General features: G+C 44.3%; 1 protein-coding gene and 1 pseudogene across 2 annotated transcripts; both read left to right on the top strand.

Annotated features, from left to right (window-relative positions):
• The first annotated feature begins 40,014 nt into the window (after window positions 1–40,014).
• LOC122935983 (centriole, cilia and spindle associated protein) lies at window positions 40,015–108,759 on the top strand. Of its 2 annotated transcripts, XM_044291957.1 has the most exons (6): window positions 40,015–40,083; window positions 40,366–40,447; window positions 43,956–44,009; window positions 71,062–71,410; window positions 93,770–94,017; window positions 107,977–108,759. In XM_044291957.1, exons 4-6 carry the CDS (start codon window positions 71,092–71,094, stop codon window positions 108,154–108,156), a joined length of 747 nt encoding a protein of 248 aa, XP_044147892.1. In that variant the 5' UTR covers window positions 40,015–40,083; window positions 40,366–40,447; window positions 43,956–44,009; window positions 71,062–71,091; the 3' UTR covers window positions 108,157–108,759. The 2 variants fall into 2 exon arrangements, with proteins under 2 accessions (XP_044147892.1, XP_044147893.1); XM_044291958.1 differs by lacking the exon at window positions 43,956–44,009.
• Window positions 108,760–113,693: 4,934 nt separating this feature from the next.
• Window positions 113,694–115,211, top strand: LOC122935790 (annotated as a pseudogene).
• Window positions 115,212–144,179: the final 28,968 nt, after the last annotated feature.

Below are 144,179 nucleotides of genomic sequence, written 5' to 3'. Positions count from 1 at the left end.
CATATGTCCATGCGCCTCTTAGGGTAAATATGATTATTGTAACAATCATTATGATATCATTTCATTAAAAGTGTATGGTGCTATTAACCCCTTCAAGACCCTGCCATTTTTCACCTTAAGGACCAGGCCATTTTTAGAAAATCTGACCAGTGTCATTTTATGTGTTAACGTTAAAACTTTGTTAACCATTTAGGTGTCACACCAGAATTAAAGGAGAATGGGAATGAAATGTCAAAATTTCAAAATCTATTACCCTGATTTTGGTATTACAGAAACACCCCATATGTGCTTGAAAACTGATGTATGGGCGCACAGCAGGCTTCAGAGTGGAAGGAGCACCATATGGCTTTAGGAGAGCGGATTTAGCTGGAATGGTAATTTGACTTCAAAGGTGTTTCCTAGAAGTAGGAAACACTTGGCAGTGAAAATGAAAAATTGCCTTTTTTTTCTAGAAAAAGTTGCTTTGCACCCACATTTTTCACTTTCCCAAAGGGTAACATGACAAAATGCACCCCACATTTTGTTACCCATTTCCCCCCCACCACTAAATATGGAAAAACCCAATATGTGCTCAAAAACTGATGTATGGGAGCACAGCAGGCTTCAGAGTGGAAGGAGCACCAAATGGCTTTAGAAGAGCGGATTTTGCTGGAATGGTAATTGGGAGCTATGTCGCAAAAGAATATATCATGAGGAGGCCCTACAGTGGAAACCCCCAAAAAGTGACCACATTTTGCATACTGCACCGCTCATGGAATCTTTCAAGGTGTGTAGAGAGCACTCTTACCTCAAGGGTGTTTCCTAGAATTTTAAAAAACTTGCCAGTGAAAATAAAAAATTGTTTTCTAGAAAGAAATTTTGTTCCCCATTTTCCTCCGAATACTGCAAAACTCATATGTGCATAAAAAAAATTCCTGAGGTCCCCATAAATTAAAAACCCCAAAAAGTGACCCCATTTTGGAAAGTGGACCCCCGTACAAACGTTTTAAGGGATGGAAAGGGCACTTTTGACCTAACAGATCTTTCACAGAAATGAATATATAGTGGTTGGTGAAAAGTGGATCTGTAAGCTATGCGGACTAAATCAGAAATATAAGGTGATAAAACTACAGGGTACATCATGAATGCAATTAAATTAATACTCCATGGATGAGTGGTAGATTTTAAAACACTCCTGCATGCACAGGTCAGGTTTTTCAGGGAAGGTTTCGCAGTGGTAAATTGTGTCTTTCCTTATCCCCCTTTTGGAACACACCCTGCATCTTTTTGGGGTCCTTCCCTTCCTTGCTGTCTGGGAGACTTGACCTGGAAAATATTGCCCTGGTACAACACGGGCACCATGACTTCCTGAAGTACTGGGACCCTCCCTCGCCTGGCTTTGAAAAATTAGGGCCTTTATAACCACGTCTTGGAACTGAAGGAAAGCTTCTGTGTGGCCTGCAGATTAAAACAGCTTGTATGCATTACACATTGCCATCTGTAGAATGTGTACGGACAACTTTTTGTTCCACACTTTTGTTTTTTGAGTGGCACTGTAGGGCTTCAGAAGTTGATCTGAAAGTTCCCCCCCTCCCATGTGCCTGTTGTAGTCCAGGATACAAACTGGTTTGGGGGTAGTGGTTGTGGTACCTCGTACAGGAGCAGGGGAGCTGGTGTTAGTGTGAATACTGGTCAGTACTAGGACGTCCATCTTGTCCTTGTACTTAACCACCAGCATGTTCTCATGGAGGAGAGCCCTACTTTCACCCATTCTCAGTAGTTGCCCTACCAGGGATCAAGGGAGGCCTCTCTGATTTTTGTACACTGTCCTGCAAGCCACAGTACCTCTGGCAGGTAGGGAGATGAATAGGGGTATTCTTGTATAATAGTTATCCACATAGAGGTGGTAACCCTTATCCAGCAGTGGGTTCAGTAAGTCCCACACGATCTTCCCACAAACCTCCTTGGATCGGGGGGTATTCTGGGGGTTCTATCCTTGTGCACGCCCGACCCGACAGTTAAAAGCAGCAGTACTTCACTATCAGTATGATTTTTTGGCATTCCATAGGAATAACTGGAGGAGGAAAGATACCTGTGGAAAACTAATATTTTACCCATACGTGCAGTAGTCTAACTTGGAGTGGCTACCTTGAAATCACATGGTCCACCAAAATGCCTCAGACAACACCTTATCTTCTCCAGAACACAAAGCTTCCATCCTACCCAAAAGACCACACCTCCTTGCTACATCATATATGCTTTTTTCTGCTGTTAGAGAATTCCATTACAAGATGGCGCATATAGCTAGATATTTACTTAGTTCAGAGTAAAACAATGCACAATGCGCAGATGCCAAGTGTTATCTCTTTTCTTATTTTGATATGTTAGCCGATGTAACAATGCCACATGCCTCATAGGGAATGCCCCTTTGTTGACTTTATAAACTGCTGTATTTCCTGTAATAAATGAGAATTTGCTTTGACTCCAGTGTGTGTGTCATAGTTATTTTCTTCCGTGCACGTAAAACCCTTGGGTTACTACTAATTTGGAGCAATAGAGCAAACGTGTTCGGCCCTGATTAGGGGCTTATTTATCAGTTGGCGCCAGTTGGTTAGTCCTGGACTGGCGGACCAGACGTGGTAGCCAGGGAATTCACAGTTAATAACCTGCACAAGGGGTGAGCCCTGCTTGGGAGTGTGAAAAAGAAGGTGCCTGCTTTTGTCTTGTTTGCAAGTGTTAAATCCATGGGGCAGTCGCAGTCACAGCCCGAGGGGCGAGTATACACCTCATCAGCTGGTAGCCCGAGAAAAGTTGATGAAGATAGCTGGTGCTCATGAAAACGGAGAGTTAAACTCCGTAATGTGGAGGAAAGTTTTGGCTCAGTGCCGTGGAAAATTGTGTGATGCTTGGCAGCGAACAACAGACCGCCTGGCTGCTAACGGAGGATTAGAGAGATCGGATGAAGGTCTGAAAAAGTATGTCTATATGCCACAAAGTGGGGTTCCGCCGCCCTATAGTGGTGCCAGTGGAGCAGTATCTGGTGATTTGTGCTCTGAGAGGCCCCGCCCACCGAGTGGGGTGACAGTGAGGGGACCAGCAGGATAGACGTGCATACATTGTGGTCAGCAGAATCCTGATGATACCCGAGATACGTATGTTGCTTGTTGTGCCTCCAGACCCCACCCTTCCAGAAGTAAGAGAGCCTCTGTGACGACCCAGCTCCGGTCCATAGACACAACCGTTCCTCTGCTCTGTCCAGCCCCCACCGCAGGGTGACAGACAGTCCACTCCGAGTTGCCCCGACCCTCCATTGATAACATTTTACGAGACAGTGCAGCCCTGTGAAGACACAACCAAGCAGAATACAGGGACAATGCTGCAGCCAATAACTCCCTTGTATCCTGTGCTGAATTCAGATGGCACATATTACATGCCAGGGGGTCATGTTGCCCATTCTACTGCACCCCTAAATCCCTTGAATGTGCCCATCATGATGGGAGTGGAGACACACGGACAGAAAGAGCAGAAAGAGCAGCAGGAGGAGGAAGAGACAAAACCTTCACAAGACTCAGCAGTCAGCACTCCTGTTACCCCCCTTTCTTCATGAACCTGCCAGGAGAAGCAGCTGGGGGAGAGGCAGGGGCGGTGTGGCGTGCAGAGAGGGAGGGCGGATGAAGAAAGAGAGAAAGAAACCTGGAGGTGTTTTAACTAGTTCTACACCAGTGAACCCTAATCCTTTGGGATTCTTTTGATGACATTTATTGAAATGTAGGGGTACACTATGGGTCTCCAGGCCTTTCTTTTATGTTGCGAATATGCTCCTGTACCCTTATCTTTAATTTTCTGGTGGTCCTACCTACGTACTGGAGGCTACATGGGCATTCCAGCACATAAATCACTGCTATGCTCTCGCATGTGATACTCCCCTTGATTTTAAAGTCCTGTAGATTTTTTCTGGAATTACTGGACTAAACATTCCTACCCTTATCCGACTTCCCTCTGTTTTTGCAGGGAAGACAAAAACCGCACCAGGAGAACTTATTTGTTTTTTGCTTATCTATTGATTTGCATTTGCCACTATGTACCAGGTGTTGCCGTAGGTTAGGGGCTTTTTTGAAAATAACCAGAGTGTGTTCAGGGAGAACTTCCCCTAGAACGAAGTCATTTTTGAGAATACCCCAATTTTTGTGGATCACATTTTTTTCTTCTTCCTGCATTAGTGTTGAACTGGGTAATAAAACTGAATCTATAGTCTATGGTCCTATCTTTTTTCGCACCACTCTTTTCCTTTCCACTTCCCTCGATCTCTTTTATACCCTAGTCAGATCTTCGTCCGTGTATCCTTTCTCCAAAAAACTTTCTTTAATATTGGTACTCTGTTCTTGAAACACTTTTTCATCGGTACAGTTCCGATAAATTCTCTTGAACTGCCCTTTAGGGATATTTCTACGCCAGGGGTTATGATGGCAACTTGACATATCGATGTAAGCATTTACATCAGTGACTTTAAAAAATGTCTTCGTTTTAAGCCTGCCCTCCTCCACAAAAATAGTCAGGTCTAGAAAATCTAAAGTACTGGCACTAATAGTACTGGTAAAGTGAAGGTTCTAGTCATTGATATTTAGTTTGGCAATAAAATCCTCCATACCTTGCCTCTCTCCTCTCCAGACTAATAGGCAGTCATCGATATATCTGCGCCAGGAAAAGATTTGTGAAACTAGGGGCAAATTTCGCCCAAGAAAGATCAAGTACCCCACAAAAAGGACACATTTAGAGGATGCAGAGGGAGGGTAAAACATCAGCCCAAATCGAAAAAAGAGCATGGAGAAGTAAAAGGGATTTTCAATCTCAGTACGCATGTGTTGTCTGAAAAGGAGAAAGGGGTTTTGGGGAGAGATCTTAAATTAGCACCCACAAAAAGGCAGAACAAGTTTGAAGCTTTCCTTGATATCCAAAAATATATAAGAAAACTGAACATCACTAAATATTTTATAAATAACCAGGCAGCGCCTATTAAAAATGCCGAAACGGCTACAGGGACTGTTCATACACAGTTACGTGATAAGTTAAAATTCTTCCCAGTTATTAAAGGGAATGACTGTGTAGAGAGTTTCAAAAGAGGTCTGATACGAGAACGAGACTAATGAAAAAATTGTGATTAAACCGGCAGATAAAGGTGGAGGGGTGGTTATTATGAATGTAGATAATTACAACAAAGAAATGCGCAAGCTCCTTGCAGATGGGGATACTTATTGGAAACTAAAAGGTAATACGGTCACTGAATTTAAGAAAAAAATGTTCAAACTCCAAGATGGCTACGATGAGGGTACACTAAATAAGAAAGAATTCTGCAGATTAAACATCCATTTACACCGGTCATCTACCAGCTCCCAAAAATTCACAAAAGTCTTAGCGATTTTCCCGGGAGACCTATAGTCTCAGGAATAAATTTGGTGACTAGTAGGCTGTCGGAGTATGTGGATCTTTTCCTCCAGAGTTGTGTTTCGCAGATTCCGTCATATTTGAGGGATTCTGGAAGTGTAATACAGCTGGTGAATGATATGGGGCCTTTGGAGAGAATATATTTTTGACCACTGTTGATGTCACCTCACTCTACACCTTCATTTCCAAGGATTTGGGACTGAGTGGTGTAGAGTAGGCCCTCAGCAGGAACCCCAATATAAATCCTGTCCAAAGAAACTTCATGCTAAAATGTACAGATTTTTGTTTGTGCCATAATTATTTTATTTTTGAGAACACTTTTTACCTGCAGTGCACCGGGACCGCGATGAGGCGAAATTCGCCCCTAGTTTCGCAAATCTTTTCATGGCCTCATGGGAGGAAGATAACATCAGCCCGGTGCTAAATAAAACACTAGAAAAGGGTGAACTGATTACTTGGCGTAGATATATCGATGACTGCCTATTAGTCTGGAGAGGAGAGAGGCAAGGTATGGAAGATTTTATTGCCAAACTAAATATCAATGACTGGAACCTTCACTTTACCAGTACTATTAGTGCCAGTATGGTAGATTTTCTAGACCTGACTATTTTTGTGGAGGAGGGCAGGCTTAAAACGGAGACGTTTTTAAAAGTCACTGATATAAATGTTTACATCAATATGTTAAGTTGCCATCACAACCCCTGGCTTAGAAATATCCCTAAAGGGCAGTTCAAGAGAATTTATCGGAACTGTACCGATGAAAAAGTGTTTCAAGAACAGAGTACCAATATTAAAGAAAGGTTTTTGGAGAAAGGATATATGGACGAAGATCTGACTAGATATATAAAAGAGATCAAGGGAAGTGGAAAGGAAAAGAGTGGTGCGAAAAAAGATAGGACCATAGACTATAGATTCAGTTTTATTACACAGTTCAACACTATTGCAGGAAAAAAAAAAATAATGCGATCCGCAAAAGTTGGGGTATTCTCAAAAATGACTCCGTTCTAGGGGAAGTTCTCACTGAACACACTCTGGTTATTTTCAAAAAAGCCCCTAACCTACGGCAACACCTGGTACCTAGTGCCAAATGCAAATCAATAGATAAGCAAAAAACTAAAAAAGTTATTCTGTTGTGGTTTTCGTCTTCCCTGCAAAAACAAAGGGAAGTCGGATAAGGGGAGGAATGTTCAGTCCATTAATTCCAGAAAAATATCTACAGGACTTTAAAATCAAGGTGATTATCACATGCAAGAGCATAGGAGAGATTTATGTGCTGGAATGCCCATGTGGCCTCCAGTATGTAGGGAGGACCACCAGAAAATTAAAGATAAGGGTACAGGAGCATATTCGCAACATAAAAAAAGGCCTGGAGACCCATACTGTACCCCTACATTTCAATAAATGTCATCAAAAGAATCCCAAAGGATTAAGGTTCACTGGTGTAGAACTAGTTAAAACACATTGGCGTGGGGGGGACTTCTGTGCCAAAATCAACAAAAAAGAGGTGGAATGGGTGTACAATTTGGGCACTTTACAACCTCGCGGACTGAACATTGAGTGCGATTTAAAACCTTGCATCGTATAGTCCAGTCTATTGTACATCCTCCACTTCTCTTATCTGTGACCAGGTAGGACCTGTGATGGTAGGAGTTCTTCCTAACTGGCATAGGATGAGAGGTGGATTGAAGGTCTGACTAGTCGAGTCATGTGATAGAATGAATAAGGTGATTTAGCAGAGCCGCTGTGACCAGCTAGAAGGGGCCGGCCTGAGATATAAGTGTGGAGGGGTATTGAAAGAGGTGGGTTTAGATCTATTATTAGCGAGCACTAGAAAGATGGTTTTAGTTGTCTTATGTATTTTGATATTGTGAATCTGTTGACTTTTATTGAAATTATTTATACACTTCTTTTATGATAAATGTTTATGTATTTTTGAATTGTATTTTTATATTGTAACAAAGGAGGTGTGACCCTGAGTGGTGACACAGGGAAAGGGTGTACCTTTTAATGGTAATTAAAATGGTTTCTGATGCTAAGATGTTCGCTTCTGCAGCCTGGGCTTCACTATTGTTGCGACCTTTAATTACCCACAGGAGTGTTGGAGAGAGGAGGGATCCTTGGGTATACCCCGTGCAGATCCTTCCCCGTGTCTATTGTAACCTGTACCAAGAAGGGAGGAGGTATATCAAGAGGCGCGGTTTTCCACTTTTTATGGCTAAGAAGCTGCCAGCCCCAAATCATGGGGATGAAAAATACCTAAAAACCTACCAATCTGGAGTGCATTTTTGTGAATTATTACAGACTTGGGCTAGGACCAGAATAGCCGATCAGGCTATCCAAATTCAGGATATGAAACAAGATAAGGCAGAGTCAGTGGAAAAATTTGCAAACCGAATGGAACAAATGTTTAAGGATCTGGGGTTCTCTAAGGTGGACCCCGTTCAAAACAGAATGCTGTCTAGTGTCTTTGCTGATGGATTAAAACCTCATATCCAAAAGTCTCTAACGACTGCTCGCCCAGAGTATCATTCTGTTTCTCTTGACACGTTAACCTTTATGGCTAAGGGCATAGAGGCAGCTCCCAGGGCTAGCGTAATGCTCTCAGCCGAGGGGAAACCCCTCCCTGCCCAGGGGGAGATACCAGACCTGCTCGTTGCTGCTTGGCCAGCCCGGACATTTCAGAAGAGAGTGCCCGCATAACCCCCCTCAGCGAGGAAGAAGGGGGCCCCCCTGTGTGTCTACATGGGCTCCCCCTGCTCCCCCTCCTCCACCACTACAGGGAGGGGAGGGGTACCACTCCCCCTAGGACAGGGGCAAGCCAGATCCACACGTCAGAGGAGCCAACCCTACCATGGCCCTCCTCCCTCCCCACTGTGGACTTGCACCTAAAGTGGAACTGCAGATAGGGGGAGATGTACACACTTTTTTGTGGATACTGGTGCAGCCAGAAGTGCAATCCGACCCCTCCTTCCTTGACAACATTACTGTGCAGTACATTGGCATTGATGGCCGCGCACGATCGTCTCACTTAACAAAACCGCTCAGTGTTTCTTTTGGACCGCAGCCATCCAATGAAGTGCTTTCACAGTTTGTTGTCTCCTCCACGTGTCCACTTAACCTTTTGGGTGCATATCTGTTACAGAAAATGAAAGCCACCATACAGTTTCAGACCGTTGGTATAGTCACCCTTTCCACTCCCCTTCAGCCTGAAGAGACATTCCTGTTTGCTGCTCTTATGTCCCTAGAAGAATGTCCGCCTGAAGGTTCACTTTCCAGCTGCTGTTTTCTCTGTCATACCTGAGACGCTATGGGTAAAAGGACTACAGGATGTAGGCAGGTGCTGTTCTCCCTCGCAAACCGCAGTATCCTCTGTCTCTAGCACTCACCCAGCAGTTACGGGCTTTCTTAAAAGCTGGTGCCATAATTCAAACCATTTCTCTGTGTAACACGCCCCTTTTCCCAGTGAGGAAGAAAGATACAAAAGGACAGCCTGACATTTATAGGATGGTTTATGATCTTCGGACTGTGAATCAACCGTCTTGGAAACTCTGATTGTACCAAACCCCCACATTCTGCTCTCTGCAGTACCACCGGATTTACAGTAATTGACCTAGCTAATGCCTTTTTCTCTATACCTTTACACCCTGAATGTCAATACCTTTTTGCCTTCACCCATGCAGGATCACAGTATACCTGGACAGTCATGTCGCAAGGAGCTCAAAATAGCCCATCCCAGTTTAGTAAAGCCATGTCTTCAATCTTGCAAGATTGGAAGCAAGCTTATGATGATGTTGTCCTGCTACAGTATGTTGATGATCTTTTAGTCTGTGCAACGGACGCCTGTGTTTGTTCAGATGCCTCGCTTTCCTTTTTTCTTTTTCCTGTCAGATCAGGGATGTAAGGTTTCCAAATAAGAAATCCAGTGGTGTCAATCAAAAGTAGTGTTTCTCGGGCACTACCTCAGTCCTGGTGCAAAACACCTCACAGAAGAGAGGAAAAAGGCTATCTTGCAGATCCAAGAACCAGCTACTTCAAAACAGTTGCAGGCCTTCCTAGGCCTCATCTCCTCAACTCTGCTTCCCTCCTTCCTTCTCCTCAAGGGGGGTTTCTTGAGGAGGGAGATGTTTATTCTGGTGATGCTTTTTACTCTGGAGATTGCCATGATTGCTTGGAGTTGATTAAGCAAAAGACTGAGCCTCTCCTGAACGTGACTGAAACACTACTGGACAATCCTGATCTCAATCTGTTTGTGGATGGATCTCGATATGCAGAAGAACAAGGCAGATATCATACTGGATATGCAGTTACATGATGTGCTACAAGCCTCTCCTCTTTCTCCGGACACGTCTGCCCAGGAGGCTGAACTGATAGCCCTCACTAAGGGCTGCAAGATGGTTGAGGGGAAGACTGCCAACATATACACGAATTCCAGATACGCTTTTGGAGTAGCTTATCATTTTAGCCCCATCTGGAGGAGGCGCAATTTCATCACTGCCAATGGAACTCCTGTAAAAAAACTGCTGAAGCTGTGCAAGCGCTCATGGAGGCCCTGAAACCCCCTAAGCAGATGGCCATAAGGTCAAGGCACACTCAAAACCAGATACTTCAGAGACCCAAGGAAATTCCAGAGCTGACAGAGCAGCAAAGGAAGCTGCAATGAGGAGAAGGGAGGAGGTGAAGACAATGGTAGCCCAGACACGGCCAAAGGTCATAAGAGACGAGACCCAGATGCCACATGGGTCCCACCCTACCAAAGAGAACATCCATGCCTCAAGAAAGGTGGAGAAGACTTCTGAAGGACTCCCTAAAGGAGTCTATGGAGACAAATGGTGCCTGATAGACAGACAGAATGAAGCATCAGAAGAAGAAGTGTCTAAATGGAGTAGAAAGGGAGTGGGATCAGACTCAGACGATGATTACATGTGGAAGCTTGGGCATCTAATATGCCTACCCTGAAGTATTTACCCTGTGACTGTGGCATGGGCACATGGCCCTACACATCTTGGGAAGGAAGCCATGAATAACCTCATATCCTTCATCTTCTTGGCTCCAGCCATCTCCATGTACATGGCCCGATATGCAAGCAGCTGCATGGTCTGTGCCAGATGCAACCCTGGAAAAATGAAAAAAGTCCCTGTCAAGTGTTCACCCCTTTCACAGGATCCAGATTGACCACATACATATGCCCCCTGCACAGGGATTCCAGTATGCTGTAGTGGTCATAGACATGTTCTCTGGATGGCCTGAAGCTTATCCTGTGAAGAATCAGACAGCGAACAGTGAAGAAGCTGTTAAATAAGATTGTCTACAGATTTGGGGAACCTGAAGTGATAGAGAGTGATCACGGAACTGCCTTCACAGCTGAAGTGGCCAATGAGATATGGGCCGCACTGGGGACTCACCTAAATGGCACATTGACACTAAAAATGATGAAAATGGCTCAAGAGACTAGTAGACCATGGCCATAGATGCTTCCAATTTCCCTATCCAGTGTCAGACATACCCCTAGGGGGAAGGAAAAGCTGTCCCCTTTTGAGATTTTGTTTGGGAGTGCCCCCAAGTAAAGACAGTATTTTCCCCAAGAACTTGCTTTGCAATATGATTGCTTGTCTGCCTATGTATCTGCTCTGTGTAAACACCTGACTCACCTACATTTTCAAGTATTCTCTTCACTTCCAGATCCCAGACAGATTCCTGGAAGTTATACCCTCCAGCCAGGAGATTGGGTTGTGGTGAAAAGGCATGTCAGAAAGACTCTGGAGCCCATATTTGATGGCCCATTGCAGGTTCTGCAAACTACTCCCACATCTGTGAAACTCGAGGGGAAGACGTTCTGGATACACGCTTCACACTGGGTGGGTTCCTGCCCCCCATCCGAAGGCCTGCTGAGAATGATGTCTTTTCTGGTCTTCCTGTTGGGAGGGGGTGTGGGTCTTGTGGGACCGTATATTTCCCAAAGTTCATACTGGGCCTCAGATGCCTCAAGTGGCACATGGGTCTTTTGTGATGTTGCTGGTTGCTGATGTCATGACAGTTCAATGTTTGATTTTAGTAACATAGTAACATAGTACATAAGGCCGAAAAAAGACATTTGTCTATCCAGTTTGGCCTGTTATCCTGCAAGTTGATCCAGAGGAAGGCAAAAAAAAACAAAAAACTGTGAGGTAGAAGCCAATTTTCCCCACTTTAGGGGAATAAAAAATTCCTTCCTGACTCCAATCAGGCAATCAGAATAACTCCCTGGATCAACGACCCCTCTCTAGTAGCTATAGCCTGTAATATTATTAAGCTCCAGAAATACATCCAGGCCCCTCTTGAATTCCTTTATTGTACTTACCATCACCACCTCCTCAGGCAGAGTTCCATAGTCTCACTGCTCTTACCGTAAAGAATCCTTTTCTATGTTTGTGTAAAACCTTCTTTCCTCCAGACGCAGAGGATGTCCCCTCGTCACAGTCCTGGGGATAAATAGCTGATGGGATAGATCTCTGTACTGACCCCTGATATATTATAGGAACTATATTATACATATTAATTAGATCTCCCCTCAGTTGTCTTTTTTCTAAAGTGAATAGCCCTAATTTTAATAATCTTTCAGGGTACTGTAGTTCCCCCATTCCAGTTATTACTTTAGATGCCCTCCTCTGGACCTTCTCCAGCTCTGCTATGTCTGCCTTGTTTACAGGAGCCCAGAACTGTACACAGTACTCCATGTGTGGTCTGACTAGCGATTTGTAAAGTGGTAGGACTATGTTCTTATCACGGGAATCTATGCCCCTTCTGATGCAACCCATTATCTTATTGGCCTTGGCAGCAGCTGCCTGACACTGGTTTTTGCAGCTTAGTTTGCTGTTTATTAAAATTCCTAGATCCTTTTCCATGTCAGTGTTACCGAGTGTTTTACCATTTAGTATGTACGGGTGACTTGCATTTTTCCTTCCCATGTACATAACTTTACATTTATCAGTGGTAAACCTCATCTGCCACTTATCTGCCCAAGCCTCCAATCTATCAAGATCCCTCAGTAGTAGTATACTGTCCTCATCAGTGTAAATTACTTTACACACTTTAGTGTCATCTGCGAAAATTGATACTTTACTATGCAAGCCTTCTACAAGATCATTAATAAATATATTGAAGAGAATAGGGCCCAATACTGACCCCTGAGGTACCCCACTAGTGACCCAATCTGAGTGTGTACCGTTAATAACCACCCTCTGTTTTCTATCACTGAGCCAGTTACTTACCCACATACAGACATTTTCTCCCAGTCTGAGCATTCTCATTTTATATACTAACCTTTTATGTGGTACAGTGTCAAATGCTTTTGAGAAGTCCAGATATACGACATCCATTGATTCGCCGCTGTCAAGTGTAGAACTTACCTCCTCATAGAAGCTGATTCAATTAGTTTGACATGGCCAATCCCTCACGAAGCCATGCTGATATGGTGTTATTTGCTTATTTCCGTTGAGATGCTCTAATATAGCATCTCTCAGAAAACCTTCAAACAGTTTACCCACAACAAATGTTAAACTTACCGGCCTATAGTTTCCAGGCTCTGTTTTTGGCCCCTTTTTGAATATTGGCACCACATTTGCCATGTGCCAATCCTGTGGGACATTCCCTGTCAGTATAGAGTCTGCAAATATCAGAAATAAGGGTCTGGCTATGACATTACTTAATTCCTTTAGGATACGGGGGTGTATGCCATCTGGTCCTGGCGATTTGTCTATTTTAATCTTTTTAAGTCGCTGATGTACTTCTTCCTGGGTCAGACAGGACACTTTTAATGGGGAATTTATTTTGCATGTCATCTGACAGTTTATTTTCCTTAGTGAATACATTGGAGAAAAAACGATTTAACAGCTTTGCTTTCTCCTCGTCGCTCTCTGCGACTTCCCCCTCTTTTGCTTCCATGCACCAGGACCAATAATGAGTACTGTGCAGCCGATGTACTCACCAATACAGGAGTCAGCTGGGGATACAAACCAGCTGAGGGGATGCAAAGAGAGGATAAAAGGGGAAAACCTCTTGCAACCAGAATTAATTTGAATACCAAGAATATGGGAAAAACTCAGCTCAGAACATGTCAAAAATAGCCCACAGATCAAGGGGGCCCCTGGGTTGTCATCCATTGATACTGACAATAGAATCCCCCAAACCAACAGACTTGGGAATGTACATTTTGAGGAAATATCCATCTGATAAATCTGGGACTTCGGGACAGTTCCACCTTAAGGCCATCGCATCACCTGTCCCAAATCCCACCCCTAGTTCACTGCCAATACAAGTGCCCAACCCCTTGTTACCAGAGAAAGTAGCAAGACCCCTCTTTACTGTAGAGGAGACATTGGCAGTGGAAACAGGATTTTCTGACCATAATTTTTGGTTGGAATGGATGAAGTACACGGTATAACAGATAAACAGATCGGGGTGTATCACCAGTGCCACAGCCAGACCACACTTAGGAACTGTGCCCCTTCACCTCAGTCCCAGCCAATATTCATGTTTTACCAGCATATATGTGAATCAGACTGCTGACGTGACTAAATGCAAGGTTTGGGAAGAGATGTTCCTAATCTTAAGAGAAACCCTTGAACCTGGGGGAGGGAATTGCACCTGTTTTAAGATAGAGGGCAAAAAAGGGAAAAACATGGGCAGGTTTCTTGAAGGATATTGTGGAACTGTGATGAATACCACCGGTAAACCGTATTAAAGTCATTTGATGAACCAGACTCAAGCATTAGGGGATGGGATCTGGTTGTGTGCAGATATGAAACTGAGGACAAAGTTGGCAATTGTCTGGCATGGGCAATGTGTCTTAATCATAGTGTTGATACCCTTCCATGTACTTAATCCCCTTGACTGGGATAAAACCATTGAGAAAATAAGAAGCCCTGGGTTAGGATTTGGTTATGCCCAAGGAAAGACAGTGGTGAGGATAAGGCAGGATACCAGCCCAGGAGGCATCCCAGATTCCCACGTGTATATAGATGCTATAGGAGTCCCCAGGTGGGTCCCAGATGAGTTCAAAGTCAGAAGTCAAGTGGCAGCAGGGTTTGAATCTTTAATCCCTATAGTTACTATAAACAAAAATGTGGATTGGATCAACTACATCTATTGCAATCAGCAGAGATTAGCGAATTACACCAGAGATGCATTAAAGGGTATAGTGGAGCAGCTGGAGCCCGCTAGTGTTATGGCATTCCGAAATAGAATGGCCCTGGACAGGCTACTAGCAGAAAAAGGTGGTGTGTGCAAAATGATTGGTGAAACCTGCTGTACTGTAATTCCTGATAACTTAGGACCAAATGGTCAGGTCATGAATGCCCTGAAAGGACTTATTTCTCTTTCAGAAAAGTTAAAGAGAAATTCTGGGGTGGATAGTTCATAGGAAAATTGGTTTGAAAACTGGATAAAGAATTGGAAACAGACCTTGTTACAAATTGGAACGGTTATAATCATGGTGTTATTGATCCTTGCAGTAATTGTTTGTTGTGTCATCCCCTGCATTAGGAAGCTTCTGTGCAAAGCTGAGGCTACCCCGGAGATGATCATGAGAGAATTCCATGAGGATGGGAGACAAAGTCCACTCAGCTCTGTTGGTTCCCCCCCCCCCTTACAATGCCATCTGGACATCATCGACCATAGGGACTGACATCTGACCTTCCCATGCTAAGTCCAGTGTCATGGGAGTCTATACACTAGGCTAGGTTGTCATGGAAGCTAGTGAAGAGGATCCGAACCATGGGGACAGATATGCTAGGCTTTCGTTAGGGAAAGAATGAGGTCCAAGGGGGGACTGATAGAGATGTGGACTACATTCTTTGATTCAGCTAAGAAAGCTCCCACATGCTTTAGCTCTCAGACAACACCTTATCTTCTCCAGAGCACAAAGGTTCCATCCTACCCAAAAGAACAGACCTCCTTGCTACATCATATATGTATATGCTTTTTCTGCTGTTAGAGAACTCCATTACAAGATGGCGCCTATAGCTAGATATTTACATAGTTCCCATACCACAGTAAAACAATGCACAATGCTCAGATGCCAAGTGTTATCTCTTTTCTTATTTTGATATGTTAGCCAATGTAACAATGCCACATGCCTCAGGGGGAAGTGTGGCATAGGTATTTCTTTCCATGCACGTAGAGCAAACATGATCGGCTCTGATTAGGGGCATATTTATCATATCAGTGCAGACACTGTAGTATAAAATTTACTGGGATACAAAAAAGAACACTGTCTAAAAGTCAACTATATATATATACATATATATATATATATATATATATATATATATATATATAAATATATATATATATTTGTGGTAGAGGCTAAAGGCAACTGATGAGGAGGAGAACCTAAACCCCTGTCCTAAGCTGGCTGAGTTGTGCCGGGAGCCAGGAGCGTGGGTAAGCCTAGAAGTGGGCATACCCTAGAGGGAACTGAGGGAAAAAAGGAGGGGTGGGAGGCTATGACCCGGAAGCGCCCTGAGGAGACAGGGCCGGCGCTTAAGAGAGGACAGAATCCCCTCCCACAAATCCAGGCTGACATGTCAGCCTTCTAACTTGTGGTAGAGGCTAAAGTCAACTGACGAGGAGGAGAACCTAAACCCCTGTCCTAAGCTGGCTGAGTTGTGCCGGGAGCTAGGAGCGTGGGTAAGCCTAGAAGTGGGCAAAAAAAGAGCGAGGAGACTGGAAAGTGGTAAACCATTTAATATGCCCTCAGAACACGAGGTTACAAAAAGCCTGGGATATCTCGACATTCGGGTTAGGAATGTACCTGGCAAAACAAGAGGTCCGCCACTGCCCCATCTTTTTGATTACGTGGTCCGGGACCCTGTTTTTGGAAGCCACCGAAGCTGCCCCGATACGGAACGAATGACCGGTGATGGTGAGGTGGTTATACCCGAGGCCTACCGCCAAGGTCCTGATATGGGAACGAGAATTGGACAGAAGACAGACTACCTTCATGGAAAGGCAACAGCGGGAATTTGGGGGGGTGCGTTTTGTAGCAAAGTCAACAACTTTTGAAGGACCCCAACAGGGCACCAATCATTAGAGGTCCTGAAAAACTGGACCTCCGAGGGAGGGCCATGCTGGCTAGTTTTGGTGGAAAGTATATGGAGGATGAAATGGTCCTGGGCCCAGGTCAATTGCTGACGCTGCACCCCATGCCTGGAGGTAGCGCAAGTGAATTCGCCTGGCCTGAGGAAACCATAGAAACCAAGGTACATTGCTGCCTTGATGACTAGTCTGCGAGAGGACCCAAAAGGATGACCATCCAAAGCAGCAGAAAGTCTTCTAAACATTTCATCGGAGACAGGCTGTCTATGGAAAGGGGAGGCATTCCCGCTTTTCTGGATTCCCTGAAGTGCAGCCTTGACGGCCTGAATTGAAAAAATGGAACCTACGCCTGGACTGTGGATCATGGAGCCGTGCTGGATCCCCACTAAATACAGTTTAATGGTATTGTAAGAAAGCTTGCGGAAGAGATGGCAATGGGCGATAAAAGCCAATAAGTAGGGTATATCATCCAGAGTACCTTGCGGGTGAGACCTGCAGAATAACTTGAGGCCGGCTTGGTAATTCCTGGCAGTGTTGGGGGAGAGATAATGTTGAAGTAGGTTCCTGGCGTGTGAGAGGAGGGATTCTAATCCATCACCAGGGAATTGAAGGCTGGGGGTGGGGACCCCGTGGGATCTGTTTCTGGCATCACCTGGAAAAAAAGGGGGAAATTAAAGCAGGACAAAGCATCTGCGGCTACGTTCTCAGCCCCTGGAATGTGGTTACAAAATATATGAAAATTATGGGACAGGGAGAGCCACGCTAATTTGCGGAGAAGGGACATGATCTTAAGGGATTTCGCCCTGCCTTTCAAAATAATGTCGAGCAGAGCAAGATTGTCGGTGACAAACATGACAGACGCATTGGCCCACTGGTGTCCCCAAACTTGGGCGGCCGCCACAACAGGATAAAGCTCCAGCAGGGAAGAGGAGCTCAGACCTTCGGGATCTGACCGGACCTCATCGGGCCACTGACCAGCCATCCAATGGGTCCCGAAGACGGCTGCGAACCCGCGGGATGCAGCCACATTGGAAAAAACGGTGGGGGATGACGGCCACCAAGAAGTCACAAAGAGGGAAACGCCGTTCCACCGGGACAGGAACAGTGACCACATGGCCAAGTCTGCCATGGCATGGGTGTCCAGATGGACGATGCTGTCCTGGTCAGGAGCCGAAGGCAGCAACTGGAGCAGCCTGGAGGTGAACGCCCTGCCCTGTGGCATGATCCTGGAGGCGAAATTGAGCCGCCCCAACAAAGATTGAAGCTCAACCATGGAAAGGAAGCCTGAGGACGTGGCGTGAGAAATCACTGCCCCGCAGCTGGCTAGCTTCTCTTCCAGGAGGCTGGCCTCCATCCGGATGGAATCCAGGATGATGCCCAAGAATGTGACCCTAGTGGCGGGACCCTCAGTCTTGGCGTGGGCCACCGGAACCTGCAGACTAGAGAAAATTTGGAGCAGAGTATCCAGATTGCCCGACCCGTTGTGCGGACCCTCGATGATCAGGAAATCATCAAGGTAATGGATGATGGTAGGCAAACCACCATGATGAAGGAGGATCCAATGCAAAGCTTTGGCAAATTGGTCGAACAACCATGGACTACTCTTGGAACCAAACGTGAGCCTATTCGCAAAGTAGTAGCAACCAGCCCACTTGAGTCCATAATACCCCCATAGTTGCGGTTAGACAGGAAGGAGCATGAAGGCATCGCTGATATCCACCTTTGCCAACCAAGAACCCATGCCAGAGAGCACGATGGACTTAATTGCCTTATCAATAGAGGATTGCATTGAGAAATCCTCTGATGGAATGACAGAATTGAGACTGGGTGTGGCAGAAGCATGAGGAGCGGAAAGATCGTAAAGACCAGACCAAACGGGTTGCTACACCAGGAAGGGAAGGGGATAACATCAAGCGAGCCAATGAGGAACTCCTTATCGACCTCCGACAGGAGCAACTCCTCAACGACCACCGGGTCTCCAGTGGTAGACCGTAAGTTGCCGCCCTCCCAAGAGGCATGAGGAAGGGCAATGAGGCCTGTGTGGAAGCCTTCCGTAAAACCGGACAACAGGAACTGGACGAACCCCCTGTTGGGATGGTCCTGCAGAAGGACACTGAGTAGCTCAACATTAATGTCGGCTAGTCCGGACTGCTTGGCCGACCTCTTGCGACAGGAAGAATGAGGATGAGCCCTGAAACACGAGGAGCAGATGTGAAGAGCCCTGCAGCTGTTGAAGGCGCATCCGCCCGCATTGAAGTTATTACAGACCTGGCTCCTACCCAGGTACACTATAGGGTGACCAAGCTTGTAAATCCCGAGGTGCCCGGTTGGAAGCCCGACAGTGTTGGGACACCAGTTGGAGGAGTGGCATATGGACTGGCATATGGTGCACAAAGGAGCCCTGAGGCCCGCAAACTGGCGGCAGAATAGCTCCATATCGATGTTGGTGACGAACTGGAACTGGACCAGCGCAGCCGCAGCCTTTGCCGAGAAGGAGTGGTGATAGTTGTAGAACGACGAGCCGCCATACTTATGACCCAGGTCGGTGACGAGGTACGGGTAGGCATCTAACGCTTCCCTTCTTGCGGGCTGAGTTGAACAAAGGATGTCCCTGCTCAAGGCTAAAAGCCTTGAGCACGAGTGAAACATCACCACAGTGGATCACCCTGTTCTCGGGCATGTCTTGAGAAGCGAAGAGAATGGACGCCAAGTTCACGTCCTTTCCTGCCAGAATGTCTTTTCTGATACATGTCGGGAATGAAATGCGAAGGCGCCACCTGGGGGCTGAGCCCGATAGTACCTGATGAAAAGACCTGCAAAGCAGTGGGAACCGCCAGAGGGTTTAATGCAGGGATCTCAAACTGCGGCCCTCCAGCTGTTGCAAAACTACAACTCCCAGCATGCCCGGACAGCCTACAGGTATCAGCCCACAGCAGGGCATTGTGGGAGTTGTAGTTTTGCAACAGTTGGAGGGCCGCAGTTTGAGATGTCTGGTTTAATGCCCGGGGGGCCCGAGATTCCAGCACCGTCACCCTGGACTGCACGTCCGCTAATGAGCTGACCAGGTAGTCGATGGTAGACTGTAGCTGGGATAGTGACTGCTGGATGGATGTAAACCCCGACTGGACACCCGACGAACTTGGGCTGGTCATCAGTAGTTTATACAATTCCGCCTTACGAGCGGAGGCCGGCTGTGGAATCCCTCTCCTGTTGAGTTCCGCCACCAGCTTCGGGATCGTCCAACTTCTCAAGGACATTGGGCTGGACTGCCCTGACACTGAAGATTCTGGAACTGACATGGTATCATCCATGTCCGAGGCCCGTGACATGCTTGGACCTGTAGAGGAAAAAAGACACCCCTGGATGACAAAGTATGTATGGGAGGTAGAACGATCGGAGCCGTGAGGAGTGAGGCCTGGGAAAAACCGGGAAATGTACTTAAATTGCTAGAAAAAGCCAGAAAAAGACGTATAACGAACCCGAACCTGGGCAACGTGTCGGATGAAGCTGCTGGCTATAACCTGGAAGGAAAAGGGGGGAACATGCAGACTGACCAGGGCCCGGACGGTACTGGTTGATGAAACTAAACCCGCGTGCATCGGGAATGAGTGAGCGTAGGCAGCTAGGGCGTGCGGAAGGTAGAGAATGGGCGGACTGGCCAGGAACTGGAAGAGCTACCCCGCAGGCAACAAGAGTGACTGAACCAGGACAGAACTACAGGAAGTTGTGGAGCGACCCCTGCACCCTGTGGGACCGAAGCCGCGTCTGGGGGGCCCTGAAGAGAGATTTGAGCGAAGACCCGTGGAGCCTAGGTGACCCGAGGTGGGGATGGATGGACGATCTGAAGGAGGGAGATGAATGAACGCAGCCAGCGTGAGCGAACGGGGTGTGCCTAGCTGAGGGGCGAGAAATACAGACCAAACCGAACCCGGAAGTGAAGAAACCGAGGTGAGAATGGCAGGAGTGACGACGAACGGAGCCTGAGCGAACCAGGGAAAATGACACGAGGTGGACTCAGAAATACTGCTCAGTCTCTCTCATGCGTCTCATTATTGAATCAAATGGGAAGAATATATCTGCATTGGATTGTGAGATTGCAAAATTTGAGGAGCAGCTGTCTCAGAAGCTAAACATGACGGAACTGGGAGATTTCAAGACAGAGATGGATGAGGCCTTCTTGGTCTGGGAGAAGCAGATCAAAACGGTAAAAATGAGGAAATTTCAACGCGACCTGCAAGATATGGAAACCAACAGAATCTATAAATGGAAATACAAGACACAGGAGGGAAGATCTCGATCCACATCAGTGTCGTCACGCACATCAAGGAGTGAGGATGGTAGTACATCTGGACAAGATATACGGAGGTACCCTAAAAGGGATAATAGACGCAGAGGTACAGATGTGAAGCAATCCGTAGGGAGAAAAGGCCAAGAGAGTGGACGTCAACTACAGGTAATTAATCTGTCAGAGCATGTGCTGACTGATGATCAAGTGTCACTCTTGGCAAAGGGACTATCCTTCTCACCAACCTGTGCATTTGATTATTTCTCTACAGTGAAGGATTTTCACCTTTTTGCCAGGCGCCTTATCTTTAAAAAGATTTACCATCAGAGGAGGGATCCCGACTTTTCTACCACAGTGGAACAGGAGGCACTGGCTAATCTAACATCACTTTTGGAAGAACAAGACACGGCAGAGAGATCTGGTGAGTTCTCAAAAACACTGATTCCAAAATCTAACAATTTCCCAGCACTATCATTATATTCAAATGTGCATTATTTTGTCAAGCTGGTTGAAAGCGAACTCTCACACATCTCTGAGGCCGATAAGAGCGGTAACATTGTAATCTGGGCCACGTGTATGTATGAGAAGGAGGCAGGGGCGTAGCTAGAAATGCATGGGCCCCATAGCAAACAAAATTTATGGGCCCCCCGCAGCCCCCACATATCTATCGGGCCTCCCACCACCCCTTCCAGAGCTCCCACCCAAACACCCATCCTAGATCTCCCACCGCCATGAGCAGTTTCACACTTGCGGCAGGACGGATCCGACAGGCTGTTCAGCCTGTTGGATCCGTCCTGCCGCTATTTCGCCTTGCTGCCACTCCATCCCCATTGACTATAATGGGAACGGGGACGGAGCTCCGGTACAGCGTGTCAGTGTGCGGTGAAAGGCTGGCGGCCGAAAAGTACTGCAAGTCCGACTTTTTCGTCCGGTGGCCTCTCACCGCGCAGTGCCGTGCTGCGCAGGAGCTCCGCCCCATCCCTATTAGAGTCAATCGGTCGGAGCAGCGTTCCAGCAAAATAGCAGCCGGACGGATCCGACAGGCTGAACAGCCTGCCGGATCCGTCCTGCCGCAAGTGTAAAAGTACCTTTATGTCTGTCATATAAGAGTGTGCCCCCCAAAAGAAGGAAGGGGTGCCCTCCTTATCACAGCTGGCATCTCTTTTTAACATCAGATCATCAGACTCTCACTTACTAATTACAGCACACACCCCTGTAGTGTCCACCATCAGACAGGGGAGGGAAGAAAAGAAACCCCAGAAATAGAGTGTCAGTGTGCCCCCCAATGTGTTGGGGGCCACACTCTAGTTCTGGGGTTTCTTCCGTCCCCTGTCTGATGGTGTACACTACAGGCCAGGGCGCAGGGTGTGTGCTGTAATTAGTGGGAGTCTGATGATCTGAATTCTGAAGTTAAAAAGAGCTGCCTGCAGACCTGCAAGGATAAGGAGGGCGCCCCTTGCTTCTCTTGGGCCCCAACTTGAATCCTGAGGACTTGGGGGCCCCACTCTGAGTCTGCAGGCAGCTCTTTTTCACTTAAGAATTTAGATTATCTCAGACATCATAAATGCCATCTCAATAATCTCATTTCAAGTGAATCACATCACTTACTTTTACAGTCACTGTAGTCACACAGACAGCAGGCACAGACTGGAATGGCACTGGCACGGCAGGACTGTCACTGGACTGGACGGAGACTGGAGTGACGTCTCTTCTGGACTCTGGAGACCACTGACTGAGGACTGGTCTGGACTAGTGACTGTCTGTGACTCGGTAAGGTTCCTCCTCTCTCTCTCACTCTGAGTCTGAGCTGCGCCTGCTCTGCCTCAGACTGGTTTTAGAGAGGTATGGCAGCAGGCAGCACTCCCTCTCCCTCCCTAGTCCCTCCACAACGGCCAACAGGTAACCTAACCCCCACCCCCCCTCCACGGTCTGGCCCGGCCCCGCCCCCTCCACGGTCCTGCCCCGCCCCTCCACGGTCCTGCCCCACCCCCTCCATGGTCCGGCCCCGCCCCCTCCACGGTCCAGCCCCGCCCAAGTCCACCTCCTCCTTCTAGTTACAATACCTACCTCTTCTTCTGCTCGTGCGGCAGTGCGCCCCGGCCGGGCCCGCCTGCTTCAGTCTCCAGGCCCTCCACCACTCCAGTCCTGACTAGTACTACTCCTCCTCCTTGCCTTCCCCCCCCAGCTAGGCCCGAGCCTCGGACTGCCCACTACACTGGGCGGGTGGTCGGGCCTGGCTGCCTGTGTCTTTTTGCTGTGACTGTAACTTTTAATTAAAAATAATAATGAATGCGGTCCGGGCGGGCCCCCAGTGGCGTAGGGCCCCATAGCCACTGCTATGGTTGCTATGGCGATCCCTACGCCACTGACTGTAAGTAATTCTACCGGAAAAAGTATGTCACTGTTAAAGCTGTTGTCCAAGTCCAAGTCACTCTTAAAGGGGAGGGCACTGTTCAAGTCACTGTTAAAGGGGAGGGCACTGTTATAGTCACTCTTAAGGGGGAAGCCACTGTTCAAGTCACTCTTAAAGGGGAAGCCACTGTTTAAGTCACTCTTAAAGGGGAAGCCACTGTTCAAGTCACTCTTAAAGGGGAGGGCACTGTTCAAGTCACTCTTAAAGGGGAGTCCACTGTTCAAGTCACTGTTAAAGGGGAGGCCACTGTTATAGTCACTCTTAAAGGGGAGGCCATTGTTCAAGTCACTGTTAAAGGGGAGGCCACTGTTCAAGTTAATCTTAAAGGGAAAGCCACTGTTCAAGTCACTCTTAAAAGGGGAGTCCACTGTTCAAGTCACTGTTAAAAGGGAAGCCACTGTTATAGTCACTCTTAAAGGGGAGGCCACTGTTCAAGTCACTCTTAAAGGGGAAGCCACTGTTCAAGTCACTCTTAAAGGGGAGTCCACTGTTCAAGTCACTGTTAAAGGGGAGGCCACTGTTATAGTCACTCTTAAAGGGGAGGCCACTGTTTAAGTCACTCTTAAAGGGGAGGCCATTGTTCAAGTCACTGTTAAAGGGGAGGCCACTGTTCAAGTTAATCTTAAAGGGAAAGCCACTGTTCAAGTCACTCTTAAAAGGGGAGTCCACTGTTCAAGTCACTGTTAAAAGGGAAGCCACTGTTATAGTCACTCTTAAAGGGGAGGCCACTGTTCAAGTCACTGTTAAAGGGAAGCCACTGTTCAAGTCACTCTTAAAGGGGAGGCCACTGTTCAAGTCACTGTTAAAGGGGAGGCCACTGTTCAAGTCACTGTTAAAGGGGAGGGCACTGTTCAAGTCATTCTTAAAGGGGCAGCCACTGTTATAGTCACTGTTAAAGGGGAGGTCTTTGTCAAAGTCACTATTAAAAGGGCGGACTCAAGGTCACTGTTACATGGGAGGCCATTGTTGAAAGTCACTGTTAAAGTGGCATCCACTGTGGAGTTTAATTCTTATATTTGCTTTGAATAAAAATGTTTTTATTATTACTTTACTTTCATATAGTTCCATAACTATATAAATATGTACTCTTTTACCATTTTTATATTAAATTTTATTTTTTATGGTTGAGATGACTATAATTACTAATAATTGTATTTAACTGCTTTGGGATTACATCCTTTAATTGTTATCTTGCAGACATTGTTGGAAAAGGGTTCTCGTGGAGTGAAACAGGCCATTATAAAGAGAATTGCCAACACTTTACGGCAGAAAAATAGAAAAAGGCATTCAAAAAATGCTTATCTTAAAAAATGGTCCGACCTAAAAAGACATCAGATGGACCTCATTAAAGAGGTCAGAGACAAAAAAATTCCAGGTACGATGCTTATATTATTTTTCTATCACCCACCTATTGTTATTTATGTGTTCAGTTATGCAAATAATTATTTATATCCCTTTACAACTGATAACTTAGTTCAGTGGTGTCGAACCGATGGGACGGGTGCTAGAGGCGGCACTCAGAGCCCTCTCTGTGGGCCGCATACCCTTGAAAAGGTCTAAGGCGTACTAATCGGCTTTAGACATTTCCTACCATACAGCTTTGCAGGCACACTATTGACAGCACAGTCAGCATATTGAATGTAGGCAGGCTGTTACAGCAAAATGATAATTGTGTGGAAGACAGACTATACTGGTATTCAGGTACAATGGTAACGTTGGAAATTTGCAATAAATAATTTAGTTGGGTTTCTCTTCTGCCTAAAAGTTCTCCAGCACGAATGTGATAAATGTTGGGACACGTAGCTGATTATCCCTTTACAATATATACATACACTCACAGTGAGATACAGATATATGATGTAAACCCTTATCCAATGTCAAAACAGTTGACTTGAGGTCCACCTTGAGGTCCACCTCATTTCAATAACCCTGCAACAGTACCTTCCGAACCAATACCCCCCGCTACCTCATCCTAGCTATTAACATACTCAACTGTAAACCATCTGAAAGACTTCATTCATAGTTTCATCTAACACCAAATCATGTGAAATCAAACATAGGGGTAATCATTATCCCATCCAGATACCACCATAGATTAATTTGTGTGCCGTTAGCTTTTTTTTTTTTTTGCTTTGCTTGTTTATCTTGGAATTTTTGTAAAATTTGTTCATTACAGGGGTGCCTCTTCCGAAAGTGCGCGCTAAGCGCTCTAATAAGAAGAAGGTGGTGGAAGAGGAGATGATGGAAGATGAGGAGCAGGCAGGACCATCAGGGCATCAGGCCCATAGCCCACCGGAGGCAGATGTTGTCCAGGAGGATGAGGAGGAGGAGGAAATATAGTTCAAGTTCAACCTCTAATTGTTATTCAGACTTCAAATATTACATAACCTAAAGTCCCACACTTTGCGTTCACTCCAAGCAGTGTAACAAAAATATTAGTATATCACCATTTTTTAGGGTCTGTCAAAGACCATGCTCATTTCTCTGCAGGTTCAGTTTTCACATCTCCTGTCCACACTTGAAAAGAACAGCATTTTTAATCCAAACTTTATTAAAAAGGCTTGATGGAGTACAGGAGTGACCTGTGCCACTATATCTGTCTAGGCACTCAGTCCAAAAACACGGACCCTAATTAAATACACGTAAAAAAAAAATTGTTTACAGCTAGCTGATGTTACTGGTGTACTGATTTCCATAAAGTATCTAAACGAGGTATACAATTTAATTAAGATATAACGAGCATCCGAAATATAAAATTTTTCTTAGACTAAAAAATAAAGTGCACAAAACCATATTAATATTTATCTAAAAAATGGTGTAAAAACTATGAAACTGTCAACAAAGAATGTACAACACACAACAGTAATTTAAAACATGAACACTATAAAGTAATTAATCTACATAAAAAACATTAACTTAACTACTAGGTCCATAACCCTAAAGTCTAAAGAACTATTATTAATCCTAACTAAACCAATATATAATGGATTAACACAGTAACATAGTACATAAGGCTGAAAAAAGACATTTGTCCATCCAGTTCGGCCTGTTATCCTGCAGGTTGATCCAGAGGAAGGCAAAAAAAAAACCTGTGAGGTAGAAGTAAATTTTCACCACTTTAGGGGAATAAAAAATTATTTCCCAACTCCAATCATGCAATAACAATAATCTCTAGAAGCTATAGCCTGTGATATTATTACACTCCAGAAATACATCCAGGCCCCTCTTGAACTCTTTTAATAAACTCACCATCACATCTCCTCAGGCAGAGAGTTCCATAGTCTCAGACACTCTTACCGTAAAGAATCCTCTTCTATGTTTGTGTACAAACCTTCTTTCCTCCAGACGCAGAGGATGTCCCCTTGTCACAGTCACAGTCCTGGGGATAAATAGATGATGGGATAGATCTCTGTACTGACCCCTGATATATTTATACATAGTAATTAGATCTCCCCTCGGTTGTCTTTTTTCTAAAGTGAATAACCCTAATGTTGATGATCTTTAAGGGTACTGTAGTTGCCCCATTCCAGTTATTACTTTAGTTGCCCTCCTCTGGACCCTCTCCAGCTCTGCTATGTCTGCCTTGTTCACAGGAGCCCAGAACGGTACACAGTACTCCATGTGTGGTCTGACTAGCGATTTGTAAAGTGGTAGGACTATGTTCTCATCACGGGCATCTATGCCCCTTTTGATGCAACCCATTATCTTATTGTCCTTGGCAGCAGCTGCCTGACACTGGTTTTTGCAGCTTAGTTTGGTGTTTATTAAAATTCCTAGATCCTTTTCCATGTCAGTGTTACCGAGTGTTTTACCATTTAGTATGTACGGGTGACTTGCATTATTCCTTCCCATGTGCATAACTTTACATTTGTGAGTGCTAAACCTCATTTGCCACTTATCTGCCCAAGCCTTGAATCTATCCAGATCACTCTGTAGCAGTATATTATCCTCTGTAGTGTGTGTATATATATATATATATATATATATATATATACACACACATACAGTCATGTGAAAAAATTAGGACACCCTTTGAAAGCATGTCGTTTTTTGTAACATTTTTAATAAAAGGTTATTTCATCTCCGTTTCAACAATACAGAGAGATTAAAGTAATCCAACTAAACAAAGAAAACTGAAGAAAAGTCTTTTCAAGATCTTCTGTAAATGTCATTCTACAAAAATGCCTATTCTAACTGAGGAAAAAGATAGGACACCCTCACATGTATTCCCTCTTAAATTGGCTCAGATCTCACACAGGTATATCACACCAGGTGCACATAATTAGTAGATCGTTACTCTGCATGTTGAATGAGGCTTGCCCTATTTAAACCTCAGACATTTAGTTTGGTGTGCTCCTGACTGTTGAAGTGAGAGTGAGCACCATGGTGAGAGCAAAAGAGCTGTCAGAGGACTTCAGAAAAAAGATTGTAGCAGCCTATGAGTCTGGGAAGGGATTTAAAAAGATCTCAAAAGATTTTGAAATCAGCCATTCCACTGTCCGGAAGATAGTCTACAAGTGGAGGGCTTTCAAAACAACTGCCAACATGCCCAGGACTGGTCGCCCCAGCAAGTTCACCCCAAGAGCAGACCGCAAGATGCTAAAAGAGGTCTCCAAAAACCCTAAAGTGTCATCTCGAGAACTACAGCAGGCTCTGGCTACTGTTGATGTAGAAGTACATGCCTCTACAATCAGAAAGAGACTGTACAAGTTTAACTTGCATGGGAGGTGTGCAAGGAGGAAACCTTTGCTTTCCAAGAGAAACATCGAGGCCAGACTGACATTTGCCAGGTATAAAGTTGACAAAGACCAGGACTTCTGGAATAATGTTCTTTGGACAGATGAGTCCAAAATTTAATTATTTGGACACAACAGCAGAGGACATGTTTGGCGTAAACCAAAGACAGCATTCCAAGAAAAGAACCTCATACCAACTGTGAAGCATGGAGGTGGAAGTGTCATGGTTTGGGGCTGCTTTGCTGCAGCAGGACCTGGTCAGCTCACCATCATAGAATCCACGATGAATTCTACTGTGTATCAGAAGGTGCTTGAAGAACATGTGAGACCATCAGTTAGAAAATTAAAGCTGAAGCGGAACTGGACCATGCAACATGACAATGACCCAAAACATACTAGTAAATCAACCAAAGATTGGCTGAAAAAGAAGAAATGGAGAGTCCTGGAATGGCCAAGTCAAAGTCCAGATTTGAATCCCATTGAGATGCTGTGGGGTGACTTGAAAAGGGCTGTACGTGCAAGAAACCCCTCAAACATCTCACAGCTGAAAAAGTTCTGCATTGAGGAGTGGGGTAAAATTTCCTCAGACCGATGTCGAAGACTGGTAGATGGCTACAAGAACCGTCTCACTGCAGTTATTTCAGCCAAAGGAGGTAACACTCGCTATTAGGGGCAAGGGTGTCCTATCTTTTTCCTCAGTTAGAATAGGCATTTTTGTAGAATGACATTTACAGAAGATCTTGAAAAGACTTTTCTTCAGTTTTCTTTGTTTAGTCGGATTACTTTAATCTCTCTGTATTGTTGAAACGGAGATGAAATAACCTTTTATTAAAAATGTTACAAAAAACCACATGCTTTCAAAGGGTGTCCTAATTTTTTCACATGACTGTATATATACAGTATACTGTCCTCTTCATTGTTTATTACTTTACACAGTTTATTTTCTTCTGCAAAAATTGATACTTTACTATGCAAGCCTTCTACAAGATCATTAATAAATATATTGAAGAGACTAGGGCCCAATACTGACCCCTGAGGTACCCCGCTAGTGACAGTGACCGACCCAATCTGAGTGTGTATTGTTAATAACCACCCTCTGTTTTCTATTACTGAGCCAGTTACTTACCCACATACAGACATTTTCTCCCAGTCCGAGCATTCTCATTTTATATACTAACCTTTTATGTGGTACAGTGTCAAATTCTTTGGAGAAGTCCAGATATACGATATCCATTGATTCGCTGCTGTCAAGTCTAGAACTTACCTCCTCATAGAAACTGATTAAATTAGTTTGGCATGACCGATCCATCATGAAGCCATGCTGATATGGCGCTATTTGCTTATTTCCGTTGAGATGCTCTAAGATGGCATCTCTCAGAAAACCTTCAAACAGTTTACCCACAACAGATGTTAAACTTACCGGCCTATAGTTTCCAGGCTCTGTTTTTTGGACCCTTTTTGAATATTGCCACCACATTTGCCATGCGCCAATCCTGTGGGACAGTCCCTGTGAGTATAGAGTCCGCAAATATCAGAAATAAGGGTCTGGCTATGACATTACTTAATTCCCTTAGGATACTGGGGTGTATGCCTTCCGGTCCTGGCAATTTGTCTATTTTAAGTCGCTGATGTACTTCTTCCTGGGTCAGACAGGACTTCATCTGCTTTATACACCAAACAATGATTGTATTTTAAAGTACATTTCAAATTTATATTTCCTTTACTTTTACAGCAATAAACAACTTAATTAAAGAAATGAAAATTGTGCAACAGGAGCAGTGCGACCGTATGAAAAAGTTGAGGGCGCAGCAACTGAAAAAGATGAGGGAGCAGAAGCTCCAATTCACCCATGAGCTGACCCTAGCAGAGGAGGCCAACCAAAAGGCCATGGATGGACTGCTCCAAAAGCTCCCCAAAAATTAAAAAATTGCCTTAATTTTTTTTTTCATTTGTTTTTTGGGCTTCAGTTATTTATGTTCTTAATATTTTTCTTTATTTAAAGATTGTTATATAAAACTTTATTGTTCTATAAAATTTGTTGTGTTTTGTTTTATTGTAACTAATGGGGTTACAGTACGGACAATTTAGTCTGGGCCAAAGTAATAATTCATTATCATTACATACAGCAGCCGCCGTTACATGGAACCAGGGTAATAGACATGGCGCCACTTATGGTCGCACCACTTATTCACTATGACTATTTTCTTGTGTGTGCCACAATTCAAACCAAATACTGCGGACTGTGGCGCTCTTAGCAGCACGCGTGGCGGGACCAGGTCTAATCATAGACCTTGTATAACATGCATACATGTAATCAAAAACTTTGAAAATACAAGTATATGTATTTAATGTGATCATGTCATAAAAAAAAATAATTATGGCTATAAATGGAAACAATTTGATTTTAGGTTACCGTTATAACATTACATTGCATTTAAATTGCACATGTGTGGGGTATGAGCAATGGGGTATTGGCCAATGGTCATCTAAGGAGAGGTGTACCTGTGTAGTGAAGTGACGGTACGGTATGGTGTGTACAGCTGGTTCGCCTCTACGTGGTGCACCCTGGCTTATGGTAAATGAACCAGCGAATACTGAAATACTGGAGGTCAAGCATTACTTCTCATAAACTGTGTGTGAGTGAGGAGATGGGGGGGGGACATGATGGAGGGGGGTTTAAGGTGGTGGAGGGTTTAAGGGGGAAGGTGGGGTTGGTGTGGGTTTTATAGCGTGGTATATACAGTGTGTAGCACGTAAATAGAGGTGCTATGTGCATATGAGAGATATTTGTCTGCTATCCATACATACATGTTAGACATTGTAGTGTGATGTAACTACTTTAATTTGTGCCATAATCATTTACCGCTTCACACCCAATGACGTAGCTATACTTCATCCAGCAGAATAATTAAACATAGATCAATCCTTATGCGGGCGCCGTGGCCACCTGCTTTGTGTGGCTGCATAAACCCACGGCTAATGTCCGTGACCGTCAGTAATACCGATGGTGGACATTTAACCCATAAGATGTAGTGGTCACTTGTTAACTATAACAATACAAGCAATACGAATATTTTAGCAATAGTGTTGAATTCGAAATGCAACTAATTTTTATTGCATTGCAATTCCAGCTTTGGAGATTTTGCTATAGGTGGTATTGGTAAAATAAAACAAATAGAGTACTGTATGTCAGAATAGTGCATTATAAAAGTTGGATTTGCAATGTGGTTAATAATAATTGCAAATATTATCACATTGTGATTAAAAATTAGCACTGCTAAATTCAATATCAGTTAAGTTCGTTAATTCTAGACCCATTCCATTAGAGACCCAGCAGCAGTCTCAAGTTGAAATCGCAATGCGATTAATATAACTCGAAGTAATCGCATGGCGATTTCAACTTAGTACTGCAATATTCCATATTCGTTAATTCTAGCCTAGTATGGAATATAGCAGTGCTAATAATAATCGAATTGCGATTTCAACTTGAAGCTGGTTTACTATGGTTGGCTTGGTAGAATATGGAGAATGTATTCGTCATATTCCTCAAAACGAAGATAGCGAAGTATTCTCCATCTTCGTTTTAGCTACCTATTTGTCAACTTCGCAAATTCTAGCAATCATTTCAAATAGGAAAGTTGACTATAGAGACAGGTAAGTTTAATTCGATATGCGATTATATTACTTTGCTTTTTTTAATAAATTGAATAATTATAATACTGCAAGGGCCCTAAATCGTAGATTAATTCCAGATTTCCTGCCATGGCTATTGAGGGCAAGGGATTCCTGTCGCCTCTGCATCTGGTACCAATTTCCTGAATAGTGCGAAGTTCTGCCGGGATAAAGAATCAGCTATTATATTGTTCTTACCTTCTATATATTTGGCTTTCAGCCAGATGTTATTATTTAGGCAGGTTAAAGTAATATGTCTCAAAATGTTTATGACTTTTCGGGATTTTGCAGCTAAACAGTTTATGGCAAAAACAACTCCTTTGTTGTCAGAAAATAGTAAATTACGTCTGCTTCAGAGTTCATTGTGCCAAATAAATAATGAAATTAAGACTGGAACAAGTTCTAAGAAAACTATGTTTTTATAATTATATGGTCTACCCAATTTTTTGGCCATAATTCAGCTGATCATTGGTTTTTGTAAAATGCGCCATAACCCACCAATGCAGCTGCATTTGTGCATAGTTGCATAGCCTCTGAGTCTATAAATTACTGTTGCCAAATTGTTCTACCATTAAAGTTGTCCAAAAAGCGTTGCCATATATTTATATTGTCCTTTATCTGTTTTGACAGACGAATGTGGTCGAAAGGTGAGTTTTTTCCTCTAGTAGCTGCGTACATACGTTTCGAAAAAACTCTTCGCATTGGGATAACTCTGGCTCTAAAATTTAACGAGCCCAGAGCCTATTGTAATCTTCTTAATGTCGTTTTCTTAGACGATAATAAATTCCTCAATAAAATTTTAGATGCAACTATCTTTTCTTCTGTTATTTGAAATTCCATATTTAACGTATCTATAGAGATACCTAAAAAAGTGATATTAATGGGAAGAAATGTCTTTTCTTCTGCTAATGGTATATTAAAATAATCTGTAATATTGAAAGTTTTTAGTAAGTTGTAACAATCGTCAGTTCCATGTCTGCCTATAAACAAAAATGTGTCCAGGTAGTGTATTACAAAACCACCCCTTAAATGACTTTCTAACATCCATTGCAAAAAACTGGAAAATGCCTAAAAGTAAAAACAGGATAGTGAGAAGCCCATTGGAAGTGCTTTGTTGTAGTAGTAATTATCTTCAAATTGGAAACCAAAGGAGTTATAAACTTCTAGGTTAACTGGTAATAATCTGAAGGCCGATTTGATATCTGTTTTTGCTAAGAAAGCATTTTTCCTGCTTTGTTTAGTAATTGCAATGCTAAGCAAAGTACAAACCGGATTCCAAAAAAGTTGGGACACTATACAAATCGTGAATAAAAACTGAATGCAATGATGTGGAGATTGCAAATGTCAATATTTTATTTGTAATAGAACGTAGATGACAGATCAAACGTTTAATCCGAGTAAATGTATCATTTTAAAGGAAAAATAAGTTGATTCAAAATTTCACGGTGTCAACAAATCCCCAAAAAGTTGGGACAAGTAGCAATAAGAGGCTGGAAAAAAGTAAATTTAAGCATAACAAAGAGCTGGAAGACCAATTAACACTAATTAGGTCAACTGGCAACATGATTGGGTATAAAAAGAGCTTCTCAGAGTGGCAGTGTCTCTCAGAATCCAAGATGGGTAGAGGATCACCAATTCCCACAATGTTGCGCAGAAAGATAGTGGAGCAATATCAGAAAGGTCTTACCCATCGAAAAATTGCAAAGACTTTGCATCTATCATCATCAACTGTGCATAACATCATGCGAAGTTTCAGAGAATCTGGAACAATCTCTGTGCGTAAGGGTCAAGGCCGTAAAACCATACTGGATGCTCGTGATCTCCGGGCCCTTAAACGACACTGCACCACAAACAGGAATGCTACTGTAAAGGAAATCACAGAATGGGCTCAGGAATACTTCCAGAAACCATTGTCTGTGAACAGAATCCACCGTGCCGCCCGCCGTTGCCAGCTGAAAATCTACAGTGCAAAGAAGTAGCCATTTCTAAGCAAGATCCACAAGCTCAGGCGTTTTAACTGTGCCAGGGATCATTTAAAAAGGAGTGTGGCAAAATAGAAGACTGTTCTGTGGTCAGACGAGTCACGATTCGAAGTTCTTTTTGAAAATCTGGGACGCCATGTCATCCGGACCAAAGAGGACAAAGACAACCCAAGTTGTTATCAACGCTCAGTTCAGAAGCCTGCATCTCTGATGGTATGGGGTTGCATGAGTGCGTGTGGCATGGGCAGCTTGCATGTCTGGAAAGGCACCATCAATGCAGAAAAATATATTCAGGTTTTAGAACAACATATGCTCCCATCCAGACGTCATCTCTTTCAGGGGAGACCCTGCATTTTTCAACAAGATAATGCCAGACCACATTCTGCATCAATCACAACATCATGGCTGCGTAGGAGAAGGATCCAGGTACTGAAATGGACAGTCTGCAGTCCAGATCTTTCACCTATAGAGAACATTTGGCGCATCATAAAGAGCAAGGTGCAACAAAGAAGGCCCAAGACGATTGAACAGTTAGAGGCCTGTATTAGACAAGAATGGGAAATCATTCCTATTTCTAAACTTGGGAAACTGGTCTCCTCGGTCCCCAGACATCTGTTGAGTGTTGTAAGAAGGGGGGGAGATGCCACACAGTGGTGAAAATGGCCTTGTCCCAACTTTTTGGGGATTTGTTGACACCATGAAAGTCTGATTCAACATATTTTTCCCTTAAAATGGTACATTTTCTCAGTTTAAACTTTTGTTCCGTGATTTATGTTCTATTCTGAATAAAATATTAGAAGTTGGCACCTCCACATCATTGCATTCAGTTTTTATTCACGATTTGTATAGTGTCCCAACTTTTTTGGAATTCGATTTGTAATTGCAATGCTTGAAAAAACTAATAGTGTACTGAAGTGATATTTTTATCGATTAAGTCGTTTAATAAATGGTCTTTCGGATATGATAAATGGTGAATATTCCGGTAACTATTCGTCTCCTTTTTTGGAACTAACCCTAAGGGGGATATTCTAAAATTTTTGAATGGAGGAGATTCTAATGGACCTGCTACCCTAGAATAACAGAATAAAGTGGTCTTAAAAGGCAGAAAATGCTCAAAACCCCAAATGCTGTTGCGCATTTCTAACTGGGGGAGCAAATCCTTCACAAGTGATCCGTTGCTAACAGCAATCCCCAGCAAAAATGCATACAATGGAGGATGCCCGCAGCCACATGTACCACAAAGACATCCTGCACAGTTATAGCCAAATGTGCCTATGTGATTGGCTAAATAAAACAGATTTTTTTTTTTTAAATGGTGCATGTAACCGGGTACCTCCGTCGATAGATGCTCCTAGTGCTTTTCGAGGACACCAAGCACTCCACTTGACACCGCACGCACTGCAGACCCCACGAACTGCCGCAGCTTGGTTGGGGTCTCACCGTCCTCCACCCACGCTGGACCCAAGACTGGGCCAAGTTAGTCCAAGTCTTTTGTGAACAAAGGAGGACTGGCTGATGAGAGGGCCCATAATCCTGGGGCAGGAGGCAGGCAAACAGCCCCCTCCAAAACATATCTTCCCATTCGGCGGGAGACTAACCAGGTAGCTGACCTTCTGTCGGTCAGTGCCTGAATTAGTCGAGTCACCCACCCACAGTAAATTACAATCAACAAGGCAGCCCCCCCACAATAATATACAATCCTCAGTGCAGTCCCCCCCCCAACACTTGGTTACTGCACCTGGTTACTGCAGTCCCATGGCTTCACCATGGCTGTGATAGGCACTGGTCTCTTGGCTTTGTGGGTCGCTGAGTGAGCAGAGACCGGTTGTACTCTGCCCTGGTGCCCGCGCTTCAGCTGGGGGGACCTGCAGATAGACAAGCCTGGGACAAGGGGACAAAGGAGGGCAGAGGTCAACTGTGCTCTGCCTCGTTGCCAGCTCTTCCGCTGGAGCAACTGGGGTATAGTCCTGCCTGGTGACAAAGGGAAAGTTAGGGCAGAGGCCAACTACGCTCTGCCCAGATGCCAGCTCTTCTGCTGGGGTAGCCTGTGGGAAGTCCGGCTCTGGAGAAGAGGATAGAGGAGGGCAGAGGCCAACTGCACTCTGCCCAGATGCCAGCTCTTCCGCTGGGATGGGGTCAGGGAATCCTACCCCCAGGACCTTGTTGCGGATCAGCTGTGGAGAGGAGGGATTGCTTACCTCCTCCTCCTGGCATTCCTGCGGGGTTGGTGGGGACTCTGTACCGGCCGTCAAGCCTCCCGGTAGGCCTGGTGCAGAGACTGCAGTCCCATCTGCATCATTGGAGTTAGGGGTGCTGTCCCTCTGTGGTTGGGGAGAGGGACTGGTTGTCTCCTCTCCCTTCAAAGTACACTGCCACTGGGGAGCAGGACCAACTGTCCCTACTCCCTAAAACTCCGGCTGCCGTTGGGGATCTGGGCCGACTGCCCAGCATCCCTGTAGGGCCGGTGGAGAGATCTCGGTCCCATCTCCACCTGCCATATGGGTTTCCCCCCAGGACCAGTCTATGAGGTCCCCTACCTCTGTAGCTGGTACTGAAGCAGGGGATACTTCGGTCGGGTCTTCCCAGCTGTAGGGTTGTAGGTCTGGGACTTCCACCCAGCTCTCTGGCAGTGTATATTGGGACCGAATTGAGCTGAAGAGGTATTGGTAATCCTGCTCCAGCTCCCACTCCTTTGACACTAGAGATGCCAGGTCTTGTCTCACCTCTCTCGCTGTAGCCCAATCATGCATAGCCTCCCTGTAGTCATAGATATCCCAGAACCAGGACTCTCCAGCATCTCCGAACTTCGGTTCTGAGAAGGCCTCAAACAACAGGCCAGGGTCATCATAATCCTCACCCTCGGGTCCGTTGTGCTCAGCCATCCAGGGGGAGTGCCGAATCAACTTCCACCAGAGTGCCTGGTAGGCATTGTCTAGCCAAAGCTCCTTTCATGCCAGGCTCTCCAGTTCTGTCACCCACTCATCCAGGGGCTTCTCTCCCAGAAGGGGCATTCGCAGGGCCACTCGCATCCGCAACTGCTGCTCCTCACTGTGGACACTCTCACCTCTCCGCCGCTGGTCATTTTCCAGGGCATCATACCAGACTCCCTTTCTGTCTGCATCCCTGTAGTCCGCAGCTGCCTCCTCCTCGTCATGGAACGCTGTCCGAAGCCTAGCCGATTCCATCCTGCTGTATCCAGGGGCGCTGTATGGATACTAGCGTTGCCCTCAATTTTGTAAATCCACGAGCGGTGTCTCTGAGCTGCTTCTCCTCTCACTAGGACGCCATCCCACTTTTTGCCACCAATGTAACGGATCTCCTAGGCACCCCGACCGGGTACCTCCGTCGATAGATGCTCCTAGTGCTTTCCGAGGACTCCAAGCAATCCACTTGACACCGTACGCACTGCAGACCCCACGAACTGCCGCAGCTTGGTTGGGGTCTCACTGTCCTCCGCCCACGCTGGACCCAAGACCGAGATTCAGCTTCCAGTGGGTGAACCTCTCCTATATCCAGAGAGCAGGAACCATGAACAAGCTCTTACAAGAGCTTATACTCAGGGGAGTATTGTGATATAGCAATACCCAAGAGTGTAGTTATCCCATTCCCCCAAACATGAGCCAAAACTTCATGAAGGTATAAAGCAGCCTCTTTATTTTAACACACAAGCATTTTATACACATCTTCCAACAAGGTTAACACCCACAGGGTTTTGTAAAAACAGCCAATCACATGCATTTATAGTACTGAAACCTTCCCAGCAATTGTACACAAAATCCTCCCCTCTGCCCGTGATACAATTACCTCACACTGGATTGAGTAATTCAATTATCTCTCAGGACAAAGGACATCGCCAATACACACAGAGAGACAATGGAACAGACCTCACTACTCAACGTATACAATGTCCCACCCTTTTCAATACACATAGACATTTAACATCCCAAAATGGCACGAATTAGACCAGGGGTTCCAGTTAGTCCAAGTCCTTTGTGAACAAAGAAGGCCTGGCTGATGAGAGGGCCTATAATCCTGGGGCAGGAGGCAGGCAAACAGCCCCCTCCAAAACACCGTGGCTAAGTGGCTTTCGCCACAGTGCACAACAATGGTAAATCCCCATAATTGCCCATATGGCCCCTATAATTGCCCATATGGCACTGGTAGGTTAGGGTTAGGTCCCATTCCACTTTGAGATACTTTGACAGGGTGCACAGGCTCAGGTATGTTCTTGATATAAGAATATATTTGTGAAAGTCTAATTTTAATATCAGTGTGAGGGTTTAGCCATATATTGTCAAATACATTTACCATTGTAGTAGTGCACCATTCTTTTGTAAATTTCTGTTTCATTTAGCCAATCACATCCGCACATTTGGCTATCCTGTGCAGGATGTCTTTGTGGGAGATGTGGTCCGCTTCGAGCCTCCACCATTGTATGCATTTTTGCTGGGGATTGCTGTTGGCAACGGATCACATGTGCAGAATTTGCTCCCCGGTTAGAAATGTGCAACAGCATTTGGGGTTTTCAGCATTTTCTGCCTTTTAAGACCACTTTATTCTGTTTGTACATGAATGCCTGGATGTGTGGCAACTCCAGGTTTGAATGTGCCTTGATTTTGATCTATAGGTAACATTCAGGTGCACCTGTGCAGCCTGCGTCACATGAATCAGTTGTAGGTGGGACTCACAGCCTTCTCCCTCCTTCTCCCTCCTGCCATTGTATGTGTGATTTCACGCTGGAGGTAACCTGGGAGCTGTTCACTGTGTGTCGGACTTTATGGCCCTGTAATTGCCCATATGGCACAGATAGGTTAGGGTTAGGTCCCGTGCCACTTTGAGATACCTTGACGGGGAGCACGGGCTCCGGTATGTTCTTGATATAAGAATATATTGGCAAAAGTCTCATTTTAATATCAGTGTGAGGGTTTACCCATATATTGTCAATTACATTTAACATTGCAGTGCACCTTTTTATTAAAGGACCTGCTACCCTATTTTTAAGAATTTTTTTTTTTTTTTTCTAAAACTGAATTTTTATTTACAGATTTCAAGTTGTCAACAAACGAACAACCAGAACCTGTAAACGAAGGTACGTAAAACCCAAATGAAAAACTATCAATTAGTATTTGGGCCATCATTTTGTTTGGATAGAAGCTTAAACATTGAATGATTCTTGGCATGATCTTGCTCTATTGGGTTCATTATTTTTAGAATTTTGCCAATTTTGTTTCTTATAACATTTTGTTGCTGAGTGGCTCCCAGAGCAAAAGGTGCACTGTTTGTACTTACAATCATTTTGCCATCTGCATACTGACTCATTGTAAGCGAAGCAAATTCCTTTTTTGGGAATTTGCTGATGAAAAAGATTCGACCTCTGTGTAACATAAGGTTAATCCAGAGGCCGACGTCCTTCGCCCCCCAATTTAATTGCGGATATACTGCAAGTTTTTCAACACTTGTCATATTTATACCATGCGGTACCTCTGAAATTTTTGTAGGCTTCCAATATGCTATCTAAATGATAAAACAATCCACAACATAGATCTGGATGTTTCTGACCTAGAACTGCTGATTATGCAGAAGGATTGTAACCAATTAAAGAAAGTTTTTGCTGAATTCTTTTTCTCTTATCCTCATCTTTATTGTCTGATTTTAACGTATCTTTTGCTGATGGGAGGAGGGAAAAAATATCTTTATTTCAAACTATTCGACATTTTTTCTTTTATCTGACTTGCCAGATGAAAGCCCAAAGAAGATATTTGGCAGGGCATAATTTCTTTAATTTCTTACCGTTGTTTCTTTTTGCCGCTGCTCCTTTATAATGGTACAAAACATTTGTCTTTATTTGTGATTTGGGTTGTTTTAGCTGAAGGATATGTCATAGAAGAGAAATATTCATTATCTTTATGGCTATCAATATCCGATTGTCTGCCTGAGGATGACCAGACAGGAATAGGATTCTTGATAGTATCTTTGTTGGACATGAATGAAATGAATTCTTTAAATAAATGTACCCTTTCCGCAGATAAGGTATTTGTATTAAAATAAGTGTCATTAATAAAAGTGTCAGTGCACTGCAAATTGCAGTCACTATGATCTGTGGGTGAAATGTATATATTCTCACCCTCCTGTGCATTGATTGCGGTCCTGCCACGGTTGGAAGCTCGTGCTTTTTTGAGAGTTGAAGCTGGGGTCTGTTGGTGAAGAGAAGATTAATTCCTGAAACTGTCCCTCGTTCTGGCTGATGCAGGATCATTTTTTTATCCTGTGTTTTGCTGACACCTGAGATGGTGAGTAGCTCCTTTTTATTTGTCTAGCTTTTTTTGCTGGCAGGGGAGAGAGCGGAGCATCGCTGCTCAGCACAGCGATGATGTCATCCTCTGTGTCCGGCTCTGCGCTCCTGCCTAAGGCTGGTGAGCAGACCAGATTAATTGATTTCAGAGCAGACTCAGCGTTGGATCATTCCTGCTGAAGACAGCTGCGGAGCCACTGTTCCCCACCGTAAGTTTCAGCCTTTTTTATTAATTGTATTAAAAAAAGTGCAGGTTATGTTTCTTCCTGCAAGCAGCGTTTTGCTGTTCGTCTCCAAGGCGGAATAGAGACTGAACTGATGCTAACTGATGCATTCTGAGCGGATCCTTTTCCATTCAGAATGCATTAGAATGCAAACTGATCCGTTTTGGACCACTTGTGAGAGCCCTGAACGGATCTCACAAACGGAAAGCCAGTGTGAAAGTAGACTGACTTGAGATCACAGTAACAGTCTTTTATTTTATTTTATAGGTTCCATCACGTGGTCATCAGTTGCTGTCTCCTCCAATGAAATTTCTCCAGTGGTGCCTGTAACACCCCTTTCTGAATCCAGGTGAGTAATAAAACAACTTTAATACTTGTGCATGTAAATAGTGGGTGCATGACACCATGTACCCTCTATTTGTATCTGCAAATATGAATTAGCCATGCCCTATTGCTAGTGGTGGCTGCACATGCTCCAGCAGCTTGCCCTCTTTCTGCTCTACTAGCGCTGCTGCACTGTTCACATTCAGCGGCCTGCTGGCGGCATATGGGGTGATAGATTGTGTAATATGTGTGTGCCCCCTCCTCAGAGCAAGAAGGGGCGGTGCCATCCATAGGATCTGGAGCGCTCAGATTTAACCACTTAATCGCCAAGTGTTTATTTCACACACAAGAGGAACTTGTGATGAGCCACCTGGCCGATAGCAAGCTGTGAGTATCACGGGTCAGGACAGGCAGCGACATGTCGAGAGAATGAAAGGCAGCTGCTAGTAGCGGCTTGTGGTAGAAAGGCTGGAGCTATCACATAGGTGTCATTTACCCGCTGGGTCCCCTCCACTGCTTGTGAATATCGCGATTGTCGTGGGTCACTACACACTACTGCCTACCATAGTAGCAGGTATAGGATTGCAGCGGCACATGAAGGGTGACTGGAGACCAGGGCTGGTGCTATAATAAGGCAGACCAAGCGGCTGCCTTAGAACGCAGAGACGGGGGCAAAAAATACCCTATATTTTTCACCGCTGGGTCTTATTGGGCGAATACTAATGAAGCACTTCCATTTTGGAAGACCTTCATTAGTACCGGAGGACCGGGAAGCAGTGAAGAATCTGTACTCACCGCTTCCTGGTCCTCCGCTCGTCTGTCTGCTGTGCAGGACTGCGCACCATGTGACCTCACTGTGCGCAGCCTTCACAGCTGACAGCCAAGAACCAGGAAGAAGAGAGCGCTGGTGGTGAGGAGCGGCAGCATCCAGGAGCAGGAGAGGTAAGTTTATTTTATTTTATTTTATTTGTGCAGATGGCTGACCATGGGGGGGCATGATGGCTGACATGGGGGGGGGCATGATGGCTGACATGGGGGGGGGCATGATGGCTGACATGGGGGGGGGCATGATGGCTGACATGGGGGGGGGCATGATGGCTGACATGGGGGGGGCATGATGGCTGACATGGGGGGGGCATGATGGCTGACATGGGGGGGGGCATGATGGCTGACATGGGGGGGGCATGATGGCTGACATGGGGGGGGCATGATGGCTGACATGGGGGGGGCATGATGGCTGACATGGGGGGGCATGATGGCTGACATGGGGGCTGATGGCTGACATGGGGGCATGGTGGCTGACATGGGGGGGCATGGTGGCTGACATGGGGGGGCATGCTGGCTGACATGGGCAGATCATGCTGGCCGACATGGGGGGGTATGATGGCCGACATGGGGGTATGATGGCCGACATGGGAGCATGATGACTGACATGGGGGGCTGATGAATGGGAGCACGATGACTGACATGGGGGGCACGATAGCTGACTTGGGGGGCACGATGGCTGACATGGGGGGCTGATCTGAGGCATTGGGGGTCTGATCTGAGGTCTGATTAACATTGGGGGTCTGATTGCTGGTCTGACCTGAGGTGCAATGGAAAATATTATTTTCTTATTATCCTCCTCTAAATCCTAGGTGTGTCTTATGGGCCAGTGCATCTTAGAGGGCGAAAAATACGGTCCTTAAACCAGCGATTGTCTGAAGCAGAGAGAAGATACCAGGACCACACAGAGGAGAAGCCAGCTGCTGCAGACGGGACCAGGGCCAGGTGAGCTGTGAGGGGGGGGGGGGGGGGGTGTCAAAATGTAGCTTCGCTTGTGTTGGCAAAAATCCTTGCACCGGCCCTGCTGGAGACAAGCGAGAGATCACTCTTCCCGGACCATCTGTCACCATGTTGTGTTCTGTAAGATGGAGGTTGTAAAATTTACAGGGTATGGGAGCATTATGGTTCCTGTATTCTGCACTGTATCATAGTGATATGCCAGCAGGTTGCTTTCAGCATGTGAATGGTTCTATAGTGTATTTAAAAAAAAATCCCGTTCATAGGTTCAAAACTGCACAGTTTTTGCTCTGTGCAAGACCTCTTGCGGATTTAAGGTACAGCTACGTGGTAACGTGTTGCGCAACACAATATGGCGACATATCATATACTGGTGTCACAATGCGATATACTGCAAAGTAATAGTCGCTAAAAATCTAACTTGGATGGATTTTTGGTGACTGTTCTGTAACAGTTGCAGCACGTTGCTTTGTGACATCATTGAAATACATTACCAAAAATGTGCAACTTTTCTGTGACAAGATGTCTCCCGACACATGTCGCTGTGCAGCCATACTCGTATTGCATTTTCCCCTACGTGAAACATATGGTAGTGGTGAAGCAGTTAGGCCGGGTTCACAAGTGACTGAAAATCGACGTCAAAGACGTAAGCGATCCTCTGACTTGAAGCATCGGTTTGCGCAGGCTGGTGCGGTGACGTCATATCACCACGCCAGCCCACGTGTACTTGCCTGTATAAATAGTCCGGTGGCAGATCACTCATCAGTTGAGCCCTGCAGCCCCACTGAAGCCAGAATCTACCCCAGGACAACGAGCATTGAAGCAGCAATTAACCCCTGGAGAACGAGCCCAAGCGAGGATCTTCCCCTGAAACGAGCAATAACCCCTAGAGACGAGCAGCTGGCTGAGTAACCAGTATTATTAACCCCTTCACTGCACTGCCCTGATTATTACCCCTGCCCTGCATTAACCCCTTCCTTGTCTCAAATTGCCCTGCAATATATTATTAACCCCTTCCTTGACTATACCCTGCCCTGCAATATATTATTAACACCTTCCTTGCCTATACTCTGCCCTGCATTATATCATTATTAACCCCTTCCTTACCTATACCCTGCCCTGCATTATATAATTATTAACCCCTTAACTGCTTTCTTGCCTACACCCTGCTATGTATTGCCCTGCTATATTCCCTGCTTTTACCCCTAGCTTGCCATAACCTTGTGTTAACCCCTTTTATCCTGTAGGGACAGTTTATAGCCAGGTGGGTGCTGCTATTAGTGTGTGTGTGAGTGTATATTTAGATAGATTTTGGGGTGGAATTGTAGATTGTATTATGTTAGTGTAGTTATTAGAGTGCTGTTAGGCTGGGTTCACATGGGCGTTGCGGGTGACATGCGGGAAAAGATGCGGGTGCGTTGCAGGAAAATGCACGATTTTTCCCAGTGAGTGCAAAGCGTTTTAATGTTTTGCACGCGTGTGAGAAAAATAGGCATGTTTGGTACCCAGACCCGAACCCCGACTTCTTAACAGATTTTATTTTCCCTTATAACATGGTTATAAGGTAAAATAATAGCATTCTTAATACAGAATGCTTAGTAAAATAGGGATGGAGGGGTTAAAAAAATATATTAAACTCACCTCATCCACTTGTTCCCGCAACCCGGCTTTTCTTCTTTCTTCTGGTTATGGATCATGTGATGGACCATGTGATGAGTGCAGTGATGTCATCAAAGGTCCTTATCTCTTAGGTCATCAAAGAAGAAGAAAGAAAAGAAGTTGGGCTGCGCGAACAAGTGGATGAGGTGAGTTTAATATAGATATTTTTTTTAACCATGCGTGAAAATCACACCGCAGCCGCACTTGATTGCGGATACTTGCGATTTTCATGCAGCCCCATTCACTTCTATTGGGCCTGCGTTGCGTGAAAAACGCACAATATAGAGCATGCTGCGATTTTCACGCAATGCACAAGTGATGCGTGAAAATCACAGCTCATGTGCACAGCCCCATAGAAATAAATGGGTCCGGATTCAGTGCGGGTGCAATGCGTTCACCTCACGCATTGCACCCGCACGGAAAACTCACCCATGTGAAAGAGGCCTTAGTGTTGTACCGTGTGCATCTATATGTATATATATTTATATAAATATATATATATAGATATAGCATAAATAATTGACTGTAAAAGTGTCATTGGTTTAATAAATACTTTATTATTCAAATGCAGCTTATAGTCTTTTGTTTTCTGCTGTAATTCAACACTCGCAGTTCAGAAAAAGGTAGCAACAGGCAGGGCTTTTTTTTATCAGAGAAAAGGTGGTGGAACTCACCCCCCTCCCCTGGCCATGCCCCTACCCACCCCTAGGACCGCCCCCTAAAACTGCCCCTTTAGAGAACAGGGATGCAAGTAAAATTTGGGGGGGGGGGGGGGCTATAAAAGTCCAGCCCAGTAAAGAAACCCCCCAGATAGGGATGGCACTGTTAATGGGGGATCTGGGGGTGGCACTGTTAATGGGGGATCTGAGGATGGCATCCACAGATCCCCCATCCTATAACAGTGCCATCCACAGACCCCCCCACCCCATAACAGTGTCATCCACAGACCCCCCCACCCCATAACAGTGCCATCCACAACCCCCCCCATTGCCGCTCCAGTACAGACTAGTTATAAAATGTGTACAATTAATAAGAATTCTATTCATGAGGCCCCCTCTGTAGTAGAACATTCAATATAACCACCCATCCTACTCACAGGGCTGTTATCTTAATGCAGGCCGGCCGGGCAGACGAGCGGCAGCGTCACTGACTGACGTCACGTGCCTGCGCCGCCTACTTCATTCATAAAGTAGGCGGCGCAGGCACGTGACGTCAGTCGTGACGCTGCCGCTCATCTGCCCGGCCGGCCAGCATTAAGATAACAGCCCTGTGAGTAGGATGTGGCTATATTGAATGTTCTACTACAGAGGGGGCCTCATGAATAGAATGCTTATTAATTGTACACATTTTATAACTACTGGAGCTGGGGGCCGGCGCACAGTGAACGCGCTGGCCCCCAGCTCCTCCTCCCAGTCCCTCCCCGCTGATACATCGCAGCCTGCGATGCCAAAAGGTGGCGGAACGCCGTTCCGTTGCTTTCCGCCAGAAAAAAAGCCCTGTGGAGGGGTATTCCGTCATAATGGTAGCATACTCCAATCAGACTGTTTTTATGGAGAATATCTCCACATATGGAGAGGGGGGAATTTACCAATGTGGTGGTGCTATTTGCATCTGTGCCAAATTTAGGACAATGGAGCACAGTAGGATTGCACTGGGTTTGCAGCCGGCACCTGCTTTGTACATTTGTATTTAGGGACTAATTCTATTAATTGGTGGTCCAGTGGCCACAGGGTCCCCTCCCCTCCTCCTCAGTATTTTCCTTGGTGGCAGTGTCACAAAGCACAGGGCAGCAGGGACAAATCCTGTTCACCCTAATATCTCTCTACTAGGGTGAATAAGAAAAGGGGCTAATAGTTATTTAATAAAAAAAAAGTAAAAAGTAAAAAAAAAAAAATTAAAGTTTAAATCACCCCTTTCCCAATTTTACATATAAAAAATAAAAAATAAACATATTAGACATTGCCACGTCCAAAAAAAAGTCCAAACTATTAAAATATTTTAAAAAATATCACCTATGCGGTGAACGCATGAAAAAATGAATGCGGTGAAAAAATTAAAAACACTCAATTCGTCATTTTTAATCACCTTGTCCCCCCCCCAAAAAAATAGGATAGGACTGTTCTATTATGGGCTGGACTTTCCATAAAATGTGGAATGCACGTGTTTTTTTTGGCCTTTTATTTTGTTTTCGCGTGGTATTGAATGGTAACGAGTATCGCACTACTTTTTTATGGTATCGAAATCAAAATTTTGGTATCGTGACAACCCTAGAGCACAGTAATAATAAATTTGGCATAAGTACAGTTTTTAAAACATCACACTTCATAAATATGACACAAAAGTAATCTACCTTCAAATAAGCCTGTCGGATCCGTGCTGCCGCTAGTGCACGCGTAGTTTTATTCCGGTCGCCTCTGGGCATGTTTGCCGTACTGCTGCTGGAACTCCGGGCCGCCTCCATTATAGTCAATGGGGCCGAGGCTGTAGTCCGGGGGCACATGTGCCCTAGTGGCAGCACGGATCCGACACGCTGTTCATCCGCCGGAACAGCCTGATGGAGTTCCTTGCCGCTAGTGTGAAACTAGCCTTAGGCTAACTGTACACTTTGCAGAATACGTGTGTATTTTCTGAGCGGATTCACGTGCAGAAAAACCGCAGTGTATTATAGTACCAGCAAAGAGTATGAGATTACACTTTTTCATGTACACTAGATTTTTTTCCATGCAGAAACTGACATGCCATGTGGAATTCAAAATCTGCAGCATGTCAATTTTGTTTATAGTTTTAGATGCAGATTTTACCCTTTTCAATGGAAGGATGAGAATGCTTGAACATGTTGTCACTGGCTTAGGGAAAGCTCTGAGGACCACTGCTTTCCCAAACAGCTGATTGGTGGGGTTTCCAGGTGTCGGACACCTCCAATCAGATACTGATGACCTATCCCGAGGATCAGTCATCAGTATTAGGGCTCATGCACGCAAACTTGTTTTTATCTGCATCTGATCCGCATTTTTTGTGTGTTGGGTGTGAACCAATTCATGTCAATGGGGCTGCAAAAGAAGCGGACAGCACACCGTGTGCTGTCTGCATCTGTATGTCCGTTCCACGGACCTGCAAAACATTTGAATGTGTCCTATTCTCGTCCGTTTTATGGACAAGGATAGCACAGAGGGCAGGATGTTCCATTAAATGCAGAACACACTTGGCTGGTGTCCATGTTTTGCAGATCCACAATTTGCAAACCGCAAAAACGGCAACGGCTGTGTGCATGAGCCCATAAATTCTTGAAAACTTATAATTGAATAACATTTTAGAGTTATTTTAACTCTTTGGCAGTGAATCTCTCAGTCTCTAGCTTGGCTGCTTTTATCTGTCTTTTAAATATTTTAGTTTTTTCCTAATCATTTTTCAGTGCTTCCCTACTACCTTCCTTTTTAGTGATTTAAAAGCTTTCTTTTAGTAATTTATTGTTCTCTTCTATTTGTCCACATTATTTCTCACCCTTTCATTCCCATAAGGTATGTACCTCTCACAATGAGAGTTTAGGATGCTTTTAAAAATATCCCATTTTGTGGCTGCACTTTTATTTTTGAGGAAATTTTTCCAGTTAGTGAGGCCAATGGTCCTTCTTAGCTGGTCAAATTGTGCTTTTTGGAAGTTTGGCGTTTTTTGTGCCTCCCTGAAGAAACACTCTTTTGACTGACATTTGGAAGGTTATTATGGTCGCCATTTCCCAGGTGTTCTCCAACGTGCACATCTCTTGCTTTGTCAGGTCCATTGCTTAGTACTTAGTCTATGGCTAACGCTCTAGTCGAGTCCTGAACAAGTTGGGAACAGTAATTGTCTTTGATTTATACTGGATTAATAGTGGCTCTCCCAAATTATTCCCTTGGGATGGTGCTCTTGTCGGAAGTGGTTCACCAGCCCACTGGTAGGTATATAAATGATAAAAGTAAGCAAAGTCGACAGGCACTCTATATCTGGTTTAAGAGGATGTTTATTGATTAATGTTGTACAAGATTTTTATTATTAAAAATATTGATATTTATTTTGAAAAAATATTGAAAAAAATGTTGAGAAGAATATAAAAATTGGAAATATTATAATAAAAATATAAAAAAATATAAAAAAATGTTGGGATTCCTTATTTGTAATGATAGGGGAAGGGTAGTGTGATCTGGGTACCACGGTGTGACCTGAAAAATATCCTGATGGGGGAGGGGTTAGTGTGGACACCTAGGTGGAGGAGGACTCAATGGTGGAACAAAAGTTCGATTAAGTGTAGAACAAAAAATATTAAAATATTATAAATTCATACAAAGTTTGTAGTAAAAAATAATTGATTTGCAAATTGGTCTAGTGCAACGTGGAAAAATATTCGGTATGAGAATATTAGATATGAAAGTAATGTAAAAGGATCCGATGATATTCAAAAATGTCTCCAAGATATATCCAAAAGTTAAGAATAAAATGCAGGTATATGTAATATATATATATATTGGGTTTTAATGGATAAAAAATAGATAAAAGATAGGAAAAATTGAGAGTACAATAAAAATAAGATGGCTGAGAAATAGTCTCTGCAGGTATATCCACATGCGATGATATGGGTGGAACTTGTCTTTAGTTCAAGCCAAGAGATGGAAATGTCATATGTGCTTACAGTTAGTTGCTGGTGGCGTCCCACACAGTAATTGTACTCACCCTTTGGTTTGAGTTAGGTACCTGTTCGGTAGAGCTCTAGCTGGTGCGCATTATGTGTTTCACGTCTTCTTGCGGTGAATCGGCATCTGAATAGGCAGTAGTTGATGCGCTGATAGTTTATCCGTGCACGTGGTGTGTTGCGCGCCTTTTTTCACTGAGTCGGCGTCTCATGTGCTTAGTCACGTGGTTGTTGGCTGTTCAGTGAATGACTTTTTCTTTCTATAAGTCGCAAAGATGTTCCAATAGAATTCCAATAAAGATTCTTATGAAGTTCCGATCTCTCTCAAGAAATTCTTAGTTGAGGCGTGGGTTTTGGTGGGTAGTCGCAAAATTATATATGCGAGGTTTGCCAATTGCCAAACCTCGCATATATAATTTTGCGACTACCCACCAAAACCCACGCCTCAACTAAGAATTTCTTGAGAGAGATCGGAACTTCATAAGAATCTTTATTGGAATTCTATTGGAACATCTTTGCGACTTATAGAAAGAAAAAGTCATTCACTGAACAGCCAACAACCACGTGACTAAGCACATGAGACGCCGACTCAGTGAAAAAAGGCGCGCAACACACCACGTGCACGGATAAACTATCAGCGCATCAACTACTGCCTATTCAGATGCCGATTCACCGCAAGAAGACGTGAAACACATAATGCGCACCAGCTAGAGCTCTACCGAACAGGTACCTAACTCAAACCAAAGGGTGAGTACAATTACTGTGTGGGACGCCACCAGCAACTAACTGTAAGCACATATGACATTTCCATCTCTTGGCTTGAACTAAAGACAAGTTCCACCCATATCATCGCATGTGGATATACCTGCAGAGACTATTTCTCAGCCATCTTATTTTTATTGTACTCTCAATTTTTCCTATCTTTTATCTATTTTTTATCCATTAAAACCCAATATATATATATTACATATACCTGCATTTTATTCTTAACTTTTGGATATATCTTGGAGACATTTTTGAATATCATCGGATCCTTTTACATTACTTTCATATCTAATATTCTCATACCGAATATTTTTCCACGTTGCACTAGACCAATTTGCAAATCAATTATTTTTTACTACAAACTTTGTATGAATTTATAATATTTTAATATTTTTTGTTCTACACTTAATCGAACTTTTGTTCCACCATTGAGTCCTCCTCCACCTAGGTGTCCACACTAACCCCTCCCCCATCGGGATATTTTTCAGGTCACACCGTGGTACCCAGATCACACTACCCTTCCCCTATCATTACAAATAAGGAATCCCAACATTTTTTTGTATTTTTTTATATTTTTATTATAATATTTCCAATTTTTATATTCTTCTCAACATTTTTTTCAATATTTTTTCAAAATAAATATCAATATTTTTAATAATAAAAATCTTGTACAACATTAATCAATAAACATCCTCTTAAACCAGATATAGAGTGCCTGTCGACTTTGCTTACAGTAATTGTCTTTGGTTATTCTACCCACAGGGAAATCACATGTTCATTTTCCTCACTTATACATTACTCACAAAAAGTTAGGGATTGTGGGTGATATTTCAGGATGCACTCTAATCTTTAGAGGTGAATTTAATGTGACCTCTAAACTTTTGAATGCGCATGTCCAACTGTTCAATGTTTCAGTACTTTTTCTACAACTTGCTGTTCTCTAAGGCTACTTTCACACTCGTGTTTTGGCTTTCTGTTTGTGAGATCAGTTCAGGGCTCTTACAAGCAGTCCAAAACAGATCAGTTTTGCCCTAATGCATTCTGAATGGAAAGCATCCGCTCAGAATGCATCAGTTTGCCTCCAATCAGTCTCCATTCCGCTCTGGAGGCGGACACCAAAACGCTGCCTGCAGCCAAACGGATCCGTCCTGGCACACAATGTAAGTCAATGGGGACGGGTCTATTTTCTCTGACACAATCTGGCACAATAGAAAACAGATCCGTCTCCCATCGACTTTCAATGGAGTTTATGATGGATCCGTCATGGCTATGTTACAGATAATACAAATGGATCCGTTCATGATGGATGCATGCGGTTGTATTATTGTACCGGATCCGTTTTTACAGATCCATAACGGATCCCCCCAAAACGTGAGTGTGAAAGTAGCCTTACAAGAAGCTTAACGGCAAAATTCACAACAGGTGTTTGATCCATAAATTGCCCAATAAATTTCCTGGTTCAATTAGAATTGGCATTTAAACAGTCCTCCTCATCATGCTGTTCACATTTTGAGATCATGAGACCAAGACAATACCTAACAATTGATCAACAGTACCTCGCCATTGCAAATCTTCAAGCAGGATGTTCTCAAACAGAAGTGGCCACTGAGCTTAGTGTATCACAGAGTGTCATTAGCAGGTGGCAACAGAGATACAAAGAGACTGGAACAGTCACAGAAAGGCATGGAAGTGGACGTCCTTTGGCCACATTCCTCACTGATGTGAACAATGCCCTGCGGAACTGAATAATGAATGCCACACAACTACAGGCACATTTAAAAGGGTTGTCTGGACTTTCTATTGATGACCTATCCTCACGATAGGTCATCAATATCAGATCAGCGGGGGTCCGACACCCCTGCCGATCAGCTGTATGGGGAGACAGTGCACACAATGTGCATGTGTCTCCTTCCTCTATTCCTGTTCGCTGCTGTATGTCTATGGAACAGCAGTAACAGACCGGAAGGGAGAAGAAAGAGGGCATGTGAGAATAGGTAATCAATAGAAAAAGCCTGGACAACGCCTTTAAGGGAGGTGAGAGGCACCCAAGTGTCACATCAGACCATTTGAAGCCGTTTACATCAGTGTGGTCTACATGCTAGGCGTCCTGCAAAGGTAACTGACCACAGGAATCATTGTCTTGCATAGGATAGGGAGTATCTATGCTGGATAAGGGACCAGTTGGACCATCCACTGTTGTTACCAGACGAGCCTTTATTGGTGATGGTGTTAGGGCTCATACACACGAACGTATTATATTTCCGTCTCCGTTACGTTTTTTTTTTTTTTGCGGACCATATGCGGAACCATTCATTTCAATGGGTCCATAAAAAAATGGAAGGTACTTTATGTGCATTCCGTTTCCATATGTCCGTATTTCCGTTCCGTAAATAAATAGAACATGTCCTATTGTTGTCCGCATTACAGACAAGGATAGTACTGTTCTATTAGGGGCCAGCTGTTCTGTTCTGCAAAATACGGAACGCACACAGATGTCATCCGGATTTTTTTGCGAACCGCAAAATACATACGGTTTTGTGCATGAGCCCTAATAGTGTGTGCAGGTGTTTCTAGTCAATACAGAACTGCCCTAGCTAGCTGCTAGCCTCTCCTGTTTTCAATATATGCAATTTATATAAGCGATTCCACTGATGACATAGTCTTTAAAATGGGTAAGCACCTGTATGGCATAAACACTTTGGTCACCTTGGTAACTGGCCTCTGATTGGTGGGGCCGTAGTCACGTGGCTTGTCCTCTCTCTCTGATGCAGGGAGCGTCCTCTTGCCGATGCGTCTTCTGTCATGTGGGCGCTGCTGGGGGTGGAGCTCCGGCGTCCGTGGGAGTGGATTGATCCTATTGACTCGGCGTCTGCGCAGTGGTTACAGGGAAACGCCCATTCCATGCGCGCACACTGATTCTCTAACGGTACACTGATTTGGTATTGCTTTATACTGTATAAAGGTCAGCTGCAGTTGTTCAGCTGAGCCTATCCTCTTTTTAACCCTTCACTTTCCTGATGCACTAGCACTTTATATGTTTATATTTATATCAATATGAAATATGCATTTTAAACACGTTTGTAATCATGGAAATACTATATGTATACATTGTAATCATGCACTTTCACATTGTCTGTTATGATGGATTTTATTATGATTAATTGTGAACACTAAGACTGAATGGTTAAATGACACATCTTCATCACATGACTGTATTCGGGTATTTATACCCATGTGTGACACTATTGTAATTGCTTGACAAAGGCCCCAGTGTGTGGGCTGAAACGTTGCCTGGGAATAAACAGGTCATCACCTTTTATCACATTTGGAGTGCTGCCTATTCTTTGGATACACTATACTGGAGGAAAGTTTGTCCACCTTTTCAGAGGATTTTGCACCCTAACTACTTCTTGCATACTGTGCTGCTGTTACTATCTGGTTTTTGTATGCTCTAAAGCAGGGGTGCACAACCTGCGGCCTGGGGGCCACATGCGGCCCTTTATACCATTCTGTGCGGCCCCCAACCATCTGGTAACAGACATGTATGCCTATGTCTTATGGCTGCTCACATGTATTTTTCATGTATGCTTCCATTAGATGGGAGTCCTGGAAGTGTAACTAGACATTAACCTCCTCCCGTCTCGCTAACGCCGAAAGGCGTCAATGCTGCGGCGCTGCCAGGTCACACTAACGCCGACTGGCGTCATCTCGCGTGAGCGGAGATTTCCTGTGAACGCGCGCACACAGGCGCGCGCGCTCACAGGAACGGAAGGTAAGCGAGTGGCTCTCCAGCATGCCAGCGGCGATCGCTCGCTGGCAGGCTGGAGATCCGAATTTTTTAACCCCTAACAGGTATATTAGACGCTGTTTTCATAACAGCGTCTAATATACCTCCTACCTGGTCCTCTGGTGGTCCCTTTTGTTAGGATCGACCACCAGAGGACTCAGGTAGGTCAGTACAGTCGCACCAAACACTACACTACACCCCCCCCCCCGTCACTTATTAACCCCTTATAAACCCCTGATCACCCCATATAAACTCCCTGATCACCCCCCTGTCATTGATCACCGCCCTGTCATTGATCACCCCCCCTGTCAGGCTCCGTTCAGACGTCCGTATGATTTTTACGGATCCACGGATACATGGATCGGATCCGCAAAAAGCATACGGACGTCTGAATGGAGCCTTACAGGGGGGTGATCAATGACAGGCGGGTGATCACCCATATACACTCCCTGATCACCCCCTGTCATTGATCACTTCCCTGTCAGGCTCCGTTCAGACGTCCGTATGATTTTTACGGATCCATGGATACATGGATCGGATCCGCAAAACACATGCGGACGTCTGAATGGAGCCTTACAGGGGGTGATCAATGACAGGCGGGTGATCACCCATATACACTCCCTGATCACCCCCCTGTCATTGATAACCCCCCTGTAAGGCTCCATTCAGACGTCCGCATGCGTTTTGTGGATCCGATCCATGGATCCGTAAAAAATCATGCGGATGTCTGAATGGAGCCTTACAGGGGGGGTGATCAGTGACAGGGGGGTGATTACCCTGATCACCCCCTGTCATTGATAACCCCCCTGTAAGGCTCCATTCAGACGTCAGCATGCGTTTTGTGGATCCGATCCATGTATCCATGGATCCGTAAAAAATCATGCGGATGTCTGAATGGAGCCTTACAGGGGGGGTGATCAGTGACAGGGGGGTGATCACCCTGATTACCCTGATCACCCCCTGTCATTGATAACCCCCCTGTAAGGCTCCATTCAGACGTCAGCATGCGTTCTGTGGATCCGATACATGTATCCATGGATCCGTAAAAAATCATGCGGATGTCTGAATGGAGCCTTACAGGGGGGGTGATCAGTGACAGGGGGGTGATCACCCTGATTACCCTGATCACCCCCTGTCATTGATAACCCCCCTGTAAGGCTCCATTCAGACGTCCGCATGCGTTCTGTGGATCCGATACATGTATCCATGGATCCGTAAAAAATCATGCGGATGTCTGAATGGAGCTTTACAGGGGGGGTGATCAGTGACAGGGGGGTGATCACCCTGATTACCCTGATCACCCCCTGTCATTGATAACCCCCCCTGTAAGGCTCCATTCAGACGTCCGCATGCGTTCTGTGGATCCGATACATGTATCCATGGATCCGTAAAAAATCATGCGGATGTCTGAATGGAGCCTTACAGGGGGGGTGATCAGTGACAGGGGGGTGATCAGGGAGTCTATATGGGTGATCACCCCCCTGTCATTGATCACCCCCCTGTCATTGATCACCCCCCCCCCCCCCCCCCCCTGGTAAGGCTCCATTCAGACATTTTTTTTGGCACAAGTTAGCGGAAATTTTTTGTTTGTTTTTGTTTTTTCTTACAAAGTCTCATATTCCACTAACTTGTGTCAAAAAATAAAATCTCACATGGACGCACCATACCCCTCACGGAATCCAAATGCGTAAACATTTTTAGACATTTATATTCCAGACTTCTTCTCACGCTTTAGGGCCCCTAAAAAGCCAGGGCAGTATAAATACCCCACATGTGACCCCATTTCGGAAAGAAGACACCCCAAGGTATTCCGTGAGGGGCATATTGAGTCCATGAAAGATTGAAATTTTTGTCCTAAGTTAGCGGAAAGTGAGACTTTGTGAGGAAAAAAACAAAAAAAAATCAATATCCGCTAACTTATGCAAAAAAAATAAAAAATTCTAGGAACTCGCCAGGCCCCTCATTGAATACCTTGGGGTGTCTTCTTTCCAAAGTGGGGTCACATGTGGGGTATTTATACTGCCCTGGCTTTTTAGGGGCCCGAAAGTGTGAGAAGAAGTCTGGGATCCAAATACCATGGCCCCGGGAGCCGCACGGATGGTAAGTATGCTTCTCCCCCGCTCCCCACTACACTTTACCATGGCTGCCAGGACTTTAGCGTCCCGGCAGCCATGGTAACCATTCAGAAAAAGCTAAACGTCGTATCCGGCAATGCGCCGAAACGACATTTAGCTTAAGGCCGGATCCGGATCAATGCCTTTCAATGGGCATTAATTCCAGATCCGGCCTTGCGGCAAGTCTTCAGGATTTTTGGCCGGAGCAAAAAGCGCAGAATGCTGCGGTATTTTCTCCGGCCAAAAAACGTTCCGGTCCGGAACTGAAGACATCCTGATGCATCCTGAACGGATTTCACTCCATTCAGACTGCATTAGGATAAAACTGATCAGGATTCTTCCGGCATAGAGCCCCGATGACGGAACTCTATGCCGGAAGAAAAGAACGCAGGTGTGAAAGAGCCCTAATTCGCTCGTTTAGATATAGGATCTGGGATTCCAAACGTGATATTTGCTTACATTTTGAACAGAAATATGCACCCTAAAACAGCTGTTCCAGGACTGCTTACATTTCACAAGATGTGCACTGGACTGCGCTGTCAATAATGAAGCACATACTAAGGGGATTACACAACAGAAAAAGAAAAAATACAGCAATGCAAACAATGGACTTACCAGGCCCCTTTTCACCTTAAATTCCAGGCCGATTTTTGCAAATCTTACGTGTCACTTTTTGTGGTAGTAAAGCCCCATTCAGCTGCTATCCTGCACAATGGAGTCACCTTAGCCCTGCTGTGGTCGGCGTATGTGAGTGGTCCAAATGGACCTTATCTTTTTCTCCATATATGGTGTACTTTCTGTTGCGCATTTTTGACTAACCTTGAGGCCCATGGTGGACTTGGACCAATTATTAGTAACTCCAATATCATTCTGATATCTAGGCTTTTCTTTATATCTCTTTGTTTGTTTTGCTTTACCCCTGATTTTCTTTTATTTATCCCGATGAACCTAAAAGCCATCACAAATTTATAAGGGAAATGCGTCGGGATCTTTATATCTCTATTTCTGATAGGGTATACAGGAGAACAATAGGATTAGATACGGGAACAGAGTGCACCTACCATACAGGTGCATCTCTGGACTGAGGCCCCTTTCACACGAGCCAGTAAGAGCCGTCTCGGATCAGCTATTACAGCTATACTAAATAGCAAGGTGCCAAACAGCTACTGCTGCTGACACAAAACAAAAAAAAGAGATATAAAGAAAAGCCTAGATATCAGAATGATATTGGAGTTACTAATAATTGGTCCAAGTCCACCATGGGCCTCAAGGTTAGTCAAAAATGTGCAACAGTAATCAGAGTGCTGGGTGGGTGACTACTCCCCACGTTCCAGGCCGGCTTTTGCCAGGCATAAAGCCAGCTAGCACTGCCAGGTGAAGAGGATTACCTCCGCCTGACAGTGGAGCTCAGGAGGTCTGTGTGCTGGGATCTGAGGCCTGTGCTGGGCGGGAGAGCGGAGACCCGTGTGTCAGGGGAACAGGCCGCCTAAAGCCTGTATTTAGACTTTCTGAGGCAGAACTGCCACCAAGGTGATTTTTGCTATGTGGACTTTCCATTGTGTGTGAACTAACACTGCAAAGTGACGTTTTGTTTTAGCTTTATGTGTGAATAAACACAGAAGTTTAATTTAAGAACTGGTAATTTTCCTCTGTACTCTGTCCGCACACCCTGTCTACCAGAGCGAACCTCCACAATATTCACACATCAGTGTTTTTAGCATGGATGCATGCTCTATTTTGTCCGTCTTCATGAACGGATCCATCACGCCCATTATAGTCTATGGGTCCGCGAAAACAACAGATGCCATCCGTGTTGCTTCTGTGTTTCACAGATCATTAGGAAGAGATGCTTTGAAAATGATTTTTCAGCTGTGTAGTGTCAGTGAAAAATGAATTGCACATGGACAACTAAAATGGACACACGGATCCTTCACAGACAGCTTCACGGATGCATCACTGACCACCTTCTCACGGATTTGAGCACGGACGTGTGACTGAGGCTTAACTCTGGAAATCCTTTTCCTTTCCAAGCCGTTCTGAGATAGTTTTCTAGTGACACTTTGTACTTCATGTTACTGATAAATTTGAGTCAATATGTTTTATCTTTATTTATTAAAAAATAAAAACATTTGAGAAATTTGGAAAAGTTCACTATTTTCTAAATATTAATAGTGATACCTCACAAAATAGTTATTACTTTACATTTTCTATATGTCTACTTTAGGTTGGCATCATTTTGTAAATGTCATTTAATTTTTTTAAGAACGTTAGAAGACTTAGAATTTTAGAAGCAAAACCATTTTTTTAAGCACCAATTCAGTCATAAAATGATCTGGAAACCACACAAATGACCACATTTTAGAAGCTACACCATTTAAATTATTTAAAACTGATGTTACAAACTTTGTTAACCCTTGAGGTGTTCCACAAGAAGAAAAGGAAAATGGAGGTGAAAATGAAAAGTTTCATTTCTTCCAATAAAATGTTGTTTTAGCCCCACATTTTTCATTTTCACAAGGGGTAACAGGAGAAAAAGCACCCCATAATTTGTTACCCATTTTCTCCTGAATATTTCAACGCCTCATATGTGGTGGTAAACTGCTGTAATGCGACATGGCAGGACTCAGAAAGGAAGAAGCGCCAAATGGCTTTTGCAGTGCAGATTTGATTAATTGGTTTACTACCGCCATAGGTTTTTATTTTTTGAGTGATTGTCTTATGTAGGGGTTCATTTTTTGCTGGATGAGGTGACGTTTGACTCTTTAATCACTCGATATTATGCAAGGTGACAAAAAATGACTGTTATGGCACCATTATTTATTAGATTTTTACAGCATTCACCTGACAGGGTATGTCATGTGATTTTTTTTTTTAGAGCATACCTAATGTGTCTATTTTTATTTTTGTTAAGTTGTAAACAGGAAAAGCATTTTTTAACAGCATAAAATCTTGTTTTTGTGTTGCCATGTTCTGAGATGAGATGACGATTTGATTGGTACCATGACTGTTTTGGCACTTTTTAATTATTATTTTTTTTACTTTTTGTCCCACCGTGGGACTTCCACTTTTGGGAAGACTTCCATTGAAGGCATCACGATGTCTATGGAAGGCATCGGGCTGCCTTTCAAGCCATCAGGTCCCCGTCACCGCAGCGTGGGGACCAGATCGGGACAGGGAGGGAGCTCCCTCCACACACCCCGCCCATGCTGCAGTCAGCACTGACCATGGTATAGTAAGGGTTAATGCGCCAGCATCAGTGTTTTCACTGATGCTAGCCATACAGCAGGGGTTCGGCTGTTAGTGACTGCCAGATCCATGCTACAGATCAGGTGGGCACAGCTCCTGCACCCGCTCGATCAGCGCTCTGTACATGTACGGCGCTGGACGGCAAGTTAAGTCATGTACGGCGGCGGTACCCTACGGGTTAAAGTGGAATCTAAAGCCACCTAATACAAACACAGACTTGAAATGAAACATGCAAACACTCACAAACTCACATACTTTAGTTTGCTTATATGGGTGTTCCTCCGAGACATCTTCATACAAGACTTTTTTTTTCCCCCTAAAGCTTCATTCACATGTCAGTATTCGGTCAATGATTTCCATTAGTGATTTTGAGCCAAAACCAGGTGCGACTCTAAACACAGAACAGGTGCAGATCTTTCCCTTATATCTTATTTCTGTGGAAGCTCCAATTCTAGTTTTGGCTCAAAATCACTGAGAGAAATCACTTACTAATACACTGACGTGTGAATGAGGCTTAAAGGGGTATTTCCACTTCATTAAATAGGGTTACATTAAATCATTGTCTCTCCCCCCCCCCCCTGAACATTTCTTATTATACATGCAATTAAAAAAACATACCATTTGGCATAAAAATGCTCCTTTCACTCCCCTGTGTTTATGCTGGTATCCCATGGATACGGCCAGATACTTGCGGGGCTTGTATGGGCCGCGCCTGCGCACAATGCTTTTGCAGGATTTCTCTCCATGCCTCCGAACCGAAAAAAAAAAGTTCTATTTTTTTGCGGTGGACAGATTACAGACCCATTTAAGTTGAATGGGTCTGTATCTGTCTGTGACAACTGCACGGATGGTGCCCGTGCATTGGGGACCGCAAATTGCGGTCCCCAATGCACGAAACGGCCAGCACACATTCGTGTACATGAGGTCTTAGAACCACAGCCCTAACTACGCCTGTGCAACAAACTGAAGGCTGAACTACTGAGCAAAACAATGTTATAAAATGCAAAAATGTACCCCACAGTATACTCTTATATTTTCTGGTTATTCTTTCAAATAAAAAATGGACTCTGTGCATCAGTTATGCAAATTTGCCATAGATTTGAGCCATTTCCGTTTTTACTTTATTTTTCTGTTCTTCTGATGGATCAGAAGAACGGAAAATTAACGGCGATGTGAACTCTCCCATAGCTGCTATGCAATAAATTTGACAGCAAAAAAGATTAGTGTATAAGCTATACTACACTGCCCTGACTTGGCATAAAGTCAGGCACAGACACTCAGCCATAAGCACAAATAATTTCTGCAAAATCTGCCGCTTGTAAAGGCACCCATAGGGTACATCTACACTGTGATTTTGGCCACCAACAGCGGGCCGCGGTGGTCTGGCAGAAAAACTAGACCAGTCCCTTAGATGCAAACGACTTCAGACAGCACTCCAGTTGCAATTAATCATTTCTTCAGTAGCAACATTTCAGGTGCAAACACACAGTGAGTTGCTTATCTTAACCCCTCAGTACCGGGCCACTTTTCACCTTAAATCCCAGGCCAAATTTCGCAAATATGACATGTCATGCTTTTAGAAGAGGTAGCGATACCTCTTATAATACTTATTACTTTACATTTCCTATATGTCTACTTTATGTTTGGATCATTTTGTGAATGCCATTTTATTTTTTGGGGACGTTAGAAGGCTTAGAAGTTTAGTGTAGTACTCGTATAGTGTATTAATGTAGTGCAGCAGCGGCATGAAGTGCATGGCCGTGTGCATGAGGGCTTACACTGATTCTGTAGTTTACATAAACACCCCATATGTGGTTGTAAACTGCTGTACGGGCACACAGCAGGGCACAGAAGGAAAGGAACGCCATATGATTTTTGGAGGGCAGATTTCACTGGGATAATTTGAAGTTGCCATGTCACATTTGAAGACCCCCGATGCACCCCCAGAGTAGAAACTCAAAAAAAAGACCCCATTTTGGAAACTAAGGTGGCAGTTTTGTTGGTACTATTTTAGGGTACATATGATTTTTAGTTGCTCTATGTTACACTTTTTGTGAGGCAAGGTAACAAAAAATAGCTGTTTTGGCACCGTTTTTATTTTTTGTTATTTAGAATGTTCACCTGACAGGTTAGATCATGTGGTATTTTATAGAGCAGGTTGTCACGGACGCAACAATACCAAATATACTACTTTTGTTTGCTGTTTGTTTCAGTTTTACATAATAAACCATTTTTGCAAAAAAATATTTTTTTGTGTCTCCATATTCTGAGAGCCATAGATAGTTTTATTTTTTGGGCAATTGTCTTAGGTAGGTTCTCATTTTATTGATTGGTACGATTTTGGGGTGCGTATGACTTTTTTATCGCTTGGTATTGCACTTTTTGTGATGTAATGTGACAAAAAAAGGCTTTTTTCTTACAACATTTTTTATTTTTTATTTTGCGGTGTTCATCTGATGGGTTAGATCATGTGATATTTTTATACAGCAGGTTCGTACGGACGATACCTAATACGTATGCTTTTTTATTTAAGTTTTACACAAAGGCCATTTTGAAACATTTGAATATTAGTGTCTCCATATTCTGAGAGGCATAGTTTTTTTATTTTTTGGATCAACTTGCAGGATGACAGGCCGAACTGGATGGACAAATGTCTTTTTTCGGCCTTATGTACTACTATGATTGTTACTATTATTGTTAGTATGATTGTCTTAGGTAGGATCTAATTTTTTGCAAGATGAGATTTGATTGGTATGATTTTGGGTTTTGTATGACTTTTTGATTGCTTGGTATTACACTTTTTGTGATGTAAGGGGCCAAACGATGGCTTTTTTGACACCGTTTGAATTTTTTTATGTTTATTTTATTGCTCATCTGAGGGGTTAGGTCATGTGATATTTTAATAGAGAATGTAAATGTATTAATTTATTTAATTTATTTAATTATTTTGTTTACATTTAACACAATAAAAGCATTTTTTAAACAAAAAAAAATGTTTTAGTGTCACCATAGTCTGAGAGCCATATTTTTTATTTATTTTTTGGGCCATTGTCTTAGGTAGGGGCTCTTTTTGTGCGGGATGAGGTGATGGTTAGAACGGTACAATTTTGGGGGGCATTTTTGATCGCTTGGTGTTGCACTTGAAGGCTACTTTCACATTTGCGTTTGGTGCGGATCTGTCATGGATCTGCACTGACGGATCTGTTCAGATAATACAACCATCTGCATCCGTTCAGAACGGATCCATTTGTATTATCTTTAACATAGCCAAGACGGATCTATCTTGAACATCATTGAGAGTCAATTGAGGACGGATCCGTTCTCTATTGTGCCAGGTTGTGCCATAGAAAACGGATCCGTCCCCATTGACTTACATTGTGTGTAAGAACGGATCTGTTTGGCTCAGTTTCGTCAGACGGACACCAAAACATTGCAAGCAGCGTTTTGGTGTCCACCTCCAAAGTGGAATGGAGACGGAATGGAGGCAAACTGATGCATTCTGAGTGAATCCTTTTCCATTCAGAATGCATTAGGGCAAAACTGATCCGTTTTGGACTGCTTGTGAGAGCCCTGAACGGATCTCACAAATGGAAAGCCAAAACGCCAGTGTGAAAGTAGCTTTAGAAACTGAGCCAAACGGAACCGTTCTGACACACAATGTAAGTCAATGGGGACGGATCTGACACGGATCCGTCCTCCATTGACTTTCAATGGTGTTCAAGACGGATCCGACTTGGCTATGTTAAAGATAATACAAACGTATCCTTTCTGAACGGATGCATGCGGTTGTATTATCTGAACGGATCTGTCTGTGCAGATCCATGACCGATCCGCACCAAAGGTGAATGTGAAAGTAGCCTTAGTGATGTAAGTTGACAAAAAAAGTTGTTGTTTTTTTAAGCACAGTTAAAAAAAAAAAATTGGTGGTGTTTACCTGGGGGGTTAGGTCATGTGATATTTTTATAGAGCCGGTTGATACGGACGTGGCGATACCTAATATGTCTACTTTTTTTTTTTCCATATTTTTTGAATGCTTTTAAATTTTTATTTACTTGAAACGTTTTTTTTTTTTACCAAGTGATCAAAAAGCTGTATGTACCCCAAAAAGAGTACTGCATGCAGGCTCTCAGATGGTAATGACAGATGCTTAAAATACAGGATCTGTTTTGTTATGCTCTTCTGACAGATCAGGAGAACGGAAAACAAAACGTTGATGAGAACCCATTGAATACGAGAAAAGAGACGACACTCGCCATTAAAAGTCCAAGTCTTACTTTATTCATCCACATAGGTATGGACACACAGGCAGGTAATCAGGGTGCAGGACGCCACACAGGCACCACACAACAGGTTGATGTGAATCCAGCCTAAGCCAGGTTCCTTTATACCAGTTTTGATCAATCTCCTCCATAAACTGTATGAATTTAGTATTGCTGTGATTGTACTGATCCACACAATAATATTAACGGGTACATTGTGTGGAATAGTAATGATTTTCCAGCTCCCTAGTACATTGTGTGGAATTGTAAGTAATGATTTTCCAGTACGTTGTGTGGGATAGTAAGTAGTGATTTTCCAGCTTCCCAGTACATTGTGTGGAATAGTGAGTAATGATTTTTCCGTACATTGTGTGGAATAGTAAGTAATGATTTTCCAGCTTCCCGGTACAATGTGTGGAATAGTGAGTAATAATTTCCCAGTACATTGTGTGGAATAGTAAGTAATTATTTTCCAGCTTCCTGGTATATTGAGTGGAATAGATTGAGTGGAATAGTAAGTAATGATTTCTCGCCCATATTCATTGGGGGACACAGAGACCGTGGGTATAGCTATGTCCTCTAGGAGGCGTTGACACTAGTAAAAGCTGTTAGCTCCTCCCCTGGCAGCTATACCCCCTCCAGCCTGGAGAGAGAGCTTCAGTTTTTTCTAGTGTCAATAGGAGGCAAGACCTCCCTGCTCTGCAGGGATCTCCTGAAGATTTTTTATTTTAGTTTATTAAGCTTTTTCAGATGGGCAAACGGGGTCGCCTCGTCTCCCTGTTCTCCCGGGGTCGAGTTGCGCCAGTGCCGGTCGTCCACACTGCTGCTTCCCCCACAGAAGACAAGGTGGACCAGGGCAGCCTTGCTCCCCTGCATCCCGCCAGCCAAGGGGTCACCTAGGTCCGACATTGAGAAGACCCTCCCGCCATGCCAGACTCCTGCCGCTCCGGTGCCAGCTGCTGAGGAGGTGACCCTGCTGGAGAAGGTATCATTATGGGCCCACTTAGGGAGGGTGAAGAGAAGAGGAGGAAGATAAGGTGAGTACACGGGACTAGGTGAGTATATTAACCCCCTCCCTCCCTTCCTATTAAAGGGTTCTATGGAATAGGCTCCCTCTTGGCAGACTCGGGCTTCATTTATCACTCCCCCAAGCCCAGCTCCAACAGTCTTCCTTCCCTTCCCCTCTGTGCCGTCGATACTTGGGCACATAAGGGGGTTAATGGCCAGGTCTCCGCAGGCACTTTTAAACAGCGGGCGACCGTGCACACCACTTTGGTAGGGTGTGGAGTACAGGTTGCGGAGTGCTGACCTCGCGCTCAGACGCCCCTTGCTTCTGCTCCCCGGCGTTATCATCTCCTGGAAGCGGGCGCCTGGGAGCGCGCTGCTCCAGGAAACTAGCGCCAGCGCTGGGTCCGGTCGGCTCCTACTCCTATGCTGCGCTCCCCATGTGCACGCACCGATCCTGCCGCCATCCAGCTGGAGCCTCAGCTATTTTCTGCAGCGCTGCCCCCCCCCCCCCCGAACGACTACCTGCCCTGCCGCTGTGATCACTCCGGCATGCGTGCGCATTTTTTCTTCCTGCGGTCGCCTGCCCTTCACCTGCGCAGTCCAATTCGGCCTGGCTGCAGCTGCCTGCGCGGATGACATGGGTCGTGCAGTGTTGACCCCGCTGCCCTCGGTGCTCCGGCCGTACAGTCGGCCGGGTCCCATAACTTTAGGCCCCGGCTTGCGGCCTACTAGCCCGCATTTCATTTCCGGGGAGGGGGCGGTCTGGCGCGAATTCTTCCCGCCTTGCCTTCCCCTCCCCCTCCCCCTGTAGCTCACAGAGCCCCGCCCTCGATCCTCAGGACGTTAACCCTTCCTGTTCCTGGTCAGCCTTCTCTTGAGGCTGGCACAGGAGTCTAGGGGTTTCTTGCTAGGGGCCTTAATGTTGAGGAATTTAACTCCTCTGCCTCTTACCCAATTCAGATGGGCATACCAGTTTATATATATATATATATATATATATATATATAAAAAAGGCCATTCGGGTCCTCGCCCCTCAGTCCCCATCACTACGGGGCCCGTGTCCTGTCACGGTCAAGGAGGACCCTTCAGTTTTCCAGTCACCCTCCGGGGTCCTTTTCATTCATAAAGTGCTGCCTGCGCAATACAATGGTAGATCTCTCTATCTTCCACTCACCCTTTGGGCCGTTTGGTGGCCAAGCGCTGCCTGCGCTATCTGACAGTGTACATCAGGACCTTCCCAATCACCCTCAGGGGTCGTTTTGGTTGATAAAACGCTGCCTGCGCAAATACAATGGTGTACTTCCGGACTTCCCACTCACCCTCAGGGGTCGTTTGGTTAATAAAGTGCTGCCTGCGCAATTCAATTGTGTACATCCGGCCTTCCCAATCACCCTCCAGGGTCGTTTGGTTGATAAGCACCACCTACGCGGTCCAATGGTGGACATCCGGACCCTCCCAACCACCCTCCGGGTCGTTTGGTTGATAAGCACCACCTGCGCATTCCTATGGGGGACATCCCGGACCTTCCCAATCACCCTCCGGGGTCGGTTTGGTTGATACAGCGCTCCCTGCGCAATTCGATGGTGGATCTTCGGATCTTCCCAATCACCCTCCTGGGTCGTTTGTTGGATAGGCACCGCCTGCGCAATCCAATGGTGGATCTCTGGACTTTCCCAATCCATCCTCCGAGGTCATTTGGTTAACAATGAACTGCCTGTGCATCCCAATGAAGGACCTCTGGAAAATTCCCAATCCACCCTCCGGGGTCGTTTGGTTGATGTAGTTCCACCTGCGAAATCCGGTGAGTGAACCTCTACAAGTCGCCATTCCACCCCCAGGTGGTTTGGCTGCTAGATTCCACCGGCGCAGTCTCAGCTGCCATGGGCGAGTTCTGGAGAGGCAGGATTGCACATAGTGGGCCAGAGCAGGATACTTTCTCCTCTGTCTCTTTCTCACCCCCACCCTTCCTCCCTAGGGTCACGCTCAGGCTTCCTGGTGAGATTTGGTCTGAAAGGAGAGATTAGTGGTTCGGTCTCTGCCATTATTCCGGTGCGATCTTCCAAGATGGTGTCCGAGATAGACAGCAGTACTTCTCGTATGCATTACCTTCTCCCTTAGGCAGAGTATTTGCACTACTATTGGATGCAGTACTCCCTTGGTTATTACCTTCCTCTATTGGGGTCTAACCGCGCTAGAACTGTTTCAGTGCCGGCAGTAGGCGTTCCCCCTTTAATTAGGTGGCGGAACTGCTTTACCACTGGGGACAGGACTTACTGTATGCATTAGCCTCTTCCTTATGTAGGTGGGGTATCGATACGGGACTCTCCTTATGCCTTGCCCTTTCCGTGAAAGGTGTACTCTCTCTATTTGGATTCAGTTCCTACTAGATGCATTACTGCATTACCACCCTTTGTGGTGGAGTATTTGCACTAGCACTAGGGTAGTGCTTGCCGTAAGCATTACCCCCTTTCATTGGTGGGTTGATTGCAACATTGCCCCTTCCACAACTGATCCACTATCAACTACGCCACGGCTATATATGCCTTAGCTTCTACATGTGGAGCGTAGCTAGTATCGTGCACGCTGGTGCCCTGTACTCTTATTCTCTTGGTTTTTCGGTGCCTCCAGGGTTGCTGTGGCTGTTTTCACATTGTGTCTTTTTCTTTCGATGACGTTTTGGGGAATGAATATGACAACCTCTCTCCTCAGAGGGTTGTTCATCGTCACTCATGTGTCCTAGCGTCCCCTATATCCATGGTCCTCCACTATCCCACTATTTGTCTTCAACAATATATAGTGCGTACACCATGGCACTTAATATTGTGAGTACGTTCCAGCAAGTCGAGTGTTTCACGGACTCTATATCCCCTATCCACTATTTCTCATGTGGGCAGTGGTTATGCTGGCACTCTGGTTTAGCATTGCAGCGTGTTCTCCTCCGCTGGTGCGGATTTTTACGCTGGTACTAGCGTTCGCAGTCGCTGCTGTAGGCAGTCCCTCAGGTACTGGTTCTACCCTGACACTGGCTTGGTGGTTGTTCCTGTCCAACGCCCTTCCCAGGTGGAGTGTTTACAGTTAGCTCTCCTTCCTGGGGCAGTATGGTACCATGGTCTCTACCGGATCCCTCTAGTCTGCCCCTCATTTGGTGCTGGTAGGCACACTACAGCTACTACGGTGTGGGGTCCTGGATTAGCCATTACATACTCTGGCTCCCCCTGCACGTTTATTTTTTTTTTTCCCATCAGGTGACGGATTCTTCTTACACCAAATTCAGTGGCGTATGCTGCATGACCTCCTCCTTGGCGGAGTATGGCACTGCCACGATCATCCGGTGGCTACTTCTGTGTCGTGCCAGTCTCAGATGGGGAATGGGCTTCACCCTGCTTCTTTTTTCCCTTCCTTATCTGGCTCAGGGTTCACAGCCACTCCGCAAACCTGGGTAGCTCCTATGTTACTGATGTAGTCATGCCTTTTCACTGCACACTCCGTGGCTAAACTACGAGACTCACCACGCCAGGCTGAGCGGGGGTGTTGTCACGACGGTTGATAGAGTTTCGCTTCTGGACCGGAACACCCCTTCTATCTTCCTCTTCGAGGCAAGTGTTTTTTCTCTCATCTTGGTCTGGTCGAAGTTTATGTCAAGCAGGGTTGCTACACCGTCAATACGCGGTCGCTGACGGAACGCCGGTGATTCTCAGGTTGGACATGCCTCATTCAGGCGTTTTTTATTTTATTTTTTCTCAGTAGTTTATCAGCCAGCTTCTCAGTCTCCCCACAAGCTTCTTCAGCTCGGGGGTTGGTGGTGGACCACTTACAGTTTCCATGGAGCACTTCCCTTTTGCAGGGGTGGATCCTGCAGTCCTGGGTTTTTTGGTTTGGCCATTAGTTCCTTACTGGGTCAGGTTCGGCGCTGTGTATCCTCCCAACGTCCTCTGACTCACCCGGGGCCCATTATACCTTCCTTCAGGGATTGGCACATAAAGTTCCTCCATACTGTCCTCCCTTACCGCCTGGGGATCTGACCTTAGTCCTTTCAGTGCTCCGGAATTTTTCCCATTGAACCCTTGCGGGAGATGTCACTCCGACTCATGTACTCGAAGGTGTTTTTTTTTCTTGTGGCTATCACATCCATCAGACGGGTGTCCGGATTGGGGCACTCTCTTGTAGAGAGCCTCCTGGTTCTGACAGGGATAAGCGGTTCCCCGGCCCGTTCATTCCTTTCTCCCGAAGGTGGTCTCTGATTTCCATTTCAATGTAGAGACTGTTCTTCCATTACTGTGTCCCTTCCCTTCACACCTTAGGGAAAGGGAGTTGGATCATTTGGACGCTGTCAGGGCTCCGAAGTTTTACTGCCAGCGTCCAGTTCCTTCCGGCGTACGGACTCTCCTTTTTTGGTCATCCCAGAGGGTCCTCGCAAGGCGTTGGCGGCCTCCAGGGTGGCACTTGCACGTCTGCATTTGCTTAAGCATACTGCACCCGGGGCAGGGTCCCGCCCTTCGGTGTTTCTTGCTTCTCCTACTGCTTCTCACAAACTGAAGCTCTCTCTCCAGGCTGGAGGGGGTATAGCTGCCTGGGGAGGAGCTAACAGCTTTTACTAGTGTCAACGCCTCCTAGAGGACATAGCTATACCCACGGTCTCTGTGTCCCCCAATGAAGAGCGGGAAAGAGATTTTACTGGTAAGTTTTACAAAATTTGTTTTTCCAGCTTCCCAGTACATTGTGTGGAATAGTGAGTAATGATTTTCCAGTACATTGTATGGAATATTTAGCAATGATTTTCCATCTTCCGAGTACATTGTGTGAAATAATGAGTAATGATTTTCCAGCTTCCCAATATGTTGTGTGGAATAGTGAATAATGATTTTCCAGTACTTTGTGTGGAATAATAAGCAATGATTTTCCAGCTTCCCTGTACATTGTGTGGAATAGTGAGTAATGATTTTCCAGCTTCCCAGTACATTCTGTGGAATAGTAAGTAATGATTTTCTAGAACATTGTGTGGAATGGTAAGTAATGATTTTCCAGCTTCCCGGTATATTGAGTGGAATAGTGAGTAATGATTCCCCAGCTTCCCAGTACATTGTGTGGAATAGTGAGTAATGATTTTCCAGCTTCCCAGTACAGTGTGTGGGATAGTAAGTAATGATTTTCCAGCTTTGTGACGATCCCTACTCTCTCGTCATGTCATGGGGGTGAATTATACTAGCTCATCAATTTACCACATAAATTCCCACCCACCTATTCTAGATGATGGAATTATGCTAACTTACTAGATTCTAACACCCCAATATTTTCTGTCACAATTGCTGCCACCACCTATACTATAAGGCAATAGGGGCCTATACGCACATATTCTCTCAACCCAAATTAACACCGGAACACGAGTTATCTATATGGGACCTAAAATCCTCTGAAACACTACCGATAACATTATTCACTCTGAAAGAGCAAGTTCTATAAGACAACAAGGAAGGGACTTATCTATCATATGCAATACAAAAAAAAAAAAAAAGTGTCAGATAAAAGATGAAAAAAACTAAAATATACATACAATAACAATGCAGTAAACAGATAAAATAAAAGGGATAAATACAGAATATTGGGGACAGCTGAGGATACATAGTAACATAGTACATAAGGCCGAAAAAAGACATTTGTCCATCCAGTTCGGACTGTTATCCTGCAAGTTGATCCAGAGGAAGGCAAAGAAACCCTGTGAGGTAGAAGCCAATTTTCCTCACTTTAGGGGAATGTGTTCCTTCTACGGTCAGTCACTCCAAACAGTGTGGATCCCCAAATGGCTGACAATTAACTGTTCCCAACCACCCATTTTTATCCCCCCTCAGCCAAGAGGTGGGCTGTGATGGAACCTCCCTCTTGTCGGTCCAGCCGTCTGGGACGTCTGATATTATTCAGGTTTTTGCCCCACCGTCCCAAACAGCTGACCGATGTGGCAATATGAATCACGGCAACTTCTCGCCGTATGGCAAGGACTGCGGGTACAGGTAAGATCCCATAATCTGAGTCGCCTCGTCCCGGTCATACAAACACCAAATATGATTGAAGTATGATTTCCAGAAGGCCAGATCCTGAATACCGAGCAATGCCTCATGTCCAGTATGGTGTGTCTAGACTCTCCCAGAAGCCCATGTCAGGCTGAACACAATTACTAGGGTTCTGAGGATGTGAGTGTTATGAGGTCAGAGTTATGGCTTCTGATATTATTTCATCAACCTACTAAATGGCTTAGACCACCTGCTGGGTTAGCAGCCACCATGTCTGGGGTTGCCCTGCATTTTTAGTGTCCCTTCCAGGTCTTCATTAGTATGCCCATATGGCTTGTAAGTAGCAGGCCAGTCCTAAATGGGGAGTGTCTCACCTTTTTGCAGACTGGTTGGCATCTAGAAGCACAATTTGCATAAGTCCTTAATAGATCAAAAGACACTGACATATAATCAGCTATTGATAATGCAAGTTTAGGAAAATCTAAAATTTATCTATTTATCTATCTACCTCAGATTTCGTTACAAGCTTCCCAGTACGTTGTGTGGAATAATAAGCAATGATTTTCCGGCTTCTCAGTACATTGTGTGAAATAGTGAGCAATGATTTTCCAACTTCCCGGTACGTTGTGTGGAATAGCGAGTAATGATTTTTCAAGCTTCCCAGTACATTGTGTGGAATAGTAAGTAATGATTTCCCAGCAAATTGAGGTCTGCAATGTACGGGCACCGACCGTAGGGTGCCACATGCGTATTGCGGACCCATTCACTCTAATAGGATCCACGACCCTCATCCTATAGTCAGCACCACAAAAAATAGTGCATGCACTATTTTTTAGCGGTGTAGAGGCACGGATAGAAACCCCACAGAAGCAGTCTGTAGGGCTTCCGTGGAGTTCCATGCTTATTTTCCGCACATCCGTAATACAGGGTGCACATGCTTGGTGCCGTGTATTGTGGACCTGCTGTTTGGGGGAAGCTAGGCAACGGCTGTGTGCATGAGGCCTTAGACTGAACAACTTGTCCAGGAAAAAAAAACATGCAGCTATAAGAATAGAAAAAGAAAAACGTTACTGCTTTTTGAAGGCAGGAAGTAAAAAAATCTGAAACCCTGAAAATATGTCCACATCTACAACAGCCAGTTATGCCAGTAAATGTGGGTGGCTTTAGCACTGGTGGGATGTGGATGCTACCCTGTACTGTGCAGTCCGTGTGGCGGCGGGGCAGGGACTGTTTATGTTTAAATGGCAGCGGGAGGGTGGCATGTCCTGAGCTGCAGACGTTAAGAAAGTTGCTCAGCCGACGGCTGGTAAACGCAAGGGTGGCTAACTGCAGTCTGTTGTGTTCCTTCTAGTGTCTGACCTGTGGAGACTGCAGCGGGAAGATGCACTGTAAGACGCTGCGAAGCGAGTACATGAAGCGTTTCAAAGACCCACACTGGGAGGCATACAGGAACTGCTATGAGGAGATGCTTAAGTACCGGCTGAGCAGGAGGCTGCTGGAGCACGCGCACAACCCCTGGTTGTGGGATGGCTGGGATGGGAGCTCGGGCTCCAGCAGTGGGTGCTCCACACCCCCGCCAAAGCCATGTGAGCCTGTGTCTGCAGCTCCCAAACTACAGGAACCACCTACCCAACAGGAAGAGGGCACCGATGCCAGGCCCAGCGGACTCAGCAACCAGGCCATGCCAAGTGAAAGGCAAGGTATAATTCACTGCAATATCTATGGTTACTGTATGTAGGGAAGGACTGTCCAGACTTTCTATTGCAGCACTGAGTAGAACAGTTTCTTATTCCCACTGTTTTGTATCCCAAATGATAGAAAAAGTTGCAGTGAGCTGTCCTTAAAGGGGTTGTCACTTCAGCAAACGGCATTTATCATGTAGAGAAAGTTAATACAAGGCACTTACTAATGTATTGTGATTGTCCATATTGCCTCCTTTGCTGATCTAATTCAATTTTCTATCACATTATACCTTGCTTGTTTCCATGGTTACAGCCACCCTGTAATCCATCAACAGTGGTCATGCTTGTACACTATAGAAAAAAAGCACTGGCCTATTGTCCTCCTGTGGTCCCGACCAGTGCCAATTCTTTTTCCTATAGTGTGCAAGCATGACTGCCGCTACTGGATTGCAGGGTGGTCATACCCATGGAAACGAGCAGTGTATAACGTGATAGAGAAATTAATCTACTTCCGGTTTCCGGCCCTGGAGTGTAAGGCGGTGTAGTGAGGAACTCCACTTCAATCTCTCCCCAGAACAGCACATAGCCGTATACAGAGCTGCAAGCTGGCACTGGCAATCGGTGGCTCTACACCCCCTACACCCCCTCCTTACACTAGAAGTCCCTCCATGGAGAGATATCTGCTCAGGCGCAGCGGTAAGCCGGTGCACATGCAGGGCTGCCCATATAGAGGGGAAGGCAATATGGAGCTGGAAGAGCTCGAAATTCACGAAGATCATGAACAGTATGAGGATAGTGATAGTAATGCATATGAGGCTGAAACTCACTCTCCGGACTTATTTGTGGGAGAGCAGGAACTGATATCTCCTGAACGCCTGGGGACCCTGCTTGATTATAAAAGATTAGCTATTGAAATTGTAAAAAAATCTTGCCCCAGACATCAAAGACTCTCTTATCACAGTGGGGTCAGCCTCACTTCAAGAAAAACGTGCTTATGTAGATTATCACTCCTCTAGATTGGAAGAAATGGAACAAAGAATACTCGCTCTAGAGGAGCAAGCCACAGGGGCATATAATAAATTAAGTGGATCTCAAGAGAAAACACTATACTGCGCAATTGCATGGAAGACCTAGAAAACAGGTCACGCAGAAACAATCTGCAAATATTAGAGGTTCTTGAATCCTTGAAACCTTCGCAATTACAGGAATTCTGCGAGGTAGAACTCCCAAAAGCCCTGGGTCTGACAGGCCTTAAGAGAGTTGAAAGAGCCCACGGTGTAGGGCCTGCCCAGTCTGGAATATCAAAGCAGACAAATACGCAATCAGTGCAGGGGAATAGGCCCCGGCAAGTCATAGTCAAGTGCCTTGATTTTAACCATAAAGAAGAAATCCTGAGAGCATTCTGCTCAAGAAAATCCCCCCTGGAGGTACATGGGGAAAAGATGTTGATTTTTGCAGATTACTCCGCAGAAGTGGCAAAGCGAAGAAGAGAATACAGCATGATATGCTCCACTCTTTACGCAAAGAAAATAAAATTCCAACTACACTATCCTGCGAAACTGAGGATTCAAATAGCAGATGAAGCTCCAAATCGTTTTAGAACGTCCATTCAGAGATGGCAGCTGCATTCTGTGACAGCAGGGCAACTCAGAGAGAAGGCAGGGACAGTTCCCAGGGTTCTGCTCAATGAGCGCTGTGCATACAGATCAGGAAGCACTATGCGTCATGTGACCGCCGGGGCCGGGAAAGTGCAGGAGCTGTCGGGTCTACCAGAGACCTCAATCATCCCTGCACTGAGGCTGTACAGTGCTGTATTCTGCTGTACAGCCTCTCTGCGGGGTGTATTTCTCCTGTAGCTACTATGTCAGCCCCAGTTACAGGAGAAATCAATAGTGAAAAACAAAAAAATAAAGTAAGACCAGAGGTCTTGTATGTCCTTATGGTGGAGGCAAAGTGTAAAATAAAAAATAGTGTTTCATAAAAAATAAATAAAAAAAGGTTTCACATGTAAAAAAAATACCCAATTAAGTAATTAATAAAATGTTTTAAAAATATAAAAAAATATATAAAATAGACATATTCGATATTGCGGCGTCTGTGACTGCCAGCTTTATAAATATATCACAGGATCCACCCCATCTGAGAAACACAATAAAAAATGCGTAAAAAAAGCAATTTTTGTCACCTTACATCACAAAAGGTGCAACAACAAGTGATCAAAAAGGCATATTTCCCACAAAATAGTACCAATAAAACAGTCACCTTATCCTGCAAAAAAATTGCCCCTACATAAGAAAATCGCAAAAAAATAAATAAAAACTATATAGTGCTGCCCATAATTATTCATACCCCTGGCAAATTTTGACTTAAAGTTACTTTTAATCAACTAGCAAGTAATTTTGGGACGGGAAATTACATAGATGTCTCCCAAAAGATAATAAGACGATGTACAAGAGGCATTAGTGTGGGGAAAAAAGACATTTCTCAGCTTTTATTTACATTTGAGCAAAAAGTGTCCAGTCCAAAATTATTCAATAGAATAATTTATATATCAATAGAAAAGGCTATTACAGCAATCAAACTCTTCCTATAATTGCAGACCAGCTTTTTGCATGTCTCCACAGGTATTTTTGCCCATTCATCTTTAGCAAGGAGCTCCAAATCTTTCAGGTTGGAGGGTCTTCTTGCCATCACCCTGATCTTTAGCTCCCTCCACAGATTCTCAATTCGATTCAAGTCTGGACTCTGGCTGGGTCACTCCAAAACGTTAATGTTGTTGTCTGCTAACCATTTCTTCACCACTTTTGCTGTGTGTTTTGGGTTATTGTCATGCTGAAATGTCCACTCGTGACCAAGTCCAAGTTTCCCTGCAGACAGCCTGATGTTGTCGTTGAGAATCCTCACGTATTGCTCTTTTTTCATGGTGCCGTTTACTGTGATTAGGTTCCCTGGTCCATTGGCTGAAAAACACCCCCAAAGCATTAGGTTCCCACCACCATGTTTGACAGTGGGGATGGTGTTCTTTGGGTTGACGGCTTCTCCTTTTTTACGCCAAATGAAGGAAACATAATTGTGACCAAACAATTCAATTTTTGTTTCACCTGACCATAACACAGAAGACCAGAAGTCTTCTTCTTTGTCCAGATGAGCTTTTGCAAAGGCCAAGCAAGCTTTTGTGTGCCTTATCTGGAGAAGTGGCGTCCTCCTTGGTCTGCATTGTGCTGTGTCCGTTGGATTGTCTGCCTTGAGACATTGCCACCAGCAGAGCCCAGATTAACCAGGATGGCCTTGGTGGTGATCCTTGGATTCTTTTTCACCTCTAACTATCCTCCTGGCCAGCACAGGTGTCACTTTTGGCTTCCGACCACGTCCTCTGAGATTTTCCACAGTGCGGAACATCTTATATTTTTTGCTCAAATGTAAATAAAAGCTGAGAAATGTTTTTTTTTCCACAATAATGCCTCTTGTACATCGTCTTATTATATTTTGGGAGACACCTCATTTTTACGTCTAAAAATCACTTGCTGGTTGAATAAAAGTAACTTTAAGTCAAAATTTGCCAGGGGTATGATTAATTATGGACAGCACTGTAGCTCTCAGAACATGGAGACATCATTTTGTTTAAAAAATTAAACAAATAAAAAAAAAGGATACATATTAGGTATTGCCGCATCTGTAACAACCTGCTCTATAAAAATATCACATGACCTAACCCCTCAGGTGAACACCGTAAAAAAAAAAGTGCAAAAAAGCCATCACATAAAGTGCAACATCAAGCGATCAAAAGGGTGAATGCCCCCCCCCCCAAAAAAAAATAATACCAATGAAACTGTCACCTCATTCTGAAAAAAATGAGACCCTAACTAAGACAATCTGTCAAAAAATAAAAAAAATATAGGGCAAGGCTATGGCAATGCTATGGCTCTCAGACTATGGAGACACTAAAACATAATTTTTTGGTTTAAAAAATGCTATTATTGTGTAAAACTTAAAGAGGACCCTTTCATCGGTGCAAACATTAAAACTATCAGGCTATGTAAAGCGGCGCCCAGGAATCTCACTGCACTTACTATTATTCCGGGGCGCCGCTCCGTTCTGGGCAAAAAAAACAGGCTGTGAGCTCTGCACTGCGATTTTATAGCACTACAGCCTGGGAGAAGGAGACGCCCAGGAGAAAAAGGGCAGGCTCCTCCCAGTGTTACCAATTCAGCAAAAATACTGGGGGACATAGCGGGAGAATGGAGCAGCGCCCTGGAAAAATAGTAAGTGCAGTGAGATCCCGGGGCACTGCTCTACACAGCCTGGCAGTTATCTTACAATGTTTGGACCGATTAAAAAAGTATACATATTAGGTGGTTTTTTAAAGATATTTATATGTGGTTAAGTGATTCGGTTGTATGCAAGCAATCTGTATCCCCGAAACGCGTTATACCACTTGCTGAATACATTTTTGGAACTCTACCTGAAATATCAGATGGTCTTTCTTGCACCACGGGATATCCTCTGCTGATCTACCTACCTTCTGAGGGACCTCCAAATCTTTCAGGTTAAGTGTCTTTTCCTTTTTCCTTGTTTGTTGTATTCCTCTTATCTTTTGGTATTAGGCCTGAGGGAGTCTCCTGTTCCTTCAGCTGGGAAGGAACAGGAATTTTGTCCTGACACTATTTTCAGGGCCCTTTAGGGTCAGATAGGGCTCTAGGTTCCTGCTTATAAACATTCCTACAATCGAGATCTGTCCATACTGATAGTAGTCAGGGCTCGGTTTAGGGATTCACTAGGTGGTGACCTTACCCTAGTTTCTAGGCCTAGTACCTTTTCCCTTCCCTCTTGTGTTTGGTGTGGAGTTTACTACCCACACCGCGCCGTGACAACTGGGTCTGATGATGGCACGGGGGGGGGGGGGGGGGGGGGGGGGGGTTCTGATATTTTATAAAGGAAAACATTCTTTTTTTATTATTTTTTTCTTATTAGAGTACTCGATTAATTGTTTGATTAATGGATAGATACTAAATACTAAAATAATCAATAGCTGCAGCTCTACTGCCAGTCTGATATTGATGACCCATCCTAAGGATAGGCTATCAATATGTAAATCCCCACAAAATCCTTTACCTTATGTTGTCTGTACAGGGAGTGCAGAATTATTAGGCAAGTTGTATTTTTGAGGATTCATTTTATTATTGAACAACAACCATGTTCTCAATGAACCCAAAAAACTCATTAATATCAAAGCTGAATATTTTTGGAAGTAGTTTTTAGTTTTAGTTATTTTAGGGGGATATCTGTGTGTGCAGGTGACTATTACTGTGCATAATTATTAGGCAACTTAACAAAAAACAAATATATACCCATTTCAATTATTTATTTTTACCAGTGAAACCAATATAACATCTCAACATTCACAAATATACATTTCTGACATTCAAAAACAAAACAAAAACAAATCAGTGACCAATATAGCCACCTTTCTTTGCAAGGACACTCAAAAGCCTGCCATCCATGGATTCTGTCAGTGTTTTGATCTGTTCACCATCAACATTGCGTGCAGCAGCAACCACAGCCTCCCAGACACTGTTCAGAGAGGTGTACTGTTTTCCCTCCTTGTAAATCTCACATTTGATGATGGACCACAGGTTCTCAATGGGGTTCAGATCAGGTGAACAAGGAGGTCATGTCATTAGATTTTCTTCTTTTATACCCTTTCTTGCCAGCCACGCTGTGGAGTACTTGGACGCGTGTAATGGAGCATTGTCCTGCATGAAAATCATGTTTTTCTTGAAGGATGCAGACTTCTTCCTGTACCACTGCTTGAAGAAGGTGTCTTCCAGAAACTGGCAGTAGGACTGGGAGTTGAGCTTGACTCCACCCTCAACCCGAAAAGGCCCCACAAGCTCATCTTTGATGATACCAGCCCAAACCAGTACTCCACCTCCACCTTGCTGGCGTCTGAGTCGGACTGGAGCTCTCTGCCCTTTACCAATCCAGCCACGGGCCCATCCATCTGGCCCATCAAGACTCACTCTCATTTCATCAGTCCATAAAACCTTAGAAAAATCAGTCTTGAGATATTTCTTGGCCCAGTCTTGACGTTTCAGCTTGTGTGTCTTGTTCAGTGGTGGTCGTCTTTGAGCCTTTCTTACCTTGGCCAGGTCTCTGAGTACTGCACTTGGGCACTCCAGTGATGTTGCAGCTCTGAAATATGGCCAAACTGGTGGCAAGTGGCATCTTGGCAGCTGCACGCTTGACTTTTCTCAGTTCATGGGCAGTTATTTTGCGCCTTGGTTTTTCCACACGATTCTTGCGACCCTGTTGACTATTTTGAATGAAACGCTTGATTGTTCGATGATCACGCTTCAGAAGCTTTGCAATTTTAAGAGTGCTGCATCCCTCTGCAAGATATCTCACAATTTTTGACTTTTCTGAGCCTGTCAAGTCCTTCTTTTGACCCATTTTGCCAAAGGAAAGGAAGTTGCCTAATAATTATGCACACCTGATATAGGGTGTTGATGTCATTAGACCACACCCCTTCTCATTACAGAGATGCACAGCACTTATTGCAGCCTTGTTCGCCTATGTAGATATTTTTTCTTTAAGACTAATTCATAACGCCCACACTGACACTGATAGGAGCTTGATCCCCCCTCCCAGGGACAGGAAACAACAGCGGAAGCCCAAATAAAAAGACACCTCCTCCTTCCTACTCCAGTTGTTGTTTCCTGTCCCTCAGGATGGGTGGAAGCCTTGCCAGTGTGCTGGCTGGAAGTTGTGCGCTCAGCCTAGGATTCTTCCCCTTCTTGGGAGGGCTGAGCAGGGGACTGAGGCTCTGAGTGGAGCGTGGTCTCTCCTTCTTTGTCCCTCGGTGTAAGTCCTGAGCTGGGCATCTCAGATGTTCCTACTCCTGTGTAGAGGGGATCGACGCCGTGCGCGTCTTTGCAGGTGGAATCCTTTGTGGGCAGGAGGATTCTGGAAGACACACTGCATTGCCCTTTCCTCTGCCAGCTGCAGCTGACGTCATCGTGCAGACCGGCCGGCCAGGGGCATGGCCAGGAGGAAGCGCAGCTTGCTCTAGGAGTCGGCGTGGAGGTGGAGCCAGTGTAAGCGGGACACTGAGTTTTAAAAAGGCTCTGCGATCCCAGAAATTTGACGATTGCTGGAGCATAACCAGGATGTCCTCCGCTGATGCCCCACGCAGATCTGATGATCCCTACAAGGCCCTCAGCCCAGTAAGAGACCTCCTCCATATAAGTTAATAAGCCACTGAGTGGCTTATTACGCTTTGGCCAAAATGTACACCAATGCCTTATTCAACATCCAGCATAAAGGCAGGGCAGAGTGCTGGTTGCAGTGTGTGATTGCATTTTGTGTTTTTACGTTTGTATCTCCCATATTTTTTCTTTGTAGTATATAATAGAGGCCTGGCAATCTCCATTCAGTCATGCACACCTGTCCAGTTAATCTGCCCCCTGGAGGCTGGTTTTAAAGTCAGTATAAAACTGAGTCTGCTTATATAGCACCTACCAGTAGCCATTAGGCTCCAGGAGAAGTATATATTGGGCTCAGCATGCATGTTGGTACTTGCATCCCTGGATCCGATGAAAGCTGTAATGGCACCGGACGGGGTTAAAAGCAGAGTGTGCTTGGCGTGCATGCTGTACCTGCGCTCCCTGGACTTTGTGTGGCTGTCATGGCCCATAAAAGGTAGGAACTAGTGTTAGGGACCACTCATTAAGGCGTCCTTGACATGGTGATTGGCTTATTACGCTTTGGCCAAAATCTACACCAATGCCTTATTCAACATCCAGCATAAAGGCAGGGCAGAGTGCTGGTTGCAGAGTGCGATTGCATTTTGTGTTTTTACATTTGTATCTGTGTTTCGCCATAGCAATCTGCACCTGCTAGGGGTTGTGCGGGCTGAATCCCCCATATTTTATCTTTGTAGTATATAATGGAGGCGTGGCGTTCTCCATGCAGTCATGCACACCTGTCCAGTTAATCTGCCCCCTGAAGGCTGGTTTTAAAGTCAGTATAAAACTGAGTCTGCTTATATAGCACCTACCAGTAGCCATTAGGCTCCAGGAGAAGTATATATTGGGCTCAGCATGCATGTTGGTACTTGCATCCCTGGATCCGATGAAAGCTGTAATGTCACCGGACGGGGTTAAAAGCAGAGTGTGCTTGGCGTGCATGCTGTACCTGCGCTCCCTGGACTTTGTGTGGCTGTCATGGCCCATAAAAGGTAGGAACCAGTGTTAGGGACCACTCATTAAGGCAACCTTGACGTGGTGAGTGGCTTATTACGCTTTGGCCAAAATGTACACCAATGCCTTATTCAACATCCAGCATAAAGGCAGGGCAGAGTGCTGGTTGCAGTGTGCTATTGCATTTTGTGTTTTTACGTTTGTATCTGTGTTTCGCCATAGCAATGTGCACCTGCTAGGGGTTGTGCGGGCTGAATCTCCCATATTTGTTGTATGTGCTTGTAAAAACCGCTATGTCCACACTGCACTAAAAGGGTGGTAGCAGAAGAGTCGCCATCGTTTATGGAAAACCTTAGAACCCTTGTTAGGGATCAGGTAAATTCGGCAATAGACCAATGTATGGCTCCTACGTCTCACCATCCGTCTTCTTCAAAATCGGTGGATCCGTCCCCGGACATAATAGATTTTGATGAAGGAGAACTTTTTTCTGGGGAATCTGATTCCTCCGGTCGTGGATTGGGGGGAAAATAAAAAACGAGTGTTCCCTATTCATGATAATATAAGGGACATTATACAAAGGAAGTGGAAAGACCCTGAAAAAAGACCCGTTATTTCAAAAGCCTTAAAACGTATATATCCATTGCAAGTTCAGAATGTGAAGCGGGGGGGGGGGGGGGGGGGGAATTCCAAAGTTTGATACCCCAGTAGCCAGAATTTCAAAAAGTCCTCCCTCTTCCTTGAAGACCTGGGGTTTCTGAAGGACCCCATGGACCAAAAATGTGAAGGGCTCCTTAAAATATCTTGAGAGATAGGGTCGACTATGTTAAGACCTGCTATTGCTGCCATCTTCACAGCAAGGTCCCTTTCCGTGCGGAGTAACCAGATAGAAAACAATTTAGCAGCCGGTAACCCCAAGAAGAAATGATATCCTCTCTCCCAGGGTTAAAACACGGATGCCTCGGCAGGTTTGGTGAGCCTCTCAGCCAGGTCGGGTGATGCTGGCTCAAGGAGTTGCCGCTGTGCTATTCCCTGTGAGGGGGATAGACTTCTTGGGTCCGCATTGTACAATATTTTGAAAAAGCATCAGAGAGGAAAAATTTTCGTTCCCAAGCTAGGTTCTAGCAGACCCAAAACAAAAAGGAGTCTTCAGGTAGATGGCAATCCTCTAGAGGCGGGGGGAGGGGATTTTTTATTCAATCCCGATTTCTCTTCCAAGATGTCCCAATGACGCCAAAAGTCCGATAACAGGCAGGCTTTCAAAGTTTGGCGATGCTTGGGATTCTTTAGGAGTTCCCCCTGGGTCTTAAATCCAATCAGGTCAGGCCTTACCGCCTGTAAGATTCCTTATAAACAAGGTTTGTTCAGATCTAGGCAAATAGGAAGCTCTAGAATCAGAAGTTGCTTCCCTTTAAAAAAAAACATGTTATTATAAAGGTTCCATTAGACCAGCAGCGTCAGGGGGTTTACTCTCCCTTGTTGCAAAAAAAAACAAAAAAACAAACAAAAAAAAAATAGGAAGTTTAGAAAGATATTCAATGTGAAAGGACCAAAATCACTATGTCATGAAAAATTTAATTTTTTTTAAGATTGAATCAATAAGTAAATCTCATTTTCAAGACTATTACATGGTAACGATCTGGCGGATACCTATTATGATGTTCATATTCACAGCGAGAGTCAAAAATATCTCCGGTTCGCTGTCTACATAAAAAGACAGCTCAGTCACTTCCAGTACCAGGCTTTCCCCTTCGGCCTCTCCAGTGCGCCACATCTTTTCACAAAGATTATAGCAAATGTAGTAGGTTACTTTAATATATAAGGAATAATTGTGGTCCCCTATCTGGACAACCTTCTGATCGCAGCAGATTCCTATTCTTGTCTTCTTGGCCATCTCAGAATTGTGAAACAAACCCTTAACTCTTTAGAATGGGTCATCAACCAAGAGAAGTCAAAACTAATTCCAAGTCAGTAGAAGTTATTTCTGGGGGTACTTCTGGACACCCACCATCTATCCTCCTTTTTTGCCCCAAGAAAGCAGATCAACCTAGTAATCTCTGGGTACAGATAATGTAGTATATGTTACCTGCAGTCCTATGTAACACCACAGATAACACTGTGATGTAGTAGATGTCACCTGCAGTCCTATTTAACACCGCACATAATAAAGTGATAACTCTCGGCTCAGATAAAGTCAGATGGTCCCTGCTGCTCAAAGCTGGCACGCCCTCCTCCGTGTTGCCGTGCTGCTCCTCTGACTATCTCCTCTTTTGGCGAGGACACAGTAACAAGGGGGGAGGGGCGGACTGAGCTGGTTATAGATTAGTTGGGAATAAAAGCTCTGCGGCCATGCAGCCTAGGGGGACACTGCAGTGCTTAGCGTTGCTGAATGTATTCTTCAATGTGAGCCTTTGGGGTGGTGTTAGGCCTCAGAGATGTGTCACAGGCATCTATGTGTACATCATGAGCTTTTCATGAGTTGTCTGTTAAATGGATGCAGTTATAGCATATGGGTGATGGATGCCACTATTAAGCTAGCAACATACTGTACATTAGATGTGTATCTGCTGAACCTACACATTTTAGTAGAATCAGCCAAACATCTATGGAGATCTCCTGACTTTAATAAAGGATAATAAAAGATAAAGATCCAACCAGTGGCGCACCTAGTGTGTTTGAAAACCGGGGCAGGTCCCCCCCCCCCCCTTTCCAAATACTTGTCCTTTGCTGTAAGAGGTATGTGGCCATCTCCTGTCATGTAGACGTTCTTTTTCCTCTTCTCCGTTAGACTGCCATGACAAATTCTTTCAGCCGCATCTCGTCTCTACAGAGTTTGTAACACAGACACGTTAGATTCCTCAATTTTTCCATCAACCTCCTCATCCTGGTGTCCCCACAATGTCATCCTGCTGCCACCCCAAATACTGTGTCCGTTGTGCCCCCCAATGCCCCAGGTACTATACTGCTGAAAAAATAGTGACCCCAGGAGACATAATTGGGGTCATTTATCAAACTGGTGTAAAGTAGAACTGTATTTCCAAAAGAGGTATCAAATATGAAAGGTGGAATCTGATTGGCTGCTATGGGCAACTAAGCCAGTTTTACTTTACACCAGTTTGATAAATTAACCCAAATGTTCTATAGTGTCTACAGCAGCTATAATGTCCCCTAGAGTGCCCCCAGTAATAATACCCTATATTGTGCTCCAGGCAATAATCCCTGTATAGTGTCCCCAGAAATAATAGAATTGCCCCTACAGTGCCTCCCCAATAGAACACCCCCCACACTGCCCCATACAGTAATTTCCCATACACTGCCCCATACAGTAATTGCCCCATAAAGTAATTTTCCCCACACTGCCCCATATAATAGTTTCCCCCAATACTGTTAATGTAATTTCCCCCACGCTGCCCCGATGTAGTAATTTCCCCCACGCTGCCCCGATGTAGTAATTTCCCCCACGCTGCCCCGATGTAGTAATTTCCCCCACGCTGTCCCATACAGTAATTTCCCCCACACTGCCCCACACTGTAATTTCCCCCACACTGCCCCACACTGTAATTTCCCCCACACTGCCCCATACAGTAATTTCCCCCACACTGCCCCATACAGTAATTTCCCCCACACTGCCCCCATACAGTAATTTTCCCCACACTGCCCCCACACAGTAATTTGCCCCACACTGCCCCCACACAGTAATTTGCCCCACACTGCCCCCACACAGTAATTTGCCCCACACTGCCCCCACACAGTAATTTGCCCCACACTGCCCCCACACAGTAATTTGCCCCACACTGCCCCCACACAGTAATTTGCCCCACACTGCCCCCACACAGTAATTTGGCCCACACTGCCCCCAAACAGTAATTTGGCCCACACTGCCCCCAAACAGTAATTTGGCCCACACTGCCCCCAAACAGTAATTTGGCCCACACTGCCCCCAAACAGTAATTTGGCCCACACTGCCCCCAAACAGTAATTTGGCCCACACTGCCCCCAAACAGTAATTTGGCCCACACTGCCCCCAAACAGTAATTTGGCCCACACTTCCCCCACACAGTAATTTGCCCCACACTGCCCCATACAGTAATTTGCCCCACACTGCCCCATACAGTAATTTGCCTCACACTGCCCCATACAGTAATTTGCCCCACACTGCCCTATACAGTGATTTTCCCCACACTGCCCCATACAGTAATTGCCCCCACACAGTAATTTCCCACACACTGCCCCATACAGTAATTTGCCTCACACTGCCCCATACAGTAATTTGCCTCACACTGCCCCATGCAGTAATTTGCCCCACACTGCCCCATACAGTAATTTGCCCCACACTGCCTCCATATAGTAATTTCCCCCACACTGCCCCCACACAGTAGTGTCCCCCCACACAGTAATTTCCCCCACATTTCCCCCATACAGTAGTGTCCCCCCACACTGCCCCACACAGTAATTTCCCCCCACACTGCCCCACACAGTAATTTCCCCCACACTGCCCCACACAGTAATTTCCCCCACACTGCCTCCATATAGTAATTTCCCCCACACTGCCTCCATATAGTAATTTCCCCCACACTGCCTCCATATAGTAATTTCCCCCACACTGCCTCCATATAGTAATTATCCCCACACTGCCCCCTCACAATAATTTCTCCCACATTGCCCCATACAGTAATTCTCCCCACACTGCCCCCACACAGTAATTTTCCCCACACTGCAATTTTCCCCACACTGCCCCCAAACAGTAATTTTCCCCACACTGCCCCCAAACAGTAATTTTCCCCACACTGCCCCCACACAGTAATTTTCCCCACACTGCCCCACACTGCCCCCACACAGTAATTTTCCCCACACTGCCCCTACACAGTAATTTTCCCCACACTGCCCCTACACAGTAATTTCCCCCACACTGCCCCTACACAGTAATTTTCCCCACACTGCCCCCACACAGTAATTTTCCCCACACTGCCCCCAAACAGTAATTTCTCCCACACTGCCCAACACAGTAATTTCCCCCACACTGTCCCTATATAGTAATTTCCCCCACACAGTAATTTGCCCCACACTGCCCCCACACAGTAATTTGCCCCACACTGCCCCCACACAGTAATTTGCCCCACACTGCCCCCATACAGTAATTTGCCCCACACTGCCCCCATACAGTAATTTGCCCCACACTGCCCCCATACAGTAATTTCCTCCACACTGCCCCACACAGTAATTTTCCACACACTGCCCCCCCCACAGTAATTTGCCCCACACTGCCCCATACAGTAATTTCCCCCACACTGCCCCACACAGTAATTTCCCCCACACTGCCCCACACAGTAATTTCCCCCACACTGCCCCACACAGTAATTTCCCCCCACACAGTAATTTCCCCCACACTGCCCCACACAGTAATTTCCCCCACACTGCCTCCATATAGTAATTTCCCCCACACTGCCCCCACACAGTAGTGTTCCCCCACGCTGCCCCCCACACAGTAGTGTTCCCCCACGCTGCCCCCCACACAGTAGTGTTCCCCCACGCTGCCCCCCACACAGTAATTTCTCCCACACTGCCCAACACAGTAATTTGCCCCACACTGCCTCGATATAGTAACTTCCCCCACACTGCCCCCACACAGTAGTGTCCCCCCACACAGTAATTTCCCCCCCATTTCCCCCATACAGTAGTGTCCCCCCACACAGTAATTTCCCCCACATTGCCCCCATACAGTAGTGTCCACACCACTGGATCCAGCAGTTGGATTTCTCAGGGAAGATAAACCCATGTCAGAGGCCGCGGCAGCGGCTTCTTCCCTCAGGTGTGCATAGCATGCATATGTATGGGGGTGTGAATGGTTCCGCATATGGGCCTAACGGACACAGGGAAAAAAATGTTCATATGCATGAGCCCTGATATCTATCACGTACTGTTAACCGCCCAGGTGCCATGGTCAAATGTGATCACGGCATCTGGGAGCACAAAAACCTGGAAGCACTTGTGTGCATCGGCTCTTTCTAGCGAGGATCTAGGGAGACAGATGATGAGTGCAGCAGCCTTGATGCCCTGCATAATCCGAAGCTGCTGACCAGCAGTTTCTATGGAGCCCCTGCCTGTGGCTAACACATTGGAGCATGAAAAAAGCAATCTATGGGAGCTATAAAAAATAAATTAAAAAAATAAATAAATATGGTGTATGTACTGTGTGTGTGTGTGTGTGTGTGTGTGTATATATATGTATATATATATATATATATATATATATATATATATATATATATTAGCTCTCTTTTGGGAGTCATTCTTACAATTATCTCCACCGACAACCGGATTTTAGGTCCAACGTGAGATTTATATTCGCCACCAGAAAAAACACAAATCATACAAAATAAAGACATGCCCATCTAAGCACTAGCTACTGCAAAAACATAAGTCCTGAGTCTGATTAGAAGTGTTACTGAGGCTCACCAATTGGTCAATATGGATGGAGGTGCTCAATCACCGGTACACCTAAAAACCGCGAGAATGTATTGTATTGGAAAACAGAATTGTGATGGCACACTCACATTTGGTTGGATAAATAGTATTTATTAGTTTCAGTTGGGTATTCGATTGGCTTATTTAATTTTTAATTTTTAATTGTTTATATGTATAAAAAATTATCTGGACATATGTTAAAAGATATAATAAAAATGAAAGAAATAGGTAAAAGAAAAAATAAATAAAAATAAAAGGTTTTAAATAAAGTTGTATCTGGTGTTCAAAATATTGAAAGAGTCTATTCAATGAGTCCTGGAATATAGAGTCATATAGTTGGGATGTTTTTCTGGAGTATTTGTATTCTTCAGTCCATGTACAGTGACCTTGTAAGTAAAAGGTAATCCAGTATGTTTTTGATGCAAAAGTAATCGTGAAAATAGTAGAAAAGCGTGAAAAAAAGGAAATAAGATAAGAAAATAGTGCAAAATTGGTGCTGGTTCACTCAAATATATATTGTGCACGATAAAAAATATATAATAAAAAATTGGATAATCAGTACTGATTATAGAATATAATGGTGTGAGTGATATTAAGAACAATGTCAGATATTTACTGGTAGGGAATCTGCATTGCTTGTTCTTCTACTCGTTGGATTTACCAATATTGGAACATCCGCCCTTTAATGGTAGAGACGGTACCTTGCTGGTAATATATATATAGAATATATATAGAAGTAGTCTTTTATATATTATATAGTTTCCCGGTGCAGTCTATTCATATATTCGTCCCGTTTAATGGAATACTTAGTAATTAGAAGGTTGTACTTTACCCCTCTTCTTCCGTTACGGTGTACTCCTTTGTGCAAGGACCTGCGTGGCGTCCCACGTGATCTCTCGCCTTACCATGTGATGCTGCACATGATGATGATGCGGGTCAGCGTCACACGGTGATGTGGTTCCTGATTGGCAAATCTCCTTTGCTGCGGGGTATTTGAAAAGATTCTCGCTGAGAAGAATATGTTCTTTGCGGAAGTTAATAATTCCAAGTGGTGGATATCCTTTCGTCCTCACTGCTTCCTTAGACCAGACGCGTTTCGGGACACTTTTGGTCCCTTCCTCAGTGGTTTGTGTTGTATCAGGAGCGAGTGAGGATTTAAATGCTGTTTGCTTTAAGGGGCGTTGCCTTCAATTTGATTGAGTTGCTTGTAAATCCTGGTTTGGATTTGGTTTGTTTAAATCCTGGTCTGGATTTAGTATGTAGAAAAAATGCAATGAGACTGGGATGCATATAAAAGTAAAAATAGATAAAAATGAATAAAAATGAAAATGAAAATAAAAATGAACTGATGTTTGTTCACATTATTTGTGTTGTTCTATATTTCTTGTTAGGAGTAAGTCTGTATTACTATTGTAAAAGATCCATGTATGTCTTGGATCTCATCCCTAGATTTATGCTCACTGTTCTTCCGCTATTTAGTGCTTGCGGTTCTTTTGCAAATATGCGGTTACAGTGCGTTTTCCCCCCCCCTTTTTTTATCAAGTGTTATTTGTTACTTGAAGTCAAATTGTTTGATTTAGGTGAGGAATCTGGTGACTATGTCATATTTAGTCACAGCTTTATTATTTGGGTCTTTAGTGAATGGTATTTATTGTAGCTTCATTATCTTAGGTCGTCTTATACTTACAATTATAGTTTGGTAGGTGTTTTGTATATTCTGATCTGCGTAATCTTGAGCTGATTGGCTTTCTTATTTGTATCTGTGTCTAAAAAAGAATGTTATACCTTTGTTGGTATTCCTATGTCCATTACAGGTTTTGATGCGGTTAGTGTGCGTTTTTTCGAAATATTCGTATTTATGAGATTTTTCAAGATTATTTTGAAATCGGGATTACTTGTCCTTTTCATGTAGATAATTAGATGGATTCCTGCTGTTACTTGGTTTGATTTTAATAATTGTTAATAAAATAGGACTTCATTTTTACAATTTCTTTGGTGGTTTCTGCTATTTTGTGCATCTGATGAGTGTTTGGAAGAGATATTTAATGATGCGTGTGGGCAGAGAGGGGCCTAGATGGGAGAGGAGATAGGGGTGCTGGTAACAGCCTGACCTCTATTTCACTTTCCCAGGGAGGCACCGCTCCAGGGTCACAGGAATCCAAAAATTTCCAATTCCGCGTTTAGCCCTGCAGGTACTAGGGTGTCAAATTCATAGATTCTTTTGGATTCATTGCGTGACATATTGCTTATATGATTACCTCCTCTCCATGGTTTGGCAATCTTTTCGAAAGCTGTGAATTTGAGAGATGATGGGTCGCTGTTATGGTATGTTTTGTAATGTTTGGATAGTGTGTGTTGTTCGTATCCTTTTTTGATGTTTGCTATATGTTCTGATATTCTTTTTTTCAGTTGTCTTTTTGTTCTACCAATGTATTGTTTGCGGCATGGGCATTCCAGTAAATAAATGACGTCTGTGGTATTGCATGTTAGACATTCTTCTATTTCTAATTTGAATGAGTTGTGAGTGGAGCACACTTGTAGAGTTTTTTTGGGAAAATTTGTCACTTTGCAATTATTGCATTGCCCACATCTGAAAAAGCCTTTCATAGATAGCCAGTTGTTATGTACTTTTTTCGCTTTTTGTTTTATCGTGGGAGCTATTTTTAGTCCTAGATTAGGAGCTTTGGTGTAAACTATTGGTGGTATAGTATTGAGTATTGGACCTATGGTTTTGTCTTTGAGTAGGTGATGCCAGTGTTTATTAATGATTTTGGCGATATTTTTATGTTGGGCATTGTAGGGCAAGATTAGTCTGGCTTCTTCTTTTTGTTGTATGAGAATTTCTTCTTTTTCTTTAAAGAATTCCTGTCTATCCATTTTTTTAACTTTATTTAGTGCGTTGTGAAGTAATTTGGCTGGGTATTTTTTATTTATAAATTTATTTTTCATTTCGGTGGCTTCTTCTTCGAATTTGGTGTTGAGAGTGCAGTTCCTTTTTAGTCTTCTGAATTGGTTTGTTGGGATATTGTTTAACCATTGTGGAAGATGGCAACTGGAGAATAGAATATGGTTGTTTTTCATTACCGGTTTTTCGTAGGTGCTACATATTAGTTTGGTGTTTTCTATTTGGATTTTTAAGTCGAGGAATTCTATTTGGGTTTTAGTTGTGTTAGATGTGAATTTTAAATTGAGATTGTTTGTGTTAATTTCGTTTAGAAATGATTGTAAGGAGCTTTCAGTATCTTGCCATATGAATATCACATCGTCAATATATCTTCTCCACAGAGCCAGGCTTGCCCCGAGCCTAGGACCAATCACCTCCCGTTCCCATTCGGACATGAAGATATTGGCGTAGCTCGGGGCAAATCTGGTGCCCATTGCTGTGCCAATTTGTTGTTGGTAAAATACAGAGTTATAAATGAAATAGTTGTGAGTTAATATAAAATGGACTCCAGTTGTGATGAAATTTATTTGGTCTATTTTGAGGGGCGAATGATCAGTTAGGTGTTTCTTGAGTGCTGATATACCCTGTGTGTGATCAATTATTGTATATAAGGAATTTACGTCCAGTGTCCCAAGTGTCCAGTTATCATTATACTCTATTGCTTCTAGTGTTGTAATGATGGCCGTGGTATCTTTTATATAGGAGGGAATTATTTTCACATATGGTTGTATCATTTTATCTATGTATTCTGACAGGTTGGATGTTATTGATCCTATCCCTGAGATAATAGGTCTTCCGGGGGGAGCAGTTGGATTTTTGTGTATTTTTGGTATACAACTGGAGTCCATTTTATATTAACTCACAACTATTTCATTTATAACTCTGTATTTTACCAACAACAAATTGGCACAGCAATGGGCACCAGATTTGCCCCGAGCTACGCCAATATCTAGTACCTGCAGGGCTAAACGCGGAATTGGAAATTTTTGGATTCCTGTGACCCTGGGGAGGTGCCTCCCTGGGAAAGTGAAATAGAGGTCAGGCTGTTACCAGCACCCCTATCTCCTCTCCCATCTAGGCCCCTCTCTCCCCACACGCATCATTAAATATCTCTTCCAAACACTCATCAGATGCACAAAATAGCAGAAACCACCAAAGAAATTGGAAAAATGAAGTCCATTTTATTAACAATTATTAAAATCAAACCAAGTAACAGCAGGAATCCATCTAATTATCTACATGAAAAGGACAAGTAATCCCGATTTCAAAATAATCTTGAAAAATCTCATAAATACAAATATTTCGAAAAAACGCACACTAACCGCATCAAAACTGTAATGGACATAGGAATACCAACAAAGGTACAACATTCTTTTTAGACACAGATACAAATAAGAAAGCCAACCAGCTCAAGATTACGCAGATCAGAATATACAAAACACCTACCAAACTATAACTGTAAGTAAAAAACAACCTAAGATAATGAAGCTACAATAAATACCGTTCACTAAAGATCCAAATAATAAAGCTGTGACTAAATATGACATAGTCACCAGATTCCCCACCTAAATCAAACAATTTGACTTCAAGTAACAAATAACACTTGTTAAAAAAAAAAAAAAAAAAGGGGGAAAAAACGCACTGTAACCGCATATTTGCAAAAGAACCGCAAGCACTAAATAGCGGAAGAACAGTGAGCATAAATCTAGGGATGAGATCCAAGACATATATGGATAATAGTAATACAGATTACTCCTAACAAGAAATACAGAACAACATAAATAATGTGAACAAACATCAGTTCATTTCTATTTTCATTTCTATTTTTATTCATTTTTATCTATTTTTACTTTTATATGCATCCCAGTCTCATTGCATTTTTTCTACATACTAAATCCAGACCAGGATTTAAACAAACCAAATCCAAACCAGGATTTACAAGCAACTCAATCAAATTGAAGGCAACGCCCCTTAAAGCAAACAGCATTTAAATCCTCACTCGCTCCTGATACAACACAAACCACTGAGGAAGGGACCAAAAGTGTCCCGAAACGCGTCTGGTCTAAGGAAGCAGTGAGGACATAAGGATATTCACCACTTGGAATTATTAAACTTCCGCAAAGAACATATTCTTCTCAGCGAGAATCTTTTCAAATACCCCGCAGCAAAAGAGATTGGCCAATCAGGAACCACATCACCGTGTGACGTTGACCCGCATCATCATCACGTGCAGCATCACATGGTAAGGCGAGAGATCACGTGGGACGCCACGCAGGTCCTTGCACAAAGGAGTACACCGTAACGGAAGAAGAGGGGTAAAGTACAACCTTCTAATTACTAAGTATTCCATTAAACAGGACGAATATATGAATAGACTGCACCGGGAAACTATATAATATATAAAAGACTACTTCTATATATATTCTATATATATTACCAGCAAGGTACCGGCTCTACCATTAAAGGGCGGATGTTCCAATATTGGTAAATCCAACGAGTAGAAGAACAAGCAATGCAGATTCCCTACCAGCAAATATCTGACATTGTTCTTAATATCACTCACACCATTTGATTCTATAATCAGTACTGATTATCCAATTTTTTATTTTTTTATCGTGCACAAAATATATATTTGAGTGAACCAGCACCAATTTTGCACTAATTTCTTACCTTATTTCCTTTTTTTCACGCTTTTCTACTATTTTCACGATTATTTTTTAATCAAAATCATACTGGATTACCTTTTACTTACAAGGTCACTGTACATGTACTGAAGAATACAAATACTCCAGAAAAACATCCCAACTATATGACTCTATATTCCAGGACTCATTGAATAGACTCTTTCAATATTTTGAACACCAGATACAACTTTATTTAAAACCTTTTATTTTTATTTATTTTTTCTTTTACCTATTTCTTTCATTTTTATTATATCTTTTAACATATGTCCAGATAATTTTTTATACATATAAACAATTAAAAATTAAAAATTAAATAAGCCAATCGAATACCCAACTGAAACTAATAAATACTATTTATCCAACCAAATGTGAGTGTGCCATCACAATTCTGTTTTCCAATAATTCCTGAGTCACCTATACAGAGCGCTATTCACACAAGGAACATAAGTGCAGCTTTCTCCAGCCCTATAGTCCCACAGTCTCCTGGCTGTAACCCTTCAACAGCTTCTGCGGGGATTGTGGCCCAGTAGTCCTCCCGACTCTGGCCTCATGACCCTTAGTCCCAGGCATCACAGCATCCACCAAAGTTCCAGCTAGCACTTAGCTCCGTGGCCCCTCAGCCAACCCGGTTGAGACCACTTGTACAGAGCCTCCACAAGACTCTGTTTCAAACACTCTGCCCTGTCTGGGCTGGGTCTTATTCCAGACTGATTGTGGCACCTGGTGCTGCCTCAGACCAGATTATTGCCAGGGAAGACATGGAAACTATTGCTATAAATCTCCCCTAGCAGCCATGAGGCCTGTCACTGCCTCACAATATATATATATATACACACTCACCTAAAGAATTATTAGGAACACCATACTAATACGGTGTTGGACCCCCTTTTGCCTTCAGAACTGCCTTAATTCTACGTGGCATTGATTCAACAAGGTGCTGATAGCATTCTTTAGAAATGTTGGCCCATATTGATAGGATAGCATCTTGCAGTTGATGGAGATTTGAGGGATGCACATCCAGGGCACGAAGCTCCCGTTCCACCACATCCCAAAGATGCTCTATTGGGTTGAGATCTGGTGACTGTGGGGGCCATTTTAGTACAGTGAACTTATTGTCATGTTCAAGAAACCAATTTGAAATGATTCGAGCTTTGTGACATGGTGCATTATCCTGTTGGAAGTAGCCATCAGAGGATGGGTACATGGTGGTCATGAAGGAATAGACATGGTCAGAAACAATGCTCAGGTAGCCCGTGGCATTTAAACGATGGCCAATTGGCACTAAGGGGCCTAAAGTGTGCAGAGAAAACATCCCCCACACCATTACACCACCATCACCAGCCTGCACAGTGGTAACAAGGCATGATTGATACATGTTCTCATTCTGTTTACGCCAAATTCGGACTCTACCATTTGAATGTCTCAACAGAAATCGAGACTCATCAGACCAGGCAACATTTTTCCAGTCTTCAACAGTCCAATTTTGGTGAGCTCATGCAAATTGTAGCCTCTTTTTCCTATTTGTAGTGGAGATGAGTGGTACCCGGTGGGGTCTTCTGCAGTTGTAGCCCACCTTTCTTTCCCATTCTGACATTCAGTTTGGAGTTCAGGAGATTGTCTTGACCAGGACCACAAACCTACATGCATTGAAGCAACTGCCATGTGATTGATTGACTAGATAATCGCATTAATGAGAAATAGAACAGGTGTTCCTATTAATTCTTTAGGTGAGTGTGTATATATATATATATATATATATATATATAATATATATATCTCACTCCCCCCAAAAAGCTGTACTATTAAAGTAAATAATAAAAAAATATTTATCCCATATAGCTAATGAAAAAATTAAATAAAAAAATTGACGATTTTTGGGTCACTTCACCTTCTACAAAAAATGTTACTAAAAAAAGTGATGAAAAGTCATACACACCAAACTGGTAACAATGAAAAGTACAGATCTCTCTGCAAAAAATGAGCCCTCACAGCTTTGTAGACATAACTACAAAAAAGTTACAGGGTTTATGGCTGCTCTATACGTTCTATTACATTGTTATTAAGCTGATTGTTATGCATTTTATTGTAGCAGAGAATAACCAGGATGGTGAAAAAAATCCAGAATCCAATGAAAAATCAGCAAGTCTCTCAAGAGCACATCATAGCCACAGTTTCTCGTCCAAACAGAATGCTCGAAAGTTAGATTCAAGTTCTCAGAAGATGAGGTTGACAAAAGAAAGCCGGCACCCATTTGCCCTCTATGCTTCTGGTGAGAGAGAAAAAGACACAGGGAGTCAGAAAACCCACAATGTGTGTGCCCCAGCCCAGGAAAATGAGGTGCGTACTCTGTGTATACTCCCAGTTCATGAATAATCCAGACTTGCAATGTAAAAGTATTTGGTCCCTGTTTTTAGAAGGTTCCCTCAATTTCTCTTTAAAAAAAAACCTCATACAATACATGGCCAACCTTCAGCTATACACTACGTGCAGAATTATTAGGCAAATGAGTATTTTGACCACATCATCCTCTTTATGCATGTTGTCTTACTCCAAGCTGTATAGGCTCAAAAGCCTACTACCAATTAAGCATATTAGGTGATGTGCATCTCTGTAATGAGAAGGGGTGTGGTCTAATGACATCAACACCCTATATCAGGTGTGCATAATTATTAGGCAACTTCCTTTCCTTTGGCAAAATGGGTCAAAAGAAGGACTTGACAGGCTCAGAAAAGTCAAAAATAGTGAGATATCTTGCAGAGGGATGCAGCACTCTTAAAATTGCAAAGCTTCTGAAGCGTGATCATCGAACAATCAAGCGTTTCATTCAAAATAGTCAACAGGGTCGCAAGAAGCGTGTGGAAAAACCAAGGCGCAAAATAACTGCCCATGAACTGAGAAAAGTCAAGCGTGCAGCTGCCAAGATGCCACTTGCCACCAGTTTGGCCATATTTCAGAGCTGCAACATCAGTGGAGTGCCCAAAAGCACAAGGTGTGCAATACTCAGAGACATGGCCAAGGTAAGAAAGGCTGAAAGACGACCACCACTGAACAAGACACACAAGCTGAAACGTCAAGACTGGGCCAAGAAATATCTCAAGACTGATTTTTCTAAGGTTTTATGGACTGATGAAATGAGAGTGAGTCTTGATGGGCCAGATGGCTGGATTGGTAAAGGGCAGAGAGCTCCAGTCCGACTCAGATGCCAGCAAGGTGGAGGTGGAGTACTGGTTTGGACTGGTATCATCAAAGATGAGCTTCTGGGGACTTTTTCGGGTTGAGGATGGAGTCAAGCTCAACTCCCAGTCCTACTGCCAGTTTCTGGAAGACACCTTCTTCAAGTAGTACAGGAAGAAGTCTGCATCCTTCAAGAAAAACATGATTTTCATGCAGGACAATGCTCCATCACACGCGTCCAAGTACTCCACAGCGTGGCTGGCAAGAAAGGGTATAAAAGAAGAAAATCTAATGACATGGCCTCCTTGTTCACCTGATCTGAACCCCATTGAGAACCTGTGGTCCATCATCAAATGTGAGATTTACAAGGAGGGAAAACAGTACACCTCTCTGAACAGTGTCTGGGAGGCTGTGGTTGCTGCTGCACGCAATGTTGATGGTGAACAGATCAAAACACTGACAGAATCCATGGATGGCAGGCTTTTGAGTGTCCTTGCAAAGAAAGGTGGCTATATTGGTCACTGATTTGTTTTTGTTTTGTTTTTGAATGTCAAAAATGTATATTTGTGAATGTTGAGATGTTATATTGGTTTCACTGGTAAAAATAAATAATTGAAATGGGTATATATTTGTTTTTTGTTAAGTTGCCTAATAATTATGCACAGTAATAGTCACCTGCACACACAGATATCCCCCTAAAATAGCTAAAACTAAAAACAAACTAAAAACTACTTCCAAAAATATTCAGCTTTGATATTAATGAGTTTTTTGGGTTCATTGAGAACATGGTTGTTGTTCAATAATACAATTAATCCTCAAAAATACAACTTGCCTAATAATTCTGCACTCCCTGTAATATGTTGCATCTATTTAGGACAAAGGTATAGTTCTCATAGAGGTTGCCATAAATGTGTGATTGGAGATGGGAGCAGACCAGGAGGTGAGGACTCCCACTCACCTATCAGATATTTATGGCACATTCTGTGGATATGTTTAAGATGGGAACACCAATTTCATCTTTGTCTGTTTAGGCCATCTGCACATATCTCAGGCTATCTGGTTCAGTTCCACTCCAACACCAGAGGGGAACTGAAGCTAGAAATGATGCCACAGTTTTCTATTAGATAGTTTATATTCATCCGGCGCATCATTTATGACCAATAACTCAGGAAATAAACATGTTGCCAGCAGGTGCATCTCAGTAAATTAGAATATCATGAGAAAGTTAATGTAATCCATTTCATTTCAAAAGTGAAACTCATATATTCTATAGATATCAAGCATTTATTTATTTTAATGTTAATGATTAGAGATGAGCAAATAGACTTCGTATGCTTCATCCAACGTTAATTTGCATAAAACTTTATTTCAATATTGTACGATGCGGGCGCACTGTACAGTATTAGAATGTAGGAAAAAAAAGAGATCTGCTAACCCCTGTTCTCTCAGGATAGGTGCTCCAGACCAAAAATTGAGTCACCCCTCAAAATTGGATAAAAATGGTAGAAAAGTATGGAATGGTCACTCGTATATGGAAGTATAGGACACTTTATTCATAAAACATATATAATAAAACACAATATGCTTATTCCCACTGTTTGCGAAAATATATTTTGTTGGAAAACCGTTTGGGCAGGGGCTGGTAGCTCCAAACCTTCTCTCCAATACTACCCAATATGGGCCTAATAGGTCCTGCATATTGGATACGCGCTATTGATTTTGGAGAAGAAAAATTGTCGCAAACAGCCTCCGCTTATTTGGATATTGAGTCTCCTGCAAACTTCATGTAGTAATGACATACACCAATTCTATAAAAAACACACCAATTATAAAAATATAACACAATTCGGTCCTATATTTGATTAAAAAAAATCGCACCGTTATGCTGATAAGTCACTGGACATTGCTACTGTCCTAAGTCAATACAAAGTATATCCAGGGGTAAGTATTCAAAGAACGCTTCAAGCACTTAATACTTTGTATAAACTGTATCTATTTCCTATCCGACCAGCTGTGTGCTATTGCAGTATGTTGAAATTCAATTGCTGACGGAGAAGAGTCTTTGGTAAATATCTGGTACAGTTTGTTTACTTTATCTACTTATGTCTCAATGCAACACCTCCTAGTGTTTTACCCACTCATGTGGGCTTACCTTCGTCTGCGCCGCTGGTCTGGTAGGGACTTAATGGCAAGTCTTTGCTCCGTGCTGTGAGCCGGCGTCCCAGCTATGGAGCTGCTCGCGTCCCACGTGTCTCTCACAGGTGATCTTGAGTCTTAGTCCAATGTGAGGATCACAGACCTTTACTTACAGGCGCTAGTAGATGACGTATCGGAGTCCTCTGTTGCGGGATGAAAGAATTCCTTTTTTCCTTTGTAGTACACTAGGTTACATAAAAGAGCGGGGTATTCATCCAAGATTTTTATGCCAAACGCGTTTCGGGGAGACTCTTCCCCTTCCTCAGTGGCATACCCCGGTTCCATCAGTCAGTGTGATTTATACCCAATATTGGTCTTTGAAAAAATCCGATCTGGATCTTAATTGTGTCCAAAAGCCGGTCTGGATCGAGTCCCTGGGTATCATTTTACATCTCTGCGGCTTCATTCCGGTTTCGGTGCGATTTTAGATTTTTTTTTGATTTTTTTTTTTTCATACAGGTGCGGTTTTTTTCTATTATATTTGCAATTTCCTATCTATAACTTAATCCATTCACAATTATTCATATTATGCATTACATTCTTATATTTTATCTTGCGATATTTGGTGGAAGCAGATTTCTACAATTTCTATATGGAAGGGTTGTCTACCCTCCACTAACACAAATCTTCCAAAACCCATCTTAGCAAAAATGCATCTGCGGTTTGGTTGCGTTTTTCTTTAGATTTAGATGCGTTTTGTCTCTCACCCACATTATAATGCTTGTGAGGTCCATCATGGATGTTTTGTATGAGGAATCCTCCTTTTATACAAAAAGTATTTTCTGGGGATAATATGCATATCTGTAATATTCATTTATTCTTGGTGCCTGGACAGTGTAGAAAAGGGGGGGGGGGGGCATGTGGGGTAGAGGGAGAGTTGCAGTGCTGGAAAAAACTGCCTGACATGCAACTCTGCATCGACACTCGGACACACGGACCATCCTAATTTCATATAAAACCGAATATTTCCAGTTCCGCATTTAAACCCCTTGGTAAGAGGCTACCAAATTCGTATATATTTTTTGGGATTCTGACCTTGATAGTCTCTCGATCTGATTTCCTCCCCGCCAATGCTTATCCACCTTCTCCAGTGCCATGAAAGAGAGACCCCTAGGGTCTTGGTTGTGTGTATCCTTGAAGTGTCTGGGCAGCGAATGTTTTTCATAACCTTTAGAGATATTATTTAGGTGTTCCGCTATGCTGACTTTCAAGGTACGTTTGGTTCTACCTATGTATTGTCTCAGACATGGACACTGGATCAGGTAGATAACGTTGACGGAGTTGCAGGTCAGGAAATGTTTAATGGTCATAGAGTGAGTTTTGCGTGGAGGTGACTGTTGTTGTTTTTCTTGGGAACTTAGTTTTCCTACAGCCTAGGCATCTCCCACATCTGAAGAAGCCTTTTGGTTGAAGCCAATTTGATATTGGGCCTTTTTTGCTGTTTTCTTTTACTGAGGGGGCTATTTGAATTCCTAGATTTGGAGCCCTTGAGTACGTGATTTTAGGGGTTGGAGGCAGAAGCATCCCTATGGTTTTTATCATTATGTAAATGATGCCAATGGGATTTTATGATGAATTCTATCTGCTTTGCCTGAGTGTTATATGGCAAGATAATTCTTGTGTTGGCTCAAAAAAGGTCTTCCTATCTAGATTTTTTACTTTCACAAGAGCTTCATTGATAATGGATTCTGGGTAGTCCTTTTCTTTAAATTGATTACTCATAGAATTGGCCTCTTCCTCAAATTTATCCTTGTGTCTGACAGCTAAATTTGTCAAAACGATGTGGTAGAAACCCTTTAAAATAATCTAAAGATCAGACTTAGTTAGAGACTCATTCGATTCTTTGAGTTAAAAGAGCCATGAGTCACTAGAACAGTTTACACTGAGGCTGATGCTTTTGTGGCAGCAGTGATAAGATTAAGGGACAGGAGCAGAGAGATAAGAGAAGTGACAGATGACTGTGAAGACCACCCGATCTGTTGCTCAGAAACCATGAGATTGTAAGGCTACTTTCAAACTAGCGGCAGGACGGATCCGACAGGCTGTTCACCCTGTCACATCCGTCCTGCCGTTATTTCGCCGGACCACCGCTCCGTCCCCATTGACTATAATGGGGACGGGGGTGGAGCTCCGGCCCAGCACGGCAGTGCATGGCGAAAGGCCGCCGGACTAAAAGTACTGAATGTCCAACTTGTTGTGTGGTCTTTGCTCAGGGGTAAAATGCAAAGCTGTTTTCTGGATTATCCCACAGGGCCATGATCCTCCATCATTGTTATTAACCCTTCCCTTGCCAGCCCACCCAGCCCTATTTAGCTTTGTGTTCAGCTTTGAAAAAAAAGTTTAGGCCATGAAGGGGATAATTAAGTGTTGGAGGGGGGTGGGGGGTGTTATTGTGCATATTGTGTTTGGGATCCATTTAACAAGTTTGACCAGTTGGGTTTGAGAGTGGTTGAGTGTCATCCACAGATCCCTCATAACAGTGCGTCACCCACAGACCCCCCATAAAAGTGTCACCCACAGACCCCCCATAACAATGTATTATCCACAGATCCCCCATAACAGTGTGTCATCCACAGATCCCCATAACAGTGTGTCATCCACAGATTCCCCCATAACAGTGTGTCATCCACAGATTCCCCCATAACAGTGTGTCATCCACAGATTCCCCCATAACAGTGTGTCATTCACAGATTCCCCCATAACAGTGTGTCATCCACAGATTCCCCCATAACAGTGTGTCATCCATAGATTCCCCCATAACAGTGTCATCCACAGATTCCCCCATAACAGTGTGTCATCCACAGATTCCCCCATAACAGTGTGTCATCCACAGATTCCCCCATAACAGTGTGTCATCCACAGATTCCCCCATAACAGTGTGTCATCCACAGATTCCCCCATAACAGTGTGTCATCCACAGATTCCCCCATAACAGTGTGTCATCCACAGATCCCCCCATAACAGTGTGTCATCCACAGATCCCCCATAACTGTGTCATCCACAGATCCCCCATAACAGTGTGTCATCCACAGATCCCCCATAACAGTGTGTCATCCACAGATCCCCCATAACAGTGTGTCATCCACAGATCCCCCATAACAGTGTGTCATCCACAGATTCCCCCCATAAGTGTGTCATCCACAGATTCCCCCCATAACAGTGTGTCATCCACAGATTCCCCCCATAACAGTGTGTCATCCACAGATTCCCCCCATAACAGTGTGTCATCCACAGATCCCCCATAACAGTGTCATCCACAGATTCCCCCATAACAGTGAGTCATCCACATATTCCCCCATAAGAGTAAGTCCTCCACAGATTCCCCCCATAACAGTAAGTCATCCACAGATCCCCCCATTACACTGTAACAGTAAACCTTGTGCTTTTTTTTTTTTTTTTTTAATGTGCCAGGGGAAGATTGCTAGGGCAGATTAGAACAGGTAGTGTAGTTAGTGTTAGTGTAGGGTCCTGCTTAAAAGAGTCTACCTTGTCGTGGTAGAAGGCTTCAAATTATTTGGTCAAAAATGAATTCCTTACTGAAATCACTGATTATCACTTTTTACTGTCTTTGTAGTTGTAAAAAAATTATGAAATTGGGGGTAGGTCCTTGGGGGTGGAGGGGAGGTGGAGTCAGGACGGATTCTAAAGGGGCGGGGTAGGAGGGGGGGCCCAGGCCTTGAGCTGTGTAAGGGGCCCCAAAATTTCTGATGGCAGCCCTGGCGGTTCCCCTCTTCTGTAAATAAGAAAAAATAATTGTGATGCAGGATGTAGTTAACTCCTTCCAACACCTAATCAATTTGGTTTTTATTCCACAGCTGATTTCTAGATAATTGTTCCCTCAGGGCTGCAATACCCTGGTCGTGGTTGATAATAGTATAGAGGGACTGGACGTCCAGGGTACCCATAATCCAATGGTCATGGGCGTCCAGACCCTCCAGAACACCCACGATCTCAGTCGTGTCATGTATATAAGATGTCTATATACTGTGACAAGTTGACTGTTAGGGATCCAATGCCCAATATGATGGAACGGCCTGGTGGGTCTACAATGCTCTTGTGGACCTTTGGTAGGCAGTAAAAGATGGGTAATCTGCCCAGCGTATCCACAATGAAATTGTGTTCTTGTTGTGTTAGGATTCCCTGTTGCAGCCCTTTTTCACAATATTTAGATAGAGCCCGTTCTCCATAGGGTCTTTTTTCAGGGGGATATATGTGGCCTGGTCTGCCAACTGTCTGAGACATTCCGTGTTGTATTGGTCTTCTCCCCAGATCACTATTGCCCTCCCCCCCTTTATCTGCAGGGCGGATAACTACTTTTTCATTTTTCTGTCATTCTCTTATAGCTTTAATCTCCCCATTTGTTAAATTATTTCTATATCCATTTTTTATTTTCAATTTTTCCAAATCTGCCTCCACACTTTTTAGGAATGTGGCCATTTCTGGACCAATTTCGGCTCTAGGAATTTTTATTTACTCCTTAGTTGTGTGTGAATGCATGGATCTTTTGTTTGGTGTTCCATATTCAGTGGGTTTTTGATGAAGTATTTTTTTAGGCAAATTTTTTGAATAAACTTCTGGATGCCTATGTAGGTGTCAAATTTATTCAAAGAGGATGATGGCGCAAACTTTAATCCCTTGTTCAATAGTGTAATCTGTGTAGTAGTGAGATTCACTCTACTCAAATTAATAATATTGTCATTTAAATTTAGTGATAATTTCTGTGTTCCCCTTTCTCATGATCTTCGTGTCTTCCTCTTTTTTGATAATTTCCCCTGTAATGTGTCTCCCGTGTGTTCCCTAGATTGTGATTGTTCTGAGTGTCCGATGTCCATATCTCGTGTCTCCCTACATCTGTTTTCGAATATGTTTGATTCCTCTGTTCCTGTGGTGCTCTCTGTCTCAAATTTTATGGTGCCCTGTGTATGTGGGTTGTTGTCATTCTGTTATCTGCTGATTGGGGTTGTCTCTGTTTCAATCGTGGTGAATGGATGGGGGAGAGTCTCATATCTATTTTGGGTCGGTATATTATACCTCCTTGCCTCTTTCTGCTCGCTGTATTTGGGGTGGGGGTTTTCTTTTGTGTGTTCCTCCCTATTGGGTTTCTTCTCATCTTTTCTAGTTGTATTTTTATATTATTTTTTTTTTGCTATGATTTCCTGTTCAGTTTTATCCAGGCTTTTGTGTAGTCTTTCTTGCCACATTTCATATATCTGATCTTTTGGGAATGTGTCTAACTTTATTTTCAATTTCATTATTTTTTCGGATAGATTATCTAGAATTATGGTTCTCCTTTTGATAATGAGCTCCATCAAGGCTCGGGATTGTATATGTAGTAGATCCTCAAATTCTTTATCAAAAGCCTCTCCTGCTAAATACTGTGCCGGAGTTTTAATCAGTTGTAGGCCTTTAGGGACTTTGTTGTGATTTAAATATAGCTGTAGGGAACGTATTCCCCAGATCTGTCTTAATTATTTATGTAGTAGGTCTTCCAATTCTCGGAATGACTCTACTATGGATCTTTCTTCTAAACTACTAATGTTCCCTCCTTCCATATCTTCAAAATTATAGCTTTCTGCCTTAAGCTGTTTCGTCTCCATATAATTCCATATATCCATGATAAGCGCAGAGGGAGCTTGATCTCAAGTGGGTGATTTAAATTATCAAAAAAATACCACACATCCATGATGGACCTCACAAGCATTATAATGTGGGTGGGAGACAAAACGCATCTAAATCTAAAGAAAACGCAACCAAACCGCAGATGCCTTTTTAGCTAAGATGGGTTTTGGAAGAGTTGTGTTAGTGGAGTGTAGACAACCCTTCCATATAGAACTTGTGGAAATCTGCTTTAGGCATATATATTTATTTTTTTACAGTTTTAATTTTATCTTCATATGATATCGTTTTTATTAAATAAGTTATAGCAGCAGTATATACAAAAAAAAAAACACTAAGCACTCCTTATATTTTATCTTGCGATATTTGGTGTAAGAATGTAATGCATAATATGAATAATTGTGAATGGATTAAGTTATAGATAGGAAATGGCAAATATAGTAGAAAAAAACACACCTGTATGAAAAAAAAAAAAAAAAAAAAAATCGCACCGAAACCGGAAAGAAGCCGCAGAGATGTAAAATGATACCCAGGGACTCGATCCAGACCGGCTTTTGGACACAATTAAGATCCAGATCGAATTTTTTCAAAGACCAATATTGGGTATAAATCACACTGACTGATGGAACCGGGGTATGCCACTGAGGAAGGGGAAGAGTCTCCCCGAAACGTGTTTGGCATAAAAATCTTGGATGAATACCCCGCTCTTTTATGTAACCTAGTGTACTACAAAGGAAAAAAGGAATTCTTTCATCCCGCAACAGAGGACTCCGATACGTCATCTACTAGCATCTGTAAGTAAAGGTCTGTGATCTTCACATTGGACTAAGACTCAAGATCACCTGTGAGAGACACGTGGGACGCGAGCAGCTCCATAGCCGGGATGCCGGCTCACAGCACGGAGCAAAGACTTGCTAGTAAGTCCCTACCAGACCAGCGGCACAGACGAAGGTAAGCCCACATGAGTGGGTAAAACACTAGGAGGTGTTGCATCGAGACATTAGTAGATAAAGTAAACGAACTGTACCAGATATTTACCAAAGACTCTTCTCCTTCAGCAATTGAATTTCAACATACTGCAACAGCACACAGCTGGTCGGATAGGAAATAGATACAATTTATACAAAGTATTAAGTGCTTGAAGCGTTCTTTGAATACTTACCCCTGGATATACTTTGTATTGACTTAGGACAGTAGCAATGTCCAGTGACTTATCAGCATAATGGTGCGATTTTTTAATCAAATATAGGACCGAATTGTGTTATATTTTTATAATTGGTGTGTTTTTTATAGAATTGGTGTATGTCATTACTACATGAAGTTTGCAGGAGACTCAATATCCAAATAAGCGGAGGCTGTTTGTGCCAATTTCTCCAAAATCAATAGCGCGTATCCAATACGCAGGACCTATTAGGCCCATATTGGGGAGTATTGGAGAGAAGGTTTGGAGCTACCAGACCCTGCCCAAACGGTTTTCCAACAAAATATATTTTCGCAAACAGTGGGAATAAGCATATTGTGTTTGATAGAATGTTTTAGCATATTGAGAATTTTATTATATATGTTTTATGAATAAAGTGTCCTATACTTCCATATATACGAGAGACCATTCCATACTTTTCTACCAGTATTAGAATGTATTGGCTCCAATGAGCCGAAGTTATTACTTTGTGAAGTTTTGCGAGACTTCGGGTAATAACTTCAGAAACTTATACTGTAATTTCTACTGTAAATAACCTTTGTTCCGAAGTGCTGAACTCTAGTTAAAAAATGAAATCGGCATCTCCATAAAGCTTGTCAACAGAGGGAAGCATGAAGTGCTCTAAAATTTCCTGGTAGACGGCTGCGCTGACTTAGGACATATAACACAGTGGACCAACACCAGAAGATAAGGTGGCTCCCCAAACTATCACTTACTTTTGAACCTTAACACTGTACTTCAAGCAATTTGTATTGTGTGCCTCTCCACTCTTCCCTCAGACTCTCGGACCTCAATTTCCAAATGAAATGCAAAACTTACTTTCATCTGAAAACTTTGGATCACACCCCACACCGCCTCTGCTGCTTCTCCCTGCACACGGATGAGAACATCCAGTGTTGGGGGGAGCAGCCAATGGCAGACGGGGACGAGCCTCCCTAGCATCGCTCCTCCCTGTCTGCCGTTGGCTGCTACCCCCATCCCCCGACACTCGATGTTCTCATCCATGTGCAGGGAGAAGCAGCAGCGGCGGTGCAGATGAGGCCGCACCAAAGCTTTGTGAGGTGGTAGTATTACATTCCTGCCCCATGAGTCCATGCCTAGTTTAATGCATGACAATATCTTGGTAGCCTTAGAAGCAGCTGATTGACATAATATGCTGTTATTTAGTCTGTGATCTACAAGGACACCTAAATCCTTCTCTACAAGTCTACAAGTGACTCCCCCCCAGTGTTTCTCTCCCTAGGACATAATCATGTGTCCAACAAGTCAGCTTGTACTTTATGGAAATGGTACATAGCTTGGTATCATCTACAAAAATAGAAATGGTGCTATTATTTCCATCCTCTATATAATGAATAAATAAGCTAACTAAAAGGGGACCCAGCACTGAACCTTGGGGTACACTACTTTTAACCGGGGACAATTAGGAATAGGAACAATTGACCACAAACCTCTGGACACTGTCCTTCAGACAGTTTTCACTTCAATTACAAACTATACTCTCTAATCCTATAGATATTATTTTACATATGAAACTCCTGAGGGACAGTATCAAATGCCTTAGCAAAATCCAAGAACACCTAAATACACAACCACCCCGGCCCAGGTTTTTACGTAACTCCTTATAAAAATAAATCCAGTTAGTGTAACAATTTCTGCCCTTGGTAAACCCATGCAGGCTATCACTTATCATATTATTGACAGTCATATACTCCTGTATAAAGTCCCTTAACCCCTTTAGGACACAGCATTATTTCACCTTAAATGGAACCTGTCACCAGTTTTATGGTGTCCTAACTAAGGGCAACATAAATAAGTGACTGATTCTCTTAGCAAAATGCTGGGTCACTTTCTTTAATTGACCCAGTCAATCTGCCAACAACTTGTATTGAAAAGATCCAGCTCATAACGATGAGTCCTGCATATTCATGAGCTCCTGACTCTTCCTGCCTACCTGCTGCTGATTGATAGTTATTTTCCATATGAATCAGCAGCAGGTGGGCAGGGGAGTGGGTATAGCTCTGAATTAAAAAAAACGCTGGACTCAATGACATCACGCTGGACTCAAATCAGCTCATTAGCATGCGGCATGTGACATCTTTGTGTGTATATTATGAAGTAACCATCTGTCACACCAGTAAGTGAATACATCTAAGGTACTTTTTAGTAGTTAATGATTGTATATAATTAGATTATAATCAAAATATCCACATGACAGGTTAGTCTGAGAGCCATTATTATTTCAGTTTTTGGGAGATTACCTTGGGTAGGGTATGATTTTTGTGGGATGAGATGACTGTTTTATTGGCACTATTTTGGGGTGCGTGTGTCTTTTTGATCGCTTGCTATTACACTTTTTGTGATGTAAGGTGACAAAAAATGGTTTATTTAGTTTTTATTTAAAACATTTTACGGTGTTCATCTGAGGGGTTAGGTCATGTGATATTTTTATAGAGCTGGTCGATACGGACGCGGCGATACCCAATATGTATACTTTTTTATTTTTTTATGTAAGTTTTACACAGTAACAGCTTTTTTAAAACAAAAAAAATGATGTTTTAGTGTCTCCATATTCTGAGCGATATTTTATTTTTTGGGCCATTGTCTCTGGTAGGGGCTCATTTTTTGCAGGATGAGGTGACGGTTAGATTGGTACTATTTTGGTGGGCAAACGCCTTTTTGATCGCTTGCTGTCATTTTAACACAGTTTTTTTTTTAAAAATTTACGGTGTTCATCTGAGGGGTTAGGTCATGTGATATGTTTATAGAGCCGGGCGATACGGACGCGACGATACCTAATATGTATACTCCCCCCCTATCTTTTACCAATTTTTTTTTTTACTTTATTTGGGGAAAATGACATTTTTGTTTATTTTTACTTGAAACTTTTAAAGGCATTGCACTGCCTTCCATGCCATCGGGTCTCCCCTACAGCCACATGGGGAACCATGGCACCGGCGCCAGCCGCCGCAAACCGCAGGTAAAAGCCACAAACCACAGGTCTGAAGGGGGGGTCACAGGACCCCCCGCGCATTTAGCCAAGATGCCTGCGCAATGATTTGAGCAGTCACCGGGTTCTGATCACCGCCCGCCAGGCGGCGGTGATTGGAAATACATATGACTTACCGGTACGTCATGTGTCCTTAAGTACCAGGACAACATGCCGTACCGGTACGCCATGTGTCCTGAAGAGGTTAAGGGTCCTTCAAATATTTCCCCTAACAAAAGTTGAGCTTACTGGTCTATAGTTACTTGGGGAAGATCTAGAGCCTGTTTTGAATATGGGCACCACATTTGCCTTGCACCAGTTGCTAGAGAATCTAGCCTTGTTCATGTCTACCTTATTTAAGTTAGCTTACACCATGTCTACATTCAGCCAATTTAGTATATTACTGAATGTACTGTCAAATGCTCGCACCGCCTACATCAGCTTACCTGTATATACAAAGTTAAAAACCCATTTAGTAGCTCTGCCTTTCTCTGATCCTCATGACCATCTCCCGGTTACCATTATTTAGGAGACATACCTGCTCTGACCTTGGTTTTTTAATATATCATTTTAGGGATCTGTTTTGCTCTCTTTGGTCACCTGTCATTCATTTAGTATCTTTGCTGATCTTGTGTTTTTTTGTTTTGTTTTGTTTTTTATACAGGTTTTAAGCCCTTGGTAAATTTCTAAGGTTACAGCTGACCCCTCAGATTTTTATTTTTTGAATGCCCTTTTTATATATTCATTACAAATATTTAAAGGGTTTTCCGGGATTGTTACTGTGCATCTGCTTCGGCCTCTTCCTAGGCCACGTTCATCGGTCAAATGGCCTAGGATCACCTCGGTCCCATGAAGTGAATGGGCCAGGGCTGCAATATCAAGCACAGCCGCTATACAAAGTATAACGCTGTGCTTGGTAAGCTGTGGAGCTCACGGAGAGCGTGGCATCTTTAAACAGCTGATCGCTGGAGTGTCGGAAGCCTGACCCCCACCAATCAGACATCGATGACGCATCCTGAGGCAAGGCTATCAGTATCAAAATCTTGGACAACTCCTTTAATATGACGGTCTCTGTAACCTTTTAACGTGATCTGAACCTTCAGTATGTTTTCTTTTTAAGATCCATGAATCTGCATTGAGAGCAAAGAACAGGAGGCAGAAAGAGAAGAGAAAGCAAATGCTGCAGAAACAAAGAGCCCATTCTGCTGATGTCGAAAGAGTTCTGAGGAGAAAACCTTCCCCTGTAGATAGTCCATGGATGACTGAATACATGAGATGCTATTCAGCCAGAGCTCGCTAGTGCTACTGTTGTCTCCACATGGACTGATTCATCAGCGACTTCATCCACTGCAGATCAGACAGGTTCACTTCAGTGGTTCATAAATATTGTCAGAAAGTGTCTGCTGACGAGCACTATATTTCCAGGTCACAGCAATACTGAACCAAACTAAAGCCGTATTTTTCCAAGGTTTTTATACAGTACACTTCAGGTGTTACATATAATATATTTTTCTTCAGTTTTCTTGTTTGCAATGTGCAAATGTTTCTAATGTGATTTCTATCAAGGTGACCGCTGTACTGAAATGTAATAGCAGGACCCATGTTCTAAATGGAGAAGTTGAGTTGTTTGGTGTTTCATTCCCATGCATTATAATTGGATTTCCAATGAAAAAGAAAAAACCTTTACTAGATAGTTACCAACAATAAGCACCAAACATGAATGTTTACGGTATGGGGAGACCTTGCAGTGGCCAGCGCCCGAACATTTACCTGAATTTGAAATATGGTTGTTCTAACATACAGGTGAAACTCGAAAAATTAGAATATCGTGCAAAAGTTCATTTACAGTATCTCAGTAATGCAACTTAAAGGGAGTTGCATTAATGCAGCTTAAAATTAGAATATTGTGATAAGGTTCAATATTCTAGGCTCAAAGTGTCACACTCTAGTCAGCTAATTAATCCATACCCCCTGAGCAAAGGGTACCTGAGATTGTGACTTTGGGGTTTTCATAAGCTGTAAGCCATAATCATCCAAATTAAAACAAATAAATGCTTGAAATATCTCACTTTGCATGTAATCAGTCTATCTCATATGTTAGTTTCACCTTTTAAGTTGAATTACTGAAATAAATGAACTTTGAACAATATTCTAATTTTTCGAGTTTCACCTGTATAATGTTCATTTGATCTGCCATTTGATCTGAAAGTCTGGCAATCTGCTGTTCTTTCTAGCGCAGAGTTTTTCTATAATGTAGAAAAAGCAGAATACCAAATGAGAAATCTGGTTAGGGTTTTGCCATCATTTTATTTTGGCTTTTCCAAGTGAGTTTTTATACTTTTGTGGATTTTTAAAAAATCTCATCATTTTCTTTTGATGTTGTAATAGCAAGTTTCCATTTTGTTTCACTTAATAGTGGTATGCTGACATGCTTTATTCCTTTATTCTGCTGGTTCTTGTGTCAGCTCAGTATTTATGTAGCTTAAAAAGCTTCTAGTGATTCAAGTCTGTAAATGATCAATGTATTTTTGGATAATATATTTATACACATTAAGCTAGATGTTCACACCCTGTCTGTACGATCACAAGTAAGCCAATAACTGAAGTCCATCTTCACATTAAAGGGAGTCAGTCACCTCCTTGTCACCAATATAACAGCATTGCCCCAGAGAAGCTTTCATATGCATTCCAGACATACCTGTTTGTACTTATGTGCCTTTATTCCATGTCCAGAAAAATTGCTTTTATTTAGCTGAAAAACAGCTCCCAGTGCCCAGCTGAAATTGAAAGTAAAAACAGCTTTCACTCCCAAGTCGATGTCTAACAGCTATATCTTCTGATATAGTGGATCTAATGCTGTGGTTCTGGTATTGTTTGAAAGCATGGTCTGCGGCTACCAATCCCAAGACATGAGCAGCTACAGCAGCGCTCCCCTCTTCAGTCTGGTTTGCTTTGGGCACTTAGGAACGGTTTTCCAGCAGAATAAAATCACTTTTCTTAGATATGGAATAAAGACACAAAGTACACACAGGTATGTTAGGAATGAATTTGCATTCTTCTGTCAAAAGTTTTGTTGAAAATGAGGTGACAGACTCCAGCAAACAGGGGGTCCGCAATATACAGGCACCGGCTGTGTTCACTCAATAACACTTGAATGAGTCCGCAAAATGTGAAGCGGAAGCCCATGGAAGCACTTCGGAGTGTTTCTGTGGGATTTTGGTCCGTGCTTTCTGCACCTAAAAAAAAAAACGGGACTTTATTTTTTTTGCAATGCAGACTGAATCTTGCGGATCTTGGACCCATCCGGCTTTTATATTGGCATTGCAGACTGCTATTTGCGTTCTGCAGCACGAGGTCCACACCCATGAGCCCTAAGGCTGGGACTACACAACTATCCCCCCCCCCCTCTGTATCAAGAGTTATTTGAACAATGGAACTTTACAAATAAATAGGGTCTCTGGGCTCGTGGTCCCAGCAACTTGTGAATCCTGCTGTGACCCCATTCTCTTGTGAGGCTGTACTGCAATCTGTGGTTGCTCTAAAAGTCACCGTTTAGCCCAGCCTAAATGTTTGCTAACTTTTCACAAATCAATAGTGTATATGACTATAACAAGCTTTGTAATATATCTTATCAGGTGCCCTGTTCCCTGCACCTCCACAACAGCACTCAGCAGGAGGGTTACCGTGCATCTCCAGTGACATGAAACAACATGGATAACAGACATTAAAAGACCCTTCCCCTTTACCTGCTCCAATTGTTTCCTGTCCCTCTGGGATTGGAGGAGATCTTCCTGCAGGTACTTTGCATTGCTTTTATGTCAAGCCTGTCTTATGTTCCTGGCGTCGCTGCTAGGGTGGCTGTAGTAGAGAGCAGGGTTCTGGAATAGTTTGTTCTGCTCTTCCTGTCTCTTGGCATAAGGCCACCAGTGGAGGCAGCCCTGGGTTTGACAACACTACAATTGCTGGTTATGCAAATGTAGGGTTGTGGTCCTGGTCAAGACAATCTCCTGCACGCCAAACTGAATGTCAGAATGGGAAAGAAGGGTGATTTAAGCAATTTTGAGCGTGGCATGGTTGTTGGTGCCAGACGGGCCGGTCTGAGTATTTCACAATCTGCTCAGTTACTGGGATTTTCACGCACAACCATTTCTAGGGTTTACAAAGAATGGTGTGAAAAGGGAAAAACATCCAGTATGCGGCAGTCCTGAGGGCGAAAATGCCTTGTTGATGCTAGAGGTCAGAGGAGAATGGGCCGACTGATTCAAGCTGATAGAAGAGCAACGTTGACTGAAATAACTCGTTACAACTGAGGCATGCATCAAAGCATTTGTGAAGCCACAACACGCACAACGTTGAGGCAGATGGGCTACAACAGCAGAAGACCCCACCGGGTACCACTCATCTCCACTACAAATGGGAAAAAGAAGCTACAATTTGCACGTGCTCACCAAAATTGGACTGTTGAAGACTGGAAAAATGTTGCCTGGTCTGATGAGTCTCGATTTCTGTTGAGACATTCAAATGGTAGAGTCCGAATTTGGCGTAAACAGAATGAGAACATGTATCCATCATGCCTTGTTACCACTGTGCAGGCTGGTGGTGGTGGTGTAATGGTGTGGGGGATGTTTTCTGGGCACACTTTAGGCCCCTTAGTGCCAATTGGCCATCGTTTAAATGCCACGGGCTACCTGAGCATTGTTTCTGACCATGTCCATCCCTTCATGACCACCATGTACCCATCCTCTGATAATGCACCATGTCACAAAGCTCGAATCATTTCAAATTGGTTTCTTGAACATGACAATAAGTTCACTGTACTAAAATGGCCCCCACAGTCACCAGATCTCAACCCAATAGAGCATCTTTGGGATGTGGTGGAACGGGAGCTTCATGCCCTGGATGTGCATCCCTCAAGTCTCCATGAACTGCAAGAGGCTATCCTATCAATATGGGCCAACATTTCTAAAGAATGCTATCGGGCACCTTGTTGAATCAATGCCACGTAAAATTAAGGCAGTTATGAAGGCAAAAGGGGGTCCAACACCTTATTAGTATGGTGTTCCCAAATATTCTTTAGGTGAGTGTGTGTGTGTATGTGTATATATATATATATATATATATATATATATATACATACATACACACACACAGTACAGACCAAAAGTTTGGACACACCTTCTCATTCAAGACTATGAAAATTGGAGATTCACACTGAAGGCATCAAAACTATGAATTAACACACGTGGAATCATATACATAACAAAAAGTGTGAAACAACTGAAAATATGTCATATTCTAGGTTCTTCAAATTAGCCACATTTTGCTTTGATTACTGCTTTGCACACTCTTGGCATTCTCTTGATGGGCTTCAAGAGGTAGTCACCTGAAATGGTTTTTACTTCATAGGTGTGCCCTGTCAGGTTTAATAAGTGGGATCTCTTGCCTTATAAATGGGGTTGGGACCATCAGTTGCATTGCGGAGAAGTCAGGTAGATACACAGCTGATAGTCCTACTGAATAGACTGTTAGAATTTGTATTATGGCAAGAAAAAAGCAGCTAAGTAAAGAAAAATGAGTGGCCATCATTACTTTAAGAAATGAAGGTCAGTCAGTCCGAAAAATTGGGAAAACTTTGAAAGTGTCCCCAAGTGCAGTCACAAAAACCAGCAAGCGCTACAAAGAAACTGGCTCACATGCGGACCGCCCCAGGAAAGGAAGACCAAGAGTCACCTCTGCTGCGGAGGATGAGTTCATCCGAGTCACCAGCCTCAGAAATCGCAGGTTAACAGCAGCTCAGATTAGAGACCGGGTCAATGCCACACAGGGTTCTAGCAGCAGACACATCTCTAGAACAACTGTTAAGAGGAGACTTTGTGAATCAGACCTTCATGGTAGAATATCTGCTAGGAAACCACTGCTAAGGACAGGCAACAAGCAGAAGAGACTTGTTTGGGCTAAGGAACACAAGGAATGGACATTAGACCAGTGGAAATCTGTGCTTTGGTCTGATGAGTCCAAATTTGAGATCTTTGGTTCCAACCACTGTGTTTTTGTGCGACGCAGAAAAGGTGAACGGATGGACTCTACATGCCTGGTTCCCACCGGGAAGCATGGAGGAGGAGGTGTGATGGTGTGGGGGTGCTTTGCTGGTGACACTGTTGGGGATTTATTTAAAATTGAAGGCATACTAAACCAGCATGGCTACCACCGCATCTTGCAGCAGCATGCTATTCCATCCAGTTTGCGTTTAGTTGGACCATCATTTATTTTTCAACAGGACAATTTCCCCAAACACACCTCCAGGCTGTGTAATGGCTATTTGACCATGAAGGAGAGTGATGGTGTGCTGCGCCAGATGAACTGGCCTCCACAGTCACCGGACCTGAACCCAATCGAGATGGTTTGGGGTGATCTGGACCGCAGAGTGAAGGCAAAAGGGCCAACAAGTGCTAAGCATCTCTGGGAACTCCTTCAAGACTGTTGGAAGACCGTTTCAGGTGACTATCTCTTGAAGCTCATCAAGAGAATGCCAAGAGTGTGCAAAGCAGTATTCAAAGCAAAAGGTGGCTACTTTGAAGAACGTAGAATATGACATATTTTCAGTTGTTTCACACTTTTTTGTTATGTATATAATTCCACATGTGTTAATTCATAGTTTTGATGCCTTTAGTGTGAATCTACAATTTTCATAGTCATGAAAATAAAGAAAACTCTTTGAATGAGAAGGTGTGTCCAAACTTTTGGTCTGTACTGTATATAATATTCATAACCTATCCTCAGCATAGGTCATCAGTATTAGTTTAGATTGGCGGGGGGGGGGGGGGGGGGGCGACTCCTGGCACTCCCACCAATCATGACCTAACGTCATGTCTTTTTATTTTTGGTGCAATAGAAAATATGATACAGGAATATAAGCGTATGCCCTAGACATGTCCTCAGAACTACATGTTGTACTGCTGTGGGAATGGAATTTCTGAGATTGCATTAGATAGATTGCCAGTGTGAACTCACAAAGGGCAGATATGTGCAATTTTTGTAATTTTGTAAGAGAGAGTCCACATCACCATTATTTTTCCATTTTTCTGATCTGTCAGAAGAACAGAAAAATTAAAAAAGAATCCTGTGCATCACTTATGCACATTTGGCATCCATTTAAGCCATTACTGTCTGAGATACATTTTTGTAGACAAAAAAAGTCCAGCATACTTGTTAATGGAAAACTGTTGCCAAATAGCTGATGCACAGGATCCATTTTTATTACAGGATTTGTTTGTTCTTTACTTATCTGTTCTTCTGACAAATTAGAACAACAGAAAAATAATGGTGAGGTAATTTCCCAGAGACTAAACCATTGCAGGGCAGAGCTCGATGCCGAGGACCCTGACCCTCATGTAAGGACAGCACCAACAACATATTTTTTTCAAACCAATATAAGGAAGATATACGGTAAACTGCAGCCATGACGTCTGTTAACCAGCCAGAAAGTAGTGGGACATGCACTTTCCCCAGAAAACCCAGAGTTGTACAGAACCGAAGGAAGTACAGAGGAATGCAGCCACCTATGAATGAAGAGACCTACAATTATAAAAATATCATGGACCAAAGGGTGGTACGAGGCAGTACATATGCCCAATACATATTGCCACTGTCTGTTCAGCCAGATCCAGAGGAATCAGAACGCTGGCAGGAGATCACTTGCAAAGTAATGTGCAAAAGAACTGTGGAGATCTAGGTCACCAGAACCTGTGAAAGGCAGGAAACACATTGATGTTCAGACAGACTTTACTTAGAAGAACTCTGTGACCATGTTGAGGAGAAGTACATGGAGTGCCAGACAGATGCCTTCTTGGACAGGCCACACACATCCCTCTTCATCCCAGCTAATACTGGGGCTGATGTTGCTACTCAGATCCTGGAAGGAGAAGTTTTTGACTTTGATCTGGATATAAAGCTAATCATGGAAGTGTTGATTGGGAAGAAGAAGAAGAACTGGCAAACTTAAGAGCACAGCGGAATGCTTTTGAGGAGCTGCGTAATGCTGAGCTTGCTGAAGTGCAACTACTTGAGGAACAGGAGAAAGGGCATAGGGAGGAAAAGGAATGGCGGAAACAGCAACAGAGAGAAATGCTTCTGAAAGAAAAGGAGACTTCAAAGAAAGTGGCAGCTAAGGCGTTTTCCCAGCATTACCTGGCTGATCTTGTTCCTTCTGTATTTAGCAGCTTGAGGGACAATGGATATTTCTATGATCCTGTGGAAAGAGATGTCGAGACGGGATTCATGGCTAAGGCTACTTTCACACTTGCGTTCAGAGCGGATCCGTCTGAGACGGATCCGCTCATATAATGCAGACGGTGGATCCGTTCAGAACGGATCCGTCTGCATTATATTGTAAAAAAATTTCTAAGTGTCAAAGTAGCCTCAGACGGATCAGTCCAGACTTTACATTGAAAGTCAATGGGGGGCGGATCCGTTTGAAAATTGAGCCATAGTGTGTCATAGTCAAACGGATCCATCCCTATTGACTTACATTGTAAGTCTAGACGGATCAGTTTGCCTCCGCACAGCCAGGCAGACACCCGAACGCTGCAAGCAGCGTTCAGGTGTCCGCCTGCTGAGCGGAGCGGAGGCTGAACGCTGCCAGACTGATGCATTCTGAGCGGATCCGCATCCACTCAGAATGCATTAGGGCTGGACGGAAGCGTTCAGGGCCGCTTGTGAGAGCCTTTGAACGGAACTCACAAGCGGAGCCCCGAACGCTAGTGTGAAAGTATCCTAAGGTGAACAAAAAACTAGAGAGGAATGAACTGGGCAGGACCATGCTTAAATGTTAATCAGTGAAGTAATGGAAAAACTGATTGAAAACTACAGCAAATTGGAACAAACAGAGTCATTTAGCATATGGGAGACATTTAAAGGGGGCACTGCAGCTATATGCATGCAACATCAAGCAAGCCACAGTGTGTACAGACAAGAAGAGCAGAGACTAATACATTTCACCAGTGAAGAAACTAAATATTTTTTTAAGTAAAAAAGAAAAAGAAAAAACTTGCCCTTACACTGATTTAGGCTACTTTGACACTAGCGGCAAAGAACACCCGTCGAAAAAGCCTGCCAGAGTTCCTTGCCCCTAGTGTGAAACTAGCCTTAGCTAATTCCAGGACTGGACCTTTTAAAGCGATTGTCTCTTGCATCCAACCCAAATTTTGCTGCAAGCAGATCTGTGGGCTTTTCCTAGTTTTTTTTTTCCCACATGAAAGCACTCGAAGTTTATGTATCTACATTTTAGTTATTTGTCCTTTTTTGTTGCCTTTCTGTGATGTGGTGTCCATAAACATTTATACAGGTAGTTGTGAAATTTGGTTGTCAGTAGTTTTTTCCCACAAACTTTAAAAATTGTAAATGTGTCTTATATATGTATGTTTGACCAATAAAAAAAAAATCCAGAAATGAAATTTTAGTGTAAATTTTATTACTATATACTTTACTGACAAAAAGTTAGGAATATTTGGCTAACTTTTTGAGAGTAGTGTATATATGATAGAATGTTTGTAAGTCCACAACGTGTTAAATAGCTTATTTTATCTAATGCACCTCAATGCATTAGGCTCTCAGAATACATCAGCAGTATACTTTAAAGTGGTTATCCGGGCTTTTAAAATTAATGGCCTGTCCTCAGGCACCCCGTTAATCAGCTTTATGAGGAGACGGCACAGCGGTGAACAGAAAGGTAGAAGGCACGTGCATGCTAAGCACGCCGTCGCATACTACTGATTGGCTGGGGTACCGGGTGTCAGACTCCTGCCGATCTGATGTTGATGACCTATCCTGAGGATAGGGAATCAATATTAAAAGCTTGGAAAACCCCTTTTAAAAGTGGAATCACACGCAACATAATCCATTTAATTTGGCTCCTTAGAACTAAATGGTTTTTCAGCAAAGTTGCAGGAATCTCTGTGAAAAGTAACATTTTAAGTGTAGGGTCTAGCTCCCAGACTCCTAGCTCCATGCATAGATTCAACACAACCCCTTTACGGTGCTGCCACACTAAATCCTCTTGTTTTAAACCATTTTTGGGGAGACATTTTTTAGACGCAGACTTTTTTTTCCCAGACTTATTCAGTGTATTTTATGGCAATCTTTTCCTTGGGTAGAGAGGGAGGGGTGGGGGGAAACAACAACAACAAAAAAATATAAAAAATGTAGCCACATTACATGCCAGTCAATAGCAAATTATATAAAACGCCCTCCAAGATGACTTCCGGTTTCGGCGCATGCATGGAGAGACGTGAGTAAGAGGTGCTCCGCTCGGCCGGCCCGATTATCTAGTGAACTGCCGCATATCGTGACCGAAAGGTACCCCCAGAACCCCCTAACAGTGTCGGGGCATCTATGGAGAAATTCATTGTCAGAGGCGGTTCACAGAAGGAGTTGCGGGCAACACTCCCTACAGGTGACGACCTGAAAGCGAAGGGCAAGATGGCGCCGGTGGCCGAGAAAAGACACAGGCTTACCCGCTCAACATCGCAGTCGACCCAGAAAAGCACAGAGGCATCGGGTTCCGATGGAGAAGAAGGGGAGTGTGGGCTCACCGTGGCGGAAGAGTTGACAGCCTCCTGCAAAACTATGGCCATAGAAGTGGCTAAACTCCTTGCGCCGGATTTCAAAGCTTCCCTGGAAGCCACGGTCTCTTTGGCCCTGCAACAACTGCAGTCAGAAGTGGCGCAGCATACTTCTCAGATTGCTGATGTGGAACAAAGGGTGGTAATAGTGGAGGAAGAGCTGGAGAAGGCCCAGAGTAACATTAGAGACCTCCTGCGCAACAATCAGTACCTGAAAGAGAAGATGGACGATTTGGAGAATCGCTCCAGGAGGAATAACCTGTGAATTATCGGCCTTCCAGAATCAATCCCTTCGAATCAGCTGGCAGATATTTGCGAGGTGGAGATCCCGCAAGCCATGGGGCTGCGAGGCACTTGCACCATGGAGAGAGCACACCGCTTGGGACTGCCGCTACCTGCAGGGCGATCAAACAACGTGAGGCCGAGAGCTGCGATAGTTAAATACTTGAACTATGCCGCCAAGGAGGCTATTCTGGCGAAATTCCGACGTAATGTGCGCCCCTTAATGATTCGGGGCAACAAGATCCTTCTATTCAGCGACTACTCAGCAGAAGTGGCACAGCGCAGGAGGGAATTCTCGCAAGTTTGCTCCGCTTTAGCTAGAAACAAGTTTGCCCTGCTGTATCCTGCAACCCTGAGGATCTTTCGTCAAGACGGGACGGTAGATACCTACTTTTCACCGGGGGAAGCAACAGAGGTGCTTGAGTCGGATCCCTTGTTTTCTGATATCATACCGCCATCCTCCCAGCGATCCACATCCTCGGTCAGAGGTAGAGGAGCCAGTCAGAAGTCAGGGAGAGGGGTGCCCAGACCTACAGAGCTGGATCGTCATGACGTGGATCCTATGTGAATTTGGACACCCCTGAGTTCTGGCAGCGTCTGATGAGGTCGCCCTGGAGGGACACGTGAGACAACATTGGACTCTTGGTTCATTAATGTTAATGTGTTAAATTCTATGTCTAGGCCGTACATTTTGGGCTGGTGAGCGGCGTAGAGAAGGAGATAGTTAATGATTCTGTTTAGCGTAGGTAGCGACAACTGCTACACAGTAAGATGCGCGAAAAAAGCGAAGTCGATATGTGATACGTTTATGTTGTGGGGTTGGGTAGGGGGGCATGGGCGGGAGGGAGGGGTGGGGAGGGGAGGGTGGTGAACACCAATTTTGAGGGGTTCGGAATGCTGCTGCCTAGGTGCCAATATGTGAGATTCTGTTTTGACCTGTTCCTGTTGGCTTCTCCTGCGGAGTACGCAAGCATAGAGTACCAATAATGCGAGTAGCCACGTGGAACGTTAAGGGCCTACGGTCCCCGGCCAAACGCATGGCGGTGCTACGCCACCTCAGAAAACTCAAGATAGATGTGGCATTCCTGCAGGAGACCCATTTAGAGGAGGCAGATTTCTGTAGGATGCAAAGATTGTGGGTGGGGCAGGTGGTAGGTTCACCCTCAGTGGGCAGGAAGGCGGGCATCATGGTCATGTTTCATAAACGTTTACGCTACGAGATTTCTTCTGTATCTACTGACAAACAGGGGAGATGGATGCGACTAAGCTTAGATTCTCCGGTGGGACAGATAGTTCTACATAATGTCTATGCACCCAACACCTCCCAGACGGACTTTTACAGGTCCTTGGAGAAGGACATCCTAGGGGAAGGAGGATAGGAAGAGGGGGGCCTTCGATATTATTTCTCAACAGAATAGGGCTCAGACGTTGCTCCCCCTGATACAAAACACAGGCCTGTGTGATACCTGGCGTTACCATCACCCAGTGGATCACGAGTATACTCATTATTCTCATGCCCAGGGGTCATGGTCCTGGATTGACTACTTCTTGACATCACCAAGGGTGCTGTCCAGAGTCAAACTGGTAGAAATTCAAGACGTATTAATCTCGGACCATGCCCCAGTGGTTATGGAAATTATGGACTTAGTTCCCAGAGGTCAAGATTTTACATGGAGAATGCCTCAGCACTTGTCCAAGGACAAGGATTTTATAGATAAGCTAAAAGGGTGGTGGTGGGAATACTCACAGGATAATGCGGATCAAGCGTCAAACCAGAATTTATTCTGGGATGCGGCCAAAGCGGTTCTTAGGGGCCGGATAATGTCCTATTCAATAGGGAAAAAGAGGGAAGCGAGGTGGGGGGCGCGGTTCTGTGCCGACACCGCTTCAAGTTCTAAGGTCTTAGATTGGTGTTCAGGGGTGGGGGGTAGGGGGGGGGGGGTTGGGATGGGGGCATGAATAAGAGGGTTGGGGAGGGAGGGGGGGTATAAAATTGTAAAATTGTGATTTGAGGAATCAAGCCTTTACAACTGCTTGTACAATATGCTTTGATGCAATTCTTGTATGCTGTACTGTGTTCATGACTTTGCTAGTGATTTCTCACTTCAATAAAGAGATCTTTAAAAAAAAAAAAAAAAACGCCCTCCAAACACTTAGTCAGGTCCATAAATATTGGGACACTGACACAATTGTAACATTTCTGGCTCTATACACCACCACAATGGATTTGAAAAGAAACAAACAAGACGTGCTTTAACTGCAGACTGTCAGCTTTAATTTAAGGGTATTTACATCCAAATCAGGTGAACTGTGTAGGAATTACAACAGTTTGCATATGTACCTCCCACTTGTTAAGGAACCAAAAGTAATGGGACAATTGGCTTCTCAGCTGTTCCATGGCCAGGTGTGTCTTAGTCCCTCATTATCCCAATTACAATGAGCAGATCAAAGGTCCAGAGTTAATTTCAAGTGTGCTATTTGCATTTGAAATCTGTTGCTGTCAACTCTCAAGATGAGATCCAAAGAGCTGTCACTATCAGTGTAGCAAGCCATCATTAGGCTGAAAAAACAAAATAAACCCATCAGATAGATAGAAAAAACATTAGGCGTGGCCAAAAGAACTGTTTGGAACATTCTTAAAAAGAAGGAACGTCATCGGTGCTCAGCAACACCAAAAGACCCAGAAGACCATGGAAAAAAAAAACTAGTGAAGAAAACACCCTTCACAACAGTTGGCCAGCTCAAGAACACTCTCTAGGAGGTAGGTGTATGTGTGTCAAAGTCAACAATCAAGAGAAGACTTCACCAGAGTGAATACAAAGGGTTCACCACAAGATGTAAAACATTGGTGAGCCTCAAAAACAGGAAGGCCAGATTAGAGTTTGCCAAACAACATCTAAAAAATGCTTCACAGTTCTGGAACAACATCCTATGGACAGATGAGACCAATATCAACTTGTACCAGAGTGATGGGAAGAGAAGAGTATGGAGAAGGAAAGGAACTGCTCATGATCCTAAGCATACCACCTCATCAGTGAAGCATTGTGGTAATAGTGTCATGGTGTGGGCATGTATGGCTGCCAATGGAACTGGTTCTTGTATTTATTGATGATGTGACTGCTGACAAAAGCAGCAGGATGAATTCTGAAGTGTTTTGGGCTATATTATCTGCTCATATTCAGCCAAATGCTTCAGAACTCATTGGACGGTGCTTCACAGTGCAGATGGACAATGCCCTAAAGCCTACTGCAAAAGCAACCAAAGAGTTTTTTTAAGGGAAAGAAGTGGAATGTTATGCAATGGCCAAGTCAAACACCTGAGCATGCATTTCACTTGCTGAAGACAAAACTGAAGGATAAATGCCCGAAGAACAAGAAGGAACTGAAGACAGTTGCAGTAGAGGCCTGGCAGAGCATCACCAGGGATGAAACCCAGCGTCTGGTGATGTCTATGCGTTCCAGACTTCAGGCTGTAATTGACTGTAAAGGATTTGCAACCAAGTATTAAAAATTGAAAGTTTGATTTATGATTATTATTCTGTCCCATTACTTTTGGTTCCTTAACAAGTGGGAGGCACATATGCAAACGGTTTTAATTCCTACACTGTTCATCTGATTTGGATGTAAATACCCTCAAATTAAAGCTGACAGTCTGCAGTTCTGCACATCTTGTTTGTTTCTTTTCAAATCCATTGTGGTGGTGTATAGAGCCAAAAATGTTAGAATTGTGTCGATGTCCCAATATTTATGGACCTGACTGTATATTGTTGTGGTGTTTTAAGATGTTTCCTTGTGTTTTTGCACCCTTGGTGTTTTTTTTTAATGCTCTGGTTGTCCCCTTAAATGTGACCTCCACCATTCCCGACCCCCTTAACAGAGACCTCCACAGAGACTGCCCCTTTAACAGTGACTGCCACAGTACCCCACTCCCTTAACAGTGACCTCCACTGTACCCCACTCTCTTAACAGTGACCTTAAAGAACCCCGCTGCCTTAACAGTGACCGCCCCTTTAATAGTGTCTTCCACACTCCCCTTCTCCCTTGACAGTGACCTCCACAATGCCCGCCCCTTTAACAGTGACCTCCACAGCAGCCGCCCCTTTAAAAGTGACCTCCACAGTACTCCGTCTCCTTCTCCATATGCCTTCCATTTCTATTTTGTTCAAACATAGATCATGTCCTATTATTGCCCACAAATAACGATCCGTGGCTCCATTCAAGTCAATGGGTGCGCAAAAAAAATGTTATGCCCAGACCAATTTTTTTATATACAGTAAGTTTAAACATTATTGTATGCTTCCGTTTGCGATCCGCAAAAAAAGGATCACAAACAGAAAAACAGAACGCCAAAACGGAACGGAAGCATAAACATTACTTTAAAAAAAATGGAAAAATGGATCCCTCAAAAATGGAGTGCAAAATACTTAAAAATCCATATGGTCGTGTGCAGGTGGCCTAACAATGATTTCCACAATATCCCGCCCCCTTAACAGTGACCCCCACAGAGCTCCGTTCACTTAAAATGTGACCCCCACAACACCCCGCCCCCTTAACAGTGACCTCTACAGCACCTTGCCCCTAACACTGACCTCCATAGCAGACCGTCCCTTTAACTGTGACCTCCACTGTTCCCTGCTCCCTTAACAGAGACCTCCACAGCACCCGCCCCTTTAACAGTGACCTCCAAAGCATCTTGGGCCCTTAACAGTGACCTCCACAGTGCCTACTTCTTTAACAGTGATCTCCAAAGCATCCTGCCACCTTAACGGTGACCTCCACAGCGGCCGCCACTTCATTAGTGACCTCCACAGTACCCCGTCTTCTTAACAGTGATTTCCACAACACCCCGCCCCCTTAACAGTGGCCTCTACAGCAATCTGCCCCTTAACACTGACCTCCATAGCGGACCGTCCCCTTAACTGTGACCTCCACAGCAGCCTGCCACTACGGTGGCCAGAGGCCCGGTTTTAGGGCAGGCAGTCCAGCTTTCAGACTCCTTGTCCTCTGTCTGGTGCAGGGCCTGGATGGACACAGGGATGTCCTTATGAACAGCTCACTCTCAGACAGCAGCACTTTGCTGTCTGAGCGTGAGCTGCAGGGAGAAAGTCACCCTCCCTCCCGCCCCTGCAGCTGACAATAGTTGACTTTTACCTTCAGTTTATTTAATCCCCATCGACTGCGGAGTTGGAGGGGACGTGGCTTAGCGGGACCTGGGGCGGGGTTTTTAAGTCCGTCTTTTGAGGTTGGCCTGAATGGCCACCCTACCTGCCCCTGAACTGCGACCTCCATAGCACTCCGCCCCCTCAACAGTGTCATCCACAGCGACTTGCCCCTTTAAAGCTGACCTACAGAAGTGAATAAAAATGGCTGGGTTGTTATAGAAACCTGGTTTAACCCCTTCACATCTGGGGCATTTCCCCCTTCTTGACAGAGCCATTTTTTGACACTTTTGTGTCACTTTATGTGGTAATAACTTTAAAACACTTTCACTTATCCAGACCATTCTAAGATTAGTTTTCTCATCACATATTGTACTTCATGACAGTGGTAAAATTGAGTAAAAAATAAATAAAATTTAATTATAAAAAATACCAAATGTATCCAAAATTTTAAAAAAAATTTGCAAATTTACACATTTCCATTTCTCTACTTTTTTAATAGAAAGTAATACCTCCAAAAATAGTTATCACTTTACATTCCCCATATGTCTACTTTATTGTTGGATCATTTTGTGAATGCTATTTTATTTTTTGGGGATGTTAGAAGGCTTAGAACTTTGGAAGCAAATCTTGAAATTTTTCAGAAAATTTCCAAAACCCACTTTTTAAGGACCAGTTTAGGTGTGAAGTCACTTTATGAGGCTTACATAATAGAAACCACCCAAAACGGACCCAATTTTAGAAACTACACCCCTCAATGTATTCAAAACTAATTTTACTAAACATTGTTAACACTTTAGGTGCTTCACAAGAATTAATGGAAAATGGAGATTACATTTCAGAATTTCACTTTTTTGGCAGATTTTCCATTTTAATAATTTTTTTCCACTAACAAAGCAAGGGTTAACAGCCAAACAAAACTCAATATTTATTGCCCTGATTCTTTAGTTTAAAAAAACACCCCAAATGTGGTTGTAAACTGTTGTATGGCCACACGGCAGGCCGCAGAAAGAAAGGAACGCCATATGGTTTTTGGAGGGCTGATTTTGCTGGTTTTTTGACACCATGTCCTATCTGAAGCTCCCCTGATACACCCCTAGAGTAGAAACTCAAAAACAAAAGTGACCCATTTTGGAAAATAAACCCCTCAGGGTATTCCAAACGGATTCTACAAACCTTGGTAACCCTTTAGGTGTTCCACAAAAGTTAATGGAATATGGAGATAACATTTTAGAATTTCTATTTTTTGGCAAATTTTACATTTTAATCAATTTTTTCCAGTAACAAAGCAAGGGTTAACAGCCAAACAATATTCAATATTTATTGCCCTGATTCTGTGTTTACAGAAACACCCCATACGTGGTCGTAAACTGCTGTATGGCCACACGGCAGGCCACAGAAGGAAAGGAACGCCATATGGTTTTTGGAATGCAGATTTTGCTGGATTGTTTTTTTGACACCATGTTCTCTGATGCACCCCTAGAGTAGAAACTCAAACAAAGTGACCCATTTTGGAAAATATACCCCTCAAGGTATTCAAAACTGATTTTACAAACTTTGGCAACCCTTTAAGTATTCCACAAGAGTTAATGGAATATGGAGATAAAATTTTAGAATTTCTATATTTTGGAAAATTTTCCATTTTAATCAATTTTTTCCAGTAACAATGCAAGGGTTATCAGCCAAACAATAGTCAATATTTATTGCCCTAATTCTGTAGTTTACAGAAACACCCCATATGTGGTCATAAACTGCTGTATGGGCACACGGCAGGGCGCAGAATGAAAGGAACGCCATATGGTGTTTGGAAGACAGATTTTGCTGGACTGTTTTTTTTTTTTATGCCATGTCACATTTGAAGACCCACTGATGCGCCCCTAGATTAGAAACTCCAAAAAAGTGACCCCATTTTGGAAACTACAGGAAAAGGTGGCAGTTTTGTTGGTACTATTTTAGTGTACATGTGATTTTTGGTTGCTCTATATTACACTTTTTGTGAGGCAAGGTAACAAAACATAGCTGTTTTAGCACCATTTTTATTTTTTTGTTATTTACAATGTTCATCTGACAGGTTAGATTATGTGCTATTTTTATAGAGCAGGTTGTTACGGACTTGACAATACCAAATATGACATAAAAAAAAAAAATATATATATATATTTTTTTTTTTTTGTGTCTCCACACACTGAAAGCCATATTTTTTTTTAATGTTTTTTGGGCGATTGTCTTATGTAGGGGGTCATTTTTTTCAGTATGAGATGACTGGTACTATTTTAGGATGCATATGACTTTTTGATTGCTTGGTATTACACTTTTTGTGATGTAAGGCGACAAAAAATGGCTTTTTTTTTTGCACACTTTAAAAAAAAGAAATTATGAGGGGTTAGGTAATGTGATATTTTTATACAGCAGGATATTAGGCGATACCTAATATCTATACTTTTTATTTATTTATTTAAGTTTTACACAATAATATTATTTCTGAAACAAACAAAAAAATAATATCATGTTTTAGTGTCTCCATATTCTGAGAGTCATATATTTTTTTATTTTTGGGGGCAATTGTCTTATGTAGGGTCTCATTTTTTGCAGGATGAGATGAATGTTTGATTGGCACTATTTTGGGGTGCAAATGACTTTTTGATCACTTGCTATTACACTTTTTGTGATGTAAGGTGACAAAAAAATAGCTTTTTGTGGCACTGTTTCTATAAAAAAAAAATACGGCGTTAACCTGGGGTTGGGTCATGTGATATTTTTATAGAGATGGTTGTTACGGATGCTGCAATACCTAATATGTCTACTTTTTTATTTTTTTTATTTCACTTTAACACAATAATAGCATTTTTGAAACAAAAAATTATGTTTTAATTGTGGAACGGATGCGGACCCATTTTGCAGACTGGAAAAGATATCCCTCAAAATGAAAATAAATTAAATTATTAAAGTTAAGCAAAAAAAGCATAGATGTGGTAGGCAATAAAAAGTGCTCGGCGGCACCAAATGAGAAACCATATCTCCTACCACAATCCGGGGGGTTCCAATGCACATCCATGAATCCAGGAGGGAAAGCAAAAAAACATCCATCCCTGGGCTAGATGATGATGTGGTATTGAAGGACAGGGTGGGCAAAGAACTGTCCTTGATATTGCCCTACAGGGGGGCTACTATTCTGGCCCTGATAGCCTAACCACAGACAACCCACCCTGATAAGAGCGACGCCGTCTGGAACCTTACCCTATATAAAAATGGCCCTAGTAAGCCCCTAGGCCCCTGACTTCCAGGTGATAACTATATAGATCTATGTGTTTTTGACTCATTATAAAAGTATATCGCACCCCTCTGTGTATCACACATATCGATAGCACACCTATATTATTGCTTAAAATGACTTTTGTGGCCCTATTAGCTAGCGTTTGGTGTCCCTAATAGCCTGTTCCTGCTCCACACACCAACCTCTTCCTACACTGGCAAAACACTGAATGTAAAATGGCGGCCAGATCAGGTTTATTTATAAGGTAGGGGGTATGTCCAAGTGCTGAAATGTCTCAATTGGCTGTCCTGTACCACCTGATGGATGTGTCATGGGTCAAAGTTCTTCACAATGTAAAAGAATATGGCGGGCGCGAATTTCTCCATATGTTCGCATGTTCGGCGAATCACGAACACACAAAGTTCGCTGCGAAACGACCGCCAGGCGAACCGCAAGGCCATCTCTAATGAAGACTGCGAGCTGTTATTGGCTGAAAAAGGTCATGTGACCAGCCTTTTATTGGGTAATGCATTTTTTTGGGAATATCTAAGAAACGGTACGTGCTAGAGAACCGAGACCCGGTCTAAAACCTTCCTTGACACCTGATGTACCTGTGTGCCAAATGCCAAATTTTGTGATTGTAAATGCGGCAGTGCAGATTCCTTTAGTGGACAGACATACACACACACACACACACACACACACACATACATACATACACTCAGCCTTATATAATATATATATATATATATATATATATATAGTGTAAGGGATCGTCTCTTATTCGGGGGTCATTCTCACAATGATCTTCATCGACCACTGGGTTTCAGGTCCAAACAGTGCAATTTATTTTACACTCTTCATACACAACATGGCATAAAACAAAAGCCTGCCCATCTGGGCTCTACCTAAACATAATAAACATCGTATCCCTAACTCTGCTATACGATAGCGTTCCCACATGGAACCAGGTGCGGCTTATCCCTCCAGCCCTCAGGCTGTAACAAATGCAGTACCTTTGGAGGGGGTTGTGGTCTAGCAGTCCTCCTGAGGGTCCATTCACACGTACGTTTTTTCTTTCCTGATCTGTTCCGTTTTTTGCGGAACAGATCAGGACCAGTTCTAGACCCATTCATTTTCAATGGGTCCTGGAAAAAAAAAAAATCGGACAACACAATGTTTGCTGTCCGTTTCTGTTGTTCCGTTCCGCATGTCCTATTAAATATAAAACTTGGGGGCGTGGCCAACTGCCGTCATGGACGGTCGCATCTGAGAGCAGCTCCGTCTCCCACCAGTAATCCTGAGCCATCCTGCACATTCCGGCTGTAGATATCACCCACAGCAAGGAAGTTTGGATCTACTATCGAGACCGATTGCGCGCCATGAGCCCCAGCAAAGCACAGATGGCGGCGGAGCGGCTTAAGGAGTTTGCCAGGCAGGACTCCCAACATGAAGCTGCGGCCTCCTCACCATCCCGCACAGCCAGCACGCGGAGTCAGTCCTCACAGCAGCTCCCGTCTGACACAGAGGCCGCACCAGAACTAACCCTGCAAACCTCCCACCAGCAATTGATGGCGGCTATCACAGGTTGCCAGGTCTCCCTGACAGGGAAGATTGAGGAGGTCAGGGTGGATTTGGGCCTACTAAGACATGACGTGCAGCAGCTACGTGAGAGGGTTAAACTTACTGAAACCAGAGTGTCTGACCTGGAAGACATGACCACTCCATTACCAGCGAGGATAGCCGCCGTGGAGGCCTCCGTGGAACTTTACCGCCAGAAATGCGATGACCTGGAAAATCGCGCGCGTCGCAATAACGTGCGCATTATCGGCATGCCGGAACGGGCGGAAGGCAATGATCCGGCGATTTTCCTGAAAGGATGGTTCAAGGAGATATTCCCGAACGCTGCCTTCTCCACCGCGTACGCCGTTGAGCGGGCGCACCGTGTCCCGGCCAGGCCACTACCACCGGGGGCCCCGCCAAGGCCTTTACTTGCCCGCATGTTAAATTGGCGCGACAGGGATCTCATCCTAGCACAAGCCAGGGTCGCACAGGCCATTACACTGGGTTCGGCGAACATCTCCCTATATCCGGACTTCTCCGCTGACCTGCAGAAGAGGAGAGCCACCTTCGTCTCCATTAAAAGACGACTTCGTGAGATGAACCTGAAGTATTCCATGGCATACCCTGCGCGTCTGAGGATCGTCGACGGCGAAAAATCTCTGTTTTTCTCTACACCTGCTGAGGCAGAGGACTGGCTTTCGGGAAGACCTCGCTGCTCTCCTCCTAACTAATTTGGAGACAGGATGAAGCTTTGTCACCATCAACGGGGACTCAGTTCAGGATATGCTGAATATGTGGCGTGACTGTCCCATGATTCTACCTTTATAATTTTGCCTGGGTCCTTGGTTGGTAAAGTATTATCTTGCTGTGTTTAGACTCAGAGCCGTTAAGGGTTAATTGCACTCCTGCATATATGATGATGGTCCGATAGTGCTTATTTGGTCGGGACACTCTGCTATAAATGGTGGGATTTGCTGCTCTACCTGCACTGGGTTTCCATCCCTATACACCGTGCAGGTCCCCCAATGTACGGGGCCATTAGCTACAATGGGCATGTTTATGTTTTACTAGTTCACCCACTGTTTGGGTGGTTACAAGTATGCCTTATGTTAATCGCTTTATTTGAAATGTACAGTTACTTTATGCATATGATAATCCACATCCATCTCCTCTGCCATAGTGTTCCCCAGAGTCTAGAGTCTTATCCTCCTTCCATTTCTGGTGCTCACTATGGCGGACATTAGGATAATGTCTTGGAACGTCAGAGGGCTGGGCGGACCCAGGAAACGCATGGCTGTGTTTTCTCATATCCGAAGCCATGCTCCCCATATCCTAGGGTTGCAGGAAACGCACCTCACTGCTGAAACAGGGGGGAGGGTAAAGAAGCCCTGGGCTCAGTGGGTGGAAAATGCGTATGGAACCTCATACTCTAGAGGAGTATCATTGCTGATTCATCGTGCAGTCAGATGGGAACCGCACCACACTAGTATTGACCCAGAAGGGAAGTTTGTTTTTGTCTATGCTCATATAAATGGTATGCCATATGTGATTATGAATATGTACAACCCTCCTCCAGCCAGTCTAGCACTGCTTCAGGCGGCGGCAGGATTTGCAGCGCAATTCCCCACTGCCGGGATTCTAGGCATGGGAGACCTTAATATGGTCCTGGATGACTCGCAGGACAGATTTCGCAACCCGTCTGCTAGTCACCCCGGACGGCCCCCACACAGGACTGCTCTGGCGCGCCTCTTGTCTGAGCTGGGATGGCTGGACATATGGAGAGAGAGATATCCAGACAGGATAGAGTTCTCTTGTTTCACACCCTCTAGGGGAGCTCTCTCTAGGATTGACTACCTCCTGGGCACCCCTGGCACCTTTATGGCAACACGAGAGATCCGTTATGGGCTTCAGGGCCCGTCTGACCATGCACCTGTAGTGGCCTCACTTGCTGACCCTTATGTGGCAACCCGAACACCCAAGCAACGTATACACCCATTTTGGCTATCTCTGATATCTCTAAATGACAGGGTGCCTGATCAGCTCCACACCTTCTTAATGGCTCATCCAGATGATACTGACCCGGCCTTATTATGGGACACCCTGAAAGCCTTTCTGCGTGGCTGTCTGAAATCCTCCATTTCATATGTTAAGAAGTCCACTCGCCGTAAGGAGGAGGAGTTGGGCATACAGTGCAGAAATGCTGAATGTGCATTTGTATCGGATCCTACCGAGGAGAATAGGAGGGAGTGGTTGCTGAAAGGCAGGGATTATATGAACCACCTGCAGGAGAAGGGCGACCGCAAGATGCTTTTCTTGCAACAACAGACCTTTGAGCAAGGGAGTAGAGTGGGTAAGGTGCTTGCGCAGATAGTTAGGAGGAACAATATGTCCCCACCAATACTTCGTATTGCGAACAAGGATGGGACTGTGGTGTCGGACCCGGGGGGTATCCTAGATCGTTTCAGGGAATATTACCAGGACCTTTATTGCTCCCGGGCTGAGTATCCTCCTCAAGCATTAGAGACTTATCTGCAAGAAGTAGATCACCCACAGCTGTCCGAGCCGGATAGGGAATTATTAGATGGTGAGATCACACTGGAAGAAGTGAGTGAGGCAATTGCAGGGCTAAATCTGGGAAAAGCCCCCGGGCCGGACGGGATACCATTGGAGGTATACTCCAAATATGTGGAGATCTTGGCACCGCAGCTCCTGCGCATGTACAAGGCGTCTCTGAGCAATGGGGTCCTTCCGGAGACATTGTATGAGGCTTCCATAGTTGTTTTATTAAAACCTGATAAGGAGCCTATAGAGTGTGGGTCATACCGGCCCATTTCACTGTTAAATCTTGACTACAAGATCCTTACTAAAATATTTGCGAACAGAATGAACAGAGTCATATCTACTATCATACATGACGACCAATCAGGCTTTATTCCAGGTAGATCCACCTCTAGTAATATACGCAGAGCGCAGGCTATTGCCCAGCTGGGTTGTGCGGATGGGAGGCCATGGGCGCTGGCGGCTTTGGACACTGCCAAAGCGTTTGATTCCATCGAGTGGCCCTTCTTAGTGCAGGTCCTGCAGTTTTTTGGCTTTGGTCCTGGGTTCATCAAGTGGATCAATCTACTATATAGTTCCCCATCTGCGAACATCATGATTAATGGATCCTTATCACCCACATTTAGGCTATACAGGGGTACCAGGCAGGGGTGCCCCCTGTCTCCCTTGTTATTCGCGGTGGCCATAGAACATCTGGCGCTGAGAATTCGCCAGGATGCAGTCTATAGAGGTGTGGGGTTGGGAGGCAGGGAGGACAGGCTGGGTTTATATGCTGACGATCTTATTCTGTACATGGATTCCGTAGAGTGCACTTTACCGAGAGCAATATCCATCATTGAGCAGTTTGGTGCATTCTCCGGACTATGTATTAACTGGGCCAAGTCGGCCATTATGCCTTTATGGACCTCAGACTGGCCAGCAGTGTATCAGAATCTCTTAGTGGTGGACAGGTTTAAATATCTAGGAGTGATTATTACTAAAGCCCCGGAGTCCTCTCATTTGTTGAACATAGTCCCTCTGGTAGCATACTTCATGGATAGGTTTAAATCCTGGAATACTTTACCGTTGTCCACGATGGGCCGGGTAAACTTAATCAAAATGGTTCTTCAACCCAAAGCCTTATACCTGTTAGAACACGCTTGTACACCTGTCCCACGAGTATTCTTTGATAAGCTACATTCCCTTATGGCGACATTTATTTGGGGTAGGAATAGGAGAAAATTAGCCGTCAGGTCTCTACAGAGGAGTTGGGATCAGGGTGGAGCAGCTCTGCCAGACTTGCATCTCTATTTCCTTGCTGGTCAGTTGCGGTATCTGGTGCCATGGGTGACCCGGGACGTGCTTCCTAGTTCTGAATACTATTTGCGGGAATATTTGCAGCTTCCCACCCTGTGGCCTGTACTTGAGGGCCGTTCTTCAGTGTCAGGCTCACTCCTACCGATACATAAATTGGCGCACCAGGTATGGGGAGCTGCAAAGTTGCAGCAATATAAGGACTTGCCAGAGGATATACCATTGTGGAACAACCCGATGTTTCCGCACCTGATGCAGAGTGAATGGGAGGTGATTTGGAGAGGATATGGGGTATGCTGCTTGAAAGATCTATATGAAAAGGGTATACTGTTCTCCTTCTCACAGTTGCAGGCCAAAGCGGGTGTTTTGAGGTCACACTTTTTCAGATATCTCCAATTGAGACATGCCCTCCAAGCTCAGTTGAAGGATTTGAATAGGCCGGTGTCAGTTTATCCCCTGATAGGGGTCTTCAGGACCCAAGGCCCAAAGGGATTGATTTCCGCCATCTACACACACCTACTTGGCCTCAAAATCTCAGCTTCTCCTTTAGGCGCGGAATGTAAATGGAGAGGGAATATTCCTACTTTGACGGATGGGGAATGGGGAGAGGCTCTGGAGGCTCCGGTGGCTGTATCCCCATCTCTCAATAACAGATTGACACAGCTCTTCATCTTAAATAGATGTTATTTAACCCCAACCAGGCTTTTTAAAATGGGTAGGAGGCAGAACACGGAGTGCCATAGGTGCCACCTGGCAAATGCGGACTTCTGGCATCTAATTTGGGAGTGTAGTCATATACAGCGGTTTTGGAAGGGAGTGGTGGAGGTGGTCTCATCCCTGATCCCGGACTCACTAATTGTTTGTCCTAAATCTTGCCTTTTGGGTATAGTAGAAGATGAGTCACGATCACGTTACACTCTTACCCTCATTAGGGAAACCCTATTTATGGCCAGGAAAGCCATTGCGGTTAGATGGATGGCGGACAGACCTCCTACGGTTGGACAATGGAAGACCTTGGTCAATAACATTATTCCCTTTGAGAGGATTATGTACTCCCGTAGGGGTTGCCCACAAAAATTCGAGAAAATATGGGGTCCATGGTGTGCTTCCCATCTGACTGCTACGACGGCCCATCTGCATTCGATGGATTAAGGGTGTTTCCGCCTGAATGAGGTACATCAGGCTCTGTTGAAAAGTTTCACTTGCATGTCATAAAATATGATATGACCTGTAATGTATGGCCTAATGGCGTCAGACAAATGATGTTTCGTGGATAACGAACACTGTTTATTGCTCTTTGTAATGACAAGAATTACATGCTATGGCAATTGTATCTACGCAATACTGTACGACTCTTCTCAATGTACGAATCCTTGAATGTACTGTTACATAACTTGCTTATCATTTTCCAATAAAGCGAGTTTAAAAAAAAACATCCATGTTTGTTGCAGTGTTTGCATACATTCCTGCCTTACTGATAGGTAAAGGAACTTCATTAAAATATTGCCATACTGGGTCTCTTTTACGGCCTGCTGCCATTATAGTTTTTTGTTTTTTTCCTCCAAGGAAAGAATTTGATAAACCTCAGGTCATACACACAAAAAGATCCAAAGACTTGTCTGTCTGTGGCTGTGCAGTACTGTGCTCAGAAAGTTTCACTTTCATTTTGTAGTACTCCTTGTCTGCCTGCCTTTTCCTCCTTACACTTAGTTTCACTTTCTTCTTGTGCAGATCTATTCCACTCCAAACAATCAGAAAAATATTGTTTATATTCTATTCACTGAACTTTAAACTTGGCACTGAAGGGGTTGATTCTGTACTTATAGGTTTGTAGAAGTTAGGATTAAGATCTTTTTCTCAACTCTTCATGTTATAAATTCAGTTTTGAGAACTCCAAAATTAAACCAAGCATCTGTGATAATATCTTGTAGGCAGAGAAACTACCCAGTAATCTTACAAAAACCTCTGGAAGAGCATGACATTGTGAATGGATTAATGGAATTTAACAAAAAAATTAAACATATACAGCCTTATTCTACATAATTAAAAAAGTAATCTTTATTTCATAATGAAATCTTTGGATGGTAATATTTTCCTCAAAGCATTTTATATTTAAAAATCCGATTTTAACTAAAAATAAAACCGATTTTAAATAAAAAAAATCCTATTTAAATCTAAAAATCAGATATGTAAAGTCTGGACGGATCCGTCTGACTAACTTTCCCACTTAGAAATCTTTCTACAATATAATGCAGACTGATCCGTTCTGAACGGATCCCATTGTCTACATTATAGGAGCGGATCCGTCTGTGCAGACTCCAGACGGATCTGCTCTGAACGCAAGTGTGAAAGTAGCCTTACCTGGGCTAAAGAGAAAAATGACTGGACTGTTGCTCAGTGGTTCAAAGTCCTGTTTTTAGATGAAAGTCAATTTTGAATTTCATTTGGAAATCAAGGTCCCAGAATCTGGAGCAAGGGTAGAGAGGTGCACAATCCAAGTTACTTGGGGTCCAGTGTGAAGCTCCCACACAGTTAGTGATGGTTTGGGGGGCCATGTCATCTGCTGGTCCACTGTTATATCAAGTCCAAAGTCATTGCAGCCATCTACCAGGAAATTTTAGAGCACTTTATGCTTCCTTATGCTGACACGCTATATGGAGATTCTGATTTCATCTTCCAGCAGCACTTGGCACCTGCTCACACCGCCAAAACTACCAATACCTGGTTTTATAACCACACTGTGCTTGGTTGACCAGTAAACTCTCCTGACCTAAACCTCATAGAAAATCTCTGGGGTATTGTCATGAGGAAGATGAGACACCAGATCCAACAATGCAGAAAAGCTGAAGGTAGCTATCAAAGCAAACTGGGCTTCCAAAAGGGCTTTTTATTTTTTTTTCATTTTTTTTCTCTCTCTCTCTCTGTGCCAGTATTGTGGACAGTAAACGTCCGGTCTGCAATATACGGGCAGTGACTGTGTGCACTCTGATTCACAGATGCAGACCCATGTGGCACCTGAGGGGTTAATTGCCGTGGATCGCAGCTCCCTGTCACAGGTTGGGTGCCGGCAATGTGTTTCTGCCGCCAGCTGTAGTTTTATATTAAACGTTAATTATCATTGGCGCAGTGCGCTCCCTCTCCCCAGTATTAAAAACGGTGGTGGCTCAGTGCACCCTAACCCCCGCCCCCTCCACGGTATTAAAAACATTGGCAGTGGCCACAGTCCCCTCACCACCTCTTTGGTGGCAGTGGCAACTTCTCATCAGAGCCCCAGCAGTGTAATTGATAGCAGCCAGGATGCTACTTGAAGCCCTGGCTGCCATAGTCCGCTCCCTGCTGCTGTGTGCACTATGCACAGGGCAGCAGGGAGAGTGTGAAGTCCTGTTCACTCTGATAGAGATCGATCAGGGTGAGGCCTCTTTCACACAACCGTTTTTTCCGTATACGGAAACATTCATTTCAATGGTTCTGCAAAAAAGGAATGTACTCTGTATGCATTCTGTTTTTCCGTTCTGTTGAAAGATAGAACATGTCCTATTGCCTGCAAATCACGTTCCGTGGCTCCATTCAAGTCAATGGGTCCACAAAAAACTGAACACATATGGAAATGCTTCCATATGTTTTCTCTATCTGTTCTGTTTTTGCTGAACCATCTATTGAAAATGTTATGCCCAGCCCAATTTTTTCGATAATTACTGTATATGCCATACTGAACAACAGATCTGGAAAAAACGGCCTGCAAAACGCTGAAGAAGCCATACGGTCGTGTGAAAGAGACCTGAATAGGACAAGGGAATAAAAGATCCCAGGTTCTAGCCCCTAAGGAGGGAAATGGTTATGAAATGAAAAGTTAAGAGTGAAAAAAAAACACACCAAAATATCAAAGGGTTTCTACCACCAGAATTACTGTTATGTAGCTGACTGACACTAGCGATGTGCTAATGTCAGCACTACATAACAGTATGTTTGACATTTCTCCCTGCAGCCGTTTTGGTAAAAAAAAAGCACTTTTATAATATGCTAATGAGCCTCTAGGTCAGGGATCAGCAACCTCCGGCACTCCAGCTGTGGTGAAACTACGACTCCCAGCATGCTTCATTCACTTCTCTGGGAGTTCTGAGAACAGCCATGGACACTACCCCTGAGTGGATAAGCTGCAGGACCCCTTGCCAGGGGTAGTGACCGATGTCCCAAGAAGGGGAAGGGGTTTCTATTAGTTTATTTCTGGTGCAAAAACCAGATGGTACCTTCCGCACCATTATAAATTTAAAGGGACTAAACAAAGCGGTCACATACAGAAAGTTCAGGATGGAATCCATAACATCAATTATTCCCTTGATCAAAGTAGGAGACTTCATGATGTCCATAGACTAAAGACGCGTACTATCACGTCCCCATAAACGAGTCATCTCAAAAATTCCTCAGATTTGCCCTAGTGGACAGTTTAGGAGAAGTAAAACACTTCCAGTTCAGTGTTACCCTTTGGAATCTCATCTGCCCCAAGGGTATTCACGAAGCTCGTAGTAGAAATGATATTCCCCCTGAGAGCAGAAGGAATAAAAATATTCCCATACTTGGATGATTTTCTGGTCCTGGGACCCTCGGAGCGGGAAACAACCAGCATTACCAAAGATCTGATGTGCAGATTTTCAGACTTGGGTTGGGTAATAAACCTGAAAAAAATCGTGTATAAACCCTTCAACCAAAATTAAATTTCTGGGAGTGATCCTGGATTCAGTCTCCCAGGTTACATCCCTCCCTCAAGAGAAAATTAAATCCTTTGTGGACAAAACAAAAAAAATTCCAAAGTCAATCTCGGTGCTCCCTTCGCAGTGCCATGAGCCTCCTGGGTACAATTACTTCCTGTATAAGAGCAGTATCTTGGTCTCAGGCTCACACCAGGGTTGTCCAGTCGTGGATCCTGAGAAATTGGGACAAGAGACAGTGCTCTCTAGAAAAAAGAATCCCCATTCCAAATCTCGTAAGATCAGATTTAAACTGGTGGAAGAAAGAGAAACCTGCTAAAGGGGATACCCTGGGTAAAAAATCCAGAGATACAAATAAACACGGATGCAAGTGGTACAGGATGGGGAGCAAAAATAGTCTCTCTAAATTACCAGGGCACTTGGTCAGGCACCATGACAAAAAAAGATCATCAAACCACAGAACTGAGGGCGATCTGGGAGGTGCTGAAGGTGTCACAAGACAAGGTCTCCGGAAAACGCCTGAAAATATTTTCGGACAATGTAACAGCTGTCGCATACCTGAATCAAGGGGGCACAAGATCAACAAGCTCAAAAGAACTGGCGGAAAAAATATTCTCCTGGGCCGAAAATGTTCTCTCCATCACAGCTATCCATTTAAAGGGTACAGAAAACATACATGCGGTCTTCCTCAGCAGGATGACTATATAGATCCGGGAGAGTGAACCCTAAACTCAGACGTATTCGATCAGATCACCAGAAGATCGGGGGGGTTGAGCTGCGCCAGTGCTGGTTATCCGCCCTGCTGCCTCCCCCACAGAAGAAAAGGAGGACCAGGGCAGCCCATGCTCCCCTGCATCCCGCCAGCACAGGGTCGCCCACCTGCAAGCCCCTCTCCAGCTACTGCCACTTCGGTGCCAGTGGCTGAAGGGGTGTCCCAGCTGGATGGACAAGAGGGTGAAGACGTCGAATGGTGAGGTGGCTGTGCAGCCGTTCCGCTCCTCCCCCGTCCCCGTTGGGGTCCTGGTTCCTACTGTCTCTGCCTGGCCTTCGTTGTCCCGATTCAGGGGCGGGCCTATCCCCCTGTCGGCTCCCTGGATGTGTGAGCTGAGCGGCGCTCAAGGGGGAGGGTTGCTGCGTACATGCGACCGCAAAGGTCCGCGCTGGGCCTCTCCTTTCGGGCTCTTGTCCTGCACCGTTGTTGCCATTCGCCTCCGCTTGCAGCGGAGGACAAGGGAGACGGACGGGGTATACTATTCGGGCTCGGCGGCATGTGAAACTTGAATCGCGCGTGCGCGAAAAGTTTTCAGCGGGGGGCGGAGCTTCGTTGCCGCTTTCCTGTGCTTCTTAGGATTCAATCAAGGGGCGGACGTTCTTTCTTCCCGCTCCTCACTAGCCCCGCCTCTTCTCGTGCCTGCTTGCTGCTGTGATCAGTCTCACTACAGGACGGATCATTACCTCAGGTTGCCGCTGCCGTTCTTATGCTGTTGCCGCTGCCGTCTGCTCCCACTGTGACCTGGTAGGACTGTTGCCCCTCTCTAGCACTGCAGCCCTCTGGCCTGGACGCTTTTTATTGCTTCCAACCAACATGTCTGACCCCTTAGTGCCTGCGGGACCTTGGTATCATACCTGCACCGCGTGTAAGGCGCCCCTTCCTCAAGGGCAGTCTGATCCGCATTGCTCGGCTTGCAAAGTCCCATTGCAGGGTCCGCCATCTGCTGTGTCACCCCCTGGCCTCTTGGATCCCCCTGACTGGGCTAGATCCCTTTCCCAGGCTGTGGTTAGTCTCACTAGCGTTGTGGGCCGCCTTGCGGATGCGTTGCCATTACCGCAGCCGGATGATTCCCCTGCTGAGCCCTCCGGGTCCGCTGTCTTAGCCGACCCGTCTGAGTCTCTCTGCAGGCGACACCTCCAGAGCCCGTCAACCCCAGAAGCGGCCGAGGGCGGATCACCTGTCATCCTCGGATGCTTCGGTATCCCCCCCAAGGGTGCGCTCTGTCTGGCCCTTCCTCATTACAGGATTTGCCCTCTGAAGGGGAGCTAGTCGATTCCGATTGGGATATGGACTCAGCACTGCCTTCAAAGCTGGCTTCTGCCGTGGGCCATCTTATTAACAATATCCGTGATACCTTTAAGATTCACGATGATCCTCCTGATCCTGAAAAAAACAGTTTCTTTTTTTCGCCCAAAACAGGCGTCTGCGGTTTTTCCCCTCCATGCTGACTTCTCGTCAGTGGTTTCTAAGGCCTGGACCCGTCCTGATGCACGTTTTACCCCGCCCAAAAAGTTGGATGTCTGTTATCCATTCCCGGCGGATTGCATTACAAACTGGGCATCACCTCCTAAAGTTGACCCCCCTGTGGCCCGTTTGTCCAAGAGCACGGCTATTCCCGTTGCAGATGGTTCTTCATTACAATCCACTGAGGATCGCCGTATAGAGGCCCTTACAAAAGGTATCTTTGCAGCCTCCGGTTCCGCTCTTAGACCGGTCTTTGCCTCCGCTTGGGCTGGAAAAGCGGTTTCAGAGTGGGCATCTCAGCTGGATCTGGAGCTTGAATCCGACGTCCCTATTCAAGACCTCCGTGCTCTAGCTCAACTTATCGTTCAGGCCGGTAAATTTGTCTGTGAAGCATCCCTGGATGCGGGGGCTCTCATTGCCCGTTCGTCTGCCCTGGCCGTTTCGGCTAGGAGGGAGCTTTGGTTAAAGGTTTGGTCGGCGGACGCCGCGTCAAAGCGGTCTCTTACTGGCCTTCCCTTCACTGGTTCTCGATTGTTCGGGACCCGCTTGGATGAAATCATCTCCGAAGCCACGGGGGGGAAGAGTACACATCTTCCCCAGTCCAGGACTAGGAGCGTCACCTGTGGTCGTCCCACCTTTTCCCGCTTCAGGTCTTCTCGTAGGGCTCCCGCACCTCGCACCACTTCAGGTCCACCCACTAACCCTGTCCAAGACAGGCGTAAAAAACCTTTTTTTTTTCGGACCCAGCCCTCCTGGCGCAAGTCACAACCTGCTCGCCCTCCCGCGACCAAGCAGACCCCTACCTGAAGGTGCGCCCCCACCCACCCGGGTGGGGGGACGTCTCCTCCTGTTCAGGGACTTCTGGCAGGCGCACGTCTCCGACGCCTGGGCCCTCGAGGTTGTGTCTTCCGGGTACAAACTCGAGTTTGCGTCCCTCCCCCCAGTTCGGTTCTTTCGCTCCCAGGTTCCCCAGGATCCCCGAGGGGCGGCCGATTTCTTTACTGCCGTTCACACCCTTCTGGACAAAGGGGTCATCAGGGGGGCACTCGCAGCGCGGCGGCGATGAGGGAGGTGTCTCTAATCCTTTGCTGGGCGGAAGTTCATGTTCCTGCCCTTTCGGCCATTTACATCCCGGGGGTGGACAATTGGGCGGCGGATTTCCTCAGCTGGACAACGCTCGACCCGGGCGAGTGGTCTCTGCACCCCGACGTCTTCGAGTCTCTTTGTCTCCGTTGGGGTCGACCGGACGTGGATCTCATGGCCTCCAGATTCAACCACAAACTTCCCACCTACGTGGCCAGGGCCAAGGATCCGGACGCTTACGGTGCGGACGCGCTCGTCCTTCCCTGGACGGAGTTTTCGCTCCTCTACGTGTTTCCGCCCCTGTTTCTTCTTCCACGGGTCCTTCGGAAGATCGCGGCGGAGGGCACGCCAGCGATCCTGATAGCCCCGGATTGGCCTCGTCGACCTTGGTACGCCGACCTTATGTTGCTCCTGGCGGACGCTCCCTTGCCTCTGCCTCTAAGAGAAGACCTCCTCTCTCAGGGGCCGATCTTCCACCAGCATTTAAGGTCGCTACGTTTAGCGGCGTGGCTATTGAAACCGCGGTCCTGATGCGGCGGGGGTTTTCTGCTGACGTGGTCCGTACCATGATTCGTGCGCGTAAACCGGCATCGTCCAGGATTTATTACCGAACCTGGCGGGCCTATTTAACTTTCTGCGAGACCTTGGGGATTCCTCCTCTTCGTTTCTCTCCCCACGATTTTATCCTTTTTGCAGTCTGGTCTGGATTTGGGTTTGGGTCTCAGTACCCTGAAGGGTCAGATCTCGGCGCTTTCAGTCCTTTTTCAGCGCCCTCTGGCTCCGCTCGGTCCTGTTAAGACCTTTCTTCAGGGGGTTGCTCACTGTGCTCCCCCGTATCGCCCTTCCGTTCCTTCTTGGGATCTTAACGTTGTACTGACGGCTCTCCGATCTTCCCCTTTCGAGCCTCTGCGCAAGGTTTCCCCTCGCTTGTTGTCTTGCAAAGTTTTCTTCCTCGTCGCCATCACGTCTCTTCAGCGTGTGTCTGAGTTGGCGGCACTTTCTTGCGTGGAAACCTTCTTGGTTTTTCACCAGGACAAGGTGGTTCTCCGCCCAGTTCCGGATTTTCTTCCGAAGGTGGTGTCCTCCTTTCACCTGAATGAGGATATTGTCCTTCCTTCTCTGTGCCTGTCCCCGTCTCATCCTCGGAACGGGATCTTCACCGTCTGGATGTTGTTCGGGCTCTGAGGATCTACCTGGATGTAACCAGACCCTTTCGACGCTCGGATTCTGTTTGTGGTTCCGGAGGGTCCGCGCAGGGGGCTGGCGGCGTCTAAGGTTATTGCCCGCTTCCTCAAGATGGCTATCGTTGAGGCTTACCGTGCTAGGGGCAGGGAACCGCCCCCCTTTGGTGTTACCGCTCATTCTACCAGAGCGGTCGGGGCTTCCTGGGCTCAGCGTAATCGTGCTTCGGCTGAACAGTTGTGCAAAGCGGCCACCTGGTCTTCTTTGCACACTTTCACCAAGTTCTACAGGGTGAACACTTATGCATCGGCGGATGCTGCTTTGGGCCGCCTGGTCTTGCAGGCGGCGGTGCCTTAATGCCTATGGTGCTTTCATTCGCCTTGGGTTGTGGTCCCTCCCTATTTGTGGACTGCTTTTGAACGTCCCAAGGTTTCCTGTGTCCCCCAAGGAATTGGGCGAGAAAACGAGATTTTTGTTTAACTTACCAGTAAAATCTCTTTCTCGCTCTTCCTTGGGGGACACAGCACCCACCCATTGTTTTGGTTGCCCTGACGGGTGTTTTTGACTTGTTGGTGTTGCTTTGGTTGCTCCTTGCCTTTTGTTTTTCACTACTTGGGCACATAACTGGAAGTCTCTCTCCCCAGGCTGAGGGTATAGCTGCTGGAGGAGGGGCTTAACAGTCTTTTACTTAGTGTCACGCCTCCTATGGAGATGAGCTATACCAAGGTTTCCTGTGTCCCCCAAGGAAGAGTGAGAGAAATTTTACTGGTAAGTTATACAAAAATCTCGTTTTATCAAACATTACCGAATTAATGTTTTTCGGCTTCTGCGGACTTAACTTTCGGTCAGAAGGTTCTGCAAGCAGTTGCCCACCCTTAATAATCTGGTAGTTCTCATAGTAGTGCCGTCATGGTGTACGAAATGGAAAAACCGTAATTGGACTTGCCGGTAATTGTTTCCTTGAGTCCACCATGACTTCCCAGATCCCCCCCCTGAGATTTAAGGAGGGGTTGAGTATAATACTCAAAAAAAAAAATCTGGGCTGTCATGGTGGACTCAAGGAAACAGAATTACCGGTAAGTAGGGATGAGCGAACTCGAACTGTATAGTTCGGGTTCGTACCGAATTTTGGGGTGTCCGTGACACGGACCCGAACCCGGACATTTTCGTAAAAGTCCGGGTTCGGGTTCGGTGTTCGTCGCTTTCTTCGCGCTTTTGTGACGCTTTCTTGGCGCTTTTTGAAAGGCTGCAAAGCAGCCAATCAACAAGCGTCATACTACTTGCCCCAAGAGGCCATCACAGCCATGCCTACTATTGGCATGGCTGTGATTGGCCAGAGCACCATGTGACCCAGCCTCTATTTAAGCTGGAGTCACATAGCGCCGCCCGTCACTCTGCTCTGATTAGCGTAGGGAGAGGTTGCGGCTGCGACAGTAGGGCGAGATTAGGCAGATTAACTCCTCCAAAGGACTTGATTAACTGATCGATCTGCAGCTGTGGATCATTGAGCTGCTGATCCTCAATTGCTCACTGTTTTTAGGCTGCACAGACCGTTTGTCAGTCTCATTTTTCTGGGGTGATCGGCGGCCATTTTGTGTCTTGTGGTGCGCCAGCACAAGCTGCGACCAAGTGCATTTAACCCTCAATGGTGTGGTTGTTTTTGGCTAAAGCCTACATCAGGGTGAAGCTGTGACACCAAGTGCATTTAACCAGCAATAGTCTGTTCATTTTTTGGCCATATACAAAATCAGGGGCAAGCTGCGCCTGTCACCAAGTGCATTTAACCCTCAATGGTGTGGTTGTTTTTTGGCTAAAGCCTACATCAGGGTGAAGCTGTCACACCAAGTGCATTTAACCAGCAATAGTCTGTTCATTTTTTGGCCATATACAAAATCAGGGGCAAGCTGCGCCTGTCACCAAGTGCATTTAACCCTCAATGGTGTGGTTGTTTTTTGGCTAAAGCCTACATCAGGGTGAAGCTGTCACACCAAGTGCATTTAACCAGCAATAGTCTGTTCATTTTTTGGCCATATACAAAATCAGGGGCAAGCTGCGCCTGTCACCAAGTGCATTTAACCCTCAATGGTGTGGTTGTTTTTTGGCTAAAGCCTACATCAGGGTGAAGCTGTCACACCAAGTGCATTTAACCAGCAATAGTCTGTTCATTTTTTGGCCATATCCCAGTCTAATTCTGTCACTAAATCCATACCGGTCACCCAGCGCCTAAATACTAGGCCTCAAATTTATATCCAGCTAAATCTGTCCCTAGTGCTGTAGCTGGGCGAGTTATTTAGTGTCCGTTCAAGCACATTTCTTGTTCTGGGTTGAAATACAATTCCCAATTTAGCAATTTCATAATTTAGTGGTTCCTGCTATATCAGAGCTCTTTGAAATCTATCCCAAAAAGGGTATATAATATTGAAGGTGCACATAGGGTCATTCAGAGTAACTTCACACACACCCGCTACTGTGTATTTCCAAGTCTAATTCTGTCACTAAATCCATACCGGTGACCCAGCGCCTAAATACTAGGCCTCAAATTTAATTCCCTCTAAATCTCTCGTTACCCACCGCTGTACTGTTGTTGCTGGGCAAGATATTTAGTGTCCGTCAAAGCACATTTTTTGTTCTGGGTTGAAGTACAATTCCCAATTTAGCAATTTCATAATTTAGTGGTTTCTGCTATATCAGAGCTATTTGAAATCTATCCCAAAAAGGGTATATAATATTGAAGGTGCACATAGGGTCATTCAGAATAACTTCACACACACCCGCTACTGTGTATTTCCAAGTCTAATTCTGTCACTAAACCCATACCTGTCACCCAGCGCCTAAATACTAGGCCTCAAATTTAAATCCCTCTAAATCTCTCGTTACCGTGTCCTGTTGTAGCTGGGAAAGTTATTTAGTGCCCGTCAAAGCACATTTTTTGTTCTGGGTTGAAGTACAATTCCCAATTTAGCAATTTCATAATTTAGTGGTTCCTGCTATATCAGAGCTATTTGAAATCTATCCCAAAAAGGGTATATAATATTGAAGGTGCACATAGGGTCATTCAGAATAACTTCACACACACCCGCTACTGTGTATTTCCAAGTCTAATTCTGTCACTAAATCCATACCGGTGACCCAGCGCCTAAATACTAGGCCTCAAATTTAATTCCCTCTAAATCTCTCGTTACCCACCGCTGTACTGTTGTTGCTGGGCAAGATATTTAGTGTCCGTCAACGCACATTTTTGTTCTGGGTTGAAGTACAATTCCCAATTTAGCAATTTCATAATTTAGTGGTTTCTGCTATATCAGAGCTATTTGAAATCTATCCCAAAAAGGGTATATAATATTGAAGGTGCACATAGGGTCATCAGAATAACTTCACACACACCCGCT

This window comes from Bufo gargarizans, chromosome 4, assembly GCF_014858855.1.
Source record: "Bufo gargarizans isolate SCDJY-AF-19 chromosome 4, ASM1485885v1, whole genome shotgun sequence".
In the NCBI taxonomy this organism is placed as follows: domain Eukaryota; kingdom Metazoa; phylum Chordata; class Amphibia; order Anura; family Bufonidae; genus Bufo; species Bufo gargarizans.
This window is presented reverse-complemented; position numbering and strand designations above follow the sequence as displayed.

What these genes read in the sequence shown, in the direction of transcription:
- LOC122935983 (XM_044291958.1), top strand. Translation starts at nt 71,092, where the DNA reads ATGCACTGTAAGACGCTGCGAAGCGAGTACATGAAGCGTTTCAAAGAC. An exon ending in CATGCCAAGTGAAAGGCAAG is followed by an intron (nt 71,411 to 93,769) that starts GTATAATTCACT and finishes ATTTTATTGTAG; the next exon opens with CAGAGAATAACCAGGATGGT. An exon ending in CCCCAGCCCAGGAAAATGAG is followed by an intron (nt 94,018 to 107,976) that starts GTGCGTACTCTG and finishes TTTCTTTTTAAG; the next exon opens with ATCCATGAATCTGCATTGAG.